The sequence below is a fragment of the Alligator mississippiensis genome, chromosome 2 (genome assembly GCF_030867095.1).
Source record: "Alligator mississippiensis isolate rAllMis1 chromosome 2, rAllMis1, whole genome shotgun sequence".
Lineage (NCBI taxonomy): Eukaryota > Metazoa > Chordata > Crocodylia > Alligatoridae > Alligator > Alligator mississippiensis.
Window position 1 is genome coordinate 116,686,187 of NC_081825.1, and position 144,179 is coordinate 116,830,365.

At 42.0% G+C, this 144,179-nt stretch overlaps 1 protein-coding gene across 3 annotated transcripts; it reads right to left on the bottom strand.

Moving 5' to 3' along the window:
• Window positions 1–24,324: 24,324 nt before the first annotated feature.
• On the bottom strand, window positions 24,325–86,963 carry ANKRD50 (ankyrin repeat domain containing 50). 3 transcript variants are annotated; one of them, XM_006265926.3, is made up of 5 exons: window positions 86,728–86,963; window positions 84,472–85,737; window positions 56,464–56,693; window positions 32,129–35,679; window positions 24,325–27,135 (listed from the first exon to the last, which is right to left on the bottom strand). In XM_006265926.3, the coding sequence occupies exons 2-4, from the start codon at window positions 84,948–84,950 to the stop codon at window positions 32,132–32,134; spliced, it is 4,257 nt and encodes a 1,418-aa protein (XP_006265988.3). In that variant the 5' UTR covers window positions 84,951–85,737; window positions 86,728–86,963; the 3' UTR covers window positions 24,325–27,135; window positions 32,129–32,131. The 3 variants fall into 3 exon arrangements, with proteins under 3 accessions (XP_006265988.3, XP_014451702.2, XP_019350269.1); XM_014596216.3 differs by having other exon boundaries at window positions 84,472–85,743; XM_019494724.2 differs by lacking the exons at window positions 84,472–85,737; window positions 86,728–86,963 and adding an exon at window positions 55,906–56,171 and having other exon boundaries at window positions 56,464–56,551.
• Window positions 86,964–144,179: the final 57,216 nt, after the last annotated feature.

Here is a 144,179-nt window from a genome sequence, read left to right on the forward strand (position 1 = left end):
AACAAGGGAAGAAAACTGTATTATAAAATAAGGTTCCTTAAAAGGATAAAACATCAGCATTTTTATATGTAATATTGGACACAGACTGTGCTAGTTCAGACATTAACTATGTATCGTGTTAATTTCTGAATGTAAGAAAACACAGATTTTAACTATATTTTGTTTAAAGAGATTAAAAAAAAGAAAGCAAGCCTTTTCCTTTATTCTGATATGAGACACTGATAAAAGTTGAGGTTTATATACACAAAGGTTTTTATTACACCATTTGAAAAACCTTCTCAGCTGATAAAACCTTTTCTAACATTTTGCTTATATTAGGAGTTGGCTAATTAAAAGTAAAAGTGGATCAATGATAGGTGTGATAACTTATGAAGAATGATTAGTATCCTTGGGAATTCTTCTCTTAGAAAGACATTAAAACTCATGACATTTGATGAAATGAAAGAATTGAAAATCTTTTTTTCCTGTATTTTCACTTGACATACATGTAAGTTTTCCCCAGGGAACTCTAGGATGGCTTGTGTGAACTAGTATAGGACTTAATTAAAGGCAGTGGGAAAAAGTGGACCAGACTGTGAAAAAGCCTTTTTCCCCAGATAAACCATGTCACAAATAATTTAGCACAGGAAACCAGTCAGTACTATTGGGAATTCTTAATCATTAACATAGCATGCTGTAAAAGCAAACGAGTAACCAAAGGTCTCTTCAGACATATGCAGCTTTCACTGCTCTGAAATTCACAAGATATTTACAGGTCTAGAGCTTTAAACCTGTCCAATAACAGACCAGAAATTCCTCTAGAGCTTATTAGTGTATGCTCTACTGACCTATTTTGTGCATACTCATAGTTGTGGACGACATTTTAGATAAATATAAATAAAAATATAACCCCCAAATGAGGATGAGCATGTGTTTGAGAAAACATGTGGCATGAACTCTCTTTATTCCTTCCACAAATATTGTCTTTAGAATAACAAGTAAAAGTTGTCTGAAACTGGCCAACAGTTCAGATTATATCAGAAAACCAGGACTGTATAGCTGTTTCTTCCCTAAGATCTTACATTTTTTCTGTTTCAACTCAAGCATTTTTTTTGAAAAGAAAACTACATTTATTTGATTTAAAATATTATGAGTGAGTCAGAAGTTCCAATAACTATTGAAAAACACATACCCTCAAACAAAACAAAAAGCAGAAGGTACATTTACCACTGGGCACAATGGCAGCATTACCAACTCTTGCATCTTTAGCATGAGTCTTACAATAACTTAACTCTCCCCCCAACTCCTCCATTCCTGGGATCATGCAATTTAAGTCAACTTTCACATAAAAACACTCTTTGCAAGCCAAAACTCCCAACCACCAACACTTAGATCTGGCTTTTAAGCATAAACTAAAAATATACAATATTAAAAGCAAAACAGAAATTATAAAGCTACATTCCAGAGTCTGTGCAGTCAAGCCTGGGGGTGATAAGTACAGTTTTATGGCCAAGAGAAAAAAATTCTCATTAACACTTGTGCTTGTCACTAACTAGAAGGAGACAGATTTCCTCCAAGGTTCTTTAATTACCCACAGTATTTTGTCCAATAAAATAAGAAAACAAACTCACATGCATATGACCTGTCAAGTCTTGTGTAGGAAAGGAAGGGGCCTGTAATTATCTTGTAAAATTCAGTAAAGGCAAAGGAAAGCATGTAAACACCTAAAAAAACCATAATACATTATTATAATTATTTTAATAACTATTGTTACATCAATAGTGAGGTGCATCCCCTTCAGAAAGCCTCAAGCATTGCTAGTCAACTGATCATATCAGTATCTGAAGAAAACCAGGATTTTTGCAGCTTTTCTACAGGCAGCTGGGAGAATGGATGTGGTCTCACTCCTTATGATTTTCATGACAGGAAGGAGACTCTGGATGTATCATCATCCCTTCTGGAGCCTGACTCAAAGCTGAGGGAGTGAATGGGCAGAGGCTCCTCTTTTTACATAAACTCTATTAATGCAGGTCATGCCACTGTCACTCACTCCATCAGGTCTTCTGCTTGGGTGTTTGAGGACTTAGGAACACATATCTAAGGGAAGTGGAACCTCAAATCATTCTAAATGTCTTCCAAGCTATCAGCTCTTTTGCAGGATGCCTGTCACCCTTCTCTCTAAGCAGGAGCACAACCAAGGAGTGGAATGGGGCTCTTTCACCACTGTCCAAGTAATAGGTCTGGGGTCATTCATTTGTGAATTCAATGCTGATGATGTTCCTTCTTTCATTTGTATATCAACTGAATCCCACAGTTTCAGAGTACTTTGCAGACTACAGATCAGGGCCTAGATCTAATAAAAGACACAGATACCTAAAAGTTATATGCCGCAATTGTATAGGTACCTGATCCCAGAAAATGAATCCAGAATTAAAGTTGAGCTGAGGCTTCCTAGAGAGTGCATACACAGAGTTATGTCTCCAAAACAGGATCCAAAACAGCCAGCATGCTAAGCAGAGAGCTACCTAAATCCAGCATGCAACTGTCTAGAGCTCGCTAGTAGGAAATATTGAGGATTAGGGTGGTTCTCCAATTCTAGACCTCTCTTGGGCTTAACTGCCTTAATTCAGGCTTGCAAAGACATACTTCTGCTCACTTGGCATCCAGTGTTGAAACATCTCTTGAAGGTAGATAGATCTACATATACCTCCAAGAAAGAACCAACTGTTTTCTTTTAATATGTGGCTGGATAAACAGATGACAATATTTACCATTTTAATGAAACATTCAGTGGTTAGAGCACCCCTCCAGGATGAGAGAGAACCAAATTCAATTCTTTCTGCAGCCTGAGTGGATTCAAACTTACGACTCCAACCTCCAAGGCAACAGTTTTAACCCCAAATTTCCCGCTTACTGAGGAGCAGTCTGGATATCCCAGGGAGGCATCTTAGTAAGAGGGAAAAGCTGATCAGGAATGCCCAAGGCTTGAGGTCCTCACAACCATACAGGACTCCCCAGGGTGCTCAGGACTTGTCCCTTCAGCCTTGGAAGAACATATCACCTGTTGTCCCACAGCATTAACAGACAGAACAATGGCTGACATTTCCTTCAGTGAAGTGGATCAACTGTGCCTAAACATATCCTGGCACAGCTGATCTGTTTCATGTGGCAACGTTTGTTTCTATCCAGAGATACTAAGGAATTGGTAACACTTCTTGGTTGCTCAGCCAAAAGCTATTGTTAATTCTTTAGCAGCTATAACGTAACAAAACCCCCAGTTTTTCTTTTTTTTCTTTTAAAATGCATTCCCTCCCCTTCCCCAACCATTTCTGACTTTGTCTCTCCCTCTCTATTCCCTAGATAAGTATAAGTAAGCTAAGATGTAGGATAAGCTTTAAGATTTTATTTTAGGTAGTAAGCTTTATTTCTCTCTCCTCTGCAAATAAGTGCCCTGCTGTTTTGATATAGATATCCACTGTTTTATAAGTGATAATTATTATGTTTGTGTTGATTTTTTTTAACTGATTTTATATTGTGTGATTACTGTTTTAGGCCTATATATGTCAGTTAGCATAAGTCATGTCAAGTTTCCATCTTGTAACGTCAATGCTCCATCTTATCCCCACGCCCGGTTGTGTAACCTATGACTCATACTACCCCTCCTATGTAACTTGGTTCCTGAATGAATGGGGATGAATGAGGGTGCTTGAGAGACAATAGCAGTAGGTCTAAAAATAGCTCCCTCTGAATGACCTAACCATCAACACCAATACCTGGACCAACGACCCAGCCCTTGGAACCACCTTCAGCATTCAAGAAACAAAAGATAAGGCAACCCACCATTGTGCCAAGGCTGCACATGCTCAGTAAGAACACCTAGAGCCCTCTGGAACAGGACTGACCTCGCCTGGACAGGCCCTCCCCATAGGAGATCAGAGGTAGTCTGCCCCATAAAAGGGGTAGTGAAGACTGACTCCTTGGGACAACCTCTCCATCTGGACCAGCACCATGCCATACCACCTATCCACCCAGAGGCCTTGCTGGCGACCCCCCTCTGGACAACACCTGCTGGATAAGGACCCCTTTCCAGCCTGGATAGGTAGCTATCACCCCACACCCTCTGTTCAACCAAGGACTTGGACTCTGCTTCTCTTTCCTACCTGGACTCTAGCCCTTCTACTGAGTCTCTTTGTCCTGCTGTCATTGTGAGTGCTTGTGTGTGTGCGTGCATGCATGTGTGCGTGTGTGAGGACCAATAACTTCATGTGGCTGTGTAGTGTGTTGTCTGTTTAATAAACCTTTTATTTTGAAACCCAAGTTGGGTTTTTGTCTGTTTCCTGAAAGTTTCCTCCTTGCCACCACTTATCTGCCCCCCACAATCTCTAAACTGTCAGCCTATTTCCAGCCCCAAGCTCCCAGGTTTCTGCCTCTCTCTCTTTCCTGGCTGTGTCCTCCTTGCCACCACTTATCTGTGCCCCACCCCTCCTTCCCCCCAAATATCTCAGCTGTCTGCCTCAGTTTCCAGCCCCAATCTACCTTAAGTAATCCCAAGCCTCAGTTCTTCAAGTTTCTCTCTAGTCTACCGGTTCTAATCCCAGTTCTGGCAACTTTCACTCCCTACACTTTAACTCTCTCTCTCACCTTAACCTTCCCCCAAGTATCCCAGGTACCCCAAGCACACACACAAACACTGTACCATCCAAGTTAGGAACTTACCGGTGTGTATGTGTAGGTAGGTTATATGTGTGTGAACTGGTGAGAGAGAGAGAGTGTGTGTGTGTGTATATATACATATATATATATATGTCATTGTGTGTATGATATATTAATTAGTGATCTGTGTATGTGTACTGAATGTGTGGGTATGAATAATTGCTTTTTGTCTAACTTTTGGGGTGTATAGTGTATGTGCTTGAATTGGTGATAGGTATGCATGTGCCTAGGCTGGTTTGGATGTGTATGTGCCTGAGTTGGTAGTGTGCGTGTATGCACCTAATTGATTTGTCTACTTGTATATGTGCAATAGTGTCACACCCTCCTGCCTAACAGCACAATATTGAGATCCTGAGAGTTGGCCTGACCCCACATGGCAACGAGAGGGTTAACACTGGGCTCAACCCCTTCTACGGGTGACTGGTGCTGCCTTAGTCAGAGAGGGCACATGCCCCCCAGTGACCAGTCAGTGACCTCAGGAGGGGAGGGGTCCCCGTGGCCAGTCACACTGATGGGGGGTGGGGGGGGGGAGAGGGGTCCAGCCATGGCAACACTTACCAACCAGTGAGCTGCCATGCTGCTCCCGAAAGTGTCCGCAGAGCTCCTGGAAGTGGCTGTGCTGCTTCCGGAAGTGACCACGGCGTACACCTGGCACTCACACTCCCCAGCAGCACTCGCAGAGGGGGCACCAGCTCTCCTGCCTGGCCCCCCTGCTCATCACTTAAGCAGGGAGTGCAGCCTGACAGGGGCACCACCGACGCATCGCCACTGACCCCTTCTGCTGCCTGGGCCAGAAAGATGAAGAAATGGGAACCATTTTGGCAACCATTAGACGATAGTGTCTCTATGCTTCTATTCCTCCATGCTTATATTACAGTGAAGGAAAGTGAGCTCCCTTGCTTAAGAAATTAGAATATATTTCAGAGGGCTGATCTGGGGGAACAGGTGCATGTGATATACAAATAAATATGGTATATTGCCTTTTGCAGTGGACTTCCAATTCTTATAACTTATGAGTATAAGAACAGGGTTTTCATAGGGGAACAAAGACATGACTTTTCATGGAGTTTACCTTTAAATATAAAGTAAACAGAGTTTAAAATAATAATGTAGTACTCTCCTGTAAACAGCACTTACCTTTCCCTTTTTATTGATTTTGGATAAGATTTGCATAGAACATTTTAATTTTCCAGTAAGGACATTGTAATAAAGTATGAATGCATAGCTTATTTATTTTCAGGCAAGCAGGGCAATTAAAAGCATGTACTTAATTGTATAAGATAGTGACTCTCATTTACATACCTTTCTAGATATGTGTGTAAAATTAAATGGATAAGGGAAAATGATTCTGTCCACAATTATAATGGTGTACATCTAGAGTATCCCTGTTTTTTCTCAGTTAAGATATTATGCAGAATGTAAATGAGAGTAAAATTTAGTTCAATCTTTCTTTCAAATAAATTGAATTACCTGTTGTTGAAGCTGAAATTATTTTAAACCTAATAGAGGATAAAATTAAATAATATTTTTCATGTTGGGGGGAAATGCACCAATATTTTCAGCACTGTCCCTTTTACTATACTACCATGTCTAAGCATCTCTTTTCAATAAAGGTCATTGAGGTGTGTTCCTATATACTATTGGAAGAATTGTGGTTATATCATAGGCTTACCGTAACCAGCAATCTAAAGGGCTGAGAAACACCTCTCGTTTCTGCTTTCTTTCCTGGAATACTGGAGGACATTTGCAATTTGTAATAGTGAGAACTGTTAAACAGATCCACAAATCTGATTCTCAAATCACTTATCTGTTTATACATCCATGCAACTTCATTAACTTTGGTGGTTAATCCACACATAGAGTGGTGTGAGATCAGGTTATATCTGTGGAGTTTACTCACAGTGACATTTTTGTTGATCAAAGATGTTTCTTCCTAAAGGCCTTTGCCCTTGGATGAGGCATCAGTTCTCTTAATATGTGCCTCAGGAGTGTTCTGGGTGGTCAGGCTTCCACACTTTTATTGCCAAAACTTATTCATTCTGATCTCATTTGACTACGAAGGAGATGATAGTAGCAATGCTTTATATGTAGGAACTAGATTCCCTGGGGAATTTGGAGTGCCTTCATTTTTTTATAGTGTCATCAAGCTCTGACACTTAATACATATGTGAGCAAATGAGACCACTGTGCTCACTTGAAAGTCTTTCTCTCAAGTTTACGGAATGGATAAGTTTAGAAAAGTTGGAGAAAGCAGAGATTCCCTTTTCACTCCTTGGATCCATCCAATTGGCTTCTGAAGGCTCAACACCGCTTCTCAACAGTGAAATATTGTTTCTGTGACTTTATCTTCAATTGCTACTGAAATAGACAATGGTCACAGGCAAATTGGGCAGCGGCGTTATCAGAGACTTGAGTATCCTTGCTAATGCTGTCATGTGATGCAAGGATTTCAGGCAGATATATGCAGTAGCAACCGGAGCAGACCAGGTTAGAAATGTGCAAATATAACAGCCGTTGCTGCTGCCGGCCAGCCATGTAAACTGAACTCAAAGCCACCACATGTAAGAATTTCATAAGCAGCCTGAAGGATCACAGGGTTAAATCAGTACCTGGGTCTGTGGAGAATCCAGATTGAGGACTGAGGCTCCTCAAAGGGGTCAGGACCAGGAAGTCCAAGTTATGTTCCTAGTCTCTGGGGATATCCAAATCTACAGTTGAGGCCAGGCCAGAGGTTAGGAGCTGAGGAGTCTAGAACACATGATGGTGCAAAGTACTGGAGTCCAAGGTAGGGGCAATGTAGGAGGAAAGCGCAAGGGTCAAAGACTGGGAGCAAGGTTGGAGCAAAGTTGGGACCTGTTGCAGGGTGTCATGCTTTGAGCAGCCAGGGCTCAATTGAAGAGCTTGGGCCTACATACTTAGCCCAGCCAGTACTGCAGCCAATCAGCTTAGTGTTGCTCTGGATCTGGTGGCTCTGTTGAGATGGCAAACTGCCTTCTAGCAGTACAATCCTGCTGTCCAAGGCACAGAGTATATTTTTCCTAAGTTTTGGAAGCTCCAATGCTTCTAGCAACAAAATGTATCTGGAATGCATTGCTAAAGCCTTTCTGATTCTGCTATGAAAAAGGTATAATTTGGGCAACAAAGGTACCATATTAAACAAAAAACAGTTCTTTGAGCTGTTGCATTACTATGACATAGCTTCATTACTCTCTGTTGGTCCAGAACACTTCTCCAGTTCAACTTGAGATTTATAGTTTGGATGGACACACAAAATGAAGAAAGGTTTGCAGATCTGTTGTGAGAATTTGCACTTTGTAAGCACTGGGACAAACGTGAACAAAAACATTAAATGACGTGATGATGAACATAACTAGCAGTCAATGTAGATCAGGATCTATCCACAATTAGCTGACATACTGCTGAACAAGAGTTGGCCTGGTCTACACCTGATCATTTAGCTGTACTCGGCATTGTGTCAGTTAATGTGCTTATTCACAACAATTTACAGCCACTGCCAACTACTGTAATCCAGACAAACTCAAATACAGCCAAAATCAAAGGACTTGAGGTCCATGAAAATTGAATGTTTTTAACTTGACCTGGAGCCTAGGGGAGGATCTATACTACATCCCCAGCACTCTTAGGGCAGAATGTTCCCATACAAACTGTATATATTTTCTCTTATTCAGAGGCACCAAACCCAGAGATCTGGCACTGAAGCCAATCCAGGAGTCACTTTTGAGGCCTCTGCCTCCAGCAGGCCTGAGAGCATCTGCAAGGGTATCCCTGGAGTTTTGTTGCTGCACTTCTGGTCTTGCCACGCATGAGTGGGGTGTATCATTCCCTAACAGCATTGGAAACAGTCTAGACTTACCCTGGGTAAAAGCAGTAACAATTTTCTAGAGTAGGCTGTTATTTCATGCGGTTAAGTGAGCTTGCACAGAGGGTGGAACCAGTGGGGAATACCAGTGTGAATACCAGTGGAGCAAGGACTGTAAGGTTTTACTCTATAATTATGTTACAAGATTGAAATATAATGCAAATTTAGCACTGTGGCACAGCAGAGACTAACTAATGATTATAGCAGGATCCATATTTAATCTTCAATGTACAACCGTCCTTTCTTTATTTTAAGCCTGGTTAGAATGTGTGATGGGTGACATGAAGTGGAGAGATAAAAGGCCTCTCATCTGTCATTTAGGCTGAGAAAAGAAAAAATGAATCATTTACTTTTAAAACAGAGAATGTAAAATTTAACAGCGTTTATACAAAGCCCAGGATTGTCCAAACTATACAGATGATGCAGTAAAAGATATCCCCAAAACACTGCTTGCTTAATGCCGGATTGTCCCAGACTGGGAAGTGTTACACATCTAGAAACAATTTGATTAATAAAATGTTGGTAAATTAGTTCTTATCATTTGTGCACTCCGTGAACAAATATGAATTCACTAGTACAAAGTAATTAAAATGATTCCTTTTTTGGGGACTAACTCTAATATAATAAAAGCCGTCGTCTGTCTGTCTATCTGTACATAATGCTTTATTCGTGCTCTGATTGGTTGTCTCAGCAGCCAATCAAAACGCTGACTGAAACAACCAATCAGAGTGCCCCACAAGCATTCTGGACAGGTTGCAGCAGCACGTTTGAGCATTGCCATGATGGCAGGAATGGAGGGGATGATTCCCCCCTGGTCCTGCTCCCTGGAGGCGGTGGCAGCACAGGGTGCTAGCTGAGGGGCACAGAGAGAATGGCAGGGCAAGCTTTCCCCCCCTTCCCCTGCTCCTGGGAGGTGGTGGCAGTGCAGGGTGGTGGGTGGCAGCGCTCTGTTCCTGCCCCCCCGTCAGTCCTGATGGGCAATTGGCTAGTACTTTATAAATCACTACTGCTGCGACAATAAAAACGAGGATGGAAAAAGGTCAAGTGTTGACTTTAGTTGTTTACAAACTACACTGCATTGTCTGCGGTGAACACAGTATCTATTTGAAAGAAAGGAGTTTGTATTGATTTGGACATTTTTGCAGTATGAAATAGACTTCATTTTTAGTCAGCCTATTCTACATTTTAAAGATTTTTTCACCCTTTGCCAACCAACGATGAGTTTATTTAGCAACAGTTATCTAAGCGGTATTCAATCATTCTACATTTGGTTTGTTTTAAAGTAAACTAATCTCGGCCTTTACAGTAAACATGACTTTGAACAGATATTTCAGGATTAAAGTGGCATATAAAATCAGTAGATATATTGTTCTGGTTTCTTTTAAACAACATAATCACAGAGTAGAATTTCTGCCAAAAAGTTGATAACTAGCTACCTCAAAATGAAAGCGGAGACAGGCACCATGCTAATCACAGTACACACCTCTTGCTGGAAACTAATCTTTTTTGTGAGCCACAAAAACATGGATCAGACCAAGACAAACTAAAAAGCTAGTTCAAAGTCCACATAGAACACATTCAACAGTCCTTTGTAAAGTACATTAGGCTACTTTGTTTCAAGTCAACCACAACAGTGGCACAAAACATAGTATTAACATACAAAGTCTAATTCATGGCTCAGTTCTGCCCCTTTGTGCTATTCTGCTAGTATAAAAGGGTCATAAATTCACTGTCTCTCACACCTGTGATATCTCTGACTTAGGGGGGTTCCTCTGATATTACAGAGTGGCTAGTCAGTTTTTACTATTCCAGATGTTATATAATACATATAATTTAAATCATCAAGGTCCTATACCAATCATCATAAAATAAGCAATGTGATTTCCAGAAGTTCAACTACATGGCTTACAATCAGTGAGAACTGCATAACTAAAATCTCGTGGAGTCCTTTAGAAAAGTATGAATGACTATATGTGCTTTAAGTACCCTTTGCTTTCAGTGCTTTGGGCAACAGATTTTGCTCTCAGTTATGGGGTGGTTCTTCACTTAATACCCAGAGTTGAGGTTCCCCTCTCTCACCATCATCTCTTTTAGAATCACCCATCAGCCCCTGCCATCATTCAGTATTTCATGACATCTAGTCCATCACTATTGATGCCTTCATGTCTGCTCGTAGCTGTTTTCTCCCTGCCTCCTCTTCCACTGATATGTTGTTGATCCTGCTCATGCTTCATTCAAATTCTGTCCTATTAGCTTTTATCTCAGGTTCACCCTCAGCACCTGCTTTCTCCATTTCTACTTTTGGACTGCAAAACATTTCTGTCTGTAATCCTATAACTAGGCTGACTTCTTTCATTACAAATTTGTTCTCCCATTGTTCTATTCTGCCAGTAGCAAAACAACTCTATTTTACCTTAATGCGGGAGTGTCAAACTCACCTGGAGTCCGGGCTGGATCCAGACTGAAGGAGCTCTTCGTGGGCGGGATCTGGCCTGGGGTATGGAGTGGGGCAGCCACAATGACATCAGTGAGGCAAGTATCAAGCAGCTGCTCACCATGGCAGATGCATGGAGCATGGTAAAGAGGCTCCCTCTGGGCATACCCCCAAATCTGTTAGTCCATTGATAGCCCAGCAGGCCAGGAGTGGCTCCCCAGGCTGGATCTGGCCCCCAGGCTAGACTGTTTGAAACCCCTGTCTTAATGGAATATCAAGGCCACAATCCCAGCTGTCATTACTCCTCAAACTCTCTTCTCCTCCTGACTGCAGTTTGCTTTGCATAGATGTTGACCAGTTCTTTTATCAGCAGAAGGACAAAAGGCAACATAAGTTTCCCCCTTTTCTCTCATGATCTTCTTTATAGTCTTCTTTTCTCCCTTACTCCTGGCCTTAGTCTGTCACTGTCCTCTAGCTTTTACCTTTCAAAATACATGCATTCTTTACTTACTACCGTCTTAAAAAAAAAGACAGCCATACAAACACCCCTGAGTTTACCAGCTTCTCTAACTACTGCCACCACTGCTTTACATGTCTAAGTTCACTGAATGTCCTGTTCACAATCATTGGCTTTCTTTTTCCCCAGTTCTATTTGAGGGGTTTTCCAAGTCAACTTCCATCCCTTGCAATCCATTGAAACTGCTCTTGTAAAAGTTTTCAATGACTCCTTCCACAGACAAAATTCAGAGCTAGTAACTCTATTCTTATCTTTCTTGCCCTTGCCCTTCAGAACTGTCTATCATGGTCTTCTTGAAATCTTGTCCTCCCTTCGGTTCCATAACTTTTTCTCCTGGTTTTCCTCCCACCTCTCTAGTCACTTCAGACAATTCCTCTTCTCTCTTCTTCCAATCTTTAGGGATCTCACAGGCTTGGTCCTTGTTCCCTCTGGGAAAGCTCATGCATGAAACCAAATTCAAATTCTGACAATTCAAAGATGTATTTCTTTGTCCCTAACCTGCTTTCCCTCTGTTCAAACTTCCCTCTGTTCAGCTATAACATGGCCTCCCCATCAGTCTCAGCTCAGCACTGCCAAAGAAGAATTCTTAATTTGCCAAAACTCTTCCTCCCCTTTTTCAGTCACAGTGGAGACAGCTACATCTTCTGCTCATTCAGTTCCACAACCTATCCTCAATTCAGACATCTTTTGGGAACCTCACTTTCAGGCTCTAAATCTTGCAAATTATTATGGCATAACACCTCCATGACACTGGTTTCCTTATCCATCTACAGAGAAGAACTCTAAGCACCTTATGCCTCGATTATTGCAATGTTTTTTTCTTTGGTGTTGATAAATGCAATCTGGCTCACTTGTGTTCATTCAGAATGCTATTGCAAAGATCTTTTTTATGGCCTGTCATTTTCACCAGAGCAACCCTCTTTATGAATCTTTCCTTTGGATCCCACTTCCACTGTATCAAACATAACCAGATCGTCTTCATTCTCAAGGCCTTTTGTGGCTCATCTTCAACCTTTATGCTATCTCTCATGCACTACTGAAATGTTGATTTCCATCTCTGACTGACCCTTGATGACAGCTTCAATCATCCACTAGATGTTAGATTTTTAAACAACCCTATCTGTGGTTTTTTTTCTATGTTGCTCTTCACATTTGGGACTAGCTCTCCAAAAATAGCCATAAAGCTACATTGTTTCCCTTCAAATCCCTTCTTAAAACTCTTAAAACATGATGTCTACCAGAACTTGGTAATATTTATGTAGTTGAGGCACTGATATTATGCCAATTTTGTTGACTAGTACTCATTATTTCTTTATATCACACCATACTGCCTGCTTGTCTCTGGTCCATATGTATCCTATGGCAAGGATCACCTTCCAGTTCTGTATTTGTACAGCAGTTCCCACAAAGGAGGTTTGATTCAGTACTTAAAGTTATAAATAAATGGTGTAAAAATGAAAGGAACTTGGCCATAGATTCATAGATTCATAGATGTTAGGGTCGGAAGGGACCTCAATAGATCATCAAGTCCGACCCCCTGCATAAGCAGGAAAGAGTGCTGGGTCTAAATGACCCCAGCTAGATACTCGTCTAACCTCCTCTTGAAGACCCCCAGGGTAGGGGAGAGCACCACCTCCCTTGGGAGCCCGTTCCAGACCTTGGCCACTCGAACTGTGAAGAAGTTCTTCCTAATGTCCAGTCTAAATCTGCTCTCTGCTAGCTTGTGGCCATTGTTTCTTGTAACCCCCGGGGGCGCCTTGGTGAATAAATCCTCACCAATTCCCTTCTGTGCCCCCGTGATGAACTTATAGGCAGCCACAAGGTCGCCTCTCAACCTTCTCTTGCGGAGGCTGAAAAGGTCCAGTTTCTCTAGTCTCTCCTCGTAGGGCTTGGTCTGCAGGCCCTTGACCATACGAGTTGCCCTTCGCTGTACCCTCTCCAGGTTATCCGCATCCTTCTTGAAGTGTGGCGCCCAGAATTGCACGCAGTACTCCAACTGCGGTCTGACCAACGCCCTATAGAGGGGAAGTATCACCTCCCTGGACCTATTCGTCATGCATCTGCTGATGCACGATAAAGTGCCATTGGCTTTTCTGATGGCTTCCTCACACTGCCAGCTCATGTTCAACTTGGAGTCCACTAGGACTCCAAGATCCCTTTCCACCTCCGTGCCACCCAGCAGGTCATTCCCTAGGCTGTAGGTGTGCTGGACATTTTTCCTCCCTAGGTGCAGCACTTTGCATTTCTCCTTGTTGAACTGCATCCTGTTGTTTTCTGCCCACTTGTCCAGCCTATCCAGGTCTGCCTGCAGCTGTTCCCTGCCCTCCGGCGTGTCCACTTCTCCCCATAGCTTTGTGTCATCTGCAAACTTGGACAGAGTACATTTCACTCCCACGTCCAAGTCGCTGATGAAGACATTAAAGAGTATCGGTCCAAGGACCGAACCCTGCGGGACCCCACTGCCCACACCCTTCCAGGTCGAGACCGACCCATCTACCACGACTCTTTGGGTGCGACCCTCTAGCCAATTCGCCACCCACCGGACTGTGCAGTCATCCACATCACAGCCTCTTAATTTGTTCACCAGTATGGGGTGGGATACCGTATCGAAGGCCTTCCTGAAGTCCAGGTATATGACATCCATGTGAGGTGCATTTCTCAGAAGACAATAATTCTGCTACAGTTTGAAGGCTGGAGCAGATGAGGAATAGTTTGAACTTGGCAATATTTCAAAACTGGGGACAATGTTTTATTTCTGAAGAAGTAAATTTAGTTTTGAGAATATTACGGTTAAATCAGTTTGGGCATTTACAGATGTGCTCTGGGAGGCGGGATGCCTTAATTAGCACAGTTCTGAAAGCCATGCTAATTAAAGTGCCTAGAGCGTCATGTGTACCAGTGTCCCTGTGCTTAAAAATTGAGGCGGGGAAAATTGTTGAACAAGCTTTAAAGTGCCCCATCGCCATTTTTCAGAGTAGGGACGCTGATTCCTGTTATGTTGGAGTCTGCTGGAACACATCCGAGCAGCCTCCCTGCATGCATATAGGAGCCCTTTGAAACTACCTGGCAGCTTATCATAGAATCATACAAGGTTGAAAGGGACCTCAGGAGGTCATCTAGTCCAACCCCCCGCTCAAAGCAGGACCATCCCCAACTAGATCATCCCAGCTAAGGCTTTGTCTAGCTGGGTCTTAAAAACCTCCAAACTTCTAGTCATCATGTGTCATCTATAAAAATCAAGCAGCTTAAGAATAAAATTAAAACATATAGAAAAATATTAATGGTCATTACTAACATGCAGTGAAAACTAACTTTGGAGAATATGGTTTGGCAAACTGAGAGCACAGGAAATGCAGAAGAGAACAAATCTGTCAGATACCTTAATTTCAATCAAAATAGAATGGCACTGCTATATTTGTATCTGTGATCCACTTTCTATTGTGGTATCTGAAACAAAGAACAATGTAATATTTCATATTGTTCCTAGTTTTCAGTTAACTGCTGAGTAGAAAGCGAATCAAGCTGAACTGGCAGCTGTCTCTGCTTCTTCATTGTATTGCCATGTTTGTTTTCATGTAAATACTGTGACACTGTGAGAAAGACAGATAACTCAGCTTCTGTGGTCTGTATTTCACTCCATCCCTTTTACTCTGTGCAGAAGCAGGGTCCCCACAGTCTCAAAGGATCTCATGGTAAGTGCTTTTTAAAACACATGCTATTTATCCCAGACAATGGATGGCAGCCAAGGTTTAATTTCAAGCATATTGTTCAAACCCATGGATATCTATAAAATACACAGAAACTTGTCTTAACTGAACTAATAAAACCTAGTAGCTTAATAAAGGTGGCCCGCTAATAAAACTAAAGCAGACAAAAGGGCATATGGGATATAAGTATGTGCCTGTTTAGTGTGGTGGTAGTGGTGAGCCCCCGGCATACCCTACCCACACAATCCTGACTGCATATCCAAACCTGGGAAGATGCTGGTGAAAAGTTCAAGGGCATCCCTCTCTAGCCACTCTTGAGATCTTGGTTTCCAGCATAGATCAGAAGAGCTACTGGGGATGATTCTGCCAGCATATTTCCTGGGCTGGGGCAGGCAAGTAGATATGGGTAGGTGGGCTTGTCCTGACAGAGTAGACATACCGTGTGTGTAAAAAAACATTTTACATAAACTCAGTAACAGAACAATAGATGATTTGGGTATGACAATGACAATTAAATAAAACTCTTAGAGGAATTCTTTTTAGCTTCTCTTAATCATGGCTTGAGATCAAATGCATTCCTTTCATATTGGCCTGGATGCAGTTTGGCAGAGTTCTTGCTGTTGCTAAGGCTGCTAAGGGTTTGGCTTAGATTTATAAGTATATCAGGAATACTGAATTACAGGCAATTTTGTAACTTAAATGGGCTTCGGGCCTATTTCTAGGCTGGATACTGCCATCTGCATTTTTTGCTACCAGGCATACCTTAAAATGAATCCATGATTTCTTATGTCATAATTATTTTATATATACACGTGCAGTCATATTTTTCTCTGGAAACATCCACCTTAGGCTGAATAGGCATCAATATGCTATCATTTGTCTCTTGTGTTTGTGCTGACCAACAACTAAAAATTTAGAGGACAATTTTCAAATTAGTGTTCTGTTAATTGTCCTCCACTGGTTCTGTGTCTTGGGTTGTCAGGCTCTAATGTTAAATTATTGTCTTTTTTATCTGACAAGTCAAGCTACATTCATTATGTATTTCTTACTCTTGGGAGCGTCTTTTGTCGCAATGATAAAAAGCTCAATGTTCTTAACTTTCTGGGCACAAATAAGACTCTCTGGCAATGATGCATATCTTTTCTTGTTAGTTGAAAAAGGTTTTTTTTTTCCTAAATGTGCAGAAGGTAGTTTCTTTTTTATATTGTACAATATTAATATAAATTACCCTGAAGTTATTCCATGTCAAACATGTTTGGTTAAGCGCATGCAATCTAGGAAGAAACTTGTTCAGCCAGCGATTATAGTTTCAACAACTAAGTGGTCTTAATATTTAAATACTAGTGAACAACAACAGAAATCCTTTTACATCCGTATTACTTGTTTTAAGCCAAAAGCAGTCACCAGCCCCTGGCAAATGTTAGGCAACCTGTATGCAGTGAGTAGGCAGTCACAAGCCAGTTTCAGGGGATGACAAAGAAAACTAAACATCACCATTATCATAGGGCTTAACTGAACAGTCATCACTCAGGGTAATATCCTTTCACCCTTACTCACAGTGATTAGAATTTCCTACTAAAAATCAGTGCGACTATTTGGGGAGTCTAACTTAGTAATTTATTTAATGAATTTCATACAGTTTGAAAGTAACTAGAGAATCATTTTAATCTATTTCAACCTGTTTTCATTAGCCCTCCTTTAGGGGAATTGTCAACAAAAGGAGCTGAAATACTTTCTTATCAATCCAGAACAGGACAAAATGGGGAAGTTGGCACTGTCAGTTCACTGTATTCCACATTATTTATGGAAAAAGTGATATTTCTATTTGTTATTATACACCTATTAGTAAAACTCAAGTTCATTTTTATAAGAAATACTTCAAAAATGGTGGCAGGTGAATAGAATTAAAAAAAAAAAAAGATTCTTTTTGAGATGAACCCTTCTGGCTGCTTCCCAATAATCCTGCCTATTCTTTATTGGTTCACTACATTGTTTTCTTTTTTTTACTTTTATCAGGCAAAAGCTGTTTAGACGACAAACAAACCTCCTTGAATATAATCTTGTTTGGTCAAACTTTATTGTCTGGAAGTAAGTGCCTATATAAATGTTGTTTCCAAAACCATTATTCCTCATAATGGATAGAATAAAAAAATGCAGATTATTAAAGCTACCTACCTAGCAAGGGCAATATTAAAAAAAAATCAGGACAGGAAATGACAAATTATTTTGTTTTCTATTGTATTTAGTAGCACTATATAAGAAAAACTGGTATAGAAGAAACAAATGCTGAATGACTGTGGGCAAGTCACTTCATGTCTTTTGCCTCAATTTTCCTGTCATATTGGGATAAATAATTGCATTCTGTGAAGTCCACTGAGATCTACTGATGAAATGGTTGAGAAACATGTTTGATGTTGCCTCCCATTGCTTGGAAAAACCCAGACTTTCTTGAGGCTGATTACTGGTTACATTACAAAACTCCTTGATATACTTGTGGCAGTGTAAGCATGCATTTAAATTAATGTGAAGGGCTCCTTGTATAACCAAAAATCAGGGCCTTTCATACATAATACTGGCTATTTAAGGACCAGATTTTCAGAACCTGTTTGCAATTGCAAAACAGGTACTTTCATATCTAATTGTTCTAACCTGCACCAGCAAAAATTGTAATGTAAAGAAAAACATGTTTACATTAAGCTGGAAAACAGGCACTTGGTGACTTACTGAGATTTAGGCCCCCTCTATACCTGCAGGGAAAGGTGTGATTGAATCCAATGCATGGTCCACATAATTGTGCCTATTGCCATGCCATACACGCATGGCAGGAGGCACAATTGTGAAATCACAAATTAGATCCAACTGCACCTTATTGCCGGTGTAGTGGGAGACTGATCCTATGCTCCCTCCTGCATCAGCAAGAAACAGGTTCCCAGAGCTGGGAGCCCCCTTTGCTGAGGTGGCTCCCAGCTGCGGGGGCCATGCACAGCTGGTACCAAGAGTCCTGCACCTGATGGGGCTCTTGGCCCTGGCTGTGCCGCACATGTCCTCTCAGTGCTGGCTGCATGTGTGGGTCAAGAGGTTTCACGCACACCCAAACCTTGGAAATCATGGCTGCCATGACCCTTGGGCTCAAGGATTTCATGCACCCCTGAGCCTTGGGGATCATGGCTGCTGTGATCCCCTGTGCCAGGGATTTTACACTGGGCATGGTACACACCTGTGGATGGGACGACCCTGTAATATGTACAAATTAAAGCTTGATAGCAACCAGCTATAAAGTTAGTACACATTTTATAGCTAGTTGGAGTTTTTATTGTGTGTAGTAGTCTTAAGACAATTACACAAGTAACCAATTGTGAGATACCTCAATTGCACAATTAACCAATTAATTGTGAGATACCTGCAATGTGTAGAGGGGCCTTAGTGCATAGCTCTTCATTAGGGACTTTCAGGTTCCTGATGCTGGCATTAGCCTATTGAATGATCATTGGCAAGTTGCTTCATTTCTTTTTGCCTCAATTTTCCTGTTTAAAATGGGGATAACAATACCTGCCTTCTTTGTAAAAGACCTTTGTGAAACGCTCATAAAAAGCATGCAAGGTACCTATTCAACAATATTATTATTACAGCCATCCGAAGCATAGTGGTATTTTATTCGATACAATACTGTACTACAGAGCAAAAAAGGATTGCTTTATAGAGCTGTGTGAAACAGCACTATTTCATTTGACTTGCGTTTCGACAGAACAGCGCTTTGTTTTGAAACTGCTGTTCTGTTTCATTTTGTTGAAACAGTTTTGCTGTTTCGCTGCTGTTTTGACGTGTCGCCTACAGGCTACAATGGGGAAGTTCGAAACATCCTATAATTTTGTCATTTCTGGCCTGATTTGGATGAAACTTGCAGGAATGGTAGCCCCTTCTGAAGGCATAAAGCCTGCCATGTTTCAGGGAGATAGGTGCAGGGGTTTCGGGGAAACTACACCTCAAAGTCTTGAAAGCATGTCACGTGAATGTGTTAAGCCACAGCAGGGTCAAAACTGCAGGCATGCCAGTCCCTGCTGAGGCAACGAAGCTTGCCGAGTTTCAAGATGGGTGCAGCAGTTTGGGGGAACTGCACGTCAAGCAAAACTCGTGACATGGGTGACACTGTGTGTGTGTTAAGGCGCAGCAGGCTGAAAACTGCAGGCATGATAACCCCTACTGAGGCAACAAAGCCTGCCAGCTTTCAAGATGGGTTCAGGGGGAGTCTGTGTTCAGGGGCCCTGCACCTCTAGCTGCTGACAGGCAAAATTCGTGACATGGGTGGGTGACACCATGCGTGTGTTAAGGTGCACCCTCACTTAACTGAGACCAAGGCAGAAAGCAGGGTAGTTCAAACAATGCTGCCTTTTATGCAGTTTTTCCATCCCTCCCCCAGAGCACTGGGATTGGAAGGGACCTCAAGAAAGGATGAGTCACTGGCCAGCTACACAGTCAATAATAACAGCATTCCTTCCCCCTCCCTCTCCTTACTTTAGTTTCTGTTTCCCTGCAGGCAAACCCAGCTTGAGCTTTGAAACTCAAAACATTTTTGAAAATTTTGAAACGTTTCGACTTGCCTCATTTTGTTTCAAGGCTGTTTTGAAGCTCTTTGTTTCATTTTGATTTTGCTGTTTTGAGCTTGAAATGAGTCAAAACGAAACTGCTGGCGAAATTTTGCACAGCCCTATTGCTTTATATTTGTGAAAATATAATAGCCAGCTGAATAGCCTATTTTATACCAGAGGTCGGACTACACAATCATAATAGTCCATTCTGTTCCTAATATCTATGAAGAAAAGTGAGAACACTGAGTCAGCTTCTGAGTGCATTGGCAAGATATAGAAAGTACAGGAAACCTCCATTATTCGCGGGTTTGGCATTCACAGTTTCAAATATTCGCGAATGCCGAACCCACATTTTAAATTCACTTTAAACTTACTGGAAGCATGAACAGAATCAACAACATATCAATGGAAGAGGAGGCAAGGAGGAAACAGCTACGAGCAGACATGAAGGCATCAATAGTGATGGACTAGATGTCATGAAATACTGAATGATGGCAGGGGCTGATGGGTGATTCTAAAAGAGATGATGGTGAGAGAGGGGGACCTCAACTCTGGGTATTAAGTGAAGAACCATCCCATAACTGAAAGTGAAATCTGTTGCCCAAAGCACTGAAAGCAAAGGGTACTTAAAGCACATATAGTCATTCATACTTTTCTAAAGGACTCCACGAGATTTTAGTTGTGCAGTTCTCACTGATTGTAAGCCATGTAGTTGAACTTCTGGAAATCACATTGCTTATTTTATGATGATTGGTATAGGACCTTGATGATTTAAATTATATGTATTATATAACATCTGGAATAGTAAAAACTGACAGCCAGATTGACTTGGAAGAGATGGATTGAAGGGAGAGTCCCATCGCACCATTCAGGGCACTGCTCCCAAGTAGTCATTTAACATGTGACTGCTCTTCCATTTTGCCACCTTCTAACTCAGTGTATATAATGGTTCTATTTGGTGGTTGATTTTGAGAGATGCCCCAAGGTTTCTTGGTATGTTGATAACACGTAGTTTCATGCATCCCTCGTTTGACCCACAGTGTTGGTAAGATTGTGGCATGAACAACCTGGTAGTGGACTGGTAGCAGATTAAAGTGGATGCTTTAATACAGAATATGACTGCACCATTTATTCAGAGTTACAATACAAAGAGTCTGTATACAACAGGCATCTTCAAATTTTTAAATCATGGAATGAAAAAACGGTATTACTACTTGATACACTGTTTTGTGTTAACTTCTCTACACCAGTCATAGACATGAGGATTATTCTGAACTGCTGCTGAAGATTTTGCTAATCACGTCTTGATATTTTTGGGGTGGCAACTTCATCAAGAGTTCATCAAACCTAATGTCATCCAGGACACAAAAGATCTTCAGTTTATAGGTATCTGATACAGAGGACCCAATCATAAAACGTGCTTTAGAAACCACTTGTCTTTGTGGCTGCTCCTGAGCACTGAATATGTTTATAAATACATTTTAATGCCCTTATTATGTACAAAGAATAAAAACAGATTTTGCTTTGAGAACTGGGCAAAATGAAAATAGATATGATTATCTATTCTGTTTGTGCACTTATGCTACATTTCTCACTCTCGTATCTGACTACCTGCTCTCTCCAAAATGCTCCATTCACCCTTAAAACAACTAGATTAATTGTATTGCTTTTGATATTAGCGGGTTCTCTTAGTCTGAAAGTGCATATTTTGATTTTTCCCTGTTCCAGGAAGAACATAGTTAGTAATACAATGTTTATTTTTAAGTTAAATAATAATGCAAACTTCAACGAAGCAGCAATAAGCACTCAGAATATTAGTTTCATTTGTAAACTATATCATGCCAGGATAGCAGCCTTTTATTTTACCTTGTTTTGATTCTCCAAAGGCATTTTCTGAGTCAGAGTTTTCGTTCTAATGCATTTACATAATCCAGCTAAATCTTGTTGTACAAAACAGACTTCTTGTCTTAAAAATCTATGAATTGCAATAATTTAAGAATATAGGAATAGTGTAACATGCATAGGCAATGGTCCATCTAATCTGGCCTACTTGGCAGTTGTCACAGGAACTTCTAAGAGCTGAAACTCAAGCAGTAAGATACCTTTTGCAGGAAATCTACTCAAGCACATTAGTAGACCTTGCATCACAATCTTTTTTAGCAAAAACATTTTTAATGTTTTTTTTTTTCATGAACCAGATATTCTGGAAAGTGTTTGTTTTGAAAATGCTGAAAAATGCTGTTTCAGAAGTAAATACAGGTCCTGAGCACGGATCAGTCAAGCAGCTGATTCAAAGTTACCTATCCATCAGTTTCATTGCTGTTACTGGCAAGGACTGGAGTTCTTAGGGTTTTTTGGCTCCAAGACAGTTCTATTGTGTGGAGTACTTTGGAGCTAGAGATGCCAGGATTCCAGATTCCTAGGCCAGCTGGCTTCTCACACCAGCTCCTCAGGAGTCTGAACCTCTACTGTGATACAATGAAAGTTCACGAAAAATTTCAGGTCCTAAAAATTGGCATTTTCTTTTTTGCTGGAAAACTTCTGATTAGTGCTATTGAGCACAGCAAGCTTTTACACTGTCCTGGCATGGCAGACTGTTTTAGGGGTACAAAAGGTGGAATGGCTAGTGAACACTGCATTCTGGCAGTCCCCACATTGGGATATTAGAACAAACTCCATCCAGGAAAAGGCAGACAGAGCGCTTGCTTGGAAATCAGAGATAACTGCACCCACATATTGGGTATAGAAGAGAGAGAAGTAACAACCATCAGCACCGATAAGAAGCAAATCTCTTATGATCCAGTCTCTACTCTCTCAATCTGTGGAATACATTTACAGGACATAAAGCTTAATTAAGTTACAGAAATATAATGCAGGGATCTTTTTAATGTTTATTTTTGATAGTTGGAATTGTATCTATAGCTGTCCTTTCATGATTCCACTTGTTCAATGTTAACTTACAGTAAAAAAAAAAAAAAAAAAAGTGAAAACACCACATCTTTTTGTGACCCAGATACGCTAAATCTTCATAAGAATAAAGGTCAATCATTACTGAGGGAAAGCCACAGAAATATTATACAGGAAATATATAAAGAATGACTTACCAGTAATTATATGTGCTCTCTTCTCCTTTCTTCTAATCCTGCAAACCAATAAAGCCTTTGAAAGCAGAGACTAAAGAAAACACCTACCAGAAAACGAGGAGGCAAACCTGAATCATAAGTCAAAGAAGGTACATAAATAGTTTAACTCTTTTTTATGCAGAAGTTTTTTACAATAAAATCAAAACTACATAATAATCTAACAAGTGAGATGTGATTAGATTGGGAAGAGAAAAGACTATGACAATTGCTGGAAATTTTTGGGAGCAGGAAGAACAATTGCTGACAGAAGTTACCTAGGCCTATATTAAGCAAAAGCCTCAAGAACTGATTTCATGTGGGCCTCAGTAGAGGAAGTATGTCTGCTTTTCAGTGGGATTCAAGGATATGTCCATGCATCAGGATGCTTAGCTCTCTAGAGGAAATGGCTTTTATTTAATCATAAAGACTAATAACTGTGAAGCAATCTTGCATCTGGTAGTAAATTTAAAATAAACACATGTTTAAAGAGTAAAAGAGTAATAATAAGTGGAATGTTAATTTTGCCAATTCTCCTAGCAGGCATAATGGTATAAAGACCATCTTGAGTGAAGGAAGGTGGATCTACATGTTCCACTAATGTGCAGTAATAAATTGTGGAGCATATTGCTCCTGGGAAGCTCCTGGGCATGTGGTTTAAAATGTGCACCCGGACCACAGCACAGAGCCAGGTTTCAGCCTGCCAGTCCAGGGCTGCTCCAACTGAGGCTGCATGTGCCGCAGAGGTGTTGGTTGGGGCATGAGGATGCTTCAGCATGAAGCTAGCTGGCAGGCAGCCCCTGAACTGAAGCACCCTTGCAACACCCCTTGTAACCCAAAGCAGCCAAATCAGCAGCTACATGGGCACTGCTGCGCACAAAAAACCTCTGCAATAGGGTAGTACTTGTATTAGCAAGTACTACCCTGCCTGGAGTTTATTAGCTTGTGTACACTAGTAGGGACACACGTAAATGTGGAGACATTTACTGAGCAGTTAATTAGTCAACTGGCAGTAAACGTCTTGTGTAGATGTGCCCAGAAAGTGCAGTGGATTTTCTTCTGCTGCTTCTCAGGGTTGTCTTGTAAGAAGATGGAGAGCTAAAACTGAACACACTAGGATGTACTGAGCACTTAGTGCTTTTGGAAAAAAACAAAAACAAGGATCAACACACTTATGTAGGTGTCTGAATATGAATTTGGGAGTTAACAACAGGCACCCAGTTTTGAAAATGATTATTTGGCATGCCTACCATTTTTATAATGTTCTAGTTTCTGTTAAGCTTTTTTACATGCTCCTCATATACTAGTCAAGTTTCTCTTATTTTTAATATACTTTTTCTGAAATACCCCAAAAAAGAGGTAGCAAAATTAAAACAGTTAGATGTCTGCTGAAAAGCAAATATATTTATTATGCACTTTTCATATACATAGGGATTTTTGCTTAATATAATACAAGGAATAAAATAAAAATTTTACAATGTGAAATTCATTCAATGTACATTATAGGCTATTTACAACCCAAACCAGGAAAAACAGTCTATCTTCAAACCAAGTTAATTGAAGAGTTTGGATGGAGGATAGTAAGCATAAGACATTTGCATAGCAGAGTAACTGATGAAAGAAAACATCATTTTATTTTTAAATAAATGGTAATACTTTTAATACTGATCACAAAGAGGACAAAAGACATAATTTGCCTCCTTATCTTTCAATATGTTTTTCTTTTGAAGACTTTCTCCACATGTATACAGTACTGATGTTAATATTCACAAGGCAGTCCTTTTCCTAACTTGTCCATTATGACTTTGCAATCTTATTTGGATGGTTTAAGGGAATCAATTAAATGGGCCAAGGGAAAGAGGACTAATGGCACAGTAATTTATATTGTAGTCAGAGCTGAATGAGAGAAAGACTTTGACTAGCAAAACTCTGCTGAGTCACAACCACCCAACCCTACTGATTTCTAGATGACTGTATGGATGTAAAAGAGCAGAAAGTTATCCAATATTTAAAAATTCCAAATGAAATTGCTAATATTTGGGGGATATTCATTTTGGGTTTTTTGCATGGGAGAAAACAAACTATGATAATAAAATCATACACAAAAAGCAATATGGAATATCTCACACCCTTGTCAAACTGGATGTTTTAATAGAGCTGTTCATGCTCTACTCCAAAACAATACTTAATCTGCACGAACTCGGTTTTTTATTATTATTATTCTAAAAGTAACTTTTCAACAGGTCTTTCAATTGATTTGCTAATTAATATGTTGGGTTTCCCCACCAACTGTTTCAATTGTAAATATTATCCATACAAAAATGTAAAGCTGTCTGGAAATTGTAGCCCCTTGTGAAACTGGCCATATCTGTGCATTCTGGCCACAAGGTGCATTTTGTAATAAAACAATAAGATTAAATAAATATAGTCCCAATGACAATCAAGGTCAGTAGAAAAAGTAAGCCTTCAGGAATCTCTTTCTACAGAAACAAAACATACACCTAATAAGAAAGAAATGCTTTATTCTTGCACAGTATTGCAAATGCACTGTACTTGAGGTTCAGAACAAGTTTGCTGAAACATTCTGGCACTCTCTCCTTATTAAGCCATTAACATTCTTAAGGCTATTTTGCAAGAGTTCCATCATGTTTATTTTATAAACGTCCCACAGGGACAGAAGTTCAATACTTGAAACATTCACCTCAGAATTATTAAATATTGCTGTGTGTCAACTTTTAACATTACATTTTCCTACACACTGAATGCCTGACTATAAACGATTTTCTTTTTACATTTAATAACATAAGTAAAGAATGAGGTGCATTGCTTAAAAAAAACAAAACAATCAAAATTTATGTCTATTCTAATGACTGTTCATTTTGACAATAACATGTTCGGACTTTAGCCCCCCAGAATGTGTAAGTATAGCATTAAATGGCAATTTATCTAAATTTATGAATAGATGACATAATCCAATTCAACATTTATGAAAAATCATCATGACAACTTTGTATCTTACTATTCTGGCAATGACCTGAATTGTAGCAAGAAAAAAAATTAATCTCAGGCCTTTAAAGGAAATACTCATGTAGAAAATGATTTTCATTTTCTAAAGGGCAAAGACATATAAAAGTGAACAGTATAACATAACTTGCATTTTCAGGAACAAACAACTGTTGTATGACCCATGAGTGATGAAGTTAAACCATTAGTGAGCTTTGTATGTTCCTCCTTCAGGAATGAAAAGGGATTCATACTGTCATGTGTCAAGCTAAGTGGGTCTAATTTTGCTTTCTCATGCAAGTTTCACACAAGTAAAAGTTTATGTGTTTTTATCCAGAGTTATACCTGATTTATGAAAGTGTAACCAAACACAGAATCAGGCCTTATATTCTAGCTCATAATACAAAAACGCATAAAGCAAAATTTCATTAACTTAAATGTTTATCATACAGTAATTTGGGCTATTCAGTATGGACTACATTTTGCCCCTGGATATACAAACATGGTTCCTATCATCTTCAGTGGTAGCCAGTCTATAACACCCAGATTTGGTGTTCTATAGATTAGATTTTACAATAAAAAAATCCCAGAGGTATGTGTGTGATTATAAACTTGCTCCTTTTTACCTCTGAACAGAGTTGTTTTACAGACAGAACACACAAGTACTGGAGTTTATCAAATACTGTAACAAGACTTATTTTTTCTTGAGAGAACTTTTGAAATACACAGGAAACTGACCATACATTACAGCAATGCAAATGTGATTTAAACTGTATGCTTAGTTTCTTTTGCCACGGGATAATAAATACAAAAAGCACTGCCTTTCCATACACAGTCCACTGTGGCACATGCACATTTATCAAGCATTCTGTAATAGGAAATCAAAAAGTCCTTGCTTTTACAACTTTCAGCTGTTGTCAGGGGAAACAGCATGTATCTTTCTGTAATTAAAAAAAAAGTGCTTATTCTGTGTGGTAAGTACAAAGTACACAAAATAAATTTATGAAGCACAGAGGGTTACACACTGAGAAGGCAGCCTTAAAATTTAGGCACATTACAGTAATTAAGGTAACTGTACTGCAATAATCACATTCTTAGTTTTATAGTTGGACTAACAAGCATTATATGCTTTCATCCCAGCCAGCTGATTAATCATTCCCAGCAGAAGCACTTCTATTCATAGCATCTTGAATTGGCCTAAAATACAAAATAAAAATTTATTTTAGAATTTTCCATATACATACAGTACCTGCAGAAATACCAATACATATCTATTTTCTATTAAAAGATATGTATAAAAATGTCTACAGGTCTTGAAATAAGTATTTCTTGACACACACAAACACAGAACTGCATACCCATGCAGACATTTAGAGGGGTTCCAAAACAATTAAAACTTTTGAAGGTAATACAAAAATAAGGAACAAATAATAAGATCTGGTGCTTGCAGTGAAGTCCTTGGAGTACTACTGGCATTGGTAAAATATTATTTGCCAACATGATATTCCACAGGCAGGTCATTCATAATAACCTAGATCAATTTGTGAAGCAAGGCTCAGAAAACACACTAGTTTACAGGTCAGTGAAAGAATATTTTTTCTGGCAAAGGAAAAGATAACTTTAAAGCACTGGTTTTTAACCTGTGGTCTACAGACCCTGGGGGTTTGCAGGCTATGCCTAAGGGAGCCACCAAAGAATTACGATGTTCAATCAAAAGCATGTGAATACCCACACTTAAATTCAAAGGGGTCTGCACCTCCATTCAGAATTTCCAAAGGGGTCTGGCACCTGCAGTCAAAAGTTTTTAGGGGTCCAGAAATTAAAAAAGGTTGAAAACCACTGCTTTAGAGCAATAGCCCGAACCTGCATATTGGGGAGGTTGCCTGACACTGGTCATAGCTATAGGACAGTTTGCTTTCCACAGGCATATGTTTCTTCAGGCTCACATGAGGAGCAAAGTAGGATGTTGCTTGTTACGCATTACTTGCTCAGTATTGTTGCACATGGGCCAGCAAGAGTTGAGGACCATGATTTTAGAAGCTATGCCATGGTGACAACTATCAACACAATCATTTTACTTTTAAAACCACATTGTGTGAAATGATGAAAGAATATTAAAAGCCACAGTTGTCATATGTCATTGTATGCACCATATGCTGGGACAAATATTAAATGGAAAAAAGGAGGTTTCTACCCTAAATACAGTAAGGCTTTTGTCAACCTAGAGTTTCTAACTGTATGCGGGTTCATATTTCAACATTCTTTCCTCATATTTTAAATACATCTAAAACAGAAAAATTCTAGTTTACCAGTTGAATGACTGCATCTATTCTCCTGCAACAGTAGTGTTGTTCTGATGACATGGCTGAGTGATTTCAACACACCTTATAATCAATGTTGCATTTGATTTCATTTAGCTATTGTTTACAGGATAGTATTTGGGTACCTGCACTACAGAGAGATTACACAGTGGGCATGTCCTCACAAGCGAGAGCATGCGTTTCCTCAGGGACAAATAGCAATGGCACAAATGTGTGCCACTTCCAGTTGTCCCTGGGGAACACCCCTGTATTGTGCGCTCTGGTGCATGGCAAATTGCCCTGGGTGGGGTAGGGGAGGCTGAGGCCAGCACCTGGGTTGGCCCCAGCAGTCTTACCTGTGGTCCTAGGGGCCTCTTGGGGCTGCAGTGGCAGTAATCTGGGCAGGCTCTGCCTGCCCAGAAGCTGGAGTGTGGCTCTAGCTGGCCAGGCTGTGGTTTGGTGGCGCACGTTGCAGCCACGTGAGCCATGCCACTTTTTTTTTGGTGTGTTTTTTTTGACACTGGGATTTCCCGCTGTCAAAAAAACCCTGCCACGCTGCAAATCAGCAGTGTAGCACATGCATGCACACAAAACACATGAAGTTTATGGTGCCGCAGGAGGGTTTCCGGCATCACAAACTGCACATGTGCACTTGTGGGGATGCACCCAATAAGCCACCGAATATTCAGGACTTTTACCTTTTAAAATATTGAAAGGGAACAGGGAAATTTTTCCAAAACATATTAGTTAATAAGGAGACAAAGTCCCATTTTTCAGAAGTGACGACACTTAAGGTGGAATCCTATTTCTCTTCACATGCCCAAATGATACTAACCCAGCAGTATAACTACCATTTTTGGCACTTATGGACAATTTGTGATCCAATTTCACATGCAGTGTAGACACATAAGTGTTCATCAGCTACAGGGTGCACTTTGGATGGACATGCACACAACTCTGTATGTGAATACCTGGATGCAATTATGTCGTAGCAAAAACAAGATGGAGGGGGGTACCACAACAGCCTAGTGATTAGGGCACCTGCCCAGGATTTGAGAGTACCAGCTTCTAAACCATACTCAGAGAGGGTCTGAACCAACATTTTTCTAACTTCCCAGCACAGTTATCCACCAAACCTCAGGTCAGGCATTATTCAGTGTCCTTTCCAGCCCTCCTCTTGATGCTGAACCACTACACCTTGCATTTAATATTAATTGGCCAAAATGGATAGATAGCACATATTGAAGAAAGGGTCCAGGCTAAAACTTGGGGCCACCCCCCACCTTTCCACAGCAGTTGCCATCTCACTGAAACACACATGCTTTGGCTTTTCCTTGTCCTCCTACCTCCTCATATCTCCCTCTTGGATGCCCAGGAAGCCAACAGCTCTCTATCCATTTTACCTAATGACTATGAAATGCAAAATGTAGAAACACCAAGTTGCCCCTGACCTGTTTCCCTTCTGGTTCAATATTTTTCCTTTTGGCTGTTCTACACTACCAACATCCAACCATTAGTTTTAGTTCTGTGACTAACATTTTGGGGATTTAAACAAGCTGCATACCTTCCAGGGTGGAATAAGATCCAGTAGAGTATAAAAGCCAGAACAGATCCTTTCTGAACATGTTAAGGAGAGGATACGTTGTGCAGGGAGAAGAAACTCTAAGACCCCCCCAAGAGACATTGATTTGAAGGTACAAAGGGATCTGATGCCCATCCCACAACCACGCCTCCTGCCATGCATGTGTAGCATGGCAAAGGGTGTAATTGTTGGGGCTGTGGATCATTTGCACCATCTTGCTTGCAGGAGGAGCCTGGGATCATGATTCAGCATCAGCTGGCAGGGGCCACCCTGAGGCTAAAACCGCTGGGCAGTCCCAATCTTTCCCAGGATCAGCTGACTGGGACTGCTCTGGGGCTCAAGTAATTGATTTCATTTAGCTATTGTTTTCATCAATCCGTTGATTTCATCAGCTGACTGCTGGCTAGGAGGGACCATCCCAGGGCTCAAATTCCTGGTGTGGTCTCTGCCAGCTGATGACAGATCTGGAACACCCTGGGGCTGGAACCTTGGGATGGTCCCAATCCTGCTGACAATCAGCTGATTGGACAGGCCCAGGGCAGTCCCAATTTGCCAAGAATGATTTGATCATTGGCTGGTTCTGGGCACCATAAAGGGGCTTGAACTATCCCCACGCGTTTCTGGAGCCAGTCGACAGGCTACTAATTGTCATTCATCTGGCTTTCAAGGTGCGATGGAAACTAGTCACAAAGTTATTCCACATATTTTGTGTAGTAACTCTGTGGCTGGTTTCCTGTTTCATTGCACCATTAATCCCCTGAACATTTGGCTGGTTTGCACTTTAAGATGTGATTAACTGGTTATGTGGCTTGAAATCTACATAAGTAGTCCTAAATGCCACTTACATCCTTAAAACGTAAGTTAATTTGGGCCATAAGAGTCTAAATCCTATTGACTTTTAATAAGATCGGGAATGTGCGTGCCTTTGAAAATTTTACCCAAACTAACCAACTGGAAATAAAATAGAGCTATATTTGCTGTATAATAGTAGACAGTTTAGAAAATCTAGGTTCAAAATGTCCCTTTTCTTAACTAGCCAATCTATCACAGACTTTTGGGAAACAGCTAATGTCCTGGGTCTCTCTTCTTTATAATATACCTCAAAAAATAAATTTGCAATGAAGAAATAACATAAGACTTATACATGTTAGTAAAAATGACTTCTATTATCCAGGACAGCTTGGGACAAATATGCTTGAGTTTTGCTAGCTCAAAGCAAGATTCAGGAATGTCTAACTCATCAGGTGACTTTGAAACAAAGCTCCATCTTTTACTGTTCACAAAAATTCTTTGTTGACTTGCTGCAAGACTGAGCCAACTAACAAGAACGCTTCTGTTCTAAGAAGAAGAGATCTGGCCTGTCAGAATGGTAATATTCATGTAAACAGTGAAAAGAAATATTATGAGGAAAAAAAGGCAATGCACATAGAGTAGCTTTCACATTTCAGAAAGATGCTGGAGTTCAAATGTTGTTATTAATATAATCCTGGAACCTTAAACAAGAAATAAACTTCAAACCTTATTAGGATTTGGGGAATAACAGAGATGGAGAAAACAACATTAACTCTTTACTGACTGTTTGTCCAAATAGGGTATTCAAACCCACTAAATTTTATATTTATGATGTATTATGTAGAAAGTGAAACACTTAATTTAGTTTTGATTCTTCAATTATACTCAGTAATGAATGCATGCAAAAGCATGTCCCATACACAAAAAAACTAGTCCCATAACACTGAAGCTCATTGTCCAATGAGCTCCAAGCAGGCAATTACTATGCACATGTGGAATACCAGGTACTTTAAAAGAAGGAACTTATATTGTACTTTTTGCAATTGTAAGATCAGGCAATCATATTTAATTTTCAACTTGTAAGAAAAACATATTCTACTAAGATTTGTGAGTTCACAAATATAATATACTTAACTATAAATGAGTAAGATGCTCCAATAGTTGTATGTGAAACCATGAATACACTTCAATCTAGATGGGCATTCAGATTTTATAAAATGTTAGCTTTGAAAATATAGCTAGGTATTTTAATATGGGTTCTTCTTTTCAGAAAAAAAGAAACCCCCAGACTAATGCGTACTGCTTACAGTCACTTGTCAAAAGCAGTAAGGTGACACCTTACCTTGTAACAATTCAAAAGAAAGAAATACTGACCATCTGACTGTTTTATTTAAAAAAAAAAAAAAAGCACAAGAAAAAAAGGACTTTCAGTTTACAATTTTCATTCAAAACATGGCTATGACTTATTAAAAGGTATTTAAAATGTACATATTATGCTTCCCTTCAATTGTTTTACCTTTTACAATGGTGTTTCCTTTTTGTAATTGAAGCTTGGGTCATTGCTCTCAATCTGAAGTTTTAAGGCTTGCTTAAGGCTTAATTCTGTCTCTGCAGGAGGATAGCCTTCCAAAACTTCCTGATGTCCTCTGTCCTGTACTGTTCGTGGGACAGAAACTCTCCCAAGAAAAACCTGATTGCTCTGAAGATGATAATTTGGGTTTGTCATTATTCCATTTCTCTTCTTCTGTTCCCCACTCTGTTGGTGAATTAAGAATTGTTGCTGAGATCGACCAACTTCCTGCTGAGCTGGAGGGACTAAAATTTTGCACTGAGGCTCTGCTGGCATTGATTTAAGTGGCACACTAGTCCCAGATTTGGCAATAGGTCCTCGTTTATCAAACTGAGTCATTTCATATTCTAAAACTTTTGGTTGAGAGGAGCTGCTCTGCTTAATCTTTTTCCCAGCAGAGCCAGATTTGCTAGAATTTTCTGTCTTCCCTCCTTTGTTTGCTTTAGTTGATTTCAAACTGGGTTTTACTTGGCTCCATTCAAATTCACTACTTGGTGAATTATGGTTCTGACTTAATGAATGAGTAGTGGAAGAAGGAGAAACAATTGACTGCCTGCTTCTGCTACGTGGCAGTGAATGTTGCTGTATTTGTTCCGTAAATGACATACTATGGAAACTATCAATGGGCACTGTTTGTGCGGTTGCCGTAGATGAGGTGGTACGTAGAGAAGAGTTTTTGGAACTTTTCAGGGAATTATTTGATAAGGATGATTTCTGACGGTCAACTGTAGAATCTGGCGATTCTGAAGGAGAACTGAAAGCATGAGCAGGCCCATTAGACAAACCACGCATAGTAGGCTGCAAATCACCTCCACCAGTGCTCCCTGAACTATTTGATTTTATTGTTAATGACTGCATTTTTGATGAGACTGACTGCAAGGGCTTTTGTTCCATTGTGTGGACTGGAGATGGAGTGCAGCCATTTAGACTAGATGCACCATATTTTTCCAGTAATTTAATAATTTGAGAATGTCCATTTTTGGCTGCAACACGCATAGCAGTGCGTCCAAACTGGTCTGCATGATTTGGATCAGCACCATGTTCCAGTAAAATCTGCACAACATCAATGTGTCCTTCTTGGGCTGCAATGCAGAGTGCAGTAGCACCTTGATTACATGTATGGTCAACTAAGGCTCCATGCTCAATCAAAAGCTGAACTACCTTCACATGACCTTGCCATGCAGCAGATTGCAAAGCAGACCTCTTCTCATTATCTGCAGCATTTACATCTGCATGGTATGTTATCAGTAACTGCACCATCTCCAAATGGCCCTGCCAGCAGGAAACATGAAGTGCGGTCCTTCCCTCAGCATCACTTGCTTCTACATTGGCACCATTTTCTAAAAAATACTCAGCCATGGTAAGCTGATTTTCTAAAGCCAAGATATAGAGCGTTGGCCGACCATCAGCATCTTTGTAGTTCACATCTGCTCCATGGCTAAGAAGCAGTTCAACTATATCTCTGTGACCTTCTAGGGCAGCAACACGGAGAGCATTTCTCCCATCATAGCCTCTCTGATCAAGGTTAGATTTATTTTCCAGTAATATCTGTACACAATCATAGTGACCTTCTTGTGCAGCCAGTATGAAAGGTATACGCCCATCATTATCAATTTCATTTGTTCTAGCACCTTGTTCTATAAGTGCTTCGCATATTAGTCTGTGGCCTTCAAAAGCTGCCATGTGCAAAGGTGTCCATCCAGCATCATCTCTATGATTTTCATCTAGCCCTCTGTCCAGCAGAGTACGCACTACTTCAACATTACCTTGTGCAGAGGCTATACTAAGGACTGTTCGCCCTTCGCTATCAATGCTATCTACAGCTGCACCCCAAAATAAAAGAGTATTCACAACTGAAGCATGGCCCATGGAGGCTGCTGCAAGAAGGGGTGTACGACCATTGTTGTCAGTATGATCCACATCAGCTCCACCTTCTAAAAGTAAGTCAACAACATCTACATGTCCTTCATACGCAGCTACCAGCAATGGAGTCATACCATCTTTGTCACAATGATCAACTTCAGCACCACGGTCAATTAAAAGGCTAACTACTGAAGCATGTCCCTTACTAGCAGGTACACAAAGTGCAGCAACAGACAGAGCAGTCCTTCCATCCACGTCCTCATGATTTACTTCTGCACCATGGTCCAGCAGGTGCTCCACAATCTCTTTGTGGCCCATATATGCTGCTGCAATCAAAGCTGTTCGACCTTCATTATCAGCTTTGTTGACTTCAGCACCATGCTGTAGCAAATTCAGAACTATATCTTCATGTCCTCCCCAGGCTGCTGCTCGTAAGGCTGTTCGACTGTCAGCATCTGCACAGTCCACTTTTACTCCAGCATAAAGAAGTGCAGAAACCACTTCAGTGTGACCCCCCCAAGCTGCAGACCGTAATGCTGTCCAACCATCATGATCAGTGTGATTCACATTAGCCCCACATCCAATCAAACAATTAACAACCTTGGTATGTCCTTGTCGAGCAGCTAAAGTAAGTGCTGTTTGCCCGTGAGTATCTTCTATTTCTAAATCTGCTCTCCTAGAAACAAGTAAATTAACTACATCAAGATTGCCACTATACGCAGCATTTGCCAAGAGTGTTCTCCCATTTGAATCACACTGGTTAACTGATGCTCCATTATCTAACAGAGTCCTAATGGAATCTTCTCTTTCCAGAGCCTGCCGTACAATGCAAGATGTTCGGTCATCTTCACTGTTGACATGAGCACCAGCTTTTACTAGTAGCTGCAGTACTTCCTGTTCTTTAGGGATTAAAGTGGATAAAGAGTCTTTGACAGGTGTGCCATTCCATATCATCCACAAAGCCAACTCAGAAGTCTCTAACTGCAAATTTGAGTTAATTAGATGCAATGCAAATTCTTGGGCTTCTAACGGTGTCAAATCCTTGGCTCGACAGGTATAACTCATTGCTAGCATTCTATGTCCTTCTGCGGCATTACACAAGTATTTCTGAGTACAGTGCTTTACATCCAGCAGCCATTCTGCAAAACTGTAGTGAAACAAAATTTTTGTATTTCCTAGCCCATCAACAAGAACTTTTGATAGAACATCTAATTTGCGTTGAAAATCTTCCATAGTCAATGTCATGTTTTTGGTCCACACTGCATGATACAATTCTGTTGTGGTCAGTGGCCTACAAGCTGCAAGAATCACATTCAGAATAGGCTGGACCTTTGCAAATTGTTTTCTCACAAAAAGTCTTTGACAGAGCCAGAGATATAGGCCATTTAACGTTCCAGGAATGTCACGGATCTCTCTTAGCATAATAAAATTTTCTACAACTCCATCTAGAACACGTTCTAGATACAAAAAGCAACCACTACTTTTGATGTGAAGCTGGTTCAACATTTCTGCAGTTTCTTTAGTAAGATGCTGTCTCAGCGCTTCTTCTTGATCTAGACGATGGAGAATATATTGTTGCACATCTTTCACAATATATGCCTTTCGGAGATCATCCAGACTTATTTTTCGAAAACCTATTAAAAAGACAAAAAAAAAAGGGATAAAGTTCAATAAATATTTTTTCAGGTTTAGCTTCAGAATGGTTTTGATCATTCGAGACTCTCAAAAAGGAAGACTTTTGGATAGGAAGTCTGGGGAGTATGAACAACAACAATGCATTTATCATACCACAGATGCTAAACCTAAAGAGGCTGAGAATTTTACTATGGTACTGTACCTCTAATACATATTGTATCATACTCTACGAACACAAAAAGTATACATAAAGAAACATTCTTAAATAGGATATTGAAGTCAGGTGTTTTCTGTCTTTAAGAAAATGTCAGGTACCTTAAAAGCACATGAATACATTATTACAACTATGAAATAATGACATGCAACCTTTAACAGCTACAACACTGTCTAATTCTGAAGTTTGAGCAATTTAGAAAAAGGAAAAGAAAGAACACCAAGGCTAATATTGAAGAAGATGACAGGCAACACCGACTAGGAAGAAATATTTTTTAAATCACCAGGCCTGTAAAATTTATGCTCAAGAATCCTAGAAGATTTGATTGAGATGACATCTGGTACAGTGATATTAATTTTAATGAAGTTTAAAACATGATGCAAATTCTGAAAGACTAGAAGAGTGCTATTACTGTGCCAATATTCAAAGAATGGCAAACAGGATGAGGTAACTATAATTTAGTTTCATCAGTTCCATTCCAAATTACACAAGTGCTGATACAGGATACAACTGATAAAATAATAAGGCTAGCAATATAATAATTCCGATTAATATGATTTTATGCAAAATAGGCCTTATCAAATAAACCTGATTTAACTGTTTGATGAAATTACAGGTATGGTTAATGAAAGTAACTGTAAAGACATAGTGTGCTCAGGTTTCTGAAAAGCATTTCCTTTTGTACTATATACCACCCAATTAAAAATAAGCACTATGCAACATCAATAAAACACACAATGGATGGATTCAGAACTGGCTGACAGGTCTCAAAAAATAGTAGTCAGCGTGAAACTGTCATCAAATGTGAATGATTCTGGTTGGGTTCCACAAGGACAGGAATTAGGTTTCACTCTATTCAACATTTTCCTGATAAATATTACATCACTGACCAAATTTGCAGAGGACACAAAGACTGATGGAGTGGTAAGTATAATGTGGATAAGGCAGTCATCCAAAGAAATCTAGAACTCTTGGTAACTTAAGTCCGTTGAAATGTGCGTTAACACAAACATAAATTAAGCAAGTAGGAGTAAGGAATACAGGCCATGTCTGTAAAATGGGGATTCATACCCTAGAAAGCAGTGACTCAAAAAAGGAAGAGCAATTCAATTCCTCTTTAATAGGGACCTACCTAAGTCACAGCGAGATAAAAGGTTTTTCATGGACCACAGAGCCAACTTCATAAGCATTTTACGGTGGCCCTGCCCCTCTGCTGATTGGCAGAGGGTGCCTTCACTCATTCTGCATCACTACTGCTTTTTCGGGGGTCAATTTTGTGGGAAATTGCAGCCAGTTCTGGATTTCCCAGCAACTGTGAACAACACTGTTTTATGCAGTTTCCACAAAATTCACAAAACCACAATTTAGGTAGGTTCCAAGTCATGAACTCCCAGTACAATTATGTGGCAAAAATGTGATACTCTGATGTATAAACAGGAAAACAATGAGTAAGTGCAGGGATGCGATTTCATATGATATTGTTCAGACCCATACTGATAATACACTAGAATTAAAGGCTGCATTCAGATATTTAAAAAAAACCAACCTGGCGTTTTACTTTAAACCCACGCATGCCCAGGAGAGGCAGCACCTTCGTTGGACCCAGCTTGCCTGACATCTGTATAGATCAAGTGCTTTAGTGGGGCTTTTTTGGTGCTCTTATTTAATAACTGACTGAATCAGCTTTTAGCTAAAAGCACCAAAAGCCCTGTTGAAGCGCCCAATCTATACAGATGCTGCAGAGCCAGGCTGAAATAATGTGCTGTTGCTTCGGTTAAGCCCTTTTTTTTGTTTGATTTTTTAACGTCTGCAAGCAGCCCTAGTATACAGGTTAAAAAGGATGATGAAAAATAAGAGGAAAAAAAGAAAACAACCACTGAAATAATTTCAAGGCTAGAGAAACTGCATTACAGCATGACACTTGAAGAGCTTAATTTGCTTCGTGTACCAAAAAAATTGACAGGTGACTTGATAGCTACACAAATCACTTTATGGGGAGAAGTAGCAGGTACAAGATATTTTTAATGTACTAGACAAAGAGATAATAAGAACCAATGGCTAGAAGGTGAAGCAAAGTATTTTTCTTAACAAGGGTGATTAAATAATAAAATAAACTATTTAGGAAATGTGTGATTATCCTATCGATACTTTCAATCAAGATTAGATATGCCTCTTGGAGACACTAGCCAAACAAGTTATTAGGTTTGATGCAACGGTTGCCGAGTGAAATTTAGCAGCCTTTAAAACACATAAGGTCAGACTAGATGATCTAATGTCCCTTCTGGCCTTAAGCTTTTTGAATCTGTAACAACTTTTGTGCTCAAGTCTTAGCAAGCCCGGGACTATTTAATAAAATCCAGTTTAAAACAGTAAAAAAAAAGGATCTAAATATTACCCAATGGAATAAAAATAGTTGTTTTTCCCCCTTATTTCCATGTAATACTGGTATCTGGTTTGTATGCTGTTTGCTCTTATGCAGATTTTTAATAAAGACCTAGATAAATATTTCAAGCCTTCCCCACAAGAATACCTAGAAACTTTGATCTGCTGGCTGATAGCTGCTTTTAGCAAATGTCAAACTTCTATACAAGTTTAAAGAAAATGTAGACAAATCTGAATGTTTAAATTGATGAATGGGATAAGGACAACTGCAATTAGCAGTGCTGCCTTCTGAAAAATAAAATTTTAGTATACATTAACGATCAGAACAAAATACAGTGCAAATTTCAGAAAGAATACAGTTTTACTATTTCATGAAATAGCTTCTTGAAAACAATTCAGACAACTCTGGTATTAGAAAAGACTGTTCATATTAGAAGAAATTATGCTTAATGAAGGCATAATAATATGGACCATTCTAAAGGTAAATATAAATACAATCCATAAATGATAGGTTGATCATCTTATTTTCCTTAAAAGTCCTTAAAATATTGAAAGGAAACACTGGAAATTGCACAGAATATGCTTCTGCAAATGAACGTGAGACATGTATATAAAAAGAACAAAAAAAAATCCCTCCCCCCCCCCCCCCCCCTTCTTAGATATGTGACCCATTATAATGGAACCAAGTTTCTCTCAGTTATCTTCCTGTTTATTCATGAAAGGAAGAATGGAAATTATTCTCTATACAAACATGCTATTCTTAAAAACAAATGAAAAATATTCTTGCAAATTTCAGTAGCCTCCATGCTCCCAAGAGTGTAACAGGCAGGTAGAAAGGAGACATGTGATTTATAATTACATGCATTACCAAGGTCTCTTATTGAAAACATGGTTTCAACAGTGCTAAGTTTTACATTTGCTATACATGCACCATTTTTTTTTTTAATAAAACATTTCATTGTTTGTGAGACACTATTCTGGAAACTACAGAAATCTGAGAAGCTACAGAAGTCAGAGAAACAGTAATTTACATTGCTCAGTTAAAAGATATATTTTAGGCCAGAACTGTACTTTGCCACTCCAGGAACAGAAAATAACCTAATCCCTCCAGTGTAGCAACTTGTACATATTTTCTTAGTCAGCGAATTTGCCCAAAAATCTTTTCCTTTTCAAACCAAAAACAGTTGTTAAAACCCAAATTATCTGGGGTACAAGCAATCATGTGGCATCCAATTCAGTCCAACTTTGGCCATACCTCCTAGGAGCAAATACTTTAAAATACTACTTAGAAAAATGGCCTTGTTTAGACTATGTTTATTATGTTAAAAATGAGTTTCGGAATAATCTGCTCAGATCATGGTTCTAACTGCAAATTCTGCTGAGGAGCTAAGAATGCAGTGCCCTCTTTCCTTCTTGAGCATCTTTACTAAAGGTTCTGGACCTTAAACTAGCCCCTTTGTTTTCTGCTCAGCCCTTTTGCTTTTATTTGCACAAATATTATTGACAAGAATTTTGTGCACAATTTTGTCAGCACTGGTCAAGGAAGAACACAGTTCACTTCTCTCCATTAACTATGCTAACTCCATAAGACTAACAGCAGTAACGTCAATGGAACAGTAACCTTTTTTAAACAATAAGTCTGTTGACACAAATCTGTTGAGTAATGAAGTCCTAATTTTATATAGCCACTTTTCATACCCAAACTACACAAATAATAGTGCTTTACCTTGCAGACTGAAAAAAAACGTGAAGAGCAGAGGAGAAAGAAAACGAAACAAAACATAATTGCCGTTTCAGGATCTTTTCCTAAATGAAAAGCAAATTTTTTGAAACCTTCAAAGACTATAAATTGTAAACACTATCTATATATGCCATAGTCCATCAAAAGTCTGCTTTAAATAATGTCTTAAGATGATCTGCTGAATGGGGTGATTCATTACTGATTTACAATCCTGGAGCTGCATTATATACTACATATTAAAATATTCTGTACCCAATGTTGCAAAACCTCATTTGCCCATGTCAAGCAACAAATTTCCTTGACTGAGTACAACCAATGTAATAAGTTTCTGCAGACTCTAGCCTTTCATTTTAAAAGAAAAGGAAGTTTCTACCATACACTAGGAAAACTTAAATATTGCATAAATCACACAGCGAGTATAGTCATGTCTGTCACACTGCCAGGTCTGTACAGGGAAGTGCTATTCCACTCAGCTGAGTGAATGCACGGGAAGATAAATCTGTTAGTCACTTCTCTCTAGTTCTTTATTATCTGGCTTTCTAAGGTAACCTTCTGCTCCTCTTGACCAGAGGCTGATGCCTCCTGACCAGCTGAAGCAGTTCCCTCCTGCAAGCTAGGAAACAAAAAGTACACAACCTTCTTAATCCCCACCATCAAAGGAAATAAGGATTCCAAAAGCTCCAGTGATTCTAAGGAAAGGAAATTGTTGGAGGCAGTATGGAGGCCCTCCCCATGGACTAGAAAGTCACACTGCAAGTCGAACAGCTAGAAACAGAAGAGAAGAAGATCTTATCTGGGAAGTGCTCCAAATCCACTTGGGAGAGAAGAGCTGAGGCAGACACTGAAGTTCTGAAATGATGCTGCTGAAAGATAACACCTACAATGGGGAAGATGACTGATAAATGGGGATGGGAAGAAAAGTGTTAAAATGAGAAGAGAATTAGTTGAGGGAAGTGAAACAGAACTGATTAAATTGCTAGAAGAGGAAAGAACTACACTCCCATTCAGTAATGAATGAATGTGTATCATCTCTTTTCACCCTCATGTATTAGAAGGATGAACAGCCCTGACAAGCCCATTTTTTCCTCCCCGCCTTTATTCTTCAAAGAGACCTAAAATCAAATTCTCATCTATGGTGAGTATTGGCAGTAAAGAGTCTCTGTGCCAATATAGTCACCACATATTTGGTTATCTGATGGAAAGGATGCAGTTTCCCTGCTTTTGGCAGGAAATGAGTTTAGGACTGACCCTAAAGTCACTGTTAGATGCAGCAGAAGATTGCTTCCAACAAGCAAGTGTGGTGCTAGAGTGAGAAAGATGTTTTAGCTAAAAATGGAGTAACATTATTATTCTTAGAATGGTGTCACTTATATTCACTTGTGACAGGTACAAATCACTGGAGTGTAGTGACCTATTAAAGTTAGTATGTATTTAGGAGATAAGGGCTTTGTTACACATTGCATTTTGAGCTGCTGTCCCCAACCTGCACAGCCATGACTTGCTATTAGAGGGCTAGAGAGCAGGAGCCTGACTAGAAGCTACAGCTTTGAGTTGCTACTACAGGGCTGGTAAGCCAGGACAGGCTTCTATCCCTGCTCTAGATGGAGGTGAGAGATGGGTTGAAGGAGGTGGCAGCATGAAGCTGGGAGGTGGAGAGTTAATGGCATGGGGGGTTGAAAATGAAATGAGAAGTGGAAAGGAAATGGGGGTGATGGAAGGTGGTGAAATGAAGGAAATCAGCCATTGAAGGAGAAAATAAAAAGAAGTAAAAAAAAAGAATTTAAAAAGAAAGAGGAAGTAAATTAAAGAAGGTTTTCATGTTTTATTAATTCGGATTTGAGAACTTAACATGAGCTAAATTGCTTGAATGTGCATCTGTTCGAGTTTTAACTGAATGTGTGACACAATAGAGGCCCTAATATCCTTCCTATCCATAGAAACTGGGAAGAATAAGCTTCCACCCCCCTTTTTATCACCATTCTTAAATATCATATAAAAATAGACTGCATCATGCTTAAAGTGCCCTGGATATAATGGGTAGAATAACGGGTAGGATTGACCCTGTCGGGTATTTAAGCCCAAAGAGATTTAGATACTTGAGAAGTTCAGGAAAGGCACAAAGTACTGCCATGCAATCTTAACTCTGGACTAACATTTTTTGTCATTTAAACTCTTCATTGTTTACGTAAAAAAAAATGTTTTATAGGAATTAGTGCTCATTTACATAGGTTTATTATCTTGTTTTGCAGCTGAGATTCTACTGTAGTTTGGTAAAGGTAAGGGATGACACAATTCCTAAGCATCTAGCCCTGTTTTGTGCATACTTCATTACAGTGGAATGGGGACTACAGTTGTGCACTGAATTTTTTGGAGCATACAAGTAGTAACAAGGTTGATGAGAGATATCAGACATGATCTCTGTCCCAAAATCCTGACAGATTTAAGCCCATAAAAGACTTGTGTCTCTCTTTCTCTCCCCCATCCCCTTCTTCCTTCCCATCCCTCTTGTCCAGAAGGACTCAGAGGATGCAGAGGACTCAGACCACAACAGGGGAGAAATGCCTCCCCAAATCCCAGCACCTGCACAGGAGGCAGAGGGACTCAGACACCTACATAGAATGGAAACCTCTCCCACCCCCTTAAAACTGGTTCCCACGTGGAAGCAGGGAGAAGGGCCCAGATTCCATCTAAAAGGATCTCTCTCTTCAGCAGATCTGAGTTCACCTAGGGGAGAAGTTAGAGAGGCTCATGGCATTTGGAAAGGCAGTGACCCCCAGTGCCAGTAAATTGTGTAAGGACAGAATAGGGACTTAGACCCCTATCCCCATTCTCCTCTACTCACAATGCCACCTACCTAATCCCCTAATCTTCACACCTTCCCTTGATCCGCAAGATTTCTCTCTTCCCCTACCATTCACATTCTTCTTCTCTCCTCTCCATAATCCTGTCTCCTAGTCATAACCTCAAACTCTCCCTCATTCTTCCTTCATTATTACATCTGTTAATTTCCTTCCTCTCCCACCATGTATGGCCAAGTAATTTAAGTTTTTTAAAATGCTTGTAACACTGTCTGAATTTTCTGTAGTACTTGGATTGTATTTATTAAAATAAAACAGGAGCGCTCAAACTCTGGCCAGCAGGACTCCCTATAGGTAGGCAATTTGGCAGGGGGGTGGAGAGTAGGAGGGGAGAGAGAGGGGAGCAGTGGCAATAGTGCCTCCATCCTCCACTTCCAAATTTTCAAGCTCCCTGTGGGAGGTTGAAGCAAGGACATACCCACTCCCCTCTGCACAGCCAGATTGGGCCAAACCATGCCCCTTCCTCCTGCCTCCCACAGAGCCAGGCCAGGGCTAGGCTAAGCCCCCTTTCCCTGCACAGTCAGATGGGGCTGGATCGTCCCCCTGCCTTCCCTCTGTGCAGCCAGATGGGCCCATGTGTCTGCCCTGGGTGCCTGACTGGGACCACAAACCAACCTGTAAATGGACCAGACACTGCTCAACTGGCCCACCAGGTGAAAAGGTTGGGCACCACTGAAATAAAATATTCCTTTCTGACAAAGGAAACAAAAGAACACAAATCAGTCTCCTCCCCCCTAGTCCTCCTTCTGATTTTTATCAAGAGTCCACTTTGCTCTGATACTGGTTGGCTACAGATCAGGTTCAATGGCTATTTCATAGTTCCTTGAGTCACTTAGCTCATACAAAAACTTTTAGCCTAGGAACCCTTTGGGGTTCATTCAGTCCAGGCATGTGCTATATAAGCTATCCAAGTCAACAGATATAGCAATATAAGCTACCTGGCTTGATTTACCTGTTCTCAAGCTCTCTTTGGAATACTGAATTCAATGTTGTGTTGTCAAAAAGATATTGGAAGCCGTGTGTGTGTAGGGGGGGGGGAGGGGGGAGCAAATCTGAGAGACTGAAACTATGTTGGGCACAAGCAGAACAGGAGTTTTAGTTAGAAAAAAGTGCAAGAATCTGCCAACCTTAAAAAAGAGCTATTTTTGGTTCTGTTTTTCAGGGAAGTATCTTAGAAATCTCTTGTTTGTTAGCCTAAATTTCTAACACTAATCTTATCCTATATCCCAGTTAAAGTACACCATATTCAAGGTAATCTGAGCAAGCAACTTAATTAAATTGTGCCGAATAAGTTAACCCCCAAACAAGTACTTTACAAAAATAAATCTCATTCAGTAAAACAATTTTAAAAAGCTTTATAGAGGGACAGGCAAAAGTAGAAGAATTAAATTAGATTCTAAAATATCTGTCACTACTTAAGACCCAAGTAAAACAAAACATTTTTGTCTAAACATTTATCTACAAAAAGGTATTTTACTTGTCTAAACAAAAATCCTACAAACTTGTTTTCCAACAGCATTAGACATAATAAGTCACTTCATTATTAGGCTTTCATGGATGAGAAGCATCAAAACATTATGAGAAAGCTCATTTTGTTCCAGATACATTCCCACGAATATCTTAAGCTCAGCAAAAACAGGAAAGTAGCAGACAACTTATAGTCCCACGACCCTGCTTTCACATTGCTCACATTTTTCTTAACACACATCATTTTCTACCCAATGGGAACTCCAATATACATTTCCCCAATTTATTCAATTTCTTGCTAGCTCTGTAAACCCATTCTAAATATAGTTTTTCTGGCATCCTACTGAGTTCTTGGGTCATTGAAATTTTTTTTCCAGCTATATACATATTTTAAGAATAAACCACCCCTTTCAGACCTTTATACAAGAAATATATGCTATTTATATAGACTACATTAAATACTTAATTTTTCCTAGCATGGATATTTTTATTTTAGTTCTACATGGACTTTTAAACTAATTTTTAAATATATATTGTTCACTTCACCAAATAGATCTTAAATATTTAATCTATATGATAAACAAATGCGGACATATTTTAGATATGAATTATTTAAGTGGCTGATCTAAGCAAGATCTCAATTAGGTATTTATACAAACACAATCTCATAAGGAAATATGCACGAAACAGAATAATGTCCACGTGAAAAATGAAATGCTGCATTAATTTTTGTATCTGCAAATTTACAGCATAATGTACCTTCTACACGCTAATCATATCCTACACAAATCTATTAACTACCTACCAATTGTTTACAGTTAAGAAGTGTAAGTTTCTTTTCTTTTAAAAGAAAACAGAACCTCATTTAAGTAAATATTTGCTATGTTAATCAGAGCAGGGAGGGAAGCAAAAAATCAAATAGCTAATTAAAAGTTACACCTGTGCACCAACTAGGAAAATTTTGCTGTGTTTGCCTCTTTGCATATGTGTGAATGTTTTTAAACTTTAGTATAACAGTAGATATATTTTACAAATATAAAGATATTTGGGAAAAATGGTATCTTATAATTGAATTGTACAGTTCACAGTTAAGCCTCCCACCTCTGAAGCTCTTCCAATAACATGAAACTACTTTAAAGTATTTTTTATTTTTTTTTACTCTTTGATAGAAACTGTAGGACATCTTTGGTTGTCTTTTCATGAAAGAACCTCTCTTAAAACCTAGTCTCAAGCTACTTTATATTGTGAAGTAGACAACCGAAAAGGGGGAAAATCTCATTTCTCAAACTGACAATTAGCAGTAGTTGAATGGTTGTGTTTTTTACTATATGTTACCAAAAAGTTTGAAATTCCCCAAATTTTAGTTAGTTGTATGCACCCTTAATATGTGGGTCTTCACTTTTTGGAGGTATAAAGAATAGGCTGGGAAGAACAAAAAGAAGTCCTGTCAAATCTCTTAATACTAAATTGAGCGCACAGGAGGAAATTTTTAATCTGGGAAAACAGATAAACAAGGCCCTTGTTAAATCTAGCCACTGAAAATAGTGGGGTGGGGAAGGGAATGTTGTGAGCCTGAATAAGAAAACATCCAGACATTGCTGCTAATTCACCCTCAAGGAGCTGATGGATAATCCTAATGGATTTAAGGATAGTAGGTAGTCTAAGATAATAAAATAGGTGTCTCTGAGTTAGACACAGCACTGAGCTGCTCAAATAGAAAACCTTTTCCATATTGTTTCTTAAGTACAGTGAAAGTTTTCTGCTATAAACCAAGGTTTTCCAGCTTTTGGCAGAACAGCTTTTTTGGTAGCTTTTAGCCTGCTAGACTCCAGACAGCCAGACTGGATTTTAGTTTTGCAAAACTCCAGACAGAACACATATATGTCATGGGAGGCTGAACTGAAAAGTTCATCAGACATGAGTAACAACAATGCAGGCTGTGGGCATCTCATTCATTGAGGTTAAATCTTGTCTGGAGTTTCCTCTGGGCTGCTCAGGTAGTTCACAAGATGCAAGAAGCTGGCACTGTGTTCTGCTCTTCAGTCAAAATAATTATTTTTAAGTAGCCTCATACTCATGAAAGATATTCTACAGAATCAAATGTTTGATAGTTTATTTGTCTGCTGAACTGATTCACTAAGGCATTTTGCAAGCTTGGACTACGTAGAGACATTGCTTAATTTAATAATAAATGCCTCAGTCCCAGAAAAATTAAATAATTTTGCTCCTCCTTGTTAACATAATATCTTGTTGCTTCTTCCATCATTTGGGCTGCACATTCCCATAGCAAGAACAGAAATGATACAAAGCTTACAGCCACATCTAGAACTCATAAATACAAAAGGCCACATACCTAAGCCTGAAACATGCTCTGAGGGATACCACTTGGTGAACCTGAACCTGTAAATACAAGCAGTCCTTGGATCTATGACACAATTGGTTCCTGAAAACCGCATCTTAAGTCGAAACATTGTAACTCGGAACCAATTTTCTCATGAGAAACACTGTTATAAATGGGGGATTGGTTTCTGAACCAAGGCCCGATACCCTATTTTCACCAAAAGTACCCCAGAATTTTGAACTCAATCAATTATAATGACTAATATAGCTACATTAATATATTTATATAGTAAATATAATCATATTGATTTGGAAGGACTTCTTTGAGGTGACTTTGCTGGACTCTTTGAAGGGCTCTTGGTTGGACTTTTTGAAGGGTTCTTGGCTGGAGTCTTCTCAGGAGTCTTGGCTACAGGTTTTTCTAGAGTCTTGTCTGATTTCTTAAAGAAAGTGTCCAAGGAAGTTTGGACACATTCTCCAGGGACATGAGTGATCCAGAGAACTTGTTCGCTGGCGTGGCATTGCATCAGATCAAGCGTTGTAAGTTGAAACTGGCATTGTAAAGTTGAAACAGGCTATCAATCTATAAATGTTGTAAGTGCAAAATGTAACTCAAAATGTTGTAAGTCGAGGACTGCCTGTAACATGATACAGTGTGATCTGGAATTTCTCTTTTTTGTAAATAAGATCTTGTTAAATCTGAGATCAGTATGGCCTCCATCCTTTGGATCAGTGACTAGCCGGACAAGAAGATTTTGGTCCGACTCCTGCTGGTGACTACTCTACAATGGCATGCAGGCAGAACTAAGGTACTGGCAGAATGGTAGGGTTAGGGCCAAGCTTGAAGGGGAAAAACCAGAAGAATCTGTGCCTACAGCAGCATATCACCTTTCCTAGCTTGGAATGGAAAGGAATCTCATCATTCCTTCGCTGTGATGAAATATCTGTAAAACTCACTGAAAGTATGTCTTTCATCCTGCATTAATTCCAGCTGACAAACTGTAACCAGCTCTTATTGCTATTAGTTACTCTAAGCATGCTCAACCTCTAGCCCAAAGGCCAAATGCAGCCAGGGGAGTCATCCCCCATGGGACTCTCCATGGGTCCAGAAATTTGGCAGTGGGGGAGCAGTGGCCAATAATATAGCCACCCTCCCCCTGTCAATCCCCAATCCCTGTGGCCAGTCAGAGCCAAGCTACACTCCCGGGCCATGCCCCTCCCCCCCCGGACTGGAATGGGCCATGCCCTCGTCATTCCCCACCTCCCCCTCACCCCACGGGGCTAATCAAGCTACTTCACCTTCCCCCACCACCACCCAATGGGGTCAGTTCAAGCTACTTTCCTCTGTAGCCATTATGTCCCCTGTTTGCACTGCAGCCATTATGTCCCCTGCCCCCATCCAAGAAGCCAGCTAGTGCCCACCCCAGGCCCCGGACTGGGATCACCAGCTGGACCTGGCCTGTGAATGGACTGGACACTGCTGATCTAGCCCACCAGGAAAAAGGTTGGGCACCACTGAGTTACTACATTAGCTCAAGTGGCAGAAATCTGAAAGTTACCACTGTGTTGATGAGCCAGGTGAGTGTCAATATATAATGCACTATGGAAAGTTGGGAGTATTTTAAATATAGGAAAGTACATATCAATATGCATTAAGATAAGGCTGCAGAGATAATCACACAAAAGTAAAAAATGGTAGTTACTAGAAGACAAACAAATTTATGTTCCTTAGAGAACATAATAAGGGATAGCTTGCTACTTCCCTCATTTATTCTGGGAATCAAATTTACATCACTAAATACGGATCTTCTATTTCAGGGGTGCTGCTATTATGCAACGTGTAATGGGGGTCTTACTCTCATTCCTATATAGAACAACACAGATGTGGCAGAGCATACGGCACCAACATAATTCGCAACCTCCCAGAATAGATTAACTACTTTCTTAAAATGTCAATTCTTAAAATGTAACATATTATAGTTGCAAGGAAAAGCCTGTATGCATTTCTACTATCATTCAGTTGTCCAGTTGTTGAGCATTCATAACTAAAATTATGTAGTTGGAGGACGTGGGTGGTGAAAAGGAGGATTATGGGAAGAGGGGGCACAAATGGGGCAAGAGAAAAAAGTGGTGTTACAAGGCATGAGAAGGGGAAGCAGTGATGTGGGGGTGTATATAGACCAGGGGTGGCTAAAACATAACCTGAGGGCCAGATCTGACCTGGCCCTCAATAGCTCACCAAACCTCCCAAACTGGCCCTCCAGCCCAAATAATTGCTCAACCCCAATATAGACAAAGAAGGCAGCAGCAGGCAAGCATCTTTTCTACTCAACAGATTAGTTTTGGATTACTATGGAAGGACATAATTGTTTCAAATATGCCTCTGCAGGCCTGCAGAGAATAGAATATAGACGCATATAACACTTAGCTTGGTTTAAATATGCCTTCAACCTGCCTGTTAAACCAATTTAAAGCTGCCTGGAATGGTTCAAAAATGGACCTGGAAAATTGAGTACTTTTTTTTTTTTTTTTAAACTGGCTCACAGTGCACTCATTTGGTGTTATACGTGGACACTAAGCATTCCATGACGTGGGCCTATTTGGTGCACCAAGCATCCCACGTAGTGTCACTCTTCACCCACTCCACTGCTATAACTGGTCGTTCGAGTACACAGCCAGAACTCTACTGCCCCCCCTTTTTGTCTCTGACTGGCACTTTTTAGTCAATGAGCTCCCTTTTACTGATTTTAGTAAAAGCTTTTACTCAGTAAAAGCTACCTTTCTAACAACCAGCTGTGCCCTCACTCCCTACCTGATTGTAGCCCCCTTATATTCCTCAAACCCATGGGAACTCAAAACCGTGGCTCGAAGCATCCCTTGAGTTTGACTCTCCCTTATCCTTTCCCTGATGACATATTGTTGTCCTTCTCAGAACTGCACTTCAGTCCATTTTCTCTACATTCATGTTTCTTGTCATAACTTTTGTCACTTTTTGCCAATACACCTCAAAGTTCCACTCGGAACACCCATATCTACATTCCAGTCACCACTTGACCACATATATTCTCCACTTTTTCATATCCCAAGTTGACTCCACATACCCAGCTCAAGCATCTTCTACTCAGAGGGTTTACACAAGAGTCTGTGCATGTCCAATCAAGACATAAGTACCATTGTTACTAAAAAAAAACAAACTATTTTAGCTAAGAAATGCAAGGTATAAGCCTAATGACATTCTTCATGATGCAATAAATTATGAGAAATTAAGAACTACGAGTTGATGCCATTGTTTTTTCTCATGCTGTTATCTGCCAACTCCTGCAATGTACACAAGCACACACATGTACGCACAATATTAACATCAAGCAGAAGACCTTCAATTAAACTTAAAAAATTGTGACGAATTACCTAAACATAGCTTCCCTGGAACACTGTGGACATAGCAAGAAGGCAAGACAAAGAAAGAAACAATATGAGCCGCACAATTTTAAAACAACACATTGGGTAAGAATTAGCATTAAGTGACTAGCCTGAGTATTTATCACATTAGCTAACAAAGTTTAACAGAAGAAAGGTAGAAAAAGGAAAAAGGTGTATTAATCTAATTTAAGGAAAAGGATATTATCTCTACAGACAAAATATTAATTACAGCTACAAAGGTAGGCAGAGGATTCTTCTATGTTAGAAGAATGGCTTTTAGAGTAGGGATGTTCAACCTCCTGCCAGCGGGCCAAATACGGCTCTCAGAATCATTGCATCTGGCCTGCAGGGCTCCCTATACAGTGAGGAATTTGGTGGTAGCCATTAATATAGCCACCCTCCCCCTACCAAATTCTCTAGCCCCAAGCCCTGCACTGTCAGTGACAGTGACAGCTGGGCCATGTCCCCATATCCGCATCTGGATCGGGGCCAGACCACAAGGCCATTCCACACCCTTTTTGAGACTGTGGAAAGAGCTCTTGCATCTCTGATCTGCTTGTTCTTTGAAGAGTTAAAAAGATTTTAGATCACCTAAATGTTGCTCTTCAGTAATCCTGCTAACAATAACAACAGTAGCCTTATTACTAAGAATCATTTCCATTTAATGTTATTTTCACTTCTGGAAGAGACTTCTAGCAGGATTCTGCATACCTCATGGCACAATGGGATCAAATTGTGACAAATGCTGAAATGTTGAAGAAATGTCTTTTTGTTCTATTTCCATTAAATACTCTTCATTCTTACACTTCCCACACTCGCACATGCATACAAACATTGTTCATAATTGAAAATACTCATTATTCAGCAAACAAAGCTGAAATTTGTGGTATCTATAGCTGCACAACCTTATAATCCAGGATACTCTGAGGGAGGCAACTAAAGCAGTTTGGAGAGCCAAGCCACTGTTTTAAAGTCTTTGCAGACCCAGACAGGCATCAGTTTACACTCAGTTCATATGTTTGAGGTTATCTTTGCAACCAGAAGAGCCAGGAACTTCATTTTTTACAAAGAAAACTGACCCCTGGAATGACGGGTAATTCTGAAAGCAACTTTTGCTATTTCATAATCTCTGAATACACAAGAGACCTAGCTATGAGTTGCAGATGTTGGTATTGAAAATATACATATTTTAGATATTATTTACATTTAAAGGTAAGGACCCCCTTGCCAAAGAGTAGCAGCAGCCTCTTACTTCCCCTATACTGGGCAGGTATATTTCCCTCAACCCTCACCACAGCGGGCACTGACAGATGCAAAAAAAACCCCAGTGCTTTACCACCACCAGCAGCATGTTAGCTTGACCCAACTCAACAGCATCTGTATAGACTGGTCACTTCAGCCAGGCTTTTTGGCACTTTTACTTAATAGCTGATTTAATCAGCTATTAAATAAAAGCACCAAAAAGCCCTGCTGAAGCACCAGGCTTTTTCTATAAAAATTCAGCACCCGGCTGAATCTACAGACGTTGGGCAAGCCAGATCCAAACATGATGCCTCTTCTGCGGGCATGCATTGCACACAGTGTGGGGGCATACCAAGCTTAAAGTGAGTTTTATTGGGTTTTTTCCCACGTCTGTAAGCACCAGCCAGACAACTTGATACAGAAAAGAGGAATCTTTCTTCCTTTCTCTTGTTAGCACAAGCTGGTGATGGGCATGCAGTAGTTTCACAGTTATCAGACACCAGCCAGTTAGAGGTTTGCAACTACAAATCCCACATAAGGACAGCACAAGTGGCCTTGCCAGCAGAGCTTTCCTGCTTTGGTCTTCTACATCTCACTCTGGCCAATAATTTTAGTTCTCCAGATGGTAGATGCCTAGTAAAATTTTCCATTAATTAATATTAATGCATAAGAACCATAAACTGAAACTTGCTGCAAACAAATTCCTATGGCCTGCAGTCTGGATACAGCCCACAGAGCCATGTTCTGTGGCCTGTGAGACTTCCATGAGTCCTGAAATCTGGTGGTGAGAGAACATGGCAGTGTTAACTGCTGAAGCTCCCTGCAAGCTCCCAGAACCATAGAAATTAATACTGCCACCACTCCGCTGATGCCAAATTTCTGCACCTGTGAGGAGCCCTGGTAGCCTAACTGAAGAGGAGTAACAGGGGCAGAAGTCCCAGGTGCCACTTTTGTTGTGGGGAGGGAGAAGACGACACAAAAATGTCCTCTGTGGCAATGGCTGACCATGCTGGTACCAATGGCAGTGACAGCCGGCACTACCCCATGTGTTGCAGCTGCCCCAGGCACAGAACTGCCCTCTCTGGGGATCCCCTCATGCCACCATCTGACCCACACCCCTAAGAAGATGCCGGTTCTTAGCTTTCCCTTGTTTTTTGACCATGGAAAAATAATAGAGCAATAGTTCCATTTCAAAGAACTCATAAGGACCACAACATATCAGAATGTTTCCTTTTGAAATGCCTCAGCTTATCTTATTGATCATGCCTACATACCAAACAGTGTTAATATTGAGCAGCACCCTTTGAAGAATATCATGACATCTCAGAATGCACACCACTCTGGTTACAAATCACTGTGTTAGACATTAAAATAACCCCAGGATGACAATGCACTTCTATGCAACCAGCGCTGGAACTAGTTTAACTTATCTTATTAAACTACAAGTCAAACCAACTTTTACTACAAAGAGAAAAAATACAAATCGCTGAAAAAGATGTTCCTTATTTATATGCCTGTATAATATATATATAATTATTTGTTAAGAAATTTGAAGTGCTAAGGTTTAAGTACCATTCTAAAACTGACAGTGTCCTTTTCATTCATTTGCAAATAGAATACAAATTAAATTCCCCACCACATCTTCAAAATAGGCTCAAACAAAACTCTACTCCTAAACTGACTTTAATTATATACTACTAAGCAAGCAAAGAAACCACATATAAGTTTAATAGAATCTGACTTTTGTCATGTTTCAGTCCATCTCCTTAGATAAACAGCAAACACTATTTCTCACGTAGCCCAGTGTACTGTCAAGATCTAGTCTATTTAGACTTTTATTTTTATTTTTTTACAAGTCCTTACAAATCAGAAGCATTTGTCCTGTGAAAAATGTTTAGCAGTATAAGTTTTAGACCAGGGGTAGGCAATGTTTTTTGGCCGGAGTGCAGAAAACCCCCAGAATGCCTACCTTGGAAGGTGCCAGAGCACCAGCATGCCAGAAAAACAAAATGAGGGCAGGGGGTACATGGCAGGATGCCCTGCCTGTGCCCCTTGCTCTGGCAATGCTCCCCGCTGTGCTGCCCTCACCACTTCTGCAAAGCAGCATTAGAACCTGGCATGGCAGGGCACAGTGGGGGGCGCAGAAAGCTGCTTGCTCTGAGCTCCCCACTGCCCTGCCACACTTGTCCTGTGTGCACGGAAGCAGCACGGGCAGCAGTGAAGGGTTGTGCCCCTTGCTGCTGCCCCTGCCTGCAGGGCAAGTGTGACAGGGCAGCGGGGAGCAGGCAGCTTTCTGCGCCCCCCGCTGTGCCCTGCCATGCCGGGTTCCAACACTGCTTTGCAGGTGGCGAGGGCAGCACAGCGGGGAACACTGCCGGTATGTGCTGCCTCCCTAGAGCCCAGACCAGGGTGTGGGAGGCAGCTGGGGCCAGGGCCTGGGGCGGAAAGGAAGCAGATGTTTGCAGCTGGTCCAGGTTCTGGGTAGCTGCTGATAGCCACGGAGCCTGGGCTACTTGCAGCAGGGCTTCCATGGGAGCAGCCCAGGCTCCATGGCTATCAGCAGCTACCCAGAGCTGGGGCCAGCTGCAGCTGAGAGGCTACAAGCAGCTGCTGCCCTCCCGCACCGGCCCGAGCTATCTCCTGGCCCTGGGCTCCAGGAAGGCAGCAGGTGTCAGCACTGTGTCCGTTGGGGCAGGGCCAGGGGCAGGGAGGCAGCAGCTGTTTGTAGCCTCCCAGCTGGAGCTGGCCCCAGCTCTGGGTAGTTGCTGATAGCCACGGAGCCCGGGCTGCTCCCAGCAGGGATTGACGCATCCCAGCTGCCTGCTGGACACAGACCAGGCTCCCGGCTGGCAGCAGCTACCCAGACCTAGGGCTGGCTGTAGCCAGGAGCCTGCAAACAGCTGCTGCCTCTCCGGCCCCAACGCGTGCCGAGGAAAATGGCCTTGCATGCCATGCTCGGCATACATGCTAGGGGTTGCCAACCCCTGTTTTAGACAATAGTAGAACCTCATCTCTTTCTGAAACATAAGTTGGGTTTTACACCAGGGTCTAAAGTAACCATTTGGGTTTTACACCAAGACCTAAAGTAACATTATTTACACACCAAGCTCTACGGGTAAAATAGCAAAGATGCATACCCATAGCAGCAGCTCCTCTGCCCAGTGCACAAATCCACACTCCACAACAGGAAAAACCCCACAGCCATGGACTCTATTAATATTCCTTGCATACCTCCTCAAATCTCAGCACCCCTGGACACTATTTGGGTCAATGGTTCAGGTTTGCAATCACCACAAGCAGTGGGAAATTTCCCCTGAGAGGCATGAATTACTAGTTTTCACCTTTGAGGTTCAACAACACTGAAACTTTTTTGTCAGTGTCCTCTTTGATTTTATTGCTAAGAATGACTATGTATCCAGAGCTACTGGAAGCTTCAAGTAGCTCCAACCTCTTCACATCAAACCCTGCATGAATATTCAGGGCTGAGTGACAAGGATGAAGCTTCAACTACAAAATGGATGATTTATCAATGGTTGTAATATTATACTTTTCTTTATTATGGAAACAACCTTCTTGAAGAAGACCCTAAAATTTCATCTCAAGTTGTGTCCAATTACTTTGGCTTTCACAGTGTCTTTGGCTATACTTATTGCATAATGGAGAAGGAAAAGGAAGAAAAGATTGTAATGGTCCACACAGCATAACACCACCTCAAGCTACGTTTCTTCTTATGTTATTCATCAAACTACTTTCTGTGAAAATGAGGAGTTAACTGGTTCAAATGAAGTTTACTTCAGAAATTTACATATAAGCTCTCTTGTTTTTCATGTCAGACTTCACTAGAAGTTTGCAGACAACAAGAGCAGATTTTCAGCATTAGTCTACAACATAATGCGAGTCAACAGCAAGGAAACAAAACTGCTCTAAAGAAAGCTTTTGTCTGTTTTTTCGTAGCGGCAGACTGTCTTATCCAAATTTTGACAAAAATATTTCCCACACATCCAGAGAAACCCTATGAAGACACCCAAAGTTTCTCTTTAATTCTCAGATTCTCCCAAAAAACACTTTACATGTCTGCCACTGATTAATACTGTGCTTCAGTCCAAATCCGTATTGACCTCTGGCCACTGTGGAAAGCAGTAAACTTAATAAGGGGTTGGGTTTGTGCTGCAGAATCATATTTTTGTTTTATGCATTGTCTTAAAACACAAGATTCATACACAACCCTGGAATCCAGTTTAGATTCCTTCACTGAACTTTAGGAAACTTCACAAACAACAGCAATGAACCCAGTAATGAACTGATCTCATACTACAGCAAAGACTAGAGGAACAAGTTGCGGGACATTTTCTGTTGTATACCTTTTGCCATAAAGTAAACTCTCAGGACCTAAAACTACACTGTTACATCCATGCATAGAGCTTGCAAAGTTTATCTGCTGTTCTGAAAATGAGATGACAGATCTTAATGTGAGATGGAAAAAGCTCTGAGAGCGTTGAAATATATGGGGGAGGAGGGGGAAGGGGGAAGGAGAAGGTTATATAATGAATAGATCACCTACATCAGGGTGTGGCAACCTGCGACTTGTAAAATCATCAGTTCTGGCCTGCATTTGTGGAGCTTCAACAGCATTCGGTGGCAGGGATAAGCACTGCCCACAGGTATTCGTTCTGTGCCACAATTGGGATGACTGTCATCAGCAGCAAGTCGGGTCCTAGTCCCCAACCATTTGCCTCTGATCTGAGCTGGGTCATTCTGGCCTGCAGATGGAAAAGGTTTCCTATTCCTGATTTACATGGTTTCAAAGCCTTATACAGATTCTTAAGACTAGGAAAGGGGAAAAAAAAGTGAAAATTTAGTATTGCTAGCAAAGTATCCATGCAGATCTAATTTACCTCTAAAATACTTTGACATCTTATTATAATGAAGAGCACCATAGAAAACCCAAAGATAATATAGACATACTTTTATGATAATTGCAGGTTTTTACCCTTTGGCAGAAATTTAAGAGCCATTAAGATTTAAATTACCACTTTCAACTATCAGTAAGATTCTTGTAAAAATGATGGATGCTTGTTACGGTGCATAGTAAATAACAATTCATATGGTTTGTACTCACCTGTAAACATTTTTGTAACAGCTTTACTCTGCTTGCGGGCAGAACAGAGGAGAAGCAACCATGGAGGGAAGAATTCATAGTGACCAGCTAAAAGTTCTGCTACAGTTCCAGATAAGCCTGCAGAATTCTGTTCACCTTCAGCAATGTTACAGCCTTCATCCACTGAATCTACAAGCAGAAAGAGGCTCTGCTGGGGAGGCTTTAACCCCAAAAGAGGGAGCAGAATGCACCTGTAAGAAACATTAAACAAACAATTATTATTCTAAACATATGTGGCAAAACACCTTGGTGCAACAGTTATTAACATCAGAGCTACAGCTGGTTTAAAGATACAGAACAATTTTTAAACAGTCAGAGGAAACATTTTTAGACACATACCACAGCACATACTGAAGTAGACATTTCCATTTAATAAAGATATTCTGAATAAGTAACGTACAATTGTACAGACTAAGCTTCTTTTTGTTTTTAAACATATTGCATAACTCTAATATATAAAAATGTCTTTACCAAGTCATATATTCTCTTCAAGGGATGTTACGAGAATGTTAGAACTGAAATCAATTTTTTTCTCTATGTGGAAGGAGACAGTGATGGACATCCTCTCAGGAACAGAGGGAAGCCTGAAGCTGACCCTTCACTTCCACTTACCTTAGGTGGAAAAGGGAACGCTGCAGAGGACCGGAGCACCATGCTGCACTTCCGGACCCAGTGCTTGGTCCGGATTGGCGGCAGTGGAGCCGGGAGATGTAGTCCCGGCCCTGAAGAGGGGGAGCTGGGGAGAGACTGCGCTATTGCAGCAGAGGAGATGCCAAAGGACTCTTCCACTTATGTCGGTCTGTGACAAGCGGCAAACGAGGAACGCAAGCAGTGGGCACAGGCTGTCGGAGGATCGCCAGCCAATTCAGGTACCGGTGGACAGGAAGCCAGAGCTACCGACCTGACTGCAGTGGGGAGCTCGGGCTGAAGAGGAACCAGGCCAGAGGCAGCCTGGGAGTCCAAACCCATGGTGAGCTGGGAGCCTGGGGGAGGTACTGCCATGGTGTGGAACCCACCAGGAGGTGGTTGGTTCTTTGTCAAAAGACTCAAAGTAAAGTGATAAGGGAAGCAACCTAGAGTACGTTGATGGACTTTGCAGCCAACCTTGGCTTACAGGCAGGGGATGCATTGATGAAAGTGTTTGACTTTTTTTGGGACTATTACTAATTTAGGCCAGAGTTGACGTTTGAGTTTGGCACTCTGTGGGACTATTAAAAAGAGCAACTGGTTGGGGGCATTAACCCTAAAGACAATGCATGCCCTGTTTAATTAATTTTGGTTTGTTCTGGGACTATTAAAAGGAACTGATATGAGTTCATGTGGGCACCCTGTCAGTGGACCCATGACAGAGGAGGGACCTTGGCTGAACCACTGGTCAAAAATCTGAGGCACTCCATGGACAGTTTTTATTACACCCCACAGTAGGGCCTGACAGATTCCTGGCAATCCAGATAGGTCCGTTATACATGGCCCAAGATGGGGTTGTACCCAGGATAAATGTGTCATATAATACCAAGGAAGTGGTAAGGGTGGGGTGTAGGGGAGGCAGAGCCCCACAAACAGGACCCAAGGTATCACCCGGCAGAACAAGCTCCCTAGCAGAAGATCAAAGCTGTGGCAGGAAAGAGAATAACATCAGAGGATGACTGGGGGATACTGTGGCCCCTTCCACATCCTGTCGCCATTCGCCAGAAAAACACCAGGCTGGAGGGGACCTAGGACTGTAGCACCTACCTCCAACATTCTATTTAAAGTTTACAAATACTAAACACTCACTATGAGCACTACAGGCACTGTTTATCACAAGCAGCAGTGAATGATGGCCTTAAACAAGATATCCCAAGGTGTAAAAAAAATGCATACGAAATTTCTAAGGTGAAAGTGCTTATACTATACGCAAATTAGATTTCTTATCTTTTTGTTTTATCCCAAGAACTATGTTTGTCATGCTGTCGGGAGTGAAAGTTAATTTACCCCAACTCAGATTTTCAGGTAGTCCTTTTGGTGGTGAATCTCTTTAGGAATACGTTATATTGTTTTTTTTTTTTTAATTCCTATTGATCTCTGAAGAGAGTTCATATAATCCTGAACATGCCGTGATCCACATTTTCCACTTTCCCTGAGAATGCTGCCTCATCCTGTCAGTTATACACACTTCCCTAGCGAGTCTTCTCAGTCAGCTCTTTACTGTTCAAAAATAATTTTCTTTTCATGCAGTCCTCTCTATGTGAAGTTAAATTATACATCTCAAAAGTAAGGTCCTATACTTGAAATTGACAGCAAGGCTTACAATTTTTTAAGGAAAAAGCCTATTTATTTTCTAGGTATGTAAAGGCAATGAAAAAAGATAAAAATTCAAGCAACTGCATCAAATACAATATAAAATATGCAGGTTTGTCAAGTGGTTCCTATTGTAATGTTTACCTTTGTTTTTAAACCAAGCAGGATTATAAAGTTTCATGTTAGGAGTAGGGAAGAGAGGCTTCACTTATTTTGACTCAAAATGTTATCTTTCTGAATCTTAACCCAGTTGTAACTGCTTCAGAAAAACATGATAAATTACACTAAAAAATATTAAAATCAGCATTCTAAGGTTAAATAATGCATCATAGTAGAGAAAGGCATGCTGTAAAGGAGTCATTTAATAAGCTCCTTTAAAGTGGGCTAACAAAGCACTTGCTAAATTCCTGTTGTCTCTGGTGATCTCAAACTTATGCTATAAACTCCTAAAACAACTGCTTATGCAGTATTATTCTTTCCTGAAAAAAGTTCCGTTTTCAAAAATCTATTCTGCTTCTATGAAGAACATATTGTGACTTTTCATGCCATCTGTTTCAAGCCAATGAAGAAGCCTATTTAGAATAAGCATATTAACTGCATGAAGGTGGCCTGAAGATTCACATTCAGTTTAGCAATGAACTGAATGTGAACTCTATATATAATGTATTTAAAACATATAAGTGCTTCAGAATGAAATTACAGACAGCTGAGATGATCAGGCAGTGTATATAGATGCAATGCTTAAATTTCAGGAGCTCTTTATTTTTATCTCTATAATTCATAGATTGTTAGGGGCTGGAAGGGACCTTGTAGATCATCAGGTCTAGTCCGCCTGCACTAGGCAGGAACAGACAACGGGGGTCAAGTGACCCCAGCAAGGTGACACTTCAGTCTCCTTTTGAAGATTTCCAGGGTAGGTGACTGCATCACCGCTAGAGGGAGTTTATTCCACAGTCTGGACACCCTGACTGTGAAGGAGTTTTTCCTGGAATTGAGCCTGAAATAATCTCCCAGGAGTTTGTATCCATTGTTCCTGGACTTTCCTAGGGGTGCTGTGGTGAATAGCTGTTCACTGTGTTCTTGATGTTCTCCCCTGATGTAGCGGTAAGCCACTACCAGGTCCCCTTGCAGCCTTCTCTTCCGTAGGCTGAAGAACCCCAAGTCCCTCAGCCTCTACTCATATGGCTTGTCTTGCAAGTCCCTGTCTTGTCACATAGAAGTTTTGTGCAAACTGTACTCAATGTGAATTAACCTTGCTTCTTAAATTCTAATACATAATACGTTTAATTATATTTAATTATTCATAAAGAGAGATGACCCTTTGTAAATTCAATGTTTCTATTTTTTGTTAACGAACGGATCAGTTTGTTTACTATGTCACCTGACAGATTAAGGTCGATTTTCATTATTCATTAGGGCAGAAACAAAAATGTATATTACTAGAACTCTATTACTCAGGATATCTCTAGAGGGCATTATCACTGCATCTGACAACTTCCCTTAAAATAGTAAACTTTCTCAACAGAAATCGGCAGAAATCCTAATTAAAAAAGAAAGGAAAACACACTAAGCCACTTAACAGAAGTGTAAAAGTTCTGCAGAAGCAAGATTACTGAACGTTACAGAGGGTGGTAGAGATAAAATGAGTAGTGCTTCTACTGCCCAGACAGGAGCTTCTAGCTGATCACTGACAATCCTGCCTTCTGCCCTGCTACTGGGGAAGGGGGCAGGGTATCAGTGACTGGGCTCCCTTGGGGGCTAGGAAATCCACAAAGTACCCCCTATTGCTGGCTGCAGAGCTCACCTTTGAGGAAACTGTGTAGCTCTAAACAAAAAGAGAGATCATTTATGTGCCCTCGTAATGCTATATTTTTGTAGTTCTACAAAGTGCTGAGGCACCCAATTTCTATTTAGGCAGCAATTATTTTGTTGCACTAATAAAATTCTATTCCTATACCTCTTACTGCCAAAAAAAGTATTAAGGGAATATATTTTTATTCATGTAGAGATGCACCAAAGTTCTGGATGTGCCAAAGTTCTGGCTAGTCCAATTCAGTCAGGATACACCGCACACATCTTTATATTATACCCCTTTTCTAGGCAATAACAACAAAAAGCAAAACAATACTTCAAAAAAAACTGGGAACAAAAATACTAAGCACAATGTTTTAAACTGTTGCATGACAGAGTAACTTGATTTAATATGTAACAGAGATGGAGACAGAAGTTTATTTTAGCAAAAACCATATGGTAAGTTTCTTTATTTGCTATTACTACTCATCGCTATCTTAGTCGTCTGTAAGGTCTGCAGGCCAAATTTGCTGGAGTTCCTAACTCCTGTATGGGACTGCAATTTTGCCTAAATTGCTCAAGACAGTTTTGCGGGGCTTGGAGGGAATTTATTAATACAATGCTCTCTTGTTTACTGGTTCATTTGATGTTAAACACTAAAAAATTCTGACCACTGTTCACAAGCTCCCAATGTGTGCTAAGGTACTAGTATTTACTTACATTGAACCATAAAGTGGTAGATGGGTAAATGCATTTTTATTTAGCTAAGCTTCTATCACTGAAATAATATGGTCAGGTATCGCACAGTACAAACATTTTGGTTGATTTCTGAAATAAATTAGCAGGCTATAGGTAGCTGCCAGTAATTTTTCAAGCCTAAAAAATTATCTTCAAGATACTGTGATAAGTTTTCAGCCCAAATAAAAATCCCTATTGAAATGTCTATCATGTTTCTCAATATTACCTGCCATACAGGGTCATAAGATACCAACAGTACAGATTCTAGTCACCTTTAACTGGAGTGCCTCTAATCTGGCATGTAAACTAACTTTATTGAAGGCAAACAAGTCTTAATTATCCTACTACTGCCTATAATCTATTTGAAAATGAAATGGAATATAAATTCTCTACAAGAAAAAGAGTAAGACAAATAATACCAAAAATCTCAAACTGCCACATGCCCACAGTCTCAGATGTACAAATCTCAACATATATATGACCCTCCAATGTGTATTACAATTAGTTACCAAAATTGGAAGAGAATTCAGAGTTAGTTGCATAATATTAGCATTTTTAAATGGCAAGCAGTGATGAAATAACCCTTTTTCTGCTGGGATTTTGGTCTCACTTTTAAAGGGAAATACACTAATCAAAGTTTTCGTATTCTCCTAACATTAACTTTCTTTGGTGGTTTTTGTTCTCTCAGTTCTAGTGGGCCATTATTCCTTTCCAGCCAAAAAAATATCAAAAACTGTGAAAAAAAATTTAGCTACATGTGAAGTAGCTACACTGCAGTCTGGCACAACATGGGAAAAGTGTACAGCAATTTCCTATTAGTACACAACATAAACAGGTGTAGACAAGAATTGTAGGAGCAAATGCTTTAAGGCCCAGCACAAACCAACAGTCACCAAAAAGTAAGTACTAATCAGCTGCAAAAGGGACATGCAGCCTCTCCTACAAGGTAATCCAAAATAAATTGGATTGGGGAGGCAAACGTACATCTCTGACATGTTCACCAGAGTGGGCCTACAGGTACGACTACACAGCACCTTACAGAGCTAGGAAGCTCCATGAAACTGCCAACAAGCTGATGTTGCCACACCACATAGTACTCACAACAGAGAATGGTGCCAAAAAGTCCAGATGCAGACCAGACCAGACCAGAAGAAGCAATGAAGTCAGGAAAAGGATGAGAATGTAAATGTCTTAATGTTTTTCACCATGTACCATGGATGCAAGTGTTAGATTCTGAATAGAAAAAGCAAAATATCAATTTCAAGTAACAAAAGGGCATAACAAAATTACCCTTCCTGATCCCAGCTGTCTCATTAACACTTACACATATGCCCACTTGCATTCTTTCTTAATACTCCTCTTCAATATAACTTACTGTTGTAGTTGCCAAAATAATGGCAAACAGTTGAATCCATGATATTAATCAAGTGATTAATTCCCAAGCTGCAATCTGTGAAGAACGTGCCTGAATGTCAATAAAAGGACCCTCATAAGCACTTCTAAGAAGGAAAGTGACAAGAAAATGGGAGCTGTTCCCTTATATATGGTGTCAATTTATATATGGCTAAAACCAAATGGCTCGACTGTACATTTAAGAAATCAATGTCATAGAAGCATATTTAAGAAATCAAGAGAACTGGAAACAAAATAGACATGAGGAAGCAGTGTTTTGCTTGTTTTTTTTAATTTAGCTAACAATGAAAAAACCCCAAAACAAATACTGGGGAGAAAGTGGTTAAAAACAGTTTTATTAATGATATTCTTACTTGTATGCAACCTTTTCTCCAATTTGTATCATTAGACTTGAAATATTTGGTGTTTTACTGAAAGGCCCTAGTCCTAGACTCATACAAATGTCTGAAAATATGAGTTTGGTGTCCTTTTCTTTTCCCATAAAATAATTTAGGTTTGGAGAGAATATGAAATTTCAAAAAACCACACTCCCCCTGCAAAATTAAAAAAAACAAAACCCCGAAGTTAAAAAAAAAATGGTAGTTATTATTTTGAAAAATATCATAATCAATTCCATTAGCCAAAATAGCCCGTTTTGATCCTATGATCTCACTAGCAGACACGCCCACATCCAAATGTAATCATATTATCCAGCGCTTTTCCCCCAAAATTTCAGTCCATGAAATCCGCTTGATTTGGGATGTTGTATGAGCTTCTGTGGGAGGTTGATCAAATTGCTTAGAACTACATCTGTAATGCATGTAGGCATCTAATTCTCATTGAAATCAAGGAGCTGTCAGGATAAATTTTACAGCAAAATGTTCAACGCACTGCTGTGCTGAGGGCCATATAATGCCAAATGCTCAGGTTTTTTTCAAAACAGATAGAGAGTCACAGTCTCTCAGATATGAAAATAAAACCAAACAAAAAAACCCCAGTAAGACAAATTGTAACAACAGATTCTTCGGGTGCCAAAATATTAACTTCCTTGTTTCTTTTGTAGAGAGGTCTCCACTAATTAGTCTTGCAGAAGAAGAAATAAAACCTAGCAAAATACTATTACTAGTGTTACTGTATTAATTTTGTTTGTTATCTCAGTACTTAGAAAACAGAGTAGAGCTGAGACAGAGGTAGAGCTGAGAGACAGAGAGAGAGAGAGAGAGAGAGAGAGAAAAGGTACAAACTGAAAGACAAGATAGCTACTAGGACAAGCACATGATTGGCAAAAAGACAATAACCAAGAATGTTTTCTATGCAAATAAGTAGGGTGGATACCATAGTAGATAGACCAGGAGTGGGCATAATGCAGCCCGTGGTCCAGATGCAGCCCACCAGACCATTCTATCCGGCCCGCTGGGCCCCTAAAAAATGTAGAAAATTAATATTCATCTACCCCTGGCAGCCTGTAATGCGGCCCTCGATGGCTTGCCAAAACTCAGTAAGTGGCCTTCCTCCCAAAATAATTGCTCGCCCCTGAGATAGACCCTGAATGATGCAGCAGCCAGCCAGCCTAAGCAGCAGCTAGCTTGGTTGTCATAGTTTGGACTAGTTGTTCAGGAAACACAACTACTTTGGCTACAATAAGCCACCACCAAATTGACCAAGTCTCCGAATCAAACAGGCCCCATCCTGTTACCAGCTCCTGCAAGGCAGGACGGGTGATCCCCGCTGGCCCCCATTGTCCCATGCTACACTGAGAAGGGGCCTCTGCCACGAGTCTCAATTCCCCTCCCGATCTCCCAACCCAATCAATGGCTGCCCCACTGGGCCCCAGCACTTTTTTTTTTTTAAACCCCACACTTACTGGGTGCTGCCAGGTATGGGGGGCAATCCCCACTGCCCTGAGCTGCATGGGAGGCTCTGCCACAAGCCCCCAGAAGCCCCGACAGCCATTGCAGCATCTGGTGAGTGCAGGGCATTTTTTTTTAAGTGTTGGGACACTGGGGCTGGGCAGGGCAGCTATTAACAGGGCTAGGAGAGCAGACAGGGTATGGGGGCTCATGGCAGAGCCCCCACATAGCGCGGGGCAGTTGGGATCAGCTCCCCACCTGGCAGGAACCAGTGAGTGAGGGACTTTTTTTTTTTTTTTTTTTTTTAAAGAACTGGGACGCTGGTGCCAGACAGGGCAGCCATTGACGGGGCTGGGAGAGCGGGCGGAGGTCGGGGGACACTCAGGGTGGCAGGGAAGCAGACAAGGGATGCGGCCTGGCAGGGGTCCTCTCATGGTCCCCTGCCTCCTCCACCAACCCCCCCAATCCTCTACTTACTGGCTCGGAGTTCGGGTTCAGCTCCCTGCGGCAGCAAGCAGGGACTGCTCGAGTCTCTCAATCTCTCCAAAGCTTTTCTGAATTGATTCGGAGAGCTTCGAATAGATTCAGATCTTTTTACTGGTCTCCCAATTCAATTCAGAGATTCAGCCACCGATGAGGGGCCAAATCTCCTCCGAATTGAATCAGCACCCGAAGCTTCACATAGCCCTACTAAACACGTTAATTAAGGGATACACTTAGCAGGTATGTTAATAGTGGGCTTACAAGAGTAAAACAATACAACTTTGACAACTCTACTCATAATGCTTACAATACTGAACATCTAACTGAGTATGGGGAAATGTGTTCATGTGTCAGCTTCATGATCTCCTCCACAATAAGTGTGTTTGCGGCTGTGGCTACTTCACTAGGGGAAAGGTTCTACAGTTTTCAAAACAGTTATGCGTATTTGTACCTCATTATGAATCTTATGTAGTTATTGGCACCAAAGAGGATATCTTTACACAGACTGATTATAGTGATAACTTAGGTTATTGATTAGGTTAGTAGTTAGGTTACTGATTACAACAAAAGCTTCAGTGGTTAGATATAAGGAACCAGAAAAGTTCTAGCACTACATAAAACCATTTTCTCAAAGCAGTGGAAAGCATTGACAATACAAGTAATTAGCAACTGTACTAAGGAAGTTCCAAGAACCTGGGAGGCAGGGTCTGATTCAGCCATCATTCAGATATCTTTCTGCTCTGTTCCACATCAAGAACACATGAATATTATTCCAATGCCTTATTTTGGCACACTATACAACACTGAAGTTCCATCTTTCTTAAAAACTACAAAGATAACTTCATAAAAAGAGCAAAACTCCAACTCCAACCTAACAGATCTGACTACTTTAGCTGGAGCCACTTGCAGTGTCATCCACAACCCATTTGAAATGTACAACCTCAGTGGCCATGTTCTTAGATAGCTCCCGAGCAACCTATGTAAGTGTACAAATTATTTCTAATGATATATTCTCATTAGTAGTGAATTTATAGAAATACTAATGGGAAATCCATTTTCCAAGGGCTCCAGTGAATGACATGGAAAGCATGTTGTGGTGTAGTAGCTGAGGGGAATATTTCACAAATGATATTATCTATTAGGAAGGAGACAAGCAAAAAGAAGATGAAGATATAACCATAAAGTCAAAAAGATGATGATGAAAACATGACTCAAAGCTAAACTGTAGCTAATACTCTTCACACTTGTTAGAGGACTGGAGGTTGCCTGTCTTCATAGATTTATACGCAAGAAGTCTGTTTTGTGTAGTGCGATGTATACTGCACTATAACTAATCTATTACTTTGGTTTCCAATTCTTTCCTAGAAAAGTCCAATAACATTGATTATGTGCCACAAACAATTATCCTTCTTGCAGTTAATACAACAGCAATTTATACTCAAGCTAATAATGGGTTAGAGTACAGTGGGGGGCAAACTTTTTACCAGGCATGCCATTATCCCTCAGTGTTACTTTGAGGCCCTTCTTCTGCCCAACCTACTATTATGTTTTCCTACATCCTGCCCTGTGCTCCCTGCCCAGTCTGCTGCTCTGCTTTCTGCCCTATCTGCCTCTGTGCTTCCTTTCCTCTCCCCAATCTGTCATATGCCACACACAGAGGCTGGCCTATGCCACGCAGGCTGCAGGTTGGCCACCCCTGGTTTAGTCTTTTTTTTTCCACTAATTTTTTACTACATTTTTTTAAGAGCAGTCCTAGGAGATGTTCAAGAAAGAAAAGCATAGCATGAAGGCATCAAAAGCAGCAAATATTTTCCAAAAGATTATACGATTAAAACCAGAATTTCAACTCTTATGTCAATAAGCAATTACATTTCCTGCACTGCCCATTTCTGTTTCTATTAAACTAGGGTAATAACCTTCTTTGCAAAGTTCTTTGAAATATATGCATGAAAGACAGCATACAGGCAAGGTATTATTAACACAGTAATAAAAGTTGACAAATCAGGTTTCATTTTTACATATAAATGAAAGTGTAAAATTGAAAGTTAGTTTTACATTATTTAAGTAACCAAATGTGCTACAAAATTTTATTCCCCCTTTTATTCTCCTTTGTTAATTAGCCGGTCACTTTCAACATGTGCAATCAATCTTCATTCATAGTCAAGTAGAGCTTTCTTCTGTGAAGAACGTTAGTTGAACACACATTAACCTGAATCCATGTTTCTCTAGGTTTAAACTTTTTAGGTTATTGGTTTATTCTACTGCTTTGAATACTGTCTGTTGGGAATCATTAGTATTTTCTTCTCGGGTCAAATACTGACCACAGCAAACAGAATAACAGGTCAGTAGGACAGTGGGCTGCTAGATAAGAACACTCTTGACAGAAAATGAGTAAGACATATGACTAATGGGTTGGCAATCTCAAACTACTTTATTAGCCTTGTTGATGCATTTGATTTTGGGAGGGGGAAAAAAAACCTGATAGAGAACACAGAGAGGAAGAAGTGGTAGTAACTCCGAAGGTATTTCTTCATGGCAGGGAAGATGACAGGACTTTTGTCCTTATGTAGAACACTGAAATAAAACTTTTCGCATGTGTGGATCTGGATTTCCCAAGCTGAAGATGAGAGGAAATCTGTTAAAAATTTACCTCATCATCAGTTGTATACTTAAGATACGGCAATGCAAGTAAAGAGGAAAAGGCACGTGCATGCGTGTGTGTGCGCGTAAAACCTTGTTTCTCCAAGCCAAAGTGAATGACTATAAAGATTAAAACAGCAGCCTCTTACTCTTAAGTCTTTACATTCCATTTCTTCTCTTCTTTTTTTTTTTTATGGTCCAGTGATTATTTTTTCTCTTCACTGCTCTTTTTTCCACCAGGTATACTTCATAAGAAGGTTTTGTTAACTTCCCACACATCCTTTTACAAAAGTTATTTTAAAAACCAAACAAAAACCCCACTACATACACATTGTGTAAGACCATCGCCATGTGCGCTAGCTACTGCTATCTTGCAGCAAGCACATGTTTCGCTTTGGTATCCATTTGTAGCTTTATATTTAGTAAGATCCGTTTTTTGCATCAGCTGTGATAGAGCACAAAGTACCTTGTATTATGTTATTTCTAGTGCAATCTACAGGAAGAATGGTTTGTGGATGTGGGTCTGACAGGAATAAGAAGGGGAGGTGTATTTCTCAATAAAAAAATCAATTAGAAGAGAAAATAAATACAAAAAAAAAAAACAAAAAACCCCAAAATAGATCTGAAAGTAACAACAGACCTTGAACTTAGATCAGTGTTACAGAGCAAGTGGCAGCACAGTTAAATGTTGCTGCTAACGCAACTAAAGTCAAACTGTTGCATACTACTGCATAAATTATCCAAACACTTTTATCCTATTACATGCCCAACAGTGTCCTTGTACTAGTCAAGGCTAGTACAAAAACATACCTGTTATCACCAGCACCACCACTCCTCACCCCCAGGCAACACCCTTTGTAATTTTAAGGCAATTTACTGGGAAAGTTTCTTACTTCCCATGGACTTTATCAGCTCCTGCTATTGCAGGGTTTTTTGTTTTTGTTTTTAGCAACTGTAAGTTACAATAGTGGAGATAAAAAAAAAAGAAAGAAAAAAGTAACTTCAGTGGCACAATTTAATACAAAGTTCCACTTACTACATGACATCCATTTTACTAAAAACTACATAACTACATAAAAACTCTTTCCTGATTATCTCCTAGGACAGAGGTTCCCAACCCCCAGGACTGGAAGTCCGAAAGTGGCTGCTGGTCCGCAGTATGCTGAACTGGAAGTCTAGAAGTGACCAGCATACTGCGGACTGGCAGCCAACCCTTTTTTATACTCAGTTGGCTGCCGGTCTGCAGTATGCCAGTCGCTTCCAGTCTGTAGTATGCTAGTCTGCATTTTGTCAGTCCGCGGTCACTTCTAGTCCTCAGTTTACTGGTACGCAGTCTAAAAAGGTTGGGAACCACTATCCTAAGACACTTTTTTGTATGGCCGCATAAAAAAAATGTGTTGTCAATATATTTATGCTCTCATCCCTGTTGGACAAGTTATAATATGGCTGGATTTAACCATCTATTACAAAAAGAAAAAGCTTCAGGACAGAAGTCCAGTCTCTAATCCCCTTCCCATCAGTTTAAGTTATACTTGCTGCCTAGCATCACTTTTATGACACCTATCTACCTACCTCAAATGTTTTCTATTCCTAAATGTCCAACCAGTTCAAGTTAAACCTAAGTAAAACTCTCTTCTCCTGCACCTTCTCCTCTAGCACTGAAACAGCCACTATCCTCTCCATCACCACAACTCACAAGCATGGAATATAACCAATTTCTATTCTATGCATCTCTCTCAGCAAAGCCTGATGTTGTACAGAGGAAAGGATACAAAAAACATGAGTAGCGCTTCCTTGTTCCCCCTTTTGTTCTATTCTCCAATCCATTCACAATCCAGAAACTGAAATCAATCCAAAATGCTTCCTGCTCAAGCCACACAATTTCACCTCCTTTATTACAGCCTCCAGAAACCTTCAGTCATTTATCAGTGTGAACCGAAATAGTTAGTCGTTTCCAATGCTGCATGTCTACACACCTGCACACTGTCCCGAGCCTATACATTGTTTTAGACTTGCCCCTTTGACTCCACTGATAAGGTAAATTACATTCCTTTCTTTGTTACTGCTGCTTTTCAGGCTTTCCTCCATGGTCTTCACCCTGTATGCTCTTATTGCAGTGTGCCAGGAACCCACTCTCTGAACCAACTTCCTTTAAAATACTTCAAAAGGTCCATCCTCTCTACCCATAAAAAACAAATTACAGTGGTGGTTGGGTTTTCATAAATTTCCTCCTTATCCCTTCACATTTGTTTTATAGCAGTAATGATTCTGACAGAAAGTGTCTTGGTAAATTAAAAACAATTAACAGCTACTCTTAGGTACAGCATGGCATGTTTCTTATTATATGGTCATTACACACATTAGGACCTGTGCAGGGTCCACTTTCATTTGCAGCTGATGTTGAAACGCTAGCTTTTCCCAGCATGCTATGCATTTGTTGACATAGTCACATCATAGAAGTCTGCTCCTGATATAAATAAGATTTTTAAACAGTCACTGGTCTCAGTTTATTTTATTAAAAGAACAGTGAGCTTAAATGTTAGCACATGCTAGAAATATGTCGAGAGGAAGTGGAAATTTTAAATCAGAACCACTAAAATCACTTCCATCGTATGATTTTCACTTGCATGATTAGGCACCTGAAGAGCAAGCCATACGAGGAAAGGCTTACAGATACAGGACTGTTCAGCCTAGAAAAAAAAGAAAGACTTTGGCAGGATTTGGTGGCAGCTTACAGATATATCAGGGGTGAGCATCAGGGGCTAGGCAAACAACTGTTCACCAAAGCACCCCAAGGGAAAACCAGGAGCAACGTCATGAACTCCTAGAAGAAAGTTTCAGACTGGATAAAAGGAAAAACTTATTCACGGTTCGTGTGACCAGACTGGAATAGACTCCCAGTGGGGGTGGTGCAGACACCTACCCTGGAGATCTTCAGGAGGAGACTGGATGCCCACCTTGCTGAGGTTATTTGACCCCACCCCAACAGTCTTTCCTGCCCAGAGCAGGGGACCTGGACCTGATGATCTCACGAGGTCCTTTCCAGCCCTAAACTTTTGTGAATTTATGAATCTTAAAGCTAAGTGACATATCAAGAATGCTAATTTGTTTTTTCCCATGTTTCTAATCACTGACAAATAAATGGATCATAAGTAAGGTATCAAAAAACACCAACATATATGCTGGTCTAGTTTGTAAAAACTGTTGAACTTCTATGAAATATGTCACAGGACAACCTGGAAGGTTTTATTGCAGAAAAAGGATGAGACACAAAAATATTAAGCGTCTACAAAAAGATATGAAAAAAGCCTACAACTTGTCATTAAAATTCCCTAAGGTAGTGATTCTCAACCACGGTGTCACAGCACGCTGGAGTTCCAACCAGATACTTTGAAGGGTGGGGTGGAGATATGCAGATAAGCACAGACTTAGGTTTGTCCCCAAGGAGATTAGCACTGCAATGTATAAACTGGTTTTTGAAATTGGGTGACAATTCACTGAAGTTATGCAGAGTGCCCCAAGTTCAAAAAGACTTAGAACTGCAGCCCTAAGGGAAACTCTGAGAGCAACTGAAACTGAACAGACGAAAACTTTATAGGGCATTATGGTCACCGCATGTACAATGCTTCAATAGCTTACATAAAAAGAAGCATGTGATTGGCTCCCCTAAAAACTCACTGCTGTTACATGACCCAGGCATTTTACAGGTTCTCTGAGAAAAGCTTCAAAGAAAAAAAAAAATACCACTAAGTTCTTATACGTTTTTACAATAGTTATTTCCTTCTAGTCTAGAATACTGATTTGGAGCATGGAAATACAGTAGTCTTTAAACAAAAAACTCACCAGTTTTTGTGGAAAATAAAACCCTAACATATGGTACATGACTGTGACATTTGTCAGGCTGCGAGTGAATACAAACTAAATTTCATTAGAGTAGAGCAGGGGTCGCCAACATTTCAGCAGTGTCAAAAACACCTGCAACATCGACTTGTAAAATGCTGGCATGCCAGGAGGTGGATGCATGCACGCTTCAAGGCAGACAGCAGGGAAGGGGAACAGGGCTTCATTGCCACAACAAGGATCAGGCCCCTTGTGGCTCCCCTGCCATTAACCTTGAGGCACACGTGTCAAGCAAAATGCTTCTGCCGACTTAGGTTCACCAGAAAACCCTGATACAGGCAGAGAAGCACATGACATCTTCCTGGTAGAGAAGCTCTATAGTAAGCCAAGGCAGCACCAACAGTGGTTCTCAACCAGCGGTGCTGCCAAATTAAAAGTTGGAGGGATGCCTTGCCTACAAATGGCTGAAAGCCACTGCATTAGAGAGAGAGAAAGAACAATAATAAGAACTAAAATATGAGCTGCATATGGAACATGCAGTTTGGCCTGACTCAGAAATATGATTAATTGTTTGTGCTGGTTCTTAGCAGTGTAAAGACTGTCTACCCTCTCACTTGTGTTGGCATTATTTTCAGCCTGAATTCTAGTCTTGTATTATTTGGGGGGTTTTAATAAAGGATGTTTACCTGAGAACAGCAATACTCACCTAAAGACTAGGGATCAAATACTGAGCTACTTACTGCAAGCCTCAGGAAGCTTTTTATTACTTCATGTAAATAACTAATACAGTCAATTCTGTTAAAGCACACACAAAACCTTTAAGTATGATAATCTACTTGAACTCCTGCAATATGTTAAAAACTGGAAGCAGCTAGGCATTTAAAACACTGAACGGCATTTAAGTATTATTAAATGCCCCACCATGAGCTTTCTCCCCAGTGCACAAGCAACCCTGGCCCAGGATAGGCAGCAGCTTATCTCCAGCTCTGGCCCCAGGCTAAGCTGCCAGCTGTCCCAGGTCAGTACTCAAATCTAAAATGTGGCTTCCCCTGAACCCTTCATGTTGTTTGGAGGGAGGAAGGCGGGGAAAAAGGATAAAATCTTATTTTGCTTGTTAGCAAATAGTTACGTTAGTTCAAAGAAAAATGCCGCCAGCAGCACCTTAAAACCCTACCCCTTTTGATGACTTAGAACAGGGGTCTGAAATACAGTCTGCAGGCCACATGCTGCCCACAGAGCCAGGAGGGCTTCTGCTGCATTTTAGGGGGGAAGAGAGGTGGCAGTGGCTGTTGCTCCACAGGTATGCTTGGAAACAGCCTGTGCTCAGAGCTAAGCTCCGCTAAAGCAGCCCCCAATGCAAAATGTTGCAGATCCGTGACTTAGAAACTAAATTCTGGGTCACAGGGAGTTACCTGGACTGAATTTAATAGCCTCAAACCTCTGGGTGTGAAGTACCTAAACTCATTCCTCTTGATACAGAGGCAAGGTATTGGCAGTGCAAGGGGCTGATTTTGGGGTGTGAGCTTTATCCTTACCAGCTGTGGAAGTTTCATCATTTTTATCCCTAGCACAACATGGACCAGAAATCTAAACCCAGTTTGCCTCCACCCCTAGTCCTCATGACTGGGTTCAAGTTATGCTCCTTCTATTTAGCTAAAGGATCTTGAATTTTTTTTTTGCACAATGACACAATGTTAGGGGGTGGAGGGCAGAGAGTATCTAACCAGAGAACCTCTACAGCCCTACTCACCTAGCTAGAGAGACTCTCTTAGCAAAAAAAGTACATTTGAGTTCGAATCTGTCTGGCTTGTGTATAAAACCCAAGTTTTCCCCTCTTGGGCAAGTGCTGGAGCCACTGAGTTACGTATACACAGGGCTTTCAGATTATGACTATTTCCTTTTAAAGCCCCATTTTTAAGCGGGCGAGACTGTCATGCTTTGCTTTAACAAGGATCTCAGTCTTCTCTGTGATAGGTATACTCCAAATACATCTTACCACAGCAGACCCCTTAGGGGACTGAGGAAAGAAAGTTGCTAGATCCTGAATCGGCTTACGTACGAGATAAGCAACAAGCTGCTCAGCCCTGCCAACAAGGAAGCAGTTCCAAGCATGTGCCGAAGCAGAACTTACAGGTATTGAAGTTTCTATTGGTAATGTTCCCTGGGGACTTGGGGTTTTTCAGGACTGTATTCTTGGGTGGGACTTAAATACAAGTTCTATTTTAAGCAACACTAACATAATTGCCTATGTGTATGTACAGCCGTATTTATGGACTCCTCTACTTGAATTTGAAAGGCTGTTTTAAATAGCACTTGTGTGTTCAGAACTTTCATAAAAAGTAGGAAAGTCAAATTAATCTTGCTCAATCTGTTTCACTGCTGCTATTTAGAAGCTGGGAGGCTCAGCAAATCTGACAAGAACCATATCAATATCACACTTTTTCTGTTTGGAGAGTTATAGTCATGCACTAGGGCTATTCACTGAGGAAGAACCAAAAGAATTAAACACCTGAAAGCAAGGGAAATTTTATAAAAAGCACTTTCCAGTACTTAGGAGATAACAGTCATCATGAGACTTGGATAAGAAGAGAAAGGATGAAAAAAATTCAGGTTGAATGAGTGAGAGTACAGGTTTCCCTTGCTTTATGATGTACATGCATTCCTGGAAAACAGTGCATAACTCAAATTTGCATAAAGGGAACTCACTTTACAATGTAACGAATGTTCGAAGACCTTGACTGTACTCACCCCCAGGCCCATTTCTACCACTTTTACAAGACAATTTTGGTACTCACCAACTGCAGATAGTACACACAAGCACAGGGCACTATTATAATGGGGATGGCAACAACAGAAACATGTCGCAGACAATGAGCGAGGAGCACAGATCCACACAGGAGACTATTTTGGTGCATGACACTCCCACAATGCACTGCACAAAGCAGCTGACTGCGGGCTTCTACCACTCCAATCACATAAGAGTGAATTTAGCTTCTTTATAATTAATTCTTGGTATAAAAAGGGTCATTCCCATAAGAGCGAATTTGCACACAGAAAACCCGCATAAAGTGAGGGAAACTTGTAACTTAAGAGATTAATATGGAAGATAACTAAGTACAATACAAAGAAAACACTGCTGGAGAACCCAGCATCATCTCCATTCCCAAAAGTCTTGGTTAAGCTGCATCCATCACATCTTCTATATATAAGCTACTATTAACTCCCTCATCTCCCACTAATTTCCAAGAGGGAAAGTCCTCCATTCAATCTGGTTCTCCAAAATAAATAAATAAATAAATCCTGACTCCCATGTACCACCCTTACCCCCATAAGTAATTAATAATGGGTATTTCCACAGCTGTCAAAGAACTCAGACATCAATAAAACTGTCAAGAATCACATGTTTCATGCTTGTGTCAGCTGTGACCAGCAGCAGAAGCACATGCAGAACCCAGGATATGAAGAAAGATAAAATACCAAACATTCACTTCACTACTTTAACAGCACCTAAAATAAATCAAAGGAAAGATTCTTCCCTCAGCAGCTAGTGACAGAGCTTCAGACACGTACTAGCCAAAGACTAATGTGAAAGTTCAGGAAGCAAGAACTAGAAATTGGACTCATGAGAGGAAAATCAATTACTGCCTCAATGGCACAGATGTACTACAATCACTAGTTCAGAAATAAAATATCTAGTTTATGTTTTTGCACACTACTAGCAAGGTGCTTCCAGAAAGGGAAAATATTAAACCACTGCAAAGAAAGCTAAGCTAATTAACTGCTTGATAATTTGCACAATCTATGAAAATTCTAATAAGTACTATATGCTTCAAAGTGTGTGCCAGGACCTCTAAAAAGAGCATCTTTGTCATAGTTCTCATTTGAAGAGCTGTACATTAAAGAGTTCATATATATAAAACCCTTTCCTTCATTTATTTTTAATGTGTGCTTTTGCCAGACAAATAGTAGTAAGAAACAAAAGGATTCCAAATTTATTTTCTCTCAGTGACTTCCTCATCACATTCTCTCAATAAGGTAGGTGTTTTTCCACAAGGACAGACCTGCAAAGTCAACTGGAAACTAAGTCAGAGCTTATTCTCACCACTGAAAGAAAGTATAAGTTATATAATAAACATTCTCAAATTGCAACTGGGCTAAGGATACACCACCTGGAGGGGTTGAAGGAGCAGGAAAACAGGTTCTCGCTCTCCAGCTGTGTAGAGACCCAACACATCAGGAGAAAAGCAGAAAGATATCTGCTCCCCTCTCCCCCCAAAAAACTTTGTTGTCAGTATAAATAATCAGCTATGACTGAAATGCACACAAGGCAAAGATTTCTGATTCACCAGAAGATCCCCACACTCTGCAAATGTTTATGGAAGTTGTTCCACTCAATACAGTTACCTTTGTGGGGAAACTTACTTTTATCTTGCTGCATACTTGCAGGCACAAGTTTTTGGATGGCAACATGAGCACAGAGGGTACTGTCCTTTCCTGCTACACAAAGCAATGATACCCCAATACTCCAAAAGGTGTTCATTCCCTAATATTCAAGATAAATGCACTTTACACCTGAAGCCAACACAAAACCTAAAGTGATTTACTATGCCTTCATGTCAAAAAACTAGTGTACTTGTCACTCCATCTATACATTTGAAGTTACTCTGCTTTGCCACTGACATTTTTCCATTTAAAGTGTAAAGATGATGTACAGTGTATGCTTTTCAAGACTGTAAAAAGGCTATGCACCCCAATACATACGACTACTATAGTGCAATACATAAGACTGTTAGTGATGATGTTTTAGCAGCCCCAAACTAATTCAGCATTTTGGGGCAAGTCTCAGACCAGGGGTGTCAAGCATATGGCTACTGGAGCCCTGTTATCTGGCCCCAAGTGCTGCCCCTGAGTCTGAATTGACCTGGGCTGCCCCCATGGGCAGGGGCCAAGACACGTCATATGTAGCATCCATTCTGGCTGCTCCGAGAACTACGCCATATATGGCACCCACCCGAGGGTCTCCAAGATGTGCACTGCACGTGACACCTGCTCCAGCTGGTCCAGGACCAGCACTGCACATGGCACCCAGAGGCATGGGTTCTGGATGGGTTCTTGGATCGGCCAGAGTAGATGCTGTGGACACTGTATCTGGCATGGTGGGGAGACAGAGGAGAATCTAGGATCATGGGCCTAATCTGGCCCATGGACTGGACTTGGGTCACCCATCTAACCCACAGGGCCAGATAGGTTTGATGCCCTTGCCTTAGATGCCCTGAAAATGATGGGAGCTAATCAGTTTTAGGGATGCTAATACCACAGCACTAAAACTGCCTTGTATTTAAAGAGTACTGCTTACAGTGCTGTAGTAGTGGCTCAAAAGGGACTGGCTCTACTCATTTTCAAGATTTTAACAGCAGCCCTGACAGCTGCTTCTCCTTCATTGTTACTGGTACAATTAAACAAAGATGACAATTTAGTTACAACTTGTATGCATTTAACACAACTACAATTTGATTGCATGCAGGGTAGGCACTGGGACTGGAAAATACTATATACTTAGGAGGTTTATGCACTTCATGAATGCCTCCCAGGTGACTTGAACAAAGCACTCACAGTTCCCATCTTCAAGAATGGGAAGAAGGAGGATCCAGGGAACTACAGACCAATCAGTCTGACCTCTACACCTGGAAAGATCATGGAACAAGTCTTCAATAAATCCAATGTGAAGCACCTGGAGAAGTAGGTGACTAGGAACTGCCAGTATGGATTCATCAAGAGCAAGTCATGCCTGACCAATCTGATTTCCTTCTATGATAAGACGACAGGCTCAGCATAGTGAATACAGTACATTTTGACTTTAGCAAGGCTTTTGACACGGTCTCCCGTGACATTCTCTTTAACAAAGTAAAGAAAGACTAGACTAAAGTACATAACTGGTGGCATCAATATAGTGAGTAGTCCTCAACGGCTCAATGTCTACTTGGGAGAAGGCATCAACTGGAGTTCCACCAAAGGTCTGTCCAGGGTCCAGTATTGTTCAGCATCTGCATTAATGACTTCGATGATGGGATTGAGTGCATGCTTAACAAATCTGTAGATAACACCAAATTGGGCAGAACTGCATACATTCCAGAAGGTAGGGTTATTATCCAGTATGACCTTGGATAGACTGGAGAAATGCTCCACAATCAACCAGATGAAATTCAGCAAGGACAAGTGTAAAGTTCTGCACTTGGGACGAAATAACGGCATGCACAAATGCAGACTGGGAAATGACTGGCTTGGTTGCAATACTGCAGAGAACGACCTGGGGGTTACAGTGGCCTGTAAGCTGAATATTAACAAACAGCATGCTTGTTCCAAAAAGCCAACAGCATCATGGGTTGTATTAACAGGAGTATCATTTGCAAATCAAGGGAAGCTATTATTCTGCTCTATTTAGCACTGGGGAGGCCCCACCTGGAGTACTGTGTCCAGCTTTGGGCCCCAAACTTCAAGGACGTGGAGAGTTTGGAAAGTATCCCACGCAAGACAAAGATGATCATGGGCCAGGGAAACAGATTGACAAGGACAGGCTGAAAGAACTAGAATTATTTAGCCTGGAAAAGAGAAGACTGAGGGGGAGTTGGTAATAGGCTTCATGTAACTAATTGAAGGGTGATTATATAAAGGATGGAGATAGCACTATTCTTTGTGGCTGTAGGGGACAGGACTAAGAGCAAGAGCCTCAAGATGAAGAAGGGGAAATTTAGGCTATAGATTAGGAGAAACTTTCTAACTATGAAGGTGATCAGGTAGACAGGCTACCTAGAGGAATTGTGGAATCTCCATCCTTGAAAACTTTCAAAAACAGTTAGACACTTTGCTGGGATGGTTTAGTAAGGGAAGATCCTGCTGCCTCAAGCAGAGGACTGGACCAGATTGACCTTCTGAGGTTCCTTCCAGCCCTACTTTTCTCTGACCCTATGCAGATAATCAAAGCTTGTTATAATGTAAATAGGAATACTGGGGCTGAAACTGTGTTATACATAATCCCCTTAATGGCCAGTATGTGTAGTGTAAATAGAGTACACTAGAGTTATTATGTGCTGCCTTTGTGTATCTGGAGACAAATGATAGCTTTATGAAATACTATTTTGTGTCATCAACAGCAGGAAAAAAAGAGTTCTAATGTTTTCCCCCACAACCTATTCCACGCTCTAAAAAGTTTTGGAGTAGGTAGGTTTCTCTCTTCTGCAAACTAGCTATTACCTTTAAAAAAAAAAAAAAGCAAAACCACCCCCTATTTTTCAAGTTTCCTTGAGTCAGGGAGAAGAGAAGCTGCATCTGTCACAGAATCAGAAGTTATGTTCTATAAACCACCTCAACTAGACTGACCCAGTTAACGACAAAAAAACTAATCCTTTTCATTAAACTGTACTTCCATTAGATGCTTTCATTGAACAGTCACTTCAGACAAATAAACCAACAGCAGCCCTACACATTCAGCAAAGATGACAACACATCAGCCAAAGGAATTTCCACATAGCTTGGGACACCATAGACTCAGTGTCCAGCACCACTTCTCTTGCTGGCTTCTAGATTCAGATTTATAGAATAGAAATTTAAACTAAACTTAATTTAAAAGAAGCCAGGATTCCTAGTCTCTTCTTTCAAGCTTAGGAACTTTCTCTTTGGCTACACAACAGTAGGCTCTAAGACATGGCTGCAGAAGAGTTAATAGTTTGCCACAGTTCCAAAGGTCTTAATTCAAGTCCTGCTAGACACGCTGAAGACTGCTCCAGTCAACCTACTGTTAAGGGGTGCCTGATCATTCAGGCTAGATACTCAAAACAGAGGATGTGCTAGCAACCTCTCTACATTTTGTACAGCCAGATAAAGCAAGGGTGTCAAAAACAAAGCCTGTGCGCTGGATCCGGCCCACTGGTGGGGTGGGGGAGGTAGGGGGTCCATGGCTTCCCTGGACCCCAAGAGACATGGCCACCTGTGGAAGGCCCCTGGACCTCTGCAAATTGCCCACCCCTGGCAGTTGCCATTACCTCCACAGATCTAATCCAGGAAGAGCCCCTGCAGTCTAGATCTGGCTCACAGACCAAGAAGCTGTTAGGCTGAGGCAGACTTCTGCTTTGATTTGTCCGAATAACTGACACACATCTACTCTGTACATTCCACCTCAAAGGAAAATTCAGCATGATCCCTGATTTGGTACAAATATTTTCTGTTCTGGCTGAAATCAGAAGTCCACATTCAAACACTTCTTTCTTACACAAAACTGTTGTTGGAATCAATAGGGGTGAACTAAGGGCATGTGTAGACAAAACGGGGGCCCTGAATTGAAGTGGTGGGTTTTAAAAAACACTGCTTCAATCTACAGCTGTTTAAACCCGCTTGTCGTGCACACACCCCACTGACTTACCTGCTTCTCCGGTGAGGAGGGGAGGGCAAGCTGCCAGCAGGCAGAGTGGTCCCTGGGCTGTGGGAAGGTAGCTGGTGCTTCCCTCCGTTCCAGCTGTGCCCCCCACCCCGGCAGCATCTGCCTGCAGCCACCCGGCTCGGGTGGTTCCAGGGGGCACCGCAGTTGTGGAGGGAAGCACTAGGCCGGGGGGAGAAAAAAAAAAAGATCAGGCTCACTGCTTCTCTTGGGAGGAGCTGCTTTCCCAGGCTGCTGTCAGGCCGCCTGCAGGGCTTCCTGCAGAGCCATAGAGTGTTTTAGTTTGCCGTGCCTCAAGTCATTTAAGGTGCATTACACCACTGAGTTTCCTACCGTGGCTGGAATTAATGCACAATATGCCGCTGAGGCGTACACACGCTGACACCATTAAAGCGGTGCAAAAGCATTTAGCCTGCTTTAAAGTGTCGTGCATACACTCCTCCCGTTTTGTCTACATACGGGCAAAGAGAACAGAAAGACAGAGCCACAAGAGTTTGATATTTTTTTAAAAGAAGTATGAAGTAAAATGAGATAAATTCAACAGGGGGTGGCAGGGACCAAAACTTTTTACCTCGTTTCTGTATGACTTTGTATCAATACTACTTAAAGCTTATATTCTGTTTTGGCTTTTGCAGTTGCAGGATTTTTTACAGGACAACCTCCTTCAAAAACTGAACTCTGCAACACAACCTTAAATTTATACAGAGGTAGTAGCTACACCAGAGTATTTAAGGAATATTTATCTCAAATTTAACTTCAGTTCTCCAATTTAAGTTAAAAGTATTGTCTGCCACCTATGTACTACCTAAAATACCTAAAAGCATCTGCTATTTTCCCCAGCACTAAACAGAAATGAAGTCTAATCCTGTACTTACAGCACTTGTGTAGCATAGCCACTGCCAGTGGAAAACGTGCCCAACACAGTCACCCATCCATGCTACAGTGTCTTACTATTTGACCTATAGAGCCCATATTGAAGCCCAGGTCATGTCCTTAAGTGTTCAAAACAAAAATAAAAAGTCAAGTAAGGAAACTAATTCATGACAGCTAAAGAAGTCTATAAAATGCAGACCTGCGAGTCTACCAATACTATTGCCACCCAGGTCATGACAGCCATTCTAACAATTGTCACAGGAGGAAATGAACTCACCTATTTAAAATATGATCTACAGGATAATAAATCTGCATCAGAGACTAGAAAAAAAAAAAATCAAGGTAAACTTGCTTTCTCTGGCCACTATGCATTTCTTACCAGATTTACTTTATTTATTTATTTATTTTTAAGGTTCCCTCTTGTTCCTTTCGGTTTCCAAGATTTCCAGTAAATGTATTATTAATTCTTTACTCACTTTCCACTTTAAATGTGATCTGCACCTTTAGTCACTTTCTACTTTAATTCTAATCTGCACCATTAATTTCAAAGAATAAGTTTTTTTTACCTTCTTCTAGAAACAAGGAAATCCCATGTAAGATTACATCTCCACCTAGGTACTTCCTGTTTGAAATACTTTGAGCTTTCACTTCTACTTTGCTGACATAATTTTGTCAGTGTCATATTGCTCTTGTTGGCACCAGCAGAAGAACACAAGATGGGAGGTGTTTTGTGACAGGGAGACAGCCAGAAGTTAAATAGGAGAGTCTGGGAACTCCAGCATAAGTAGATAGGCCAGCTGTCCTGGAAGTCTAGTTGCAGGGCAAGAAACTCAAGTACTCAGAACAAGAACTTCAACTGCCATCATATTCATTACATAAAAGCAGTGTCGTTTGTAACAAAGCACAGTGGCTTAAAAGTACCCTAAAATCATTGCTTTAGGAACCAATATTATTTCAGAGATTAACATTTTGTGGAATGGGTTGTTTTTTTTGGTTGGTTGGTTGGTTGGGGGGGGGGGGGAAAGAGGGGAAGGTGGAAGGAGATTCTTATAAACATTAAACTGAAGAATTAGCTTGATTTCATTGGCGGAGTAGGGGCTGTATATATACCTGAAGTGACATTAGTAAACTCAGGCTGAATTATGACACTTGAAAGATTTCTTTTTTTCCTTTTTGGCAAATAGAAAGCTGTTTATAAACTGGCCTTTCACTACAGAGAGAACTTTCTCCTCCTTCACTCTGCCAATAGATAAAAACAAGGGCAGATAAAGGTATCAGTATAAAGCTTGTTCTGATTTATAAATAGAAGATTTTTGCTTTAAAATACAGAACTTTTGACCGTTTTGCATATGAATATCCACCCCACCCCAGTCTGCCTACTGCAACATATTGATGGTTTCGGTGGTTATTGTCCACTTTCTGGCAGATACAAACAGAAATGCAACAGTATTAGGAGTGATAAGGATTATTCATTTGACATTACCACATACCAGGATACATGCATACATAAACTAGACAGATACAGCTACAGCACGATCAGTAACATGAGCACTTCAGAACGATGAAAAATATTTAACATAAACATAATTTAGCATTCTTGTTAAACATGTATTCCACGTTTTGGTGTCTTTAATTAAATCCATCTATTAATCTATACATGAAATGTACTCTACAACACTTTCACAGACTCGCAAGATCTGGGTACACAATGAAAATAGCAGCTGTTTCTCTTCCGTTAGGTCTATTTTTTCACTAAAGGCCAGTAGCCTCTGATAGGACACTAAAAGCTTACAGAAATAACTAATTATTAGAATGGCTGCTTAAAGTAAGTCAAAGCCAATGTTAATGAGAGCCAGTACCACTCCAGATTGTGACTTACTACACTTTTCATATTTTGCTGTTGAATTTACCTTGGGTCCTTTCTCCTAGAGTCCTCAATTTTTGCAGAAATACTGTCATATTTCAAGCAGCAAACCAGTTCAGGTTTCTAAGAAATCAATGGAGAACACAAACATTTTCTAACTGTATTCTTCCACCTGACTTGAGACAACCTGGCTGCATAAAGTTCAGTTTCCAAATCCATCAGTTGTACAGTTTACAAGTATTTAATTAATTCCTCCAAATTTTTAATCATTGCAAAAACAGGTTCTGCACATTTTTAAATTAGTCTGATTGCTGAAAACTGTCACCGCTTTCATCTGCAAACAGTAAAACTAGCATATATTCTCATGTTTTTCTACTTTCAGCTTTCTCATGGGGTGGGGACCATCAAGTTGGTACTTGTGAAAGGTGTTGGTTTTAAACAATGGGAAGACTCACATCCTATTTATTCACCAGGCAAGAACAAGACAGTTACTGCCACTGAAAGCTTCCTTCACTTCAACTTGCCAATGTGTGATCTGATCAGGTACTGCGGCACAGTTGCAGTCCATTTAACCAGCCCCCCTTCCAGAGTAGAAACAGCAAGGAATGGGGGGAAATGGATATTTTTGTAACCCACAAAAACTACAGAAAGAGACTTGCTCAGGGCACTGAAGAGAAATAACTTAGCTATTATTGTCCTGTGAAAGTGTCATAACAATGACCTCAGTGTAAAAATCCCAGAATTAAAGAGTGGTATTGAGTCAACCTTGCCTTTATTGTGATATCCTTCGTTTTCACTGGTTAAATCAGCCACACCAGGAAAAAAAAATCCAGCATTCACTGCTGTGGTTAAGAATGCATATGTAATTTCTTTTAAGGATCCTTGTTTATAGAACATTTACGTTCACATATATTAGTATTCCTAGCACTGATTTAAAAAAAAAAAAAAAAGAAAAAAAAAAAAAAGGTTTTCAAGAGTAATTTAAAAAGCTTTAAGATAACAGTTGGGAGCAGTTTAGTGCATTTAGGAGCACCGATAACAGAAGTTAACAGAGCACAACTAAAGTGGGTTTCTACTTGCACAGTTCACCAATTCATTTCTTATGACATTGTTAAGGAAAAATGCAGGCATTAAGTTATTTATTCCTTCAAAGTATAGAGTCTCTCTATTTTTTTTTCCCTGAGCAAAACCTGAAGGGGGGAAAAACAGCTATTCCCAATTAAGTTACTGTACCACCTGATCTCTAAAATATATCAGTTACACAAATTACACATTTGCAGGTTGTGCTAGGAGTACTGAGCATTAGAAGAAGGTGTTAACTTTAAAAATAGCATTTTCCTACCTGGGTCTTTTGAATACCCGATAGAAATTTCATATCAAATCCAAATACCCTTTATTTTCTAGCCAAAAATCCTGTCTTCAGAGGAAGTGCAGGACTCATGCAGTAAGCAGGTCATTATGTAAAGGCCACAAGAGCCAACAGTTTGACTGTTTTAAACTCTGAAAGCAACTTTCTTTGATATATTTAAAAGCAGTCATTAATTACAATTCAGGATAAGCATGGATAGTGAATTAGGTTTAATTTTGTCTAGAAGTAGCTATTTATTATGCCAACCATAACAAAAACTTAGGTTTTTCATAATACTTTTGAAAGTCATGACAATAAGCCATGAAGATCAGCAAACCATGATACTAAAAGAAAATTGTATTTTACCAGTCTGTAAAGTGCTGTGGCCTCTTTGGATGCAAGGCTATCATATAAACAAAAGCTGGTTTTTATTTTTTACCTTTTAAATGCTTCAGCAGGGTTCCTCTCACATTCCCCAGGCTGCAAGAGACTTTGAATTGCAGGATCTCTTAGTTTGTCCTCATATCCCTGAATGAGTCCACTCCGGCAGATCTGTTTAACTAAGCCTCTAATAAACCCACCAACACACAGCGTGTCAGAGTCTTGGGCCCTGCAGAAGTGGAAGGCTAGAGCCTGGCGATGTAAGCCTCTTTGTAAGCTTGCAGGTGAACTTGGCCACAATAACTCAGTGCAGAGGGCTGTCTTTCCACTACCAGGCCCTCCTACCAACAGCACACCCCAGGCAACTCCTTTCCCAGAGCCAACGCCAACATTATTCCCAGAATTTGCCACAAGAGATAGTTTGTTGGCAGCACTGTTGCTGCAGTTAGCTTTCTCCTGGAGGCAGTGCTGAAGCTTGTGGAAAACCCACTCCCTACAGTAAAACTGCTTTCCCTGCAGCAAACTGGTTTGAGCCATTTTCTAGACAGTCTTCCTGGTACCCGTCATAAACAGCAATATACCTTCAGCATCTTCAGTGACAGATGTAACAATTCATCTTATATACAAATACATCTGTTGTGTGGAACTGGTCATAGAGCAAGATGTTCAGTTAACCTTTCTTGCAGGTTAGCATCTACGCAGGGTGATAGGTATCATTCCATGCAAATGAATGTTTGTGATGACCATGCAACATATGACAGTTCAACTGGTTGTATTGTGAAGTAATGCCTGGTACCCAGGCTCTGTAACACTTCTCATATAGCTCAAAAGGTTATACAACTCCACGATTATATCTGCAGTTTACATAGTTGTGTGTGTTCCCGGTATACAGAGGAGACAATACATCTGGGAAAATTGAGAGAAAGCCAATTTTTCTGTGTACACTAAGTGTCTCTCAAATCCAGGCATTAATCTTTCTGGATTTACATCCAGACAAAGCTGTCCACAGGAAAACTGTACCTTCTGGGAATTTGGTACAGAAGCATTCTTCTTCCGAGTCTCCAATTTATGTTGCAAACATGTGGCTCTGTTTTGCTTGCTGAGAAACGGTTCAGTTTCAACGGTAAGCCTTGCAGCCTTCATACATCTGGGCAACTGCCAACTAAGTGCTTCACATGACGATTTCTTAGGCAGAGGAGAAGCTGGGAAAACATTAACACTTTCTCCCTGGGAGTCACCGGTCCAGTGCTTCCTTCAGGATCCTGGAGAACCGGCTCCCAGGCATTGTGATCAGGAGCTGTCAAGCAGCCGACAACCTCTTCTCCTACAGCTCCGAATAAAGAAAAAAAGAGGGGTAATGACTTAAACCCCGTGCACCAGATGTTTGCATTTCACAAAGGCAGCACTTGCGAATAAAAAGCCCAGACAGCAAAAAGGGGAAAAAAAAAGAGAGAGAGAATCAAATGGAACGCTACAGATCTGTGTACGTATAGATGTAGACACACGCCTATATACACATGCATTTACATCTGCAAACCCATGTGGACATGTATACACACACGTGTGTGTGTGTGTGTGTGTGTGTGTGTACTTCCCACTCTAGGCCAATTCTGAAAGGGTGTGTGTGCACCTGTGTGTGTGTGTCACTGCATTTCCCCCTCCTTTAGGCCAATTGTGAAAGGGGTGTGCCTGTGCGTCTGTGCATTTCCCCGTCCGGACAGATTCTGAGCAGTTTCCAAGGCTCTTTGGGCAGCCCTGATCTCTTTGATCAGACCAACTCAATAGTTGGAAAAAATGTTCTCTGCAAGCTTTCCGGCACACGAACCCTTTCCCCAGGCATAGGGAGTCTGGCTACACGGCTACAACCAACGTCCCAAAAGGTTTCTTCCCAAATCTTCCCAAATTGCGGGCCCCGGGCTGGAGCCAGCCTTCGCCCCGTCCCCACGCCACAGCCCTTCCAGTCAGCGCGTCCCCGCATCCGAGCCACCTCCGCCCCATGGGAGGGGCCGGGGCCGGGGCGGACACCAGACTGCGGCCCCGCGCCCTACCTGCGGGCCGGCTGGCACTGCAGGGCACGCTTCTTTGTTCCCGGGACACGCGGCAGGCCCGGGACTTCCCCCGCGCCGCCCCCCGGGCAGTGCTGCCGTGCGGCCGCGTTTGCCGCCGCCGTCCCCGGCGGGCTTTCCTGCCCCCACGTCCCGCCGCCGACACCCCGCCAGCTCCCCGCCACCGGGCCCACCCGGCCGGCCGGCCGGCTGGCTCCCCCAGCTCGGTAGGCGCAGCCCCACGCGCCCCACCCCAGCGGCCCGGTTACCTTCTCCCGCAGCCGCTGCCCCGCGTCTGCCCCGGGCGCCGCCGCTGCCGGTCCCTGCGCCCGCGCCCGGCTCCGCTCCGCCCCCCTCCCCTCCTCAGCGCCCGCCCCGCCCCGCCCCCCGGGGGCCGCTGTGTCACCGCCGCGGGTGGGGGAGGGGGGGACAATGGGCGCGGGGCGATGCCGCCTGACTAGCAGGGCAGGGGATAGGTCGGAGCGGAGGGACATGGGCGCTGCGGCCCCGCCCTGGATCCCTCCACGACCCTCTCACCCGCGCTAGCTCGTTCGGGGCTTTGTCCCAGCCCGCGGGGGGGGCGGAGGAGTCCCACCCCCCGACACACCCCCCCACACCCCCGACCCCTTCTCACTACTCAGAGGGAGCACAGATCTATGCATCTACACCCCCCCCCCCCAGCTCCTTGTCAGTACTACCAAGATTCAGTGAGATCACAGTTCCTACACACCCCCGCCCCCCTCACTGCTCAATGAGATCACAGGTCTTGTACATCTACACACACATGCACACACACATCTCAGCCCCGTCTCACTACTAGCACAAGTCAGTGAGATCACAGCTCCCACACACACACACACACACACACACACACACACAGAGTGTAGCAGCCAGCAGGGGCAGTGCACTCCCCCTCTCCCATGCACACACAAAAGGGTGTAGGAAGCCCCACCCACCCAGTGGTATTTGTGGAAGGGAAATCCTTCCCCCTCCCCACTTCATCCTCTCAGTGGCTTTGCTTTATGAGGAGATCCCTCTGGGTATTTCTTGGCCCTCCCATACTTTCTGAGAGGTACCCCTGAAATTGCAAGGGGGAGAATCCTATTAGCTTCTTCCCAACCCCTCTTATGGTTCCCTGCCCACCAGGGAGAGGGAGTGAGGGTAATCCCCAATTGCTGAAAATGTGCATTAACAACAAACCTGTCACTGAAGTGAGAGAGCAGCGTGTGAGCTGACAGAGTGACTAACCCTCAACTCCGCTCCCCGGGCACCGTATATTGCTCACAGGACTAGCCACATCCCACATTTTGAGTCAGTCGCATGGTGCAGTCCACTTTTGGGACTGAAATGCAGCTTGCGCCCCCTCCGCCTGTATTAAGCTGTAAAGGTGTATTGTCACTCTCACCTGGGATAGGTGCATCTAGGTAAAGAGGTTCCTTTACCTCCCTGCCTTTGCCCAAAACAACTCTGATCCACCAAGGAAAGGCCTTCAAATGGGGCCTAGAACAGGACACTTTGTGCCATATTTATAAGGGTCTGCAAACAACAGCCAAAGACATGACCTAAGTAAAAACAAAAGGATTCAGAACTCGTGGTAGAGGTGATATCTTTTATTAGATGAACTAGATTTTTGCATTAAAATTTCTTTAATTGCACCCTTCTTCAGGCATAGGAGAAAAGAGTGTAAAAGTTGTTTTAGGTAGCAAGGGTGCTTGTGCCCGAAAGCTTGCAGTTAAAGAAATCGTTTTGCAAAAATCTAGTTCTTCTAATAAAAGATATCACCTCTACCACGAGTTCTGATTGTTTTTGCCTCTAGAACAATATGCCTACAACCTGGATACCTAAGTAAAAACATATATTCCATAATAAAGTAAAAAGGGGAACAAGAAAAATGGGAGCTCTATGCGATGAATGAACAGTGCATTTGGGTTGGCTGTGTCCCTTCAATTCTTTTAAGGCTTGTGTCTTTTTTCCCTTTTTCCTTACCCAAATGCACACCTGATAAGCTCTCCTCCTCTTCTGCACTTCACTGCCTTTTTTCATTTTACACTGAGTTGGCCCATTCCAGAGGCAGTTTCATTTTACTGACTGAGAAATTGCAGTCCTGGCAGCTTGCACAAAATACTTGCAGTAATGTAATTTTCAAGTTTTTCCTTGTTGGTAGTGATTCACACAGGCCAAAATCATTGCTTTTCCAAATCTGATGCTAGGATAGGGACTTCATGCCGTCCCTCAACAAAGTCAAACTGCTTACGACTCATGAGAGGTAGGAAACTAGCACCTGCTCACAAGAACCTTCTGCACTATACCAGGAGCAAGAGATGGGAGTCAAGGCAAGAGAGAAAACAACACTTCCAGGCTCCACTACAGGAACACAAAATGGCACATCCCTTCTGACAGAAGATAAGCAGTGTCACACACTTGGAAAGAAAGTATTTTTGCCCATCAGTCTGAAAATACCACAAAGGATGTTATGTTAGGAGAGCAGGAACCTAGTCACTACTTGGATTTGGCTTTACACCTCTCCTAGAAGGGAAAAAAAAAAGAAAAAAAAATTAAAAGCAATTCTGCCTACAAAAGCAATTCTGTCACTTGTGGGATCAATGGCACAAGAATAATAAAGCTTTGAAAATATAGTCTAAGCCATACAGAGCAGACTTGTCTGGCAATCAGAAAATTGTCTGAGCTGCACGGTAGATAATTAATTCTTCTAGCCCAAGGATGTCAAATGTATGGCCCACAAAACCATGTCCCTGAAGGACTCATAGAGGGCTGGGAATTTTGAGGCAAAGTTAGCAGGGATGGGGGTCACTGCCAAATTCCGGTGTACAGAGCCCCATTGAGGATGTATGTCTTTGGTAGGGAGCAAGCAACTATTATGTCAACCTCTGTCACCGTCACTCACCTTGCTGCTGCTGTGTCAGGATCTGGCCAGAAAGGAGACCATCATGGTCCATATCTAGCATAAGGATCTGGGGGAGCCTGACACCCATGTTCTAGTCCATTTAAATTACTCTCAGTGCTTTGCTGTAAGTGTCACTGAGCACATCAACACATTCATAAATGTGCTTTAGGTAATGCACATCACATCTATTGTGAAGCACTAGAAAAAAAACATATTAAGCCTCTTTTAATGCACTTTGGTGACAGATCATGTTTTTGTGATGTTTTAATGCATATTAAAATAGGCTAAAGCTCATTAAACTGCACATGCAGACATGCCCACTGAAACTAACTAGTCCATCAATATCAAAGTTGCTATCAGTAATAAGAGGCTCTGAGCATAACCTGCCTTAATAAGATGCAAACAGCTAAGCTGGGGCTGAACACACTTGGAGAAGAGAGGTAATAAGCCTCAATGAGGTGCAAATAACTGACAGCAGGCTGTTTCCACATTACATAGCAGTAGGATTAAACGAACTAGAGCAGTGACTACCTGTAATATGGAAATTAATGCTTTTGGCAAAGAGCTAATGATGTTTTCAGGATTTAAATGGCTACCTACTGTATAACAGGAGTTTTAATTTATTTCCTAGATTTATATCCTGCCTTCTGGTCTATAGCATAAAGAATTACAAATATGAGAAGCAAGTAAGAGTGAGACAGCAAAAATAAGACTGATTTGGAGAAGATGATTTCAGGCTTTTGTGTTTGACTGTTGTTTAAAAAAACAAAACAAACAGAAAATAACCACATCCACATTAGCCCAACACACATCTTTATTTTCCACAGCTGATTGTTCATTGACTCATTATATCCAAGTTCAGTCTGGGGAATCTATGCAAGTTTGATTAGATTTTGTATTCTAGGTTTTTGTCTTTCATACCAAATGAACAGTGATAGTCAACATATTTGCAATGATGGAATTACAGGGCTAGTCAGCTGAGTCAGCCAGAGAGAAAATAGAGCCAGAGGTTGTGAAAGAAGTTATAACAAAGCAAGAAATAATAGCAGAATCAGCAGCTCAACAGCCAGGTCTTTTCTACAAGTATTATTAGTCTATTGGGTGTTCCAGGAAAAAATAAAGGAAAAAGAGGAAAATATAAAAATTATCTTGTGCTTAAGGCCAAGAATCAAGTAAAAACCCATCCAGAATTGCTATTTAATGTCACAAAAAAACAATGTGTGTGATCCTTACAAAGGGCATATCTACATCTGAAATTAATGCAACTGAATAAACTCCAGCACAGTTCATACTGGAGTTTGTTGCTCCTGAGCAGTGTTTACACATGTGAAAGAAGTTATAACAAACCTGGGACTGCAACATATAATGCTGGGGCAGAGCAGCTCTGGCTAGCAGGAGGGCCAAGGAATCAGCCTGCCACCCTGGGGCTGCTCTGATCCAGGTCAACATGCTGAGGGGCTGGCTCAGTCACAAGGGTGCTCCAGTTTAAGGCTAGCCAGCAGGCAGCCCTGCACTGAAGCACCCTCGTGCCCCAGCCAGCTCCATTCAGCATCTACATGTTCATTCCAGAGGAGTAAATAACTCTGCTGTAGGATAGTACTTGTATTGAGCAGTAATAACTTACTGCAGAGTTAATTAGTTTACTCTAGACTAATAGTTCTGCATATGTAGACAGAGACACTTTACTGCAGAACTAATTAGGCAACTCCACAGTAAGCGTCTTGTGTAGATGCACCCAAATAGTAGAAGTTACCACATGGACCCAAATGGGGGAAAGTTAAATATATTGTATGATGGCAGAGCTGAGGGGGCACAGGTTCCCTTGTTCCCCAGCCTGTTCTCCACCCAGCTCTGTGATCGTGAAGTGGAGTGGGGAACAGGCTCCCCTGCCCCATGTCTTGATCAGGTGATTGGGGCATAGGGCTTGGAAAGAGATGCAGGGGTAGGGTAGGTCCCAGCTGCCTGCCCTGATCTCCTAGTAGGGCTGCTAGCAGCAAGCTAGCTGCTAGCTGCCCCACCAGCAGATTGGGGCTGGGACCTGCCTCTCCCTTGTAGCTCTTTCCAAGTCCCCCACCCCTGATAGGGGTGCAATGCCCCAGCCCTAACAGCTGTCTCCTGGTCCCCTACTCCCTGCCAGCCCCTGGGTTAGCACCCAGCTCCTGGTGGTGGCAGGGCCCCAGGAAGGAGAAGCAGTTTGCTGCCATTAGCAGCAAATCTGTTCCTGCTTCGCAAGTAGTTTACTCACAGGTAAATTGCCTCCACATCAAATGCATGTGTAGACGCATTGACTGTGTATCATGTAAATAGTATGTTTTACATTCTAACACGTATATAATCAATTACTGGTTATAGGGACATCCTGGTAGAGTGGTAAAATTGTCTCCCTAATGATCCAAAGCTGTAAATTCAAGTCTACCAACAACATGCCCAGTCATACACAGGTGCCTTCTTATTCAGACTGGGGAATCAAAGATGACTGGAAGCGATGCTAGTGGCATCACTCTTTTGTGTACCATTAGCTACAAAAACGTATCAGTCTTGATCATGAAAGCCTAATGGGATATGTAAGCTTTGTTGAACCTCTTCCCTTTATTTCTGAATTATGATTACACAGCCCTTTTACACACCAATCCCATTAAATTCAATGTAGGTTTTACATAGAGAGGGACTGCAGGTTCAAGCCCTTAGTACTCCTACAAAGAAGGTCACGAATCTCATTGATACATACTTTAATGCTTTCAGAAGGTGGTGATTAATATAGATAATGATATGCTTACTAAACATCACAAGGGTGGGTCTGGAGTTTGGTCATCTATTTAAGCATGTAGTTAGTTACTTTTCAATTTTAGTCATTTTAATTATTTTTCCCAGGTTAACTGATTGGGTTGAATAGATATTTATAGCTTAGTTTAAAGTGTTCCAAAATTTTATTTCTCTTACGGATTAAGTTTCTGAAAATGATGATGAATTGTATGGTGCAGAACAAGGAGGTATAACTGAGTATATTTGGATGAAATTAAGGAAAAGTAAATGCAATCTGAATATCAGGAGAAGATTAACAGAAACATATTTTAGTCTCTCAAAGAAGGTAGTGCAGGTTAAATCATTTGAAGCATATATTGTGGGAACTGTATGAATATAAGAATGAACTGCATAATTGCATTCGTAACACTTTTCAGTTTCTACCTTTTGTGACGCAAATCTAGGCTGAAGTTCAACAAGATATTTAAACTGATTCCTATCTTAAATAGTTTCACTAATTTCAATGGGTTTATTCAGATGCTTAGAATTAAGCATACACTTATGTACTTTACTTAATCAGGGTCATAAAGAACAAGGGGCAATCATTTATCAAGTTGAATTATTTCTCAAAGATCAGATCTTATTTTATGTGTGAAGCTGAGAAGGTTTTTAGAGCTCCTCAGTTATACAAGTAGTTATGAAAAGAGCAATTCTATGTGGAGTAAAGCTATTCACTTTAGATTAGGGGCTTCTGCCAGCACACCTGTTTTAGTGAGAATTCACACTTCATATTATTAACTGACATAGCTATGCCACAGAAGTCTGCAGGGTAGACCTAGGCTTACTTATCTTTTCCATTTCCTCTCCAGTCTCCCCTTATTTATGGTGTAAAGATTCAGCCTTCCCTTTTCTGTAGCTCTCTCCATATTCTCCTAGGTGTCTCGAACAGATATCTGTAATCCTTCCTAAAAAAAACAGGTGGTTAACTGTCATCAAGGTAGGGGCTATACTCTTAATCACATACGGTCTCTCACTTGAAGAAAGAAAGAAAAAGAAAAATCTAAAAACCTGTTCGAATGCATCCTTTGTTCTGTATGCAAATACATACTTGCATTCATAGTTACTACAGATGTGTCAGATTATGCTGTTCTAATCCTTAAATCAAGATGTTGTCTCAAATGTCATGCTTCAGGTCTATAACATTATTCCTTTCAAGGTGAAAAATAGTCCATGCCCACTAATCTTCAGGATCTCCCACAAAATCCATCTTCTTGCCCTAGCTTTATGAAAACGGAAGGGCACTTGGGATGAGCATCTGTGGGGATATAATATCATTTTGTAATTTATCCCTGACAAAAGAGACCAAACAAAATATGATTTAAAAGGTGAAGCACTGAGATTATCAGAAATTCAGTTGAACAGAGAGATGTAAAGCTCTGTTATCTGTCCAGTTGATGTCCTTCTGCCCTTAAACACTGATGTGTACCTAAGGACATGTATGCATTTCAACCACCCTTCTTGACACAGAGCAATATGATATCTAATATTTGTATGATATGAATTACAGTATAACATTACCATTCCATTTAATAATAGCTGGTGACACATGAGGCAAGCCAAAATTAACAATAAAATGTAATATTCTGGAAAACAGGTGTTACTATTGATAACTAGCTCTTTTAGATGAAAATGCATGAGGAATTGCAGAGAATGTAAATGCCATTAAATGATGGTATGAAAATGCACATGGAGTGGAAAGAAAAATCAGTCAGCAATAAGCCATAAGAGAAAGCTAAATCAAGAAAGTGACCTTTTGTGTGAGTTGGACCAGAAATATATTCAATGTGATTCACAGACTGTGATGAAAAGGATAAATCAGATGCTTAAGAATAAGGAATAATACTTATATGAATGATAAAAATGACCACAGTATGGGAGAAAAATTATGCTAATCTCTTATATAAACTTAGTGAAATCTAATTTAAATAGTGCTTGGTATTAGTGCAAAATAAGCAATGAATAAAGTAAAGTGCATGCCTCAGGATGAATTGTGTCTAAATTAGCATGCATTATATTTCCCTTTAATATCTCATTGCTTTTACCAATTTCTGAACTCTCATGCTTTTAGTACAATACTTGAATACCTGCGTGCTAGTTGTAAACTTTGTCATTGACATGTCATTTGTTCTTGGTTATGTCATGTAACCTCTCTGTGCCAGTTCTCCTATCTGCAAAATGGGAATAACAGTCCTTCCTTTTTCCCATCTAATGCCTTCTATATTTGTCTACATTAGCAAGTAAGGTAAGATTTACTGATATGTTCCAACTGCTTTGCACCCTTCCAGTAGCACAAAATACCTGTAACTTTGCTCCAACTGACCGCGTCCAGACGAGTGCAGATGTACAGTATGTGATGCTGCAGACCTGTCTGCGTTGCTACACACTACACATGCAGGAGTTCCCCACGTTGCTACCTTTCAGTGCTGGTGGGGGAGGGTTGACCCCAGGAGATCCCAGAGTAAAAAAACCCCATGCTTCCCAAAAAGTGGGGCAGCGGACATGGTGGTAGCATGCTCTGCCTGAAACCAGACCTTGGCAGCCAGCCAGGCTCCCAACTGCAGGAGCTCCATGGCTGCAGCTCTCCAGTGCCCCCAAGACCCCAGGTAAGGCTGCTGGGGCCAGCACGGTTGCTTGCCTCAGCCTCCCCTACCCCACTCAGAGTAACCTGTTGTTTACCAGAGTGCGCATGGTACAAGTATTCCTGGGTATCCCGGGGGTGATCAAATGAAAGAGCTCCGAGTCGCACCCTGGGGGCTCCAAGAGCAGGGGCCATGTACGAAAGAAAAAAAAAACCACAAGAAAACTACTTACCTGTAACAGGGACCACGGTGCTGCAAAAATGAAGCAGGGAACCTGTGTGGGTTATTAGCCGTGCCTTTATACAGCTGAGGCCAGATGGTGATGTCATCAGCAAACACCGGCCGGCGGGAATAAAAGGGATTGCCGCGGGAGGCACCGGGAAAGAGGGAGAGTCAGCAGAGGTTCTCTGCACTGATGATGGCTACTGTGCCCGGGAGAAAGGAGAGCCAGCAGAGGCTCTTTGCACCGGCGACAGCTGGTGTGCCAGGGAGGAAGGAGAGCTGGTGGAGGCTGTCTACACCTGTGGAGCCTGGTATGTGGGGGAGAGAAGGATAGCCCAGAGGAGGGGCCGTGACAGACGTGGCAGTGGCTCACAGCATGGGCAGCAGCAGACCCAAACCTAAAGGACCATGAGGCACTGAAGGCAGAACGCTACAGACGATGCGGAGGGAAAGCAGCATTGCAAGCCGCATTCGGCGGTATGAGGGAAGCAACGGTCCAGGAAGAGGAGCCTTAGCCACACCAGGCCAGATGATGAGTCATTGCCCTGAACGTTCCTAGGTACTGGGTACAGAAGACTGACCGGCAGGGATGGTGGTGAAGAAATCCCAGGGGGAGTGATGAGGAGACCCCATTGTGTCCTAACTGTAGTGCCAGGAACGGAACCGAACAGACCTTCCCCAATACATAATTTTATTTCGTTCTCTTTTTCTTTCCCCCCTTTTAGAGGGGTTGTGGTGGTGGGAAAAATAACGCACGTGAACTAAGTCTTCTAACGGAGGAGAAGTCTCGGCTAAGGGGAATAGAGTGCAGTTTAGGGACACCGTCAGCGCAGCTTCTTTCCGTTCCTTTTTTTTTTTATTGGCTTCTTCCAGTTTGAAGTAGCTCTGGGGAGGAAGAGGCCAGGCTTAGGCTAGCTAGTAGGTCAGTGGACCACCGTAGGAGAAAAACGCTTGGGATTCAAGACCCAAGAGAGCATCAGGGTCAAGGGCACAGCTGCATCAGAGGAATGGCTGACTTAAGACCTAGTGACCCGCCGAAGGGTGGCGTGAGGCTGGGGTATAGGGGAGGTGGAGCCCCATGGATGGCCGTCTAGTGGACTACTTACCACTGAGGAACCCCTGGTGGTCCCCCCCCCCCCACACTGAAGTTACATCCAAAGTCGTGGCAGAAGAGTTTGGGGGTGGCCACCTAGGTGATAGATACCTACCTCAGGGTCTACAGGAAACACCGGTACACCTGTTACTGACCGCCTGGGCCAAGGAAGCACGTGAATGGCTGCTCAAGGCCAGGCGGGCACAGTGGGGACAAGTAGCAGTGGCACAAGGCACAAGCAGGATAGTACTTATGGCCATTAAGGGTGCTTGTACACATGATGGTGGTTTAGTCCTCAGGGTTTTATTCTATGCCCCCTAAATTGAAATGGTGGGTTTTTAACTGAAACCCACCATTTCACTGGGTACTGCCCCAACTCAGTGGAAGCACCCCTCTAACTCTTCCCCAAGCCCACCTGGGGAGCAGTGCCCAGTGAACTTCTAATGGGTTGAGTCAGGAAAGAGTTAGATCAGGCTGAGTGAAGCCTCTGAGCTAGGGCAGCACCTGGACGGCTAGCAGCTGGCCCAGCTGGCCCCGGGGGGTGCCAGCACTGTGGAGGGAAGGACCAGGATCCCCCGCAGCTTAGGGGATTCTTGAACCACTGCCAGCTCTCCCTCCAGCCACAGGAGAGGCAGGAAAGATCTGATGGAAAAAAACTGGATTGGGCCCCTTGTCTCTTCTGCCTTCAGTAGGCTCCTGCAGCTTGTAGGACAGCTGGGGCCACACAGGAATTAGCTAGCTTGCCCCATAGAAGGCAGGAAGGCGGAAGAAGGATGAGCGGGTTTGCTGGCATCTGGAGAATGTGGCAGAAATAGTGCACAGGGTGCTGGAAGCCTGGGTGAGCTTGGGGAAGTGTTGAATGAGGCACCTCTAAGCTTAGGCAGCATCTGGCCAGCTAGAAGCCCACCCAGGCTTGCAGTGCCCCATGCACTATCCTAACTGTCTTCTCCCACCACCAGCAAACCCAGCAGCTTCTGCCTCCTTTTTGTGCTGCCGCAGGGGCAAGCCAGCCCATTCCTGGGTGGCGCTAGGCATCCTGCCAGCTGCAGGAGCCTGCTGAAGGCAGAAGCAGTGAGGGGCCCAATCCTTGTTTTCTGTGTAGCCTGCCCACCTCTCCCGTGGCCCGGGGCGGGGGAGAAGTTGACAGGTGCATCGTTGCAATTTGCAACATTGCAATCTAAATCAAATTGGGATGTAGTTTAGTTTGCAATAATGCAAACCCAATTAAAACCCCCAAAACTCTTGCACATATTCAGCATGATGCCATTAAGTCACACAAAGTGACATTTTCATTACATGTGCATAGTTATGGTGTCACATGTACAAGTACCCTTATAGAAGTTACATTTTTCTGTGTTTAATCCAGACTACAGCCGTCACTATATACACATGAATGTCTGCAGTCCACATTAACATTGGCTCCAGTCTGAACTAACTAATCCTTATTGAATAAGGATTAAAGTTAATGCAGACTAGAGAGGTCTGAACAAAGCAATTTAAGCTATATTAATTACTGCATATATATGACATTGCTTTTATGAAAAATAGTCCTTAGGACCTCAGATAAGCAGTCCTTAGGAACAGAGATAAGCACTGCAAATATCAATCCCTGCAAGAGAAACTCAGTTGGGTTTTTGTAACACAACAAGGGCTATTGGGCACAAAGTAGCACAAAGTCAAATGTGCCAACAGCATCTCACTATGATTAAGTATCAGTACCCTGACTAAACCCCCAGCCTTGCTCAAGCACACAGGCTACTGTGAAGAAGAGGACAAGCCCTCCTATTCATTTGTTAACCCTTTATTCAAATTGAAATTTGATTCAAACTGTGTATTATGAATCAGTTAACACAGTTTAGAAAACAGTGAGCACATCTACAGATTAATTGTATTTATAAGTACTATCCTGCTGCAAAGTAAATTAGTGTACTCCAGCCTAATGGGGTGCATATATAGATGTGTGACATTTACTGTGCAGCTAATTAGTCTACTGTGCAGTAAACATCTTGTATAGATGCACCCAAGCAGTGTGAAACAACATAACATATCAGTAAATCTGGCCCTCAATTTTAAATTTACAGAAAATATGACAGAAATATTGCAAGTCTCTTTAAACACTACTTGATCTTTCAAACCATGGCCATAATCCTACTCCTACCCATGCACATTCACATGGGAAGCCCCAATGATCTACTAATTCATTATGCTTCATGTTCATTTTGTGATTTTGTATATTTTGGGTCCAGATCCTGACACTGATCACCTACTAAGTACTTGCCTTTTTGTCATGGTCTCAAGAACTGTAGGTGCTCCACAGATTAGCACTATCATTTGAGATTTCATCCATTTACATAAATTAGCATCTTTCCAGAGCTAGAATAGAAGACAAACAAAACAGCTGTAAGATGTGATATTTCATTTGGACATATAGGGCAGGTCCCCCCGAGTGGGAGCGTGCATTTCCCCAGGGACAAGTAGCAGAGACACATAATTGTGCCCTGGCTAGTTGACCCCAGGCACACCTCTGCCCATGTGCTCTGGCGCATGGCTAATTACCCAGGTTGGGTAGGGGAGGCTTGGACCAGCACCTGCACTGGTCCCAGAAGCCTTACCTGGAGTCCTGGGGGCCTCCTGGGGCTGCAGCAGCAGCAATCTGAGGGAACAGAGCCTTGCCAGCAGCCAGAGCATGGATCTGGTGAGCCACACTCTGGTTTCAGGTGGTGCACGCTGCAGACATGTACACTATGCAACTATTTTTTGATGTGGTGTTTTTGACACCAGAATCTCCTAATGTAAAAAAAAAACACCATGCACATGTAACACGTGCAGTTTGTGGTGCTGAAGATGAGTTTGTGGAACCACAAACTGCATGTGAGAGCTTGTGGGGACGTGCTCATAGGGACCAGTCTGGTTCTTTTGAAGTTAGTGGACATTTTACTCATTACAAGATAAATTGAATCTTCATTTCAGAGATCAAATAAAGTTAAAATGCCAACATCATTTTTAATGATACTGGGTGAGATTCTGCACTAAATAAACTCACTATTACGCATTTTATGAATGTGAAAGGGACAAAGGTACCCTAAAGTAGCAGGCAGATATCCTCTTATATAGAAGAAACACCCAATGTCATGAAGCCAGTTTAGCTGGCTCTAAAAGTACTTTTCATGTGCCTTGACCCTGAGTGCACCAGGAGGAAAAGGTGTGTGAGTGTCCTATGTTCTGGCAATTCATAGTGGTAACATCCCTTGGGAGTGCATTACAAGGCTGCTTTAGCTTTTGGCTGCCTTAAGGAGAACAGGCCTTTGCATCCCACTATGCATCTTGAATTGCACCCTGAAATCAAGCCCATTGCTTATATTATTTTAGAGCCAAAATGAATGCATACAGATATAAACTGAGATAATTTTAAAAATGTATACTATTAGCTAGGTATTTCACATACCCGCTCAACAACTCAGAAGAGCTGGTTACCAGCACCCAGGAGAAAGCTGAACTCCTGAATGACTACTTCACCTCAATCTTTCACTGGACCAACAGGAAAACGATGCCAGGTAGAGTACATGATGAGCACAGTAAGAATAATCACCTTCCTAATATTGCCATAGAATTGGTGTATGACCAATTAATAAAATTAGATGTATACAAGTCAGCAGGACTGGATGATCATCATCTGAGAGTGCTGAATGAGCTGGCCAATGTCATTGAGGAATCCCTGGCAAAACTCTTCCACAACTCACTGTGTTCTGGAGAAGTCCCTGAGGACTGGAAGAGGGCCAGTGTTGTGCCCATTTACAAGAAGGGCAGGAGGGAGGACCCGGGTAACTATAGGCCAGTCAACCTAAGTTCCATCCTAGGGAAAATCCTAGAAAAGTTCATCAAGGAATCTGTCTGTGATAAGCTTGCAGAAGGTAAGATGTGAATGAAAACCAGCATGGCTTAATCACGGGCAGGTCTTGCCTTACCAATTTCATCTCCTTCTATGATCAGGTAACTCTCCACCTGGACAGGAGAGAACAGGTTGACATTGTATACCTAGACTTCCAAAAGGCCTTTGATCTAGTATCCCACAATGTCCTCATGAGAAAATTGGAGGATTGTGGGCTTAACTCCGAGACAGTCAGGTGGGTGAGAAACTGACAGCAGGATAGGACCCAGAGAGTCATAGTGAATGATGCTGCATCATCCTGGTGAGAAGTGGGCTTGGTCCAGTACTTTTCCATCTTTATTAACAATTTGGATGTGGGGGTGAAGAGCTCATTGGCCAAGTTCGTGGATGACACCAAGTTATGTGGAAGCATGGTCATGCTTGAAGATAGGCTACAGTTACAGGTGAACCTAGACAGACTAACAAATTGAGCAGATTGGAACCTGATGAAGTTTAACACTGAGAAATGTAAAGTGCTCCACCTCAGGATAAGCAACCTCCAGCACACCTACAGGCCTGGCAGCACCAAACTGACTAGCACCACGACTGAAAGGGACCTGGGAGTAATAATAGACCAAGTATGAATATGAGACAGCACTGTGATGCTGTAGCCAGTAGGACATATAATACTCTGGCATGCATCAATCGATGCATATCCATGACAGCCAAGGAGGTGATTCTTCTGCTCTACTCAGCACTGGTGAGACCGCAGCTGGAGTACTGCATCCAGTTCTGGGCACCACACTTTAACAAGGATGTGGGCAAGCTTGAGAGAGTCCAAAGAAGAGCCACTCATATGATTAGAGTCTTAAAAGGCAAGCCATATGATGAAAGGCTGAGAGATCTGGGACTTTTCAGCCTGAGGAAAAGAAGTTTGAGAGGGCTACCACTACACTAGGGGAGTACATCAAGGGCTCGGGAAGCAACTATTCACTGGGGCACCTGAGGGGAAAACCAGGAGTAATGGCCACAAACTCCTGGAAGATCAATTCAGGCTCAACATTAGGAAAACTTCTTCAAAGTCAGGGTGCCCAGACTGTGGCATAAGCTCCCTCCAGAGTTGGTGCAATCACCTACTCTGGAAATCTTCAAGAGGAGACTAGACAGTCACCTTGCTGGGGACACCTAACCCCAGTTGTCTTTCCTGCCTGGTGCAGGGGGCTGGACCTGATGATCTTCCAAGGTCCCTTCCAGCCTTACAATCTATAAAACTATGTAATCCTGAATATAGTTAATACTGCCCTGTAACTAGTGCTATTTACACTTAACAGAATTAATTAGCATTAACAAAATATTGATAATTGACAGTTCACTTAACCTTCATGTAATTTTGATGTACCACAGGTAGCTGAAATTATTCATGACAAAACATGCTAAACAGACAATGAAAATAAGGACATTTTCGATCTTGTATTTATCAAGTTACTCCCTCATTTCTTTTTAAATGCAAACAGAGAAAAATATATATAAAATGGTGAGTTTTTATTCTTCAAATAGTGAGCCTGCTTAAAAGTTAGCTTTTAGTCTTCCGAGCCTTTAATAGACAGCAATGATGGATTCATAAAGTGAATGACCCACTTTAGAAATGTGATATTACACATTAGAAGTAAATTAGCAAGCACATAAATTAATGGTATTAAAGAAAAAATGGGAATTTTGAAGTGGTAGGTCTAGAAAAATATAGTGCTCATCCCATTTAACAAATTTGTTTATTAGAAATTAAGTAGCATTTTCCATCCCAGATGAAGAATGCTAGTTGAGTCATTAAGTAGCAACTGAGTGTAAGCCTCAAGTTGATAACATACTTACTTATGACTATCAATATGTTAGTATATGCACAGAAGCTAAAATTTCACTCATATCACATAGGTCCATGCATAAATACAAATGTGAATGGGCGTCTGATTTAGACCAAGAAAAAAAAGGTTTCAAAATTCCTACTCTGAATTCCATTGTGATCTGAAAAAAAAGAAACTGATTGAAACAATGATAGGCATCTTCCAAGGACCAAATTCTACTTTTTCAGTATAGCACTCAGTGAAATTAATCAGACTTACTTATGCACATACTCAGGAAAAGAAATCATACCAAAGCACCTAACTTCTCCATTTTTCTTTTAATCTGACTACCAGTTTCGAAGAATAACACTGAGCTGTCCTTGTAATAATAGCAGAATTAGTTTCTCTATGCTAAGCTACAAAAGAACACACACTGATTTAACTGATAAGATATTATTTTTCCTAATTTAAACCACTACACAAATCTGGATGTAAACAAGGCTCCTGATAACAGATTAAAGTGAGCATGGATTGATTTCGTAGTCAATAGTTTAGAAATATGTGTGACATATTTTATATGCATTTTTCATGGAGGTTCACAGGAAGGTATTTTACTAAGGGAACTATCTGCAAAAATGTAAATGATGCTGATAATGATGGTAATGAGCAGAGAGCTGCAAATGAACACAGCACTGTATAAAAGAGCAGAACAGGTTTCCTGTTCTAAAAATTAGTGCAGGGCAGGGACAGCATCTTCCTTTATTTGTAAATTGTTAATATTGAGCACAAGCTAAATCATAAACAAGAATTTCAGCAAATGGCTTTTACTATCTTTACATAGTCTAGAAGCTATCATCCACTCCTGAGGGGCAAAGACGTGGTCAAGCTGATCCAGACATATTTTGGTCCATTTTTTTTATCATTGTAGCGCACTAAACCAAGCGAAATGTAATGGCTTTGATGGTACCAAGTGTGGCAATGTAGCCACTACACATTCTATTTCCCTACAGCTTCTTAGAGCATACTAACTCTGCAGAGACAACCAGTTCCTGCTTTCAAAGCTGCAAAGATTGACCCTGAGATATTGCCATGACTGTTCCCTTACCATGATCGAGGAATAGCATGGCCAGGGCTTTCATTAGAAATGATGGGAATGTTTATACGTCTGAAACTCAAGGACAGAGGTGAAGATTTTGTGGCAGCTGGCTTCCAGCTAGGGGACACACTGCAAGAGTTTAAAGTAATAATCTGATCAGGATGTAGCATAACATCTGTCCCCTCATTCTACACTTCCCAGAAAAACAATTGTTTCATTTGGAAGAAAAGTTAGGAGAAGGAAGTAGAAGAATAAAGTAAAGGAAAGTAAGCTATTAAGGGTAGGACAAGAAAAAAATTACCTACTGCATAGCACCATTTCCCCTGAAATAATGGGTATTAGCCTCTATTAGAGAAGGGATACTAACAAGGTAGACCACCGCCCTGATTCTAGCTTAATTCCCATATTTCTGAACCAACAGATAATGTTAGAGGAAAAGTGCCCAAAAGATCTCTTGACATGTTGTCCTCAGAAATCTTTAGTAAAAAGTAAAAGACCTATACGACTTGAAGAGAAACTGGAGTTTTCAGGGAGACCAAGGAAAATAAAAAAGAAATTGTTTTATTTCAGTTGCTTTATTCAATGTTTGTAAAATATTCCATTGCCAGTGATGAATAAAAAATAGATTAAATTGAAGGGGAGGACTTAGCAGCTTTAATATGCTAGAATGAAAGGAGTGAAGGGATTCAAGGAGGTTTACTGGGCAATAGAACTGGAGTGGTAAGAGAGGAAGCTAAGTTTAGTTTTGGTGTTTTAGTAAAGTAGAATGAAGTTCAGAAATGAAACTGCATCCCCTTCAGTTTCCAAGCACCTCAGTTATCAAGGCAATAGGTACCTAGGGATTTTACAATGGTTCTGAAGATAGGAATAGTAAGGAAGAGAAACAGCCCGGTTGCATTGGCCTGGTTGCATTGCCCTATAAGGGCAGCTGGGGCAGTCTAAGTGAAGGAAATGAGAGAACTGCAGCAACATTTAGGCAGAGTTCTCTTTTGACATAGGGAGGAAGTGACATAGGTAACCATTGTATAGACAATCTCATTGAAAAAACAAGGATGGAAGCTAAGTTATAGAGAACTGGGGAAATTGCCTAGGCAGAAAGTTTAGAAACTGTTGCAGTAAATCAACTTTGTGCAATACATGGGAATCTACCTAAATTGCACCAAGATGAAAGAAAAATCAACACCATTTTCACAGTCTTTTTGTGGTGCCCCCCCCATCATTGATCATTGATTGGCTGAGGGGCCCTGGAGACCCCACCTCTTGCCACTGATTGACCAAGAGGGCTGACAATCATGCAGCCCTACCCTACTGCTCATTATTGAAGACAGGTGGAGCCAGATGACAGGCAGTGCTCTTGGCCAATCAGCAGCAAGGAGCAGTGGGGACGGCCACCATCTTTGCTGCTCTCCTTCATGCAGGTGGCTTCCTGACCCCCGCAGGCTGCAAGACTGGGCCACAGCAGCTCTGTGGATCACTGGCTCCCACTGGAGAGCCAGCATTTTATTTTTAATAAGTTTTATTTTTCTTGGCAATTTCATGGCAAAATCATGGGTATCATCATTTTTGCAGGGTTTGCAGAAATCCCCTCCTCCTTTTTTTTTTTTTTTTTGCAGTTTCTGCCCAAAACACAAAATTGCAAATAGGGTTGTTGCCCTGTGGGGTCAGGCCAGCTCTCAGGATCTCAATATTGTGCTGTTAGACAGGAGGGTGTAACAGAATTGCACATATACAAACACACAAATCAATTAGGTGCATACACACGCACACTACCACCTCAGGCACATACACATTCAAACCAGCCTAGGCACATGCATACCTATCACCACTTCAAGCACATACACTATACACCCCAAAAATTAGACACAGATCACTAATTCGTATGTCATGCACACAATGCCATATATATATATATATATATATATATATATATACACACGCATATATATGTGTATACACAAATATATGTGTGTATATATATATATATATACACATGCCATATATATATATATATATGAGTTGCTAATGTGAGTGTCTCTGTGTATGTATGTATGTATATATATACATACATACATACACACACACACACATAGACACTCACACTAGCAACTCAGATACACACACATTCAAAATAACTAGTCTAGGTTCATGCATACTTATCACCAGTTTAAGCCCATACACGCTACACACACCAAAATTTAGACAGAATCAGTCACCAGTTACCAACACCTGCATATCCAATACACATACATGGATTACTAGTTCATATACCACACACACACACACAATTATATCTATATATGTGTATTTAATAATTTACACACATACCACCCACCTACACATACACACAGGTGAGTTCCTAAGTTGGGTGTTGTGATGTGTATATATGTATGTGTTTGGTGTACTTGGGATACCTGGGGAAAGGTTAAGGTAAGAAAGTAGAAGTGTAGGGAGTTAAAGGTACCAGGACCAGGATTAGAACCAGTAGACTACAGGGGCCTGGGCTGAAGAACTGAGGCTTGGGGGTAACTTTAGGTTAATTGGTCTTAATTGATTAAAAGACAACACCCAAAGCCTGCAGAACAGGGAAGCAATGCTGGCACAGAGGCTGGGACTGGAGCCAGAGCTGCAGAGGAGCTGAAAAGGTAGGTGGGGAGAGGGAAAGTGGGACTAAGGGAAAGTGTGGGTGTTAAAGAGGGACTCTGGATGTGGGGAGCCAGAGGATGGCTCCAGGGCAGCTAGAGAAGTTGCAGGGAGCGGCAGTAGTTGCTGGGAGCTGGACAAAGGCTCCAGCTGCTGGAGAAAACTGCAGGAAAGCCACGAGAAGCTGGGAAGTTGCGGGGGGCAGGGAGGACTACAGAAGGTGCAGGGGAAGCCTGAAAACAGAGACGGACAGCAGAAAATCATAGGAAAAGCAGCAGGAGAGACTGAAAGGTGGCAGGGGCAGCAGGAAAGCAGAGAAAGGCAGCAGAAAGTCACAGGTAGGAATTGAGAGGAGATCGGGAAACTAGTGGAGATGGGTGGGGGTTGGAACTGAGAAAGAGAGAGAGAGAGAGAGATAATGAGACTGGAATTTAAGATAAGGAAGGGACTGGGTTTCAGTAAAACATTACCCAACTCGGGGTTGCAAATGACAGTGGTTTTATTGAACAGGGGAGATGGTGACACAATGTCAAATTGGTTCCCTTGCACCCACCCACACCCACCCACCCACCCACCCACCCACACACACAATGGCAGCAGGGGTTAGAGAGGCTTGGTGCAGGGACTGAAGTCCACTGAAGTCCAGGAGGAGAGAAAGAGAGACAGAGAGAGAGAGAGTCCAAATTGTAGGAGGAGGTGTGCAGGTAATATCTACCTATCCAGGCTGGAAAGGGGTCCTTGTCCAGTAGGTGTTGTCCAGAGGGGGGTCGCCGGCAGGGCCTCTGGGTGGATAGGTGGTGTGGCATGGTGCTGGTCCAGATGGAGAGGGCATCTCCACTGGGTCTGTCTTCACTGCCCCTTTCTATACGGGCAGAACTTGTGTGACCCTAGTCACAGGAGGCATGCCTAGGCAAGGGTCAGCTCCTGGCATAGTGAGCATGTGTGCTCCATGCAAGGATGTGCAGTTTTGGGTATCTGTAATGGTGGGGTACAATGATCCAGTTGCTGGTTCTGCAGGGTCTTTTGTCTTTCAAATGCTGGGTTCTTGTCTCTGTTCCTGGGTGAGGTCCGTGGTTCCTGGGTGAATCAATACGAGTTGATGGCCCAGTCATTACAGGTCATTCAGTAGAGGCCTGCTACCATTGTATTTCAATCATTCCCAGTCACACTCATTCATCTGGGAAACAATTTACATGGGAGGGATACGTGACTCATACAGTTGCAACACGGAATGCCCAGGCAGAGGAGGCTTGACATATAAAATGGAAACTTGACATGACTTTGGTTCACTTACAAACACAGGCCTAAACCATACAATATCCATTTGAAACAATAAAATTCAATACAAAAATGTTAATAATACAATATACAACAGTAAAAATCAATACAAACCTAATAATTATACAATATAAAACAGTGGATATCCAAAACCAAAAACTTGCTACCAAAATAAAAATGTTAAAGCTATCCTAAGTCTGAGTTCACTTATACTTATTTATAGGAAATAGAGAGGGAGAGAAAAAGTCAGAAATGGTTGGGGAAGGGGAGGGAATGCATTTTAAAATAAATTAAAAAAAAAGAAAAACTGGGGGTTTTGCTACAGGGTAGGTCCCTACATATATATATTTTAATGTCTATAGTTTATAAACTGCATTGCATAAGCCTTGTTTTAGAAAGTTTTTGCAGTATATGGTTAAATATTAAGCAGCAGCAATTAAATTACTTTTGGATGCCAATCTGTTATACAATTTATTCTAAAGCTTTTAAAAGCCATTATTTTTTTTCTCTCCAATTGAACTACTCATCAAGGCATCACTGCCCTTAAACTTTACATGAACTTTAGTTGGTTCAAGGCATGTTTATGGCAAGTGATGTCAGCTATTTGTCATGAAAATGGTAAACAAAAGGGTCTCAAAGTCCTTCTGATATAAAATGAAGAATCATATTCCAGGTTTAAAGCTACTGCTGCCATACTCATTATAAAGTAATGATTTATTTTTCTAACATTAAGCCAATATGTCCAAGTTCAGGAGCAATACTGAAGGAGAGAGAAAAAAGCATTGCTAATGAAAGTTTAATTAAATGATAATTTAAAAGACAATCAGGATTCGTAGTAAAGATGATATCTTTTATTGGACCAACAAGATTTTTGCAAAAAAACCTCTTCAATTGCAAGCTTTTGGGCACAAACACTCTTCATCAGGCATTGGGGAAAAGATTGTATATTTCTCCAATGCCTGATGAAGGGTGTTTGTGCCTGAAAGCTTGCAATTAGACATTTTTTTTGCAAAAATCTTGTTGTTGTAATAAAAGATGTCATCTCTATTACAAGTCCTGATTGCCTTTTCCTCTAGACCAATACAGTTACAACCTGGATTCCTGATAATAATTTAAAGATTTTTTTCTGGGTTTACAAACTAAGAACTATATTCAGAATAAAATAAACTCAAGAGTGGAGTTAGACCCAAGAGTGCCTGCAACAGGACTATGGCCTCCATTCAGCGATCACCTAACCTTGGGAGAAACCTACATTCAGCAAGTCTTTGTTTAACATTAAAGTCCCGTAAACACCTGCAATTCTGCTTCTGTAATGCCCAGAACTTCTCAAATCTGTACCTTATCCTCATCTGAACTGAATCAGGATTCAGGAACTAAAAAAATCTGCACTTAAGACCAAATCCTATTTCACTCGATGCACCCTAATGACACTTATCTGGCTTTGTAACTACATTTTTGAGCAGTTTTTGATTCTGATCCATGTGCAGTATAGATCTTTCTGTTTAAATGGTTACCAAGCATGCTCAGTAGCTTGTGTTCTAGTTAGATAGATGCATAGCTCTGTGTGTTCAAAATTGGAGCCTGACAAAAACCTACAACCAGCAAGTGTTAGAAAGGATGATAAAGATGGTTCTCCCATATTTTAGCACAAAAAGAGAATGGTTAGGGTGCTCACCCAGGAAGTTGGAGACCTAGGTTTTGGGCCCCACTAGTGGTGTTTTGAAGCTACTGCTGTCTAGCACAGTGCTCTAATCGCCACGCTGTAGATCAGGCATTATCCAGTCCCCTTTCCATGTCTCTTCTTATAGCTGGTTCCTCTTTTGAGACACCAAAAGAGGAAGATGCATGGGTCCAGAAGGAAGTAAACAAGCTAGACGGTGTGTGGCTTGGTGAGACATTGCTACCTTAGACTGGGGAGGTTCTAGCCTGTACTTCTTTTCCTAGCAGGGCAGAAACTTCCCCACTGCTCTCCATGCTGAATCTGTTGAATATCAATGCCAGGTGCAAGCCCACACTGGACATAGAATAAAATCAGAAACTGTGTGCAAATGCCAAAAACAGCAGTTATGTATCTGGTGAATGCCACTGAGTGTGTAAAGTGTGGGCAACACCACCATCACCTTTGACTGCATTGTAAAAGAAGAGAGTGAGTCAGCCATATCTAAAGGATTTACTTTGGCACGTAAATCCAGGAAGTGGTTTTAATTTGTGAACTTCAATCTCAGATCCAGTAGACACTTAACGCAGAGGTGCGGGGAGGTAGGATCATTACTGCAGATGGGGACAAGTCATTCCTTTGGTGGTCAGTCATTGGGTGATGTGCTGGCAGAAAGCTGATCCCTGTCTGAACACAGATTTAAAGCCAGCAAGGATAAACAGCAGTGCACTGTTTGCACATGTCAGTTTTAGAGTGTGCTGGTCTTTGTACTTTGCCTTCACTCCAGTTTCTTATCTTTTTCTTTGTTCCTCCACCCCAATTATCCATGTCCAGCTTCTGCTCTTTGGTTTGCTCTTGACTATGACTCTCCCCCGCAACCTCAGGTTTGTGGCCATGGATTCTCTCTCAGATCCTGACCCTGGTGTGATCAGTAAAGTATTTCCTAGATCTGGCTCTTAGATCTTGATTCATTCTTGACCACCACACTCTAGCTTCCTGACTGGGAGCTGTCCCTTACCATCATTGCTGACATTCAGACTCAGACTGTGACTTGCCCTAACTTAGGCATGATTGTTCAACTTCTGATCTGACTCTAGGCACCAGCAGAGAGAGATTTTCAGGCACATGCACATTACTGTAACAGATACCATAGTTTCAGCATCATGACATGCCTGGGGCCATGTGTATATTACCTTATTACTCATATCAAAGTTCTAATTACATATTAAACTGCCCAAACACATGCTGCTGCTTCTAGGAGCATAAGATATTGGACCATGCTAGTCCCCAATAAAAGGGTACATAATGGCTGTCATGATGCTAGTTAGCAAGCAAGGCACACTGTCACCTTTATGAAAATCTACCTCATTAAAATACCATCAACACAATACATTCAGTTCATACAAATGACTGCATAATTATTAATTATAGTAGCTACAGAAACAAAAGCACTGTGAAGCTGGAATCTCAGACCGTACAATTTTTCATAGTTGCCAGGTACCCTCTAATTTATCTATACAGAAAAAATATAATATTAACCATTATTTTTGAGAAATAGAGATTCAGAAATATAGCCAATGGTAATTCAGTCACTTTTATAGCACACAAACTGTAAGGAACATTATTGTTTATATATGGTGCCACGGTTCTATTTACTTCACATCATGCTTAAAAACTATTTATACTTGTTCATATAAAGTAAATAGAGAGAGGTAGTTAGCCATGTTATATACATTAACGACAGTTTAAAAGTCAAAAGTGTCACAATTGAAAAAAAATGACCATATTCTCCAGGATTTATTATGTTACCAATAGCACTTTGTACTATTAAAACAAATAATAAATTTTAAAATCATCAATATTGTTTTTACACTTCTAACATTTTTTTCAAATTGGGCAATAAAATTAAACTGATCAGTTTCTGTTTTGCTTTCTTGTGAGTATCTAATTACTTTCAGATTATTGCTCTTTGCACCAGGCTGGTTAGAAAAATCTGCTTCATTTGTAAATAAAAAACATTTTTATCTGGAGATAATATTGAATTTTCACAATTGTTACAGAATTAGTTTTCAAAATAGTAGAGCACTTAAAATATATATATAAGTATAAGGAAATATATATGTAAGTATAAGAAAAGAGAGAGAGAGAGAGAGAGTCTTACCCTTGGTATTTCATTTTGATGCTGTTTTCTTTTTATTCCTTCCCCTCCGGCTCTCCCCCCTCCAAAAGGCTTTATAGACCTTTTGGTAGACAGACATTTTAGAGTAGTTGAAGTGGCAGGAATGGTGCAACTATAAGGGTTCTCCCCATCCCCTTTTGAAGTAATGGACTAGATAAAGAAGGCACAAAGACAAGAGTGAATGAAGAATGGATTAAGCTACACTGATTTTGCTCATTTCAGTGTTCCAAAAATGTATAAAGAAGCAATGTAATGTAATTTTATATAAAGGTTTTGCATTAAAACTGGCATTTTAAAGCCTCTTCATGAAGTCTTTTAATTCTAAAGAAAGGCAATTCCAGCTTCAACTAACCTTCAGACAACTTTCAAATTTATACTTGGATTTAAGACAGACCTGTGGAGCCAAAATTTTTAAGAAGTCTCTAAAGCATCAATTCTGCAAACATGCATACACACAATTTTATGCATGATGTCACACCAAGTCCTACATGATTATTCATGTGCTTGAAGTTAAATAAGTACATAAGTGTTTAGAGCCTTAATATATACCCACAAAAACTGAAAGCACTCTTTTTACAAGAGTACTGTGAACATATGGACATCTAAGTACAAAATTCGTTAATATGAACATATAAACAGACAACTGAATGTGCATTTGTCTACAACAATGAATTATTTTTGCATATGCAAATTCAGGTTTTTCACATCTAGACAGTTACACATACGTTATGGAATCATATTGTAGAAGCCTATTATAAATTTGGTCTTTAGAAGTAGTGCTGTTTTTTCTTATATATAATAAAAATGACTACTTTCTGTTGAGATCCTCAAAATTTCCTGTTTTACAGCAGCTATATTCTCTTTGCCACGAGCTGCTTGCAATACAAATGGAGAACCACTACAAACAGTCTGGTAAAGGGAAGAAAGGGTATTAAACAGTAACTGTGTTTGAGAATGTTACTTCCGCTTATTCATTCCTGTATAATACCACTAACCCATCCAATGTACATATTAACATAGCTGAATGCTGCAAAACTTCTAGAAGCCCCACTCAGTGGGACATACAAACACATTTTTTTACACAGGAATGGAGTACTGCTCTTACAAACAAGTTTAACTCCAGCAAAATAATTATAAGAATGTAGAGAACAAAATAGACCAGAAATCTTAATAAGGGCCTTTATTGAATATTTGGCAGTACAGTCTCAAGGTGGAGCACATAATGGAAAGGAGACATGTGAATGAAGACCATATGGGCTCTATGGGCACATCTACACGTGCAAATACTCCTGGGTGGATTTACCACCCTAGGCAGGTGTCTATACATGCAGGGATGCGGGAGTAGATTTGCTGCTCCTGGCAGCAGTCTGTTCTTGCCCCTTGCAGTGGCCCCCGATGCAAACATGGGGAGCTGGAGGCTCTGGCCACAGCTTTCTGAGGCTGGCAGCCATGTTTAAAAGGCAGCCCCACACACTGCTCTGGGTCACCTGCTTTCTTGACCTGGAGCAGCATGCAGAGTGGGGTGGCAGCACACTGCAGCTCTGTCGCCACAGCACCTGCCTGTCATACCATGGCTGCTTTAGTCCTAGGCCCCTGAAGTGATATCCACTGCTCTGGGCTCCTTGCTGTGACTGGGCCTGTTGCAGTGACTGTTGCCTGGCCCAGAGCAGTCTCAGCTCTGGTGGCTCCACTGTGCTGTGATGCTGCCTGACCTGGCTCCTTGTACTGTCCCAGGGATCCTGCCACCACTGCCCAAACCCTGTGCTGGTGCCGCGACCCTGGCAGGGATGCCACCGGTGAGCTCCTGAATGTCACCACTAGGACCTTCCAATCTGGAAGGGGTCTGCTAGGGAGGAAGTGGGGATGGGCATAAATGACCCTTGATCTGAGTGCACAGCCCCCCTGGTACACAGCATCTTATCTCAGAAATGTTGCACACTATCACAAGAATCTCATAAACGACGCCTTTCTCCTGGCTCCGTAGGCCCTGCAGCTGCCTACAGGGTAGAGGTACCAGTTGACAACTGGAATGCACCATCAGAGTCACTGACAACCTCAGTTGGGGTTGTATGAATTTGCAGCTCCAGCACCACAGAATGCAGGGACCTGAGGGAGCAAGGATAGACCAGGCAGGGAGTGGGGCAGGGGCAAGGGCAGAAGCAGGGGCTGGGACAAGGTCAGGGAGGCTCTCCCCCCAGTGTGGGGCTTACCATTTGGACATGGCAGGCATGCCCAGTGTCCCAAGTTGGTGCCCATGGGGGCAGTGAGGATGCGCAGCTCCTGGCAGTATCCCAGGGTGCAGTAGCATGATGTCTGGCTTCCCAGGCAGGGACCTGCTCTGGGGAAGAGCTAGAGCAGTGCCTGGCAGTGTCATGGTGAGCCTGACCTCCTTGGGGGCTGTTCCCCAGAGCTAGGGGGGCAGGCACTGGCCTGGGCTCCCAGAGCTGCTGCAGGAAGCCAGAGGTGGGCAGCTTGGCAGGACAGGCTCCTGGCAGGCCAAGGTGCCCTCCCTCAGTGATGCATTACTGTGGATGCCAGGCCACAGCAGAGGCTTGGGAAGGCCGTCTATTCTCAGTTAGACAACATGACTCAGGCCTGGGTCCCTGGACATGAGGATATCATCCAGCTGCCACATAAAGGGCATGGACCTGCAGGCAGCCTCTGACCGGCAGTTGTGGTCAGGGACGGTGACCCACTGTGCCTGCAGGGCCTTGAACTTTATGTGGCATTGGTGTACAGACTGGTTATGCTCATGCTCCTAGATGTGGCATGACAGGCCCTCATAGATGTGCATGTTGGAGCTCCTGCTCTGTGTAAACTTGGTGAGGACCTCAGCTTCACCCCACAGTACAATGAGGTCTGCAGTCTTCTTCTGGGACCAGTTGTGGCCCTGGGATGCAGCATGTGGCATTGAAGAGGATGGCAGCATGGCTCCCTCAATGACTTACTGGGTCTCTATGTAGCAGTCCCAGTGCTGGCAGGCCTGGGAAGCTGCCTACAGCACCCAGCACAGGGCCATAGTGACAGTGTGTCAGGCACCAGCAGCAGGATATGGCTAGGCTGCTGTGGGTGGCCTGGGGCCAGCTGGAACAGGGCCTGGTGGCTGACTGCAGGTGTCCCACGGTTCTGCTAGGCCTGGCAGGTACCTGCAGCATGCAGCACAGAGCAGTTGTGTGGGCCTGGCAGCCATGTGGCACCATAGATCAGTACAGGGACCTGGCAAGGCTGCTGTGCCTGGCCTGGGAACTCTGCGGGGACATACAGTGGCCTGCGGCTAGCTTCAGGTGGCCCTGGGCCCCAGCGTACTCACCGGCTTTTAAGGGGTGGGGGCTGGGGCAGACCTAGCCCCAGGGCTGGAGAATCTCCCAGCCACAGGGCCCTGAGGTTGGGCTGAGGGTGGCCCCCTAGTAGTGGGGCTGATTGGGAGCAAATTTGTTACTGGTCAGCATCTATGCATGTGTTACTATGCAGTAACTAATCGTGAGTAAATTTTCTACATGTATTTGCAGGTAGCAAATTTACTCCTGATTAGAGTAAATTACTGCTGGAAAGGACTTGGAAAGCTTGGATATTGGGGTAGGCATTAAACAATTCCTTTTAGTAATACAAATAAATTATATCCTGGAAGGGGAAACATTAATTATGAGAGCAGATAGCACAAAGGAATACTTCTGGGAGACAGAAGGATAGAGCAATACCATGTTGAGGAAGACAGACATTAGTGTTTAAATGAGAACTATGGAATTACCCTTACAAATGCAGCTTTGGGCTAGGGACAGATATTCAAAAAGCCTGAGTCTGAATTGATTTAATCTTTGCAGGTTAGTCTAACCTGCAGAGTGAATCAGTTTGCAAGTGGATAGATGTTCCATTTCTATTCAGGAAATGCAGGCACATACCTGCAGTGACTCAAGCCAGAAGCCCAGAGGTACTACAGCAGCCCTCCCTTCCACAGGGAAGCTGAGCTGAGGATGAAGGGCATGGCCAGGCCCCGGCAGACCCGCCCCAGCAACTCCCTGACAGTGGGAACAATCCTGGCACACAGGGCTGCCCGGCCTCAGAGGGGAACTCTTCCTCCATCTCTCTCTCCCCAACTGCCACAGGGCTGGGAAGGGGGCCCTGTTTGGTGCTGGAGGGGATCTTTCCCTCCTCCTCCCCACCTGCGGTGGGGTGGGGAGGGAGGCTCTGTGAGGCTGCCTGGCCCCAGGGTGGGGGCTCTTCCCCCTGCTTCTCCTCCATCATTCATTAGAGGAAGGTCCTGTCAGACCAACCTGGTGGCCTTCTATGACCAGGTCACAAAATTCTTAGACACAAGGGTAGCAGTGAACGTAGTCTTTCTGGACTTCAGGAAGGCTTTCGACACTGTCTCTCACCCCATTCTCATTAAAAAACTAGGGGACTGTGGCATCGACACCTACACAGTCAAATGGCTGGAGGGCCGCACCCAGAGAGTGGTGGTGGACAGGTCATTTTTGACCTGGAAGGATGTGGGCAGTGGGGTCCCCCAGGGCTCAGTCCTTGGACCTGCACTGTTCAACATCTCCATCAGTGACTTGGATGAGGGGGTAAAAAGCACCCTATTCAAATTTGCTGATGACACTAAGATGTGGGGGGATGTGGGCATGCTATAAGGGAGGAATAGGCTGCAATTGGACCTTGACAGGTTACAGGGGTGGGCAGATGAGAACAGGATGGGTTTCAACACTGACAAGTGCGAGGTGCTGCACCTGGGGAGGAAGAACCAGCAGCATACCTACAGGCTGGGGAATTCCCTTCTTGTAAGTGCAGAGGCAGAAAAGGAGCTTGGAATCATTATTGATGCCAAAATGAACATGGGCTGACAGTGTGGGGACACAGTCAGGAAGGCCAACGACACTTTGTCATGCATTCACAGATGCATCTCAAACAAGTCCAAGGAGGTGATCCTCCCCCTCTATGCGGCACTGGTCAGGCTGCAGTGGGAGTGCTGCACCCAGTTCTGGGCGCCGCACTTCAGGAGGGATGTGAACAGCATTGAGAGGGTCCAGAGAAGGGCCACCTACATGATCAGGGGGCAGCAGGGCAGGCCCTATGAGGAGAGGCTAAGGGACCTGAACCTGTTCAGCCTCCACAAGAAAAGGCTGAGGGGGATCTAGTGGCCTGTTACAAACTAGTCAGAGGGAACCAGCAGGCATTGGGGGAGTCCCTGTTCCCCCGAGCACTACCAGGAGTGACTAGAAATAACCGTCACAAGCTGACAGAGGGTAGATTTAGACTAGATATCAGGAGGCGCTACTTTACAGTCAGGATGGCTAGGATCTGGAACCACCTTCTAACAGAAGTGGTGCTGGCTCCTACCCTGGGGGTCTTTAAGAGGAGGCTAGATGAACACCTTTGCTGGGGTCGTTTGACCCCAGTGCTCTTTCCTGCCATGGCAGGGGGTTGGACTTGATGATCTTTCAAGGTCCCTTCCGACCCTACAAACTATGAAACTATGAAATGTGGGGTGGGGGGGGGGTCTATGGGATGCTGCCCAGAGGGATGGGGGAGTGGAGCCTGCCCCATCGCTGGGGCTCTGCTCCCTGTGCCTGCAGCTCTAGCACATGCAGCAGGGGAAGCCCTGCACTGGAGCCTGCTGCCCTCCCTGCTGCACAGGTCTCCACATTCTGCCAGGAGTGGAGGGAGCCCTGCCCCCTGCTTCCACGTGGAATTCAGTGTGGGGCTTCCCTGCTGCAAGTGCAGAGCTGCAGGCATGTGGCATGGAACCCCGTGGATAGAAGTAGCCAGGCAGGCTGTGCAGGGCTGCGCTCCTTGCCATCAGTTCAGTGCTGGCTGACTCTATCGAAAGGGTTCTGTGCTGCACACCTGCAGCTCCATACTGGCAGAGGGGAAGCCCCATACTGGATTCCACACAGAAGCAGGGGGTGGGGCTCCCTCCTCTCCTGATGTAGTGCAGGGACCTGAGCAGCAGGGAGTGGGGGAGGCCAGAAGCTCCAGTGCAGGACTTCCCCTGCTGTGCATGCTGGAACTGCAGACATTGGGAGTGGAGCCCCAGCGATGGGGCAGGCTCCGCTCCCTCTCCCCCATGCAGTGCTGGCTGGAGCTGTGCCTGTGCTGGGCAGGAGCACTTTAACTTTCCTGCCTGCTGCTGCTGCTGCCAGGTGTCAGGGAGAGGAGCTATATGCCATGGGGAGAATGTTTGGGGGTCCCTACATCCCCCACCCTCATGCCCACACCCTGACCAGCTGAGATCTGCACTCCTGCTGCCCCTCTGGGGGGAGAAGGAGGAGGGGGAAGAGTTCCCCCCAGCATGGAACAGAGCCTCCCCCTGCTGCCCACCCCTACTCTGGGGCCAGGAACCATCACATGGAGCTCACCCTGTCCCAGTCCTGTGGCAGTGGGGAGGAAGGGGTGGAGAAGTAAGAGTCCCCATCCAGTGCCTCACAGACTTCCTCTACTTACCCTGGGAGGAGGAGGAGGGGGAAGAGTCCCCCCCCCCCCGCAGCATGGAATGGAGCCACCCTCCCCACCCTGTGGGACAACCAACCCAGCATGGACCCGTTCAGGTGAAGGGGGCAGGGAGAATGATTAATTTCTCCCTCCATCCGTCCCTTTCCTGCGGCTGGGGCCTGCCAGCTCCAGGGGCCACCACTGAAGTCCCCTCCCCTCTGCTCCCTGGCAGACAGGCTGTGGTGGGGAAGAAGGAAAGGAGGGAATAATTAACCCCCTCTCTGCCCACAGACATAGACATTCCCCTTAATGGGGCCATGCTGGCCGATGTCTCCACTAGGGCTGGTCCCTGCTCAGGCAGAGGGCAGGGTCAGCCCTGCAGCTGGAGCAGAAAGCCCTATCCAACCCAGAGAGCATGCCAGGAGTCTGGTTTAACTTAAACCAGCAACGGGTCTGGAACAGACATTGCAATAACCAGTATGAGCCAAATCAGTTAAGTCTGATACTACATTCAACCAGGCTTATCTAAAACCAGTTTTGGCCATTTTGAAACTGGTTTATGTGCACTGAATGTCTGTTCTGTTACAGGTTTAAACCACTCAAACCAGTTTATATGTAATATCTGTCCCTACCCTTGGACTTAAAAGACAAGTCAAGAAAGCAGAGCGGTGTAAAGGTGTGAACAGAACTTTGGGTAACAGCCCTACAGACTTTTGTAGGGAAAAAACTTCAATAGGTGTTGAGTAGGAATGGCATTTCCCCTTACACTGATCCCAAAGGCAACAAGATGTTTAAATGCCTTAGTGCTATCCAAATAAAAATTTACAACTATCTTCACATCTTACGCTTGGAGTTTAAATTTTCCCTGGGTAAGAATGAGGTATTGGAAGGAAAGCTGAGAGGCCAATGGTATAATTTAGTTGGAATTCAGACATTACTTTTGCCAAATTTTAGACAACTTTCTTCCCATGCAAAGCCTATGATTCATTCAACCAGGTTACTGATTTAATTGCAATTAAAATGTTCTTTGAGATCCTGAGGTAGAAAAAAATGATGTAGCTTCATTAATTTCTTTGTAGATACACCTGACTTAAGTCAACTCAGGATCATAGGAAAGTAGGGCTGAAAGGGTCCTGGCAAGGTTCTCTAGTCCATCCTGCTACTCAAGGCAGGATCATCCCTTACTAAACCATCTTGGCTAAGTGGCTAACCTGCTCTTGAAAACTTCCAAAGATGGCGATTCCACAGTTTCTCTAGGTAGCCTGTTCCAATGCTTGACCACTCTCATAGTCAGAAATTTCCTCCTAATCTCCAACCTCAATTTCCCCAATGAAGCTTGATGCTATTTCTCCTACTCCTGTCCCCTATGACCACAGAGAAAAGCTCTCCTCCACCCCCTCAGTAATCTCCCTTCAGGTATTTGAAGATTGTTATTAAATCCCCCCTCAGTCTTCTCTTCTCCACACTAAATAATCCTTAGGGATCTAGCCCACTGCTGCCAGTAAATATAAAAAAGTGATAGAGGGATTAAAGGATATTCCATGAAACAGTCAAAAAGATAGTTGTTAGCTTTAAGTGAAAATCATATCTAGACTTATCTGGTTGTAAAGAATTTCACCAGCAGTTAAATGACTGAACCTGTCAGCTGGAGGATTGTGTGATGTGACAGGCTGGTACTCATTTGATGCTAGGAAACTTCAGGTATAATAAATTGTGTAAAATAGATGAAAGGGGCAAATCACAAATAGATTGCTATTTGCCACCCACAAAGATGTTTTTCGCCCTTCTAAAAGCAATGTTTTAGTGTGAACGATTTCATGAGTTTACAAAGATATATTTTGTTTTTGCAGAATGAACTGGAGGAAAAGTAGCACCTAGTGCTAAAACCAGAAGGTTAAATAACTCAGCTTGGATGCAGATGATTCCATTGTTCTGTAAAATAAACCTGGGGTAATGGGTAGACGATACTAAAGTTATTGTCGTATACACATATATTCTGAATCTATTAGTGTTGTATAGCTCATGTTAGAGCAATCAAACAGATCTTGGTCTTAACTAAACTGTTCCTCCTGAGTGTCAGTGGAAGTAACAGAATTTGTACAAAAGTATATAGAAGAGCCCTCCTCTGGCATCAGTCATTATGTTTCTGTCTGGGTCTGGTTCAGAATAAAACTTCACATACTGTATATTGCTGACTATGGCAAATATAGGCCAACCTTATGAACACTGGCTTCCAGACCCCCTTTCTCTTCCCTTCTCCAACCACCCCTCCCATTACCCCAACACCATGAGCTGCTCCTGAAAGCATGTGTATCAGTTTTGTGGTTTGTCCTTTACATGAGAAACTAGTATGAATGATGAAGCTTAAACCCATTTGCTAGTAGGCTCTCTTTGCCAGTAAGGGAGTGAGGGATAGGTTGTATCTGATGACTGAAATGACAGTCTCAGAAGGCCACTGACTCCTGACAGAGTGACTGGGAATGAGTATTACTGAAGTAGAATATAGTTGCTATGTTCTCTATGAGTACTTCAGGAGAGGCCAAAGTGATTTATGACCCGAAACTTCAGAGCATTTGTGAAATTTGGCCTCTTAACCTTATTTAGTAAAAACCACCTACATGCTAGTAGCTTAAAAACAAGAAAAGAATTAGCATCACAGGATATATTGCACATTAATTATAAAGAAACAATTTAGCATTGAATATAAAGAAACATTTGCAACAAATATGTGTTGCAAAAATAGACACAAGACACTTTTCCTGTTAATCTATAACAGGAGTGCTAAACCCGTGGCTCGAGGGCCAGATCCCATCTGTGCAGCTCCTCAAGGGTCCCAAAATTTGGTGGCAGAAGAGCAGTGGCACTTAACACTACCACCACTCTCCCACCTTCAGATTTCCAAGCCCCATGGGCTCAATTACATGACCTATGTGCAGGATTCTGATTCAGTGTGTGGGGAGCTGAGGCTGGGGTTGTAGATCCAATCTGGTGCACATGGGACTGAGGCAGCAGGTGCTAATCTAGCATGCTCAGTGCCAGGGTTGCAGGCTGGCAGGCCTGATTCAGTGTGTGTGGGGTTGGTGATGGGGCAGTGGGCCTGACTGGGCACCTGTGGGGGCAAGGTTTGGGCAGCAGGGCTGATCCAGTGTGCTTGGGGGAGGGGTTAGGGCCAAGGTTGCAATATAGTCTGTGGCACCAGCCCCAATTTGGTGTACACCAGATTGGGCTGACGGGTTGGATCTAGCCCAGGGGTGGGCAAAATGTGGCCCAGGGGCCAGATGCGGCCCACCAGGCCATTCTATCTGGCCCATGGGGGTCCCTAAAAAATTTAGAAAATAAATATTTATCTGCCCTGGGATGCCTGTCACGTGGCCCTTGATGGCTTGCCAAAACTCAGTAAGCAGCCCTCTGCCCAAAATAATTGCCCGCCCCTGATCTAGCCTGTAGACCCACCCCATGCCACTCATCTAGCCCATGGGCAATGATGGATTTGCCTTTGGGGGACCAAGGGAACTAGTGAAGTTGGCCTGCTAAAATGCCAGGTTTAAGCTTCAAGCTAGCTCTGATATAGACCATGTACAAATTTTCATTTTATACTGGGAGAATTGCTGTTCTGCTAGGGGAAACCAAAAAAGGCAGGCATTCAAGCTTTTCCTCCCAGAGGAAAAATGGTCACTCTGGGAGAAAAATAAGCCAGCTACAACAAAGTAAAAATTGTTCCCAGGAGAGTTTCTCCTGGGAGATTGTCTGCATTCGTGTCTCCGGTTTACTTCCTCCTGGGGCCCTGAAGCAGTGGGGCCAGGGGAAAGACATACCTTCCAGGGATGAAATTCTCAAATTTGTAGACAGCAAAGAGCTTCTCCTGCTCTTCCCATAAACCAGGAGGGGAGGGGAGGAGCAGCCACCCTGCTCCCTGCCTACTTCTCACTCAGGAATATGAGTGGAGCAGCCCACACCTTCCCCAGACCAGACTATCCCAGTTTGGGCAAGATGCAAGGAGAAGGGGAGAGGAGGTTGTTGCAGATGAATATCTGTACTGCTCCCTCTCCTGGAATCTGTTTCCAGCACTGGAAATTTACCACCTCTAGAATTGAACATTTGCATTCAGCTATAGCTGAGAGTGACATGATTTTGTCTGAGTAAGTTACAAGAACATACTCAGAGCTGGTAGGGTTGTAAATGCACATAACAATGGTTACAAGTACTTTTCTGTATGGCCATGAACTATTTCTAAGGTGTTAAATCACTTCCGTAGAATTCAGAAATCTTTAAGGAGGATGATATTTCTATTGTTCACTAACAGAATCTTGCCCTATTCATGGCTTGAAAAGGACTGTTGAAGAAAAAATATCACTTATCTTGCACAAGACAAAATTATCACCTCCCTGTCTATCTTAAGGGTTTATATAGCATCAGTTTCCAGGGCATCTAAGTACTGATAGCAGTGGTGTTCCTTTTCTCTCAATCACTATGTTATAGCTGCTATTAGAAAAGCTTATACTTCCAGATGGTTCATTTGTGTAACTTTCAGTGGTATATTAATGTATGTGTGCACCTCATTATAATGCTGACATTTGAGCTTAGCACTCAGAATAAGTAATGATTAGACAATGTTTTTATTATGTCACAAATCTCCCCTAATTTATTTACACTGATTTTTTTTCTGCTTATTGTTTCTAGTAATCCCTTCTGGTTTTTGGTAGGTCTACATTTCATGATTCTCACACAGCTGCCATCTGTCACTAACCACTCCAGTACCTGCATTCTCTGAGAAACTTTGTCATTCACAGTAGGTTCTAATGTAAAGGACTACAATTTAAACTGGTTTAAATTTAACTAGATCAAAATATATAATATACTTCATTCTTTTCCAGATTGTTGCAGAGTGGCAGCATTATAATAAGCATTATCAATATTAGAGATATTTCCTTAAAAAAACAAAAGGAAAACAAAAAAACCTAGTTGAAAACAGCTTATACTGAATCTAGTATGGGCTATTTTCCCACCACTCCATGTCCTGGGAAAGGGTCCCTGGGCTCCCTTGACATATCATCAGTGGAAAGGGGAAAAATAAAAAATTATTTATAGATATTTATATTTTGGGGATGGATTGAGGACAAAAACAAAAATTGATTGTCTTTAATTTCTCTTGGTAATTCATCTAGATGTAATTTTTTAGATTCTATTTAGCTTCTTTTATCTTGTTTTTAAAATATTTTTTTAAAGATACTATTATATAGGAAGTCTCCTCAAATGTCCTATTTTTTAACATTTTAAAAAAAATCCTGCCAATTGAATAAAGTGAACTTGTAAAATACTCTGATCTTAACCTTGTAATTCATTTTTAGCAACATTTTACATGGAGTCAGGAAATTGTCATCAGGGTGAAGAAAAAGGAACTAAATTGGGGTGGATCTGGCCAGTGGCCAGACTCCATTTCCCAGCAGCCCCTGCCTACATCACTGCAGCCAATTTCCATGGAAACCCTAGGAGCAGTGGGGTCATGACAGTGCAGGGCCAGGGTTTCCATGGAAACTGGCCCCAACAGCGCTGTCAGGGTGTTTGGCTTAGCAGGGAGCTGCTCCAAGGCTTGGGCTGGGATTTTGTGGTGGTGACAGAGTAGACCAGAGCTCGGGCAGAAGTGTGATCTGCTGCCTACGCTTTGCCTACCACTGAGCTAAATAAATATATAAAATACTTTCTCAAGGCCTTTCCAGCATATTCCTAAAGCATAATTTTCTCTGGATTTTTGCATAAGATTAAATAGTAAAAAAGAGGGAGGGAAGGAGAGAAACACTATAACAATAAAATCATATTTGTAACTTTTTGCAAAATATGTGTCAAGTTCTATTTACTGTGGTTCATGGCTCCATATCTGCTAGCATTAATAGTATTTTTTATTTATGAAATGTTCACAAATTTTGAAAATGTCCTCTAGTATACATTCTTTTTCTTCTGAAAATTTATTTGAAGCTATTCAGTATTCTCCCATTTAAAGGAAACAGAAATTGTGCTATCGTAGGGCCATGATACACCTTACATTTTATTGTGCTTTATCTGCTGCTTTAATGTGACACAAAGCCTGTGCCTGCACATTCAGGCTTTCTGCATGGGTGGATCTAGAATATTGAAAAGGAGGGTGCAGATGGTGAGGTGCATCATCACATATAAAAGAACACCATATATTTCTCTCAAGTTAAAAATAAACTAGAAGCTTTACTAATAAGTTAGGGACCTAGAGCTGCATTATTCAGTTTAAGATTGAAGCAAAAACAAATATAACTTCTTTGGAATGAATTAAAAACAAATCTGAAGGGCATCATTACCAGAAGCAGCTGACAGACAGTAGAACTGCAGAACAAAGGCTAGCTTGATTGGTGAGCATGCTGTGGGGGATCCGGGCAGCAGAGGATGAAATTCATCTGTATTTCCATTCTCTGCAGGGACAGGAACCCACCGGAGAGACCCCACGTGCACAGCGCCCAACTAATCGTTGGCAGCAGGTTCCTGTCAAGGCCAGGGCAGTTCATACAACTGCTGTGCCTGCTCCCTAGGCACCCCTCAGGAACAGGTATGCAGCTCTGGCCCCCCTGAAGAAGGAGGCAGAAGAACAGGTCGTCAGAGGAATTGAAGCCTCTTGACCTACATCACCAGCTCAGAAGAGGCATACCCCAAGAAGAAGGAGACACAAAGTTCTGGTCATCGGGGACTCCATCCTGAGGGGAACCGATGGTCCAATCTGTTGCCCGGAGCCCTGGTCACGGCAGGTCTGCTGCATGCCTGGAGTGAGGATTCACAACATCACAGGAACCATTCCTAAAATCATCAAGCCCTCTGACTACTACCCACTGGTTGTGGTCCATGCGGGTACAAATGATGCATCCAAGGGCAAGCCAGATAATGTCATGGAGGACTATAAGGCTTTGGGACAACTGAAGAAGACAGGAGCCCAGGTGGTATTTTCCTCCATTCTCCTGGTAAGTAGACAGGGTAGGCGTCATGAGGCCTGCACTGATGTGGTTAACCGGCGGCTTCAGAGCTGGTGCCATGAGGCAGGCTTTGGGTTTTTTGACAACAACCCATGTTTTTGTAAGGAGAGCATGCTGGGGTGAGATGGGCTTCATCTCTTCCCTAAGGGCAGACGTATCTTTTCCTCTAGGTTGGCTGATCTCATACGGTGGGCTTTAAACTAGCTTCGCTGGGGGAAGGGGCCACTTCGAGTGGAGAGGATGCTTCACCAGCATGCAGGGTGACAAGAGGAAGAGAAGCCCAGGTAAGCATCAACGTCTGGGAAGCAGGGGGCCACAACTGTCCTGGGAGTGGGAGGGAGGCACGTGCACCCTCAGGAGGCCTCAGGTGCCTCTACACTAATGCTCATAGTATGGGGTGTAAGCAGGAGGAACTGTGCCTCCTGACTGCGAGTAAGAACTCAGACTTAGTAGGGCTCACAGAAACCTGGTGGGACCCTACCTATGACTGGGCGGTGGGCATTCAGGAGTATACCCTATATAGAAGAGACAGGACAGAGAGGAAAAATGGGGGGTTGCGCTCTATGTCAAAGAGCGCCTCACATCATCAAGGATTAGCTTCGGGTTAGAGGAGGGTTGGGCAGAGACACTATGGGTCAAATTACAAGGGGGGCGTGGTGAAAGGGACCTTATGGTGGGTGTCTACTACAGACCGCCCAACCAGGGGGAAGAGCTAGACCAGGACTTCTCCAGTCAGCTCATGGAGGTGGTTGGGAGAAGGAATCCACAGCATACATACAGGCTGGGGAGTTCCCTTCTTGAAAGCACTGAGGCGGAAAGGGATCTTGGAGTCATTATTGACTCCAAGATGAACATGAGCCGCCAATGCCAGACCGCAGCCAGCAAGGCCAGCCATACCTTGTCATACATCCAAAGGTGCATCTCAAGCTGGTCCAGGGAAGTGATACTCCCTCTCTATGCGACTTTGGTCAGGCCACAGTTGGAGTACTGCGTCCAGTACTGGGCGCTGCACTTCAAAAGGGATGTGGCCAGCCTGGAGAGGGTTCAGAGGAGGGCCACCCGCTTGGTGAGAGGGCAGCAGGACAGGCCCTAGGAGGAGAGACTGAGGGACCTGAACCTGTTCAGCCTCAGCAAGAGGAGGCTGAGGGGGGACCTGGTGGCTGCCTACAAGCTCATCAGGGGAGATCAACAGCAAATAGGCAGAGCCCTTTTCTCCCCAGCACCACCTGGGGTGGCAAGGAACAATGGTAATAAGCTGATGGAGAATACGTTTAGGTTAGAGATCAGAAGGCAATATTTTACAGTTAGGGTGGACAAAATCTGGAACCAACTTCCCAGGGAAGTGGTCCTCACCCCTACCTTGGGCAAATTCAAGAGGAGGTTGGCTGATCACCTGTCTGGGGTCTTGTGAACGCAGCATTCATTCCTACCTGTGGCAGGGGGTCAGGCTACATGATCTGTTCAGGTCCCTCTGACCCTAGCTACTATGAAACTATTAAAAAGAAGAGAGGGCTGTTAACGCTTGTGCCATGAAAAATTTAGAAGGGAGCAGGTAAATTAGAATGGGCCATGAAATCAAGTGACTTCCTCAGGACTGCCTGACCCAAAATGCTGCTGCCACGACCAGACAGGTATTTTTACATTTTGGGTTAACCAGGAATCAAAGGGGGATGGAAATGCACCAGTGCACCCTCCCCACCATCCACCGCTGGTTTTTTGCTTTGCTGAAAAATGACTGATGTGGCCGAAAAATGGAAGATCTAGGGGGAAAAAATTGCTGTTTAGAACCGTAGCTTCTTTGTTATGGGCAGATTTTCTGTGACAAATTTAATGTGTGGACAGGTACTCAAGGCACTCAGTATCATACAGTACTATGTTGTCCCCCCATACTCATAATCCAAGGGGGAAGGAGGGCAGCTGCTCCCTGACAGCACATCCAGCAGATTTAAATAGAGTAGAAAATTTGGTAGTTTCTATGTGCCTCTATCCCCAAATCTTATAGACTCATAGATTAATAGATGCTAGGGTCAGAAGGGATCTCAACAGATCCCCTGCCTGGGCAGGAAAGAGTACTGGGGTCAGATGACCCCAGCCAGATGCCTATCCAGCCTTCTCTTACAGATCCCCAAAGTAGTGGAGAGCACCACCTTCCTTGTAAGCCAGTTCCAAATTTTGGCCACCCTTACTGTGAAGAAGTTTCTCCTGATGTCTAGCCTAAATCTGCTCTCTGTCAGTTTGTGACCATTGTTCCTTGTTACCCCAAGAGGCATCCTGGTGAACAGAGCATCTCTAATACCTTGCTGTACCCCCATAATGAATTTGTAGGCAGCTACAAGATCACCTCGCAGCCTTCTCTTGTGGAGGCTGAAGAGGTTCAGGTCCCTCAGTCTCTTCTCATAGGGCTTGGCCTGTAAGCCCTAACCATACGAGTAACCCTCCTCTGGACCCTCTTGAGGCTATCCACATCCTTCTTAAAGAACAGAGCCCAAAAATGGAGGCAGTACTCCAACTGTGGTCTGACCAATGCTGCATAGAGGGGAAGTATCAACTCCTTGGTTCTATTTGTCATGCATCTGCTGATGCATGGTAAAGTGCGGTTAGCTTTGCTGATGATTTTGTCACACTGATGACTCATGTTCATCTTGGAGTCCACTATGACTCTGAGATCCCTTTCTGCTTCTGTGCTGCTGAGAGGGTCATTTCCTAGCCAGTAGGTGTGCTGGATATTTTTACACCCTAGGTGCAGCACTCTGCATTTGTCCTTGTTGTACTGCATCCTATTGTGTTCTTCCCACTTTTCTAACCTGTCCAGGTCTGCCTGCAATCATTCTCTACCCTCCAGAGTGTTCACTTCACCCCACAATTTAGTATCATCCATAAACTTAGACAGAGTACACTTCATGCCTGCATCCAAGTCACTGATGAAGACGTTGAAGAGTACAGGTCCAAGAACTGAGCCCTGTGGGACTCCGCTACCCACATCTTTCCAGGTCGACACCGACCCATCTACTACCATTCTCTGGGTGCGACCCCCAAGCCAATTTGCCACCCACGGGACTGTGTAAACATCTAAGTCACAGCCACTTAATTTACTTATGAGAATGGGATGAGATACTATATCAAAAGCCTTCCTAAAGTTCAGGAAGATGACATCCACCTCTACTCCTACGTCTAAGTGTTTTGTGACCTGGTCATGAAATGAAATGAGATTAGTCAGGCATGATCTACCTGCTCCAAATCAAGGTTGGTTGCCTGCTGCATTATTTTTCCCACTGGACTCCCACAAATATGATCCTTAATAATCTTTTCAGACTTTCCCAAGACTTTTCCTTAATAATCTTTTCCAAGGATGGAAGTGAGACTGACTGGCCTATAATTACTCAGATCCTCCTTCCTCCCCTTCTTGAGAATAGGGACCACTAACTCTTAGCATAGTTAAAGCCAGAAGAAACTAGTGTATCCATATAAAACTGATATATACTATTCTTTGTTTTTGTATGCATCAGACAACTCCTTCAAGAGAGTCATTGAAGTGCTACTAAGCTAAGCAGGAGGAATAAGGATTTACCTCCTTAAAAAAAAAAAAAATAAAAAAATATATATATATAAAATAAACCCCCCTTATACTTTGTGAGTAGGAACACGTGTGTTGTTTGCAGGTATCACTGTTTCACATTAATTTGCATTTTAAATTCAAAATCCAAGCTCATTTGTATGACAGTATATTTAAACCTCTTTTCTTTTGTCTGTATTCTTCTAATATATTGAAATTGTTATATAAAATTGGCAAATAAATCCTGCAACTCTATTTAGAAAACTCCACTGACATTTTTCAGCTTAAGTAAAGATTGAATAATTTTTAAATAAACTTAGTCTTTGGGTGCATCTATACATGCATTTAGGCGTGCCTAAATGTAATGCTCATTAGCTTAATGCTCATGATGGCGATTTAGGCTTGCGTCTACATGCATATGTGCTAATGCAAATTATTGCCATGTGCACAGATTGATGTGGGACTAAAGTTAGTCCCAAGTCAGTCCATATACAGCATTAATGTGCCTTAATTCACCTACACACAAATCAATGCTATTTAGCTATTTGCAACTAAATTTGATATCTGCTTTTGCAAGTATCAAATTTAAGCACAAATAGCCTAAAATCACCATTTTAAAGGCACAGTAAGGTGTGCATGGGTAGACCCATGCCCTTAATGCACCTTAAATTGGGCTAAAGTGCCTTCAGTTGGCACGTGTAGACATGCCTTTTTATGACTAAAAGCACTACTACTAAAAGTAAAATCCTTCTATCTAACGTAAAATTTTCTATTGGACAGGACTTCATTTCACACCACAATAATATTATCATAATTAATATCTTTTTTTCTGGCTGCTTTAAAAGAGGCTTGTGACCTGAACAAGTAGAGAAAGGTATGTAAAAAGATAAAAAAGAACAAAACTTTAAGCCTTTCTAGAACCCAAGTGAAATGAATGGAGACGTGCATTTCCCATATGGTTCTCTTGTAGGAGTATGGCCTAAAGTTGCATTGAGAATATATATGTCTTGAAATGAATTATTCTCCTACATTTAGAAATGTCCTTCCCTTATTTGGCCAGGCTTGAAACAAGTGTGTGGGTTGTGGCGGGCCAGTAGGGAGCTCTCCTGTGCTGAGCCACCTACCTCATGGTGCCCAACCACCTACCAAACTCCAAGTGCCTCCCCAGGGGCACCTCACATCTGGCTGACCCCATTCCCAGAGCACACCTGCAATCCTGGGGGTACTGCCGTCACCACCCAGGGGATCTGGTCTGTCTTCAGCCCTGTGCCCGCTAGGGGACACAGGCCTTGTAGACCTTGAGGGTGCTTAACCTGCTGCAAAAACTTGGGGTGCTTCCTTTATCCTGAAGCACAAAAAGTAGCCTCCCTTAGTCAGTCAGACCAAGAGGGCATCAAGGCAGAACCCAGTCCCTTTCCCAGCCAGTCCAACACACTATGCACAGTGGCGAACTGTATTGGTTAAAGAGGGAATGCTTGGGGAATAGTACAGGTTAGAGAAGAATCAAAGAACAACCTTAGAGCAAATAGTGTGACTAAGTAGCCATTGAGCACACATCTATATCACAGTAAGCTATATATCTAGGTAGGTTTTGGGTAAGTTGCTCACAGGTATCATCCAGAGGCTGATTGAGTTTTCCTCTGGAGGCAGGCAGTTCATGGCATGTCAGTGAGTTTCCAGAGAGATCCCCATCTCTCTGCCTGGTAAGTTACTCACATATTCCCCAAAATGGCTCTCTCCCCTCCAGGAAGAAGGAGGCTCTTAAATAAACTTTTCTGACCACACCTTCCAGGTCCAATCAGGGCAGGTGTTGTTTAAAGCTAACCAACCAATTTAAAAAGCATCACCAGTCACCTCAGAGAGTGACAGCTCTCTAGCCCCTGCCCCTCTGCCATAAGGTCAGTGCTTAAACCAATGAAGAGAGGTAAGGCCTCCCCCCCGCAATCTCACCTGGTTCAGGTCATGTAGACAGAGCTGGTTGCTTAGGAACCGGAGTGATAGGCAGCTAAGAAGACAATGACAAAGGAAAAAAAAAAAACTAGTAAAAGAGACATGGGTGAGGCTGGGATAGAAATCCTTCACATGGGTAACCTGCATTTCTAATTTATATTGCATTTAGTCTCAACACTATACTTTATTAATACAAACCTCCTGAACAAAACTGTACTTAAAATAAAAAGGATATGAACAATTAATATTTTCTGTTATATACAGTTGCACCCATGATACAGGTACACAAGACCTGCAGGTCTCAATCCTTGCATATCCAGAAGACATGATTCCTATTGCCATTTTTGTCTCTCTAGCTAGCTATTTTGGACACCTGCTTTCTTTGTTTTGGGATGACATCTCTCCCTGATTCTCTGCTTTCATGTATATAACTGACAATCTATATGACACTAGGCATTTTTTTAAGTGCTACAATTCCACTTTTAAAGGCAAGGAAGATGAATCTTTTTAATATAGTGATCAGAATTTAGTTGGAATTAGTACATCATATAAGTATTACAGCATATGTGACAACAAAATGAAATTGATAAATCATTTAACATATATTATCTGTCCTGAGATTAAAATGGGCCTTTCTAATGTAGCTACATTAACCCAGAAATATAAAGGTATCTAAGCAAGAAAAAGGACTTCCATATTCACTCTATTACTATATATGATAGTGTATACATGTGACATATACTATTCTTAAAATTTGTATGCTATGTATCAGCAGGCTCTTCTAACAGAGCTGTATTTCTATTGACAGCATTAATATGGGGCTTATGGCCTGATTCAGCAGATATATAAAAACAGCCTGTAAACATTCCAATACAAGCAAAATATCCAAAACTCTGATTTTAAAACTATGTGGTCATATAAATTCATAAGGTTAACTTGTCAGCCATGGTCTTCAACATATAGCTATGTACAACATTTTCTTACTGGATAGAAGAAGCAGTCAAAAGTTCATACTGTTTCAAAACATTGACATTTTTCAATTTTCAGTAAAATTAAGATGCAAAATAATACTTTTGCTCTAAAATCAAATCTCATGTAATTTATCAGCAAGTCAAGACTTCCTAAAAACTTTAGATTTAGTAGATTTCAGGATCATATTTAATCTTTCAGTTACTTTTCCCCTGAAGCACTTAATCGATTTGCTATCCCATGTGATAGGCATGTGAATTAAGTCTCGCCTAAAATTACTGCAATCTCAATCTCAACACTTATCATTAGACGTGACAGCCTTTTTGACATAGTAACTGAAATTTAGCTCAGTTTAATACAGCATATAAGAAAGTTATGATGCATATGGTAACACAATGAAGTTGATAAATCATTTTAAATATGTTATCTGTCCTGAGATCAGAATGGATTTTGCTAATGTAGCTACATCTAGAATTATATAGATAACTGAGGAAGAAAAAGAACTTCCATATTAATTTCAATATTAAATCTTTAAGAAAAAGTCCTATAAAATTGGATAGGAATATGATTATCATCTACTTTGGTGGATGTATAAATCAGGCTATGAAGTCTTACCTAGCTGTTTTTATATCAAGGCCAATATTTTGTAATTGAACTAAAATATAAACTAAATTTATTCATATCTCAGTGTCCTTTTTCTGCATTGCCAAATGCACTGGTTTTATTAATAAGAATTGTAGGTGCATTGAACCTCTCAGCAGCACAGAAGCGGAAAGGGATCTTGGAGTCATAGTGGACAAGCCCTATGAGGAGAAACTGAGGGACCTGGACCTCTTCAGCCTCCACAAGAGAAGGCTGAGAGGTGATGTTATGGCTGCCTACAAATTATTAGGGGTACACAGCAAGGGATCGGAGATGCTCTGTTCACCAGGGCGTCTCTTTGGGTAATAAGGAACAATGGTCACAAACTGACAGAGCAGATTTAGGCCAGATATCAGGAAAAACTTCTTCATGGTAAGGGTGGCCAAAATTTGAAATGGGCTTCCAAGGGAGGTGATGCTCTCCATTACCTTGGGGGTCTGTAAGAGAAGGCTGGATAGGCATCTGGCTGGGGTCATCTGACCCCAGCACTCTTTCCTGCCTAGGCAGGGGGTTGGATTCGATGATCTATTGAGGTCCCTTCCGACCCTAGCATCTATGAATCTATGAGCAGTTCTCATGAAGTGATTCCCTAGATAATATAGCCTTAAGGACCATTCAAACATCATTACTTAGTCTGAGCAGAACAAGAGATGAGAGTTTTTTCTGTAGTACTTTTTACTGGACAAATTGCATAATTGGGTGAGAAGCTAGACACATTTTGGGGCACAAAGTGCCTTCTTTTAAATTTTTCTTGACTGCTTTAGAATAACTAACAACTTACTATGGGTAAGCATGGCCCAAAAGAAGCCAGGTAATCATTTTGTTTTCTAGTAAGAGTAGAAGTTAAATAAATTTGCATCATAGTTTATCAGAATCACAGGTGCACACATGAACACACACACACTGCTCCCCCCCCCCCCCCCCGCCCCAGGAATGGACTCAAACTAGTGATTATTTTTTACAAATCATGTGAAGAAAGTATCCTTAATAAGTCTATTGCTCTAATGCATACTTTGTCTGCTTAGTATGTTAAACAGGTGACTGTTGAAATAACCTTTGTTAAAAATCTAAAAAACCAAAAACAAACCAAAAAAATCACATTTCAAAAATCCTCTCATAGCACATACTGCTGGCTGTGAAGCTAACCTGGATCTACATATGAAATTTAAATGATCAAATTACAATAATTGTTTATCTTGCACAACAATGCAGGATGGTGACTGGGGCCATGCAAAATGAAGCAATTACAGTTGATCTCCCATGCTGGTTTGGGATACATTTATTATTTAACTATGCTTACTGCCCTACCTCAGGTGATTTTCTTATCCTTATTGATACACCCTTCCCTGATCAATTCATATTTCATGAAGCAGACAAAGAATGTCAGTTTGGGGTTTTGATTTATCTCCACTCAAGAATATTTTGGGTTCTGCCCCACTGTTAAAACAATTACCTAAGTAGTGCCCTGTAATGAATGTCCCAAGATGTTCAGTCAATCAAGCCCATCTTATTTGATTAAATCATAACCTCTGGGCTGATCAAGAGCTAGCAAAAGCAAGTTGCACAATGAGACAAACCAAACAGGATCCAAGCAGCTAACAGTTGTGACCTAATCAAAATATGATGAGCCCTCTCTATCTGCTTTGTTTGGACTTTAATCATCAAGCTATCAAGAAAGAATGCTTTGAAGGCTTACAACTGAAAAGTATAAGGAAGACAGGGAGCTGCTGGCAAATTCCGTCCAAGAGAGGGAGAGAAATCATGCATTGCAACATTGTAACCTACACTCAGCTGACCAACCTCCACTAGGGATCTATGCCTGGTGAAGGCTGTAGAAATTGAGACTGCTTCCTGCCTGTACTGGTGAGATACACTACTATAGGTAAAATGTACTGGACTTTGATAATAACTCATTTATTTGAATATTGAAGAGTCTTTCTGTCATTTTGTATAACGCTCGTTTGTGGTATAGTTAATAAAGCCTTTCTGGCATTAAGAGGATGAGGTGTTGTATCAATCCCTAAATGCACTAGGGTTAAGATCCCATTGTAAATGTAACACATACTGGAGTTTTGTCACCCTTAAAAAGCAAAGAGCTATAAGCTGCATCAATTCAATGCAGGTTATGAGCTATATTAAGTAGTTTGTGTCAATTTATATAGGAGGATATTATACATAGTAAATATTGTTTAGATATTTTAATGTATTTTTTTAAGTAGAATTACAAAAAATAGAAACTTCAAAAGAAAACTGAAATGCTTGTAGAAGGATCCAGGCAAGTTTAAATTCATACTTCCTACTGAGAAACTGCATGAAAAGTTGTTTCTCTTTCCATTTTCAAGCTCCTTCCTTCAAATAATCACTTGAAAGCTAATATATAGATAGACTAGACTATAACTAGTAAAATATACTATTATTCTATAGTATACTATTATTACTATTATCTTCCACCCATATACACAGATGTAAACATGATCCTGAGGACAAGCAGAGTGCCTGGATGAGGGTCCTTGGGACCTCGGGGTGCAGGCTGGCGCTCAGAGCAGGATCGGTGAGGTGTGTGCAGTGCCCAGCCAGTCATCTGAAGCAGCGGTTTAGAGCAGTGACCCCTGGGAGCTGCAGGGTGCTTTGCCAGTCATCTGAAGCAGGGGTTTAGAGCAACGACCCGTGGGAGCTGCCTGTGCTGCTGACCCTCTGCCACTGACTGCCCCAGAGGGGACTCAGTCCTGTCCCTTATTCTGTGACTGATTATCATCGGATGGAGTCCCTGAGCTTTGTGCTTGGCTCATGCTGTTCACTGCAGGATCCTACTCAGTTGCTTGTTGCTTGCCTTTTTGGTTGCCACAGAGGGTCACCCTTCAGCCTCTTTGCGGGGTTGGGGTTTGATACAATTTGATTGCTGCAGACCAGGAGAACTTAATCTGTTACAGTCTGTTGCTTATTGGGAGCCTGTTGGAGCTGCTGGGAGTGACCACCTTGCTTTCTTGTGGTAGCATCTCAGCAGTGGCTGAAAGCTGCCATTTACCCTACCTGTAGTTCTTGAGTTAAGGGTTGACTAATGCATTCTGGTTTCTTTTGTGGTTCTGGTTATGCCATTTAAGTTCACTTGTAAATAACCTTTTCTATTATTCTTGTTTTGTAAATAAAGTATAAATAGTTAAATCAGTTAAGTGTTAGACCTTCTTGGGACCACAGGCTGCATTGTGGGGAGTAGGGGCTGGCTGAAAAGTAAATTGGTGCTAGCCAGAAGCCCTGCCCCACTTTCACCACACCATCCCTGATATTGGGCAGGGGTGGCAACTATTGGGCTGCCACCCAGGTTACATGTAATTTCTGTCCCTAGCCCTGATGTTTTGTCAGTATTGTGCATGTTCTTTTTTATGCCAGTCAGAAAAAAAATGTTACAATGGCATCAGTGGAAACAGATATCTTTCTCATCTCTTCCTGCTTGGCCTGGCACTCTGGCCATGCAAAGGGGAGAGTTATCTATATTCCAAGAGCCACAAGATAGCAGACTATCTGTCCTTCCCTATTAGAAATTATCAGGTAAAGATAGAGGGGCTTGGCCATGGAGAGATGGCCTAGATAAGTCCTCTTGATTCAGATAAGCATTAACATAGGCTGCTGACAGAAGTTAAAAAAAAAAGAAAAAGAAAACAGTGCTTTAATTTAAATTCAGCATACTCCCACGCTGAGCCCAGCATATCCCATGCCAAATCCAACTGCATTAGTTGGACCCAGTTCACCTAACATCGGTATAGATTGAGCACTTTGTTGAGGCTTTTATCTAACAGCTAATTCAATCAGCTGTTAGATAAAAGCACCAAACCCCGCTGAAGCTTCCTATCTATACATAAGCTGAGGAGCTAGGTCGAAGTAACATGCTGCTTCTTCCAGTAAAGCACATTTGTTGGGGTTTTTTTTAACATCTGTAAGCAGCCTGCACTACAACCCAGTAAACAGTGATAGGAAGAGGCTGCTTTATAACCTTCTTTTATATGTACTTTGGGTTGTTTGAGGTTAATTTTATCTCAGGAAATAATTCAACTTTGCATACCTTTTTATTGATACCTTTCTAGCTGTAGGGTAAAAATATTTACAATTGGTTGCATTTTGATTACTATCTAGAATGCATATGAAGCTTATAATATCCCTATTTACTGCAGAGGGAAGAAAAGCTTCCAGAGAATAGAGAAACTGCTCCTACCAACTGCCTTTATTACTATGAGAACTCCATTCACCTGCAAGGTATTCATCTCAGGGTGCGCAGCACTGAATATACATGTCTTTGGATGGACAATCAGAGGTCTCAGTCAACCTGATCCTGGATCTTCAGAAAATATAGCTGGTACAGAATGCAGCAGTTCACCTCTTGTGAACTGCTGCATTTAGGAAACCTTGAATAAATCGAACCCATCTAGAATCACTGTACTGGGTGCCCATAAAGTATCACATGAATTTCCAAGTCATTGTCTTTATGTTCAAGATTCTTAATGCTCAAAGACTAATATATCTAAGAAGTCTTCTCATGCTCCAAAATTAAGACCGTAGTCATCAAATCAGTCTCTTTGAAATAACAGAATTAACTACTGCAGGAAGAAAGTTGTCTTTAGACTGAGTATTGTTGGGAAATGGTCCAAAGACTTATACAGGAATTTAAGGGCTTTTTCACACCTTAGTACTCTCCACTTCAACCATACAACACTTCAAGCAGCAAGCAAACAAATGAACAAAAAGCCTCACTGCTATCTTTTCCCTGGTAAGAGAAATGGAGGGGAAACCATTATAAATGCTTTAACACCTTACTGGAATACAATCAACCAGATACCACAGCAATGACCACAGCATAAAGATTTGAATGGAATAAACCTCAATTATCCAGTCAACCTCAAATTATGAGTGGACGACTATCCTGGGGTTTGTAATCTGCTGTGGAAAATTATAGTCACTTCTGGTGCTGTTGTAGTTGCTGATGTCTTTGCAAATAAGTTCATCTTTTACCCTGACTGGATTAAAAGACAGGGTCATTTGGAAGTAAAGGATACACAACTGTCCCTCTTCCTCCACCATCCCACTTCTCCATGCTACTCCTGGACTCAGAATCATCATCATCTTCCAGATGCTTCTGTCCACATTTGACTTAATGTGTGAATACATGTGTGTGAGTGTGTGTGTGTCTAAAATCCATACTTTGTTCTGTCTTTCACTGTCTTCTCACAAATCGAACCTGTCAAAGCCAAACATTCCAATAATACAATCATCTTTTAGTGACACTTTTTACAATACTGCAGAAAAATATATCTTCTAAGCATTTTTGGTTATAGATTCTGTTGATGTTACATAATTATGGGACCCTAGCAGTGCAGTTATATGAGTGATTCTGGACTTACTTAAAAGCACAGAATCTCAGCTGTTACAGCTATAGTTTTAATTATTCAATTATTTCCAAATCCATCAAAATATTTTGCTTAATTTCCAAGGCTAAGCACAGATGTTAAAAAAGTCCCTGGCAGAAGCTCTCTAACTGTCATGCTTTACTTAAAGCTCTACACATTAGACCACTTTTGAACCAAACAGATATTTACCGTTTGCTGGGGGGAGGGGGGGGCATCAAAGCCTGCCCACACTGGGTGAGGCCAGAAGCCAGGGGATGCTCCCGCATTCCTCCCAGGATACTGCTGAAGCATCCCCTCTCCCCAGCCCTGCCCCCCCCCTGCCCCCCAGCTAGAAGCTGGCAGCATTGGCAGCTGCCTGGGGTGAGGGGGGAAGAGACCCCCCCACTGTGAGGGCTCCCCCCACACCTTACTGCAGCAAGGGGGCTCCCGGCCTTATTTCCCAGCCTGGCAGAAAGCTGGACTGGGCAGCCCCAAGCTGCAGCTTCTGGCTATCACTATCAGGTTACTTGGAGAGGGGGTGGGGGAAAAGAAGCCTTCCCTTGCCATGGGGGACCTCCAACAGCTTGCTGACTGGGGTTTCAGTGGGGGCAGGGGGGCAAGGCTGGGTCCACATGGCAGAAGGATTGCCTTCCTGCCCCAGCCTTTTGACAGCCACAGATAGAAGCTGCAGCATGGGGCTGCCCAGCCTGGCTTTTTCCTGTCCTGGGAAGGGAGCCCCCTGCCATGCAGACCCAGCCCAGCTCCCCTGAAGACTTATGTGGCGGGGGGGCTCACAGTAGGAGCAACTCCATTCCCCAGATCCATTACCCAGCCTCACAGGGAGGAGACAGTCTTTTTTGTCTCCTCTCTGAAACAGTCCGGGAGCAGGGCTGAGCTGCTGCTTACCCAGAGCAGACAAGCACTGGCTAAGGCTAGCAAGCCACCCAGCAAAGGGTTCCAGGATGCTGGGGGAATGCAACCTACCTTAATGGAGGATGGGATGTGGTATAGACTTTGTTAAAGTGCTCTAACATAAGGCACTTTAGTCTAATTCCACATCCATCTAGGGTTAACTTTGAGTGGGATCTGCCATTCTGAAAGCACTTTAAGTGCCATGACCATCTGTTCTGTTATGGATGTAAAGCACTTTCTATGCATGTAAAGCACCTTCAGTGTAACGTCTTTACCTAGCCTAAGTCTGTATTACTCCTTTGCAGAAGTTGGTGTTGGTCAAGATCCACTGCTACTGCCTGATGTTAACAGCATCCCAATTTTCTTTGCTATTAATGTTCTTTGCCTACATATTTATGTCTCTGTATCAATAAACCATTTGTGTTCACAATCTAACTGTTTCTTTTATTGGGTCCTACAACTCTGCCACAGTTCCCAAGATTCATGTAATAGTCTCTAGGTAGCTTTTACTGAGCAAACTGACAACATTTGTCCTCCATGAGCTCTAATTCTTTAAAAAAATATTTAGTGAAGAATTATATCTAAACAAAATTATTCATGACACATAATGAGGTTTTTCAATCACATAATGAGGTTTTTCAATTTTAGTCATGACATCAGTATATCACCCTTTCTTAAGAGAATTTATGACAATGCAGGAATATTGTTCCATATTAGGGAACACAAGTCAGTGGAGACAAAACACCATATAAAAAGAAAATCTCAAAACTATTATTTCTGACATTTTTTCCAGACAGAAGATTGGAAGATATCCAGTAGAATCTTGATGTAATACAAGTCCTGAAGCCTGCACAACGTGGGTCAGTATTTTTCTTTCTTTCTTTTTTTTTTTTTTTTTTTGGTGTACTTTTTTTTAATAGTCTGACCTTGGAAGAGAGTCTAAAAAGCCCCCTTTTTCCCTGTTTGCAGTACAAATAAATGAAGCTTTTATATGTTATGATTATTTTGCTCATTAGTCACTCTGGTACTTAAATAAAATCAACAAAGCCATAACCTTTCCTCTGAAGCTTTAGAATGACAAACAGGCTGATATCAATAATAATTTGATTTTGTACTTGTCAGCATTTTTATATGGCTTGATTCTCCTGTCAGCACCAACTCTCAAAGATGAATTCCAGTCAGACCTATTTTTATGAGCTGCAGAATTCTAACAACTTATAGATTTCAGAAAGTCCTTCCTCATGTTGATAAATTCATAATCTTAAAAAATAAATAGGAAACAGCCATTCATACACTGTTCTGAAAGGTTCTCTTAGCTTTTCCACTGTAAAATCCTTTTTAGAGCTTTATAATTTATAAAACTTATCCATAGTTTGCTCTGGACTGAAACTTAGCCTACAAAGTCTTTGAAGAAACCATTACAATTTATCAGATTGGACATTAGGTCTTCACAAAAACTTCCACAAAACAGCTGTAATAGTATCCTTCAAGCAGTTGTAGTCTATCACATAAATAAAAAGGTATCAAAGCCATCTTAAAAGCTCTGATTTACACATTGGACCTTAACAGTTTTAGCAACTCAAGAAATTGTTTTTATTTGTATCTTCTAACACATCATCATCTGTGATCCTGTCACATCTCACAAATCACATTTAATCAAATTTAGATGAGACAACTTCAAGGAAAATTGGTGGTGCTGCAAAAAGGTTATTCTAATAGATTGCTGTCTTCTCCCTGAGTCTGTGACTGGGGGAGGGGGTGGGGGGGGGGGCGGGGCAGTGAGAACCCTTTCTGCAATGACATTTAATACCATGCAATGTCAAGGTTTCATTTTCTAGAAGACTTGCAGATCTCAGGTCCCATCCTAAAAATTTGTGCCCCCCACCTCCCATATAGGAGCTCTCTGCCCCTCCCAGGAAACTCATTCCATTGAAGTTGTACTGCCAAGACAGTTGTCAAAATCAGTCACTGGAACTTATTTCCAAATCTCTTTACTTACAACTGCCAAGAAAGTGCAAAAAAGGCAATGCAGCTACAGTTTCCCCATAAGGGATTTGGGAAGGAAATGGTATATGTACATTTACATTAAATCAATAGACCACATAGCTGCCAGAGATGAGAGAATCACCACCCCTACAAAACCAGAGATTCACACAACAAAAAACCCCTCAATGTGGAAGTTTTAGCCCAGAATCATTAACCCTCCCCCACCTTCCCTACAGGAGTAATTCTAATGTATTCTACCATTTTAAAAGTATCAGCAGCAATATCAACAAAGTGCCATATTTTGCTTCATTTTGTGCCTTAAGCAACTATATATGAATGCAGAAGCTACGTAGCAATATATAAGAAGTGGTTGCACTTCAGAGATCCTTTCAAACAAATCTATATTCCCCTCTCAAAAGGGGCGGGGGAAGGAAATATGGAAAAGTTAAATGTCCAGTGACTCAGTCTAACAGACTTTCCTCTGTAGTTAAGGCTGTATAGAACAAGAATATTTTGTCTTCTAACAATGCAACTTCTGAGCTTCCTTAGGAAAGGTTTAGTTTTATATGGTTCTTGTAAATCTCAGACCATATACACAAAATGACCTTGTGACCGTCTATAAACTCACTAGGGGGGACCAGAAAGGTTTGGGGGAGACCTTGTTTCCCCTAGTGCCCCCCGGGATAACAAGGAAGGACGGCCACAAGTTGTTGGAGAGTAGGTTCAGATTAGACATCCGTAGGAACTACTTCACAGTTAGGGCGGCTAGGATCTGGAACCAACTTCCAAGGGAAGTGGTGCTGGCTCCTATCCTGGGGGTCTTTAAGAAGTGGCTCAATGCCTACCTGGCTGGGGTCACTTGAGCCCAGTTTCCCTCCTGCCCAGGCAGGGGGTCGGACTTGAAGATCTACAAGGTCCCTTCTGACCCTACTTCTATGATTCTATGATGATTCTATGATTCTGTATGGTGCATACAGAAAAGAAGACCACATGACTGGGGAAAGCATGCTTCCCCTTAACAAAATGTTATAATTTCTGCAATGCTCCATTTCTGCCCTAGTCTCATCTTGGAAGCACACTCAAGCAGAAAACATTATTCCAATATATCTTAATATATCCAAGATGGAAAAAAAATCTATGAGGAGAAGAATTATTTTTTTAAGTGAACTTCTAATGAAAAATTTACAGGTTTGAAGAAACAAAATACAGAATGATTGTAGAATTTCTTCCGGTCTCAGTTCCAGCTTAGTGCAATTCCAGACTCACAAAAAGTTGAGGCTTCAGAGGTATAGGTTGTAGCTATGTTGGTCTAAGGGCATAGGCAGACCAGATTCTTTAGGGAAATCTGATATATTTTATTTGACCAACTCAAATAATTGGAAAAAAATCTTCTTAGCAAGCTTTCAGATATGAATACCCTTTGCCAGGCTGAGGAAGCATCTGCAGTTGGTGTGTGCTCTTCCTGAATGGCCTTTGAGAAGGTTCTGTGAATATAGTTCCCATTTTGAAGAAAGAGAAGAAGGAGGATCTGGGAAAATTACATAAAAGTCAGTCTGACTTTGATACTTCGAATGATCGTAGAGTAGGTTTGTGAGGAAAGAGAACAGCCCCAGAGAAGTAATATGGCCCCGCCTGTATTTCAAAGAACTCCACAGGGCTCCTTCTTCACCCGGTGTTTCAGGAGGGGAAGGGGAGTCAGCTGGAACTCCAGGATAAAAGGAGACACATGGCAGGAAAAAGGGGGACACATGAAACTGGAAGCGACTGACTCGAGCAGTGAGACAGCAGGGAGAGCCAGAGGCGCTGAGGAAGCAAGGGAGACTGGGTTTAAGGGAAGCAACTGTATGGAGGGAACTTCCAGGGGAGAGAACCCTGAAGGAAAGGCTTGGAGAGAAGGTAGAAGGTACCATGAAGACCCTAATAGCAGGGCTGAAGAAAAAAGGTACCACAAAGTTGGGAATATGAGGACAGAAGACGTGCCAGTTTGTTTTTGTTCTCCTTTTCATTAGGGTAAGAGGGTAGTCACCCCAGATAGTGTGTTTGCAACTATCAGGACAGTTGGTCAGGAAAAGGACTGGCTAGGATTAATGGCAGGTCTGTGCCAGGTTCCAGCTGGGTGAGGTACAACCAGGCCCATTGGTGATATTGATTGGCCACACCTAGAGACCCACAGAGCATTTTGTACTGCTCAAAGGTAGATTGTGGAGACGACTGAATTAACACCCGGTGGAACGGGAGAGGGTGTAGGGGTTGGTGGAACCCTCACTACACTAAGACAAATTGCAAGAGCCAAAGCATCAAAACGCACACGCCCTGGCATTCTATTTTCTCCTGTAACAACAAGTTGTGGCAGATGAGATCATGGACATGTGGGAGAGTCCAGCAAGACATCGCAGTGGACTTTGGCCCGTTAGCTGAGGTGCTAAAACTGTCTTGGTGCAGAAGATAGAGTAAGAAAGGAAAAAAACCAGCTCAGACAGGTGATGAGCTCCAGAGATTGATGACACATAGAATGATAGAGACAAGCCTCTACCACAGATAGGGGCAGGACTTTGGGTTGAAAGCCTGCCATTGGACAAGTTTCTCAAGGAATCCATTGTGAAACACCTAGAGGAGAACAAAGGTGATCAGGAACAGCCATCTTGGATGCATCAAGAGCAGATTATGACTGATCAATCTGATTACTTTCTAGGATAAGATGACAGGCTCTGTGGATGAGGGAAGAGAACAGTAGCTGTGATATACCTTGACTTTAACAAGGCTTTTGAAATTGCCCCATGTTATTCCTATTAACATGTTAAGGAAATACAGATTGATGAAAGTACTACATGGTCAGATGGCTTGCTAATTGGCTGAAGGGTCATACTCAGAGGGTGGTGGTGGATGGGTCATATTCAACCTGGGGGAAGTGGGCAGCGGAGTCCCCCAGGGCTCGGTCCTTGGGCCCACACTATTCAATTTCTTTATCAGCAATGTGGACAACGGGGTGAAAAGCAACCTGTTCAAATTTGCTGATGATACCAAAATTTGGGGTGAGGTGGGCATGTTAGTGGGGAGGGAAAGACTTCAGAAAGACCTGGATAGGTTGCAAGGGTGGGCTAACAAAAACAGGATGCGTTTCAATACGGTCAAGTGCAGGGTGCTGCACTTGGGCAGTAGTAACCGGCAACACACTTATAAGATGGGAAACTCCCTTCTTGAGAGCACAGAGGCAAAAAGGAATCTTGGAGTCATCATTGACTCCAAGATGAACATGGGCCGACAATGCAAGGTCACGGTCAGCAGGGCTAACCCGACCCTATCGTGCATCCACAGGTGCATCTCAAGTAGGGCCAAGGAGGTGATCCTCCCCCTCTACATGACACTGGTCAGGCCACAGCTGGAGTACTGTGTCCAGTTCTGGGCACCCCACTTCAAGAGGGATGTGGACAACATTGAGAGGGTCCAGAGGAGGGCCACCCGCATGATCCGGGGACAGCAGGGCAGACCCTACAATGAGAGGCTAGGGGACCTGAACCTGTTCAGCCTTCATAAGAGAAGGCTGAGGGAGGACCTGGTGACCATCTATAAACTCACTGGGGGGACCAGAAGGGTTTGGGGGAGACCTTGTTTCCCCTAGCGCCCCCCGGGATAACAAGGAATAACGGCCACAAGTTGTTGGAGAGTAGGTTCAGATTAGACATCTGTAAGAACTACTTCACAGTCAAGGCGGCTAGGATCTGGAACCAACTTCCAAGGGAAGTGGTGCTGGCTCCTACCCTGGGGGTCTTTAAGAAGCGGCTCGATGCCTACCTGGCTGGGGTCACTTGAGCCCAGTTTCCCTCCTGCCCAGGCAGGGGGTCGGACTTGAGATCTACAAGGTCCCTTCTGACCCTACTTCTATGATTCTATGATGATTCTATGATTCTGTATGGTGCATACAGAAAAGAAGACCTCATGACTGGGGAAAGCATGCTTCCCCTGGCCATGTAGTTTCAGGTTAATTGAGCCCTGGTGGCTCTGTGCTAAGCATGGAGCCTCCAGGCAGGGGGATCCATGTTATTGCAGGAAGCAAGCTTTCCCCCACTGCACCTTCCCACTACACCATCTGCCATGAATAGAAACCCCAGGAGGAGAGATTGTATGACTGCCACAGGGTTGCTCTGTAATTAAAGGCTGAGAGGGCTGTTCTCAGCATGGAAGGTGGGGAGACCACTAGTGATTTTGAGGGTGGAAAGGGCTGGGACCTGTTCTGGGACCTGTGCATAATTGGATGCTGGAGGAATAAAAGCAAGGTGCATTATTTCCCCCTAGAGCAACCTGGGCAAAGCAAATCAAAGAGAAGCCTCAGTTGGAGTAGCATATCTTTGAAACATTTAGACTGTACTGGTGGTGGTTTAATAGCCCTTAACTAGTGACTGCTCTCATTTTAAATGCCTGTATGCCATTTGTAAGGTAATTTGTGCAAAGGCCTTTAAATTGACAATAGCTAGTTGAATTACACAGTAGGGGTACTCCCATTTCGACAGTGATACAGTATTATGCTTAAATATTTTGAAAGTCCAAATAATGTAAGTAACTTACAATATAAATCCTGTGATCTAAACAATGGATTGAATGAAGGACAGAGCTTTCACCTTAACTCTGAATTTCTAGGTTCCTTTAAACCAAGTACTTGCTGTTTTTATCTTTTGTTTATCAATTTTCCTTTTTTGGTGACAGTTATACAAATTGACCCCATGGCCCTTTTGGCTCAGATAAAATATATTAACTTTCATCT

Coding starts and splice junctions, on each gene's coding strand:
- ANKRD50 (XM_006265926.3), bottom strand. CDS start 84,950: ATGGCTCAAACCAGTTTGCTGCAGGGAAAGCAGTTTTACTGTAGGGAG. Junction 56,694..84,471: donor CCTGCTGAAGCATTTAAAAG/GTAAAAAATAAA, acceptor TGTTTCTTACAG/GTGCATTCTGCTCCCTCTTT. Junction 35,680..56,463: donor TGTTACAAAAATGTTTACAG/GTGAGTACAAAC, acceptor TCTTTTTAATAG/GTTTTCGAAAAATAAGTCTG.